The sequence below is a fragment of the Chiloscyllium plagiosum genome, unplaced genomic scaffold (assembly GCF_037043375.1).
Source record: "Chiloscyllium plagiosum isolate Xiang-an unplaced genomic scaffold, Cpla_swu_hap1 HiC_scaffold_25, whole genome shotgun sequence".
In the NCBI taxonomy this organism is placed as follows: domain Eukaryota; kingdom Metazoa; phylum Chordata; class Chondrichthyes; order Orectolobiformes; family Hemiscylliidae; genus Chiloscyllium; species Chiloscyllium plagiosum.
In genome coordinates, this window is record NW_028270163.1 from 39,824,031 (window position 1) to 39,968,209 (window position 144,179).

Consider the following 144,179-nt stretch of genomic DNA (forward strand, 5'->3'; position numbering starts at 1 on the left):
GCACCTCATCTTCTGCCTAGGAACCCTCCAACCACAAGGGATGAACTCAGATTTCTCCAGGTTCCTCATTTCCTCTCCCCCCACCTTGTCTCAGTCAAATCCCTTGAACTCAGCACCGGCTTCCTGACCTGCAAACTTCTTCCTGACCTCTCCGCCCCCACCCCACTCCGGCCTATCACCCTCACCTTGATCTCCTTCCACCTATCGCATTTCCAACGCCCCTCCCCCAAGTCCCTCCTCCCTACCTTTTATCTGAGCCTGCTGGGCACCCTTTCCTCATTCCTGAAGAAGGGCTTATGCCCGAAACATCGATTCTCCTGTTCCTTGGATGCTGCCTGACCTGCTGTGCTTTTCCAGCAACACATTTTCAGCTGTGAAAGAAATACCCAAACCAGTCAACCAGAAAAGTCATCCTCATTAACATCTGTGATCAATGCCAAAATTGGGAGAGTTGTCCCATCAATCAAACTCAGATATCATCATACTTAGTGAATCTTACATTTCAACCAATGTAACCGGACTTGGATTGAAAGAAACAAAGTGAATTGAGTTTGGTGTAAACTGAAAATCAACCAGAGGAAGAGTGGAATGAAATGAGACAGGCCATATATTAAAAAGATATAAGCGAGGAATGAAACTGAATCTGAGTGGGATGAACAGTGACCAGTGTAAAATATCACCACAAAAATGTGTGACATATTTAATCAGTGAATGATGCTGGGACTGGTCTGTAAAGTTTATAATTCTTAATAGATCTGTTATGGACCAAACTGAAGCCCCTCAAAATATATTAATAAGATAGCCTAGATCATAATCTCTTATTTTAAAGGCAAGTGCCAGGCATTGCCTTCCAGATGCAATTTGATTGGTCAAACTACCAGTCTTGAAGCAAAACATATAACAACCCTATTAGAAAACTGAACAGTAATATAGATTATTTAAATACTAGTAACTGTTCCAATATTAGTAACATCCCATAAACACAACCTTGGCAAAGGGAAATTCAGTAAAATATATTGGCTCACATGCAATTCTAACAGCAGGAAGAGAACTCCCCAGCTTTTAGATGTAACAGAGAGAGGAAAATCAGTTTCCACATCCAGCGTTAAGATGCCTGCTATTGGAAAACTGGAACAAAAAATCCTGGTCCTGTGGGAGCTTGACCCCATCCATTCAGGCCGCTTCTACTGTTCCAACTTTAGAAAATAACCCCAAGGCCTCACAAGCTTTTTATAGCCTTTGAGGCTGACTGCTTTGCACCTCTGTAAACCAGTCAACAAGAAAAGTCATCTTCACTAGCATCTGTGGTCAATGCTAAAATTTGGAGAGCTGTCCATTAATCAAACAGACATTATCATACTCACTGAATCATAAGTTTCAGCCAATGTACCCAAACTCTATCCTTATCCTTGGATTTGTCCTCTCCCACGTTTAAGAGGCTATTGCCTAGCAAATACTCAACATTGACTCTGGATCCCAGCATGTACCAGAAATAAAACCTGGATCCATATCTAGACCTCTTGAAGACTTGCTAAGCTATCAGCAAAGTTTAAGAGAATAGTTATTAGAAATTGAATAAGATATGCTGCTCTGAAAATACTGACACTGTTTAGATGAGTGGAATGAGCAAACATACTGTAGACATGTGCCCTTGCCTATCAACATTCTGTGCTCCCATTTCCTAAGTAGCAAATGTACACTGAATGTAACATTTGCAATGGGCTTATTTGCAAGGAAAGACCAATGGATCTTGTTTGTAATTGCTCATTTCTAAAGACAGCACAAGAAATCCTACATCCTTTTACGAGATTATGATTTTATTATTATTTTCACAGGGATCACAGTGATAAAATAATCATTTTCACATGATATATAAAGTAAATAAACAATTTTCCTAAGGATCCCTGATGGTAAGGCATTGTCGGATGTCACACGACACATCCAGACCAGAAGATCACAGGTTTTATTTTTATTCTGCGTTAAGGTGTCTGCTCTCAAAGAGGAAGTAAAAGGAGAACAATAACCAGCATCAATATCAGTTTTTTGCATGTGAGTGCAATGTTAGCTCCGATTGGAATTTGAATCATTAATTTTGGTCTTGTTATGCAACTGCTTTCTGCCACTGGAAATTTACATGGAAAATGGGATACTGGAAAACTGCCCACATCATGAGATCAGACATAATCAAGTGTCCGTGGCCTCAGTGTTATGTTTTTCTAAAAAGGCTTTACGTGCAAGTATTTAATATTATGACCTTGTGGTACAGAACACAAGGCTATTTTTGTAAAGGGACTGTACCTTGACTTACATCCAGTTGCCTTGTTAGATTTTTCTACATTTGGAATTACCTAAAACAATTAGTCAACAGTGCCATCGTGTAATATGTAAATTTCAAAAGTTTTGTGGCTTTTATTTTGGCATCAGAAATGTTTGTTTGTACTAAGAGGATATATTCACATCTTTGTTTCCGTTTAATAATGTACAAATGTATGCACATTTTAGCTTCCTTTTCCATTTACAAATGTTGGTACATCTTCCCTCGACTCTGGAATGAAACTTTTAAAACTACATTTTGTGAATGTGTATTAGATGTGAAAATTGTTACACTCTAAAAGCCATTTTTTTATAACTTGTTCTCTTTTTGCACAACTAGAACATAGTTTATTTAAACAGATGAGGTGAGGCACAGTGCTGTTATTTGCTGGACTAGCAATCGAGGGGCCCAGGTAATATTGTAGAACCTAAGTTTGAATTCTATCATGGTAGCTCGTGGAACTTGAATTGTAAAATAACATCTAAAATTAAAATTTTAATGATGACCATGAAACAACTGTCATAGAAACTTATTTGCATTCACTAATGTCCTTCAGGAAAGGAATACTATTATTTGGTCTACATGTAACTCCAGACCCCCAGCAATGTTGTTGACTCTTTAATGCCCTCTGAAATGATTTGGAGAGCTATTCAAATGTGCCAAACCACTAAATTAAATCTGAAAAAAGGAATAAAGCTGGATAGATTTCCTGGCATTATCCTAGACATTGGAAATGACAACAGAAACCTTAACCCTGCAAAGTCCTCCTTTCCAATATCTGGATGTTTGTTTGTGCCCAAATTGGGATAGTTATCTTATAGACTAGTCATGCAATAGATTGACGTAATCATGCTTACAAAATTATTCCTCCCAGTGTTTGAGACAACACCATCACCAACTTTTGGCATGTCTGTCCCACTGATAGGACCAACTTGGAAGAGATAGCAGAGCAGTCGTGTTTCCCCTCCTGTTCCCTGGATGCTGCCTGACCTGCTATGCTGTTCCAGCATAAAGTTTCAACTTTGATCTCCAGCATCTGCAGACCTCACTTTCTCCTCAGTCGTGTACAAGGAGCAGGCAGTCACTCTAGGAGTTCACAGTGTTAATTCCAGACTCCATGAAATCTCATGGCATCAGGTCAAACACAACCAGGATAACTCCAATTGATTACCATGAACCACACTGCCTCAGCTTGTGAATCAGTGCTCCTCCATGTTGAACACTAGAGGACGGCAAGAGCTCAGAATGTACTCTGGGTGAATTAAGTGTCCATCCCCAAGAATGGCCTGGCAGCACCACTATTGATCACACTAAATCCTAAAAGACATAGCTGTGAGACTGGTAATGTGGCAGATGGTGAGGGAACCAACAAGAGGGGCTAACATATGTGACCTCATCCTTACCAATCTGCCAGTTGTAGATGCATCTATCCATGGCAGTATCGGGAGGAGAGTCTTGATGGAGACAAAGTGCTGTCTTGACAATGAGGATACCCTGCATCATGTTGTGTGACACCATCACCATGCTAAGTGAATAGCTTTTGAACAGATCTAGTAACTCAAGACTGGCCATCCGTGAAATGCTATGGGCCAGAGACTTCTGAATTGTATTCAAACACAATCACACTCCCAACACAATCTGCAATTTCATGGCCCACATATCCCCAATCTACCATTAACATCAAGCCAGGGCATCAATTTTGGTTCAACAAAGAGTGCATTAGAGCATGCCAGGAGTAGCATCAGGCTTACCTAAAAATGAGGTGTTAACCTGGTGAAGCTACAAAACATGCTTACTATTATACTAAGCAACAAAAGAAGCAAGTGGTAGACAGGAATACAACCAACAGATCTAAGCTCTGCAGTCTTACCACATCCAAACCTGAATGGTGTGGACAATTAAACGATATCCTCATCTACCTGACCATGTGGAAAATTGGCCACATATATCCTGTCCTCAAAAAGCAGGACAAATTCACCTGGCCAATTATAGTCACATTGGTCTATTCTTAATCATCTGTAAAAGAATGGAAGGGGTCTGATATCAAGCAGCACTTGCTCAGTAATAACCTACACACTGACATTCAGTTTGGGTTCTGCCAGGGCCATTCAGCTCCTGACCTCATTGCTTGTTTCAAACATGGCCAAAAGAACTGAATTCCAAAGATGAAGTGAGGTAAACATCAAGGCCACCTTTGACAAAGTGGAGGAACAAGGAATCCTAGCTAAACTAGTGTCAATGAATATTGGGTGTGTGCAAATTCTCCACTGTTTGGACTCTTACCTGGCATAAAGGCAGTTGATTGTGATTGTTGGAGATCGGTTATCTTCAGCTCCAGGACATTTCTGCAGGAGTTCCTCAGGGTAGTGTCCAAGGTCCAATCATCTTCAGCTGTTTCATCAAAGATCTTCACTCCAAAACAGTATCAGATCTAGATACCATCTATCAACCCCTCAGATACTGAAGCAATCGATATCCAAATGCAGTAAAACCTTGAAAATATCCAGGCTTGGGCTGAAAAGTAGCAAGTAGTATTCATGCCCATAAATACCAGGCAATGGCCATCTCCAACAAGAGAGTCCAACCATTATCTCTTCACATTCAATAGCTTGCCATTGCTGAGTACCCCACTTTCAACATCCTGGAGCTTACTATTGACCAGAAATCGAACTGTACTAACCATATAAAAACTACAAAAGCAGGTCAGGGTCTAAGAAACCTGAATAAATCACCCCTTACTCACAAAAGCCTGTTCACGATCTATAAGGCACAGATCAGGAGTGTGGTGGAATGCTGCTGCCCAGTTGCCTGCATGACTGCAGCTAAAACTCAAGAACTTGACAACATTCAGGATGATGCAGTCCACTTGATGAGGACCACATCCCTTGTTTCACCACTGAAATACAGGAGCAGCAGTGTGTACTATCTACAAAATGCACTGAAGAAATTCACAGGTTCCCTAAATAGCATCTTCTAAATCCATGACCACAACCATCTAGAAGGACAAGGGCAGCCTGTAAAAGAAAACACCACCACCTGCAAATTCCCCTCCAAAACTCACCATCCTGACTTGGAAATATATCTTCATTCCTTCACTGTCACTGAGTCAAAATCCTGGATCTCTCTCCCTAACAGCATTGTGGGTGTACTACACCAAATGGAATGCAGGAGTTCAAGAAGTACCTTATCTCTTCTCAACTAGGGATGGGCATAAATGCTGAGGCAGCTAACAATACCCACATCTTATTAACGAATATATGAGTCCCTTAACTAATCTGAATCTTTATTCATTGCTAATGCACAAAATTTCATAGAAATTGCAACTCAGAAATAGCTTGAGCTTGCATGTTCCCATTATCTGATTTATTTCCTATTTACAAGTTTACAATTTAATAATAAACTATTCGTCACAACTTATCACTCAGTCTCACTGGTAAATATGTGTGATATCATCTAAATATGAAAAAATAGTACATTGCTGCATCACTGCAAATCAACTTTGCAGACATTGCAAGATATTAAGAACTTATAATTAAACACATTTATTTATCTATTGATATTGGCTTCCAAATTCTAAAGGCTGTGATCTTAGGATTGCAGCAACGTAATTTGTAAGTATGATCAAGTAACTATGATCTGCATGTGCTAGTCAATGTGCTTTTGCCACATTCAGAGAACATAGAATGATATGACAGGCATGCTGCATATCCTCCATATGTCATACACTGCAATGAATTGCTTGTCCTTACACACAAGCATATTTATCCATACACAGTGGTGACAGGTTTTCCTGTGAGTGCTGTCCAAAACTAATCCCTGCCAGAATTAGCAAGCAGTCAGAGGGCACCTAATTTATTCATGGCCATGTTTTTGTAATTATTACTGTGGCACTCCAATGTCCAGCTGTACCAAAGGAAGAATTAACATATTGTCAAATATACTTTTTATTCATTTGAGAGAAATGGGCATCACTGGCTGGGCCAGTATTTATTGCTCATTCCTAATTGAACAGTGGGAGGTCAAGAATCAACCACATTGCTGGGGGTCTGGACACACATGTAGACCAGTCCAGGTAAGTGCGACAGATTTCCTCCTCTCAACGGCATTAATGAACCAGATGGTTTTTTACAACAATCAGCAGTGGTTACATAGTTGCCATTAGACTAGCTTTACATTCCAGATTTTCACTGAATTCAGGCTTCACCATTGGCCATGGTGGTATTCAAACCAATGTCACCAGAACATTAGCCTGGGACTCTGGATTACTGAACATGTGTTATTGTCACTACACTGGCAGCTCCCACACCTTGCGCCACCTTATCTAACCTCCTCAAGCCTGACGACTCTTCAAAATGCCTTGGAAGGGCTTTTGTCCGAAACATTGATTTTCCTGCTCCTCGGATGCTGCCTGACCTGCTGCGCTTTTCCAGCACCACTCTAATCTTGACCCTGATCTCCAGCATCTGCAGTCTTCACTTTTGCCTCTTCCAATTCTAGTCCCTTATTTTTTATTTTGATGTTCTACACTGGCACTATGCTTTCAGCTGGTTATGCACTAAATTCCAGAACTCCCTCCATTATCCTCTCTTAGTTTTGATCTCTCTTTCCTCCTTTATGACACTGTTTGACATTTACCTCTTTAATCAAGATTTTGGAATGTGTCCTTGTATCTCATGTTGGCCAAACTCAAGTTGGTTTCAAATGGTCCTTACTTTACTATGGCAACATAATACATAATAACGTGATAAGAGCCTTAAAATTAAAGAAACATTCCAAATTCACACAGCAATTTTGCAATCAAATGATGGAAACGTAGAATAGATGACAAAATGATTCCTTATGGAAAGCTTATTGCATAAACTAACAAAAGACAAATTGTAGATCCAAAGAATGATGATGAGAAAGCACATTCTCTTTGATGATTTCGCCTCAATAATCAGGCAATTAAAATGTAACTTCTAACATTTATCTGGACAACATGTACACCAAGACTGTCCAGTACAGCATAGAGTCAGAGACCCATAGAGATGTACAGCATGGAATAAGACCCTTTGGTCCAACCCATCCAAGCTGACCAGATATTCCAACCCAATCTAGTCCCACCTGCCAGCAGTCAGCCCATATCTCTCCAAATCCTTCATATATCCATCCAGGTGCCTTGTAAATGTTGCAATTATACCAGCCTTTACCACTTCCTCTGGCAGCCCATTCCACACACGCACCATCCTCTGCATGAAAAAGCTGCCCCCTTAGGTCTCTTTTATATCTTTTCCCTCTCACCCTAAACCCTCACCTCTATTTCTGGACTCCCCCACCCCAGGGAACAGACTTTGTCTATTTATCCTATCCATTCCTCCTGATTTTATAAACCTCTATAAGGTCACCCCTCAGCCTCCAACGCACCAGGGAAAACAGCCCCAGCCTATTCAACCTCTTCCTATAGCTCAAAACCTCCAACCCTGGAAACATCCTTGTAAATCTTTTCTGAACCCTTTCAAATTTCACAACATTCCTCCGATATGAAGGAGACCAGAATTGCACGCAATATTCCACCAGTGGCCTAAGTAATGTCTTGTGCAGCAGCAACGTGACCTCCCAACTCCTGTACTCAATACTCTGACCAATAAAGGAAAGCATGCCAAACGCTGCCTTCACTATCCTATCTACCTGCAACTGTTCTTTCAAGGAGCTATGAAACTGCACTCCAAGGTCTCTTTGTTCAGCAACACTCCCTAGGACCTTACCATTAAGTGTATAAGTTCTGCTAAGGTTTGTTTTCAGAAAATGCAGCATCTCGCATTTATCTAAATTAAACTCCATCTGCCACTCATCAGCCCATTGGCCCATTTGATCAAGATCCAGTTGTAATCTGAGATAACCTTCTTTATTGTCCTCTACACCTCCAATTTTGGTGTCATCTGCAAACTTATTAACTGTAGTTCTTATGTTCACATCCAAATTATTTATATAAATGACAAAAAGTAGTGGATCCAGCACCGATCCTTGTGGCACTCCACTGGTCACAGGCCTCCAGTCTGAAAAAACTCTCCACCAACACCCTCTGTCTTCTATCTTTGAGCCAGTTCTATATCCAAATGGTTAGTTCTTCCTGTATTCCATAAGGTCTAACCTTGCTAACCAGTCTCCCATGAAGAACCCTGTAGAACGCCTTACTAAAGTCCATATAGATCACATCTACTGCTCTGCCCTCTTCAATCCTCTTTGTTACTTCTTCGAAACCTCAATTACGTTTGTGAGACATGATTTCCCACGCACAAAGCCACGTTGACTATCCCTATTCAGTCCTTGCCTTTCCAAATACATATACAACCTGTCCCTCAGGATTCCCTCCAACAACTTGCCCACCACCGTCAGGCTCACTGGTCTATAGTTCCTTGGCTTGTCCTTACCACCTTTTTAAAATATTAGCACATTAGCCAACCTCCAGTCTTCCGGATCCTCATCTGTGACTATCAATGATATAAATATCTCAGCAAGAGGCCTAGCAATCACTTCCCTAGCTTCCCACAGAGTTCTAGAGTACACCTGATCAGGTCCTGGGGATTTATCCACTTTTATGTATTTCAAGACATCCAGCACTTCCTCCTCTGTAATACTGACATTTTTCAAGATGTCACCATCTATTTCCTTCCATTCTATATCTTCCATGTCCTTTTCCACAGTAAACACTGATGCGAAATACTCATTTAGTATCTCCCCCATCTCATGCAGCTCCACACAAAGGTTGCCTTGCTGAACTTTGAGAGGCCCTATTCTCTCCCTTGTTACCCCTTTGTCCTTAATGTATTTGTGAAAACCCTCTGGATTCTCCTTAACCCTATTTGCCAAAGCTAACTCATGTCCCCTTTTTGCCCTCCTGATTTCCCTATTAAGTATAATACAACTGCCTTTACACTCTTCTGAGGATTCTCTCCTATCTATACCTGACATGCGCTTCCATCTTTTTATTAACCAAACCCTCAATTTCTCGTCATCCAGCATTCTCTATACCTACCAGCCTTTCCTTTCACCCTAACAGGAATATACTGTCTCTGGACTCTTGTTATCTCATTTCTGAAGGTTTCCCATTTTCCAGCCGTTCCTTTACCTGCAAACAACTGCCCCCCAGTCAGCTTTTGAAAGTTATTGCCTGATACTGTCAAAATTAGCCTTCCTCCAATTTAGCACTTCAACAAATGCTTTATTACCCAGCACCTATGTGACCAGGAGTATGCAGTTGATCAAATATTCCTGTTGATCACGAGGTCCACATAGATGATGTAAAAACACATATTAAATATTAGGAACATAATGCAAGGGATATACACATCACTGTTTATTTACAGCATAAATCACTGAAATAATAACAAATAAAACTTACTGGCAGGAAGCTGCACCCTCAAATGACTACTTGGACATTGTGACGATCGCAATAATATGGTAACCTTCCAGTATTTCAGATTCATAATTTTGCTGGTTTATTGCGAGTGCTATTTCAAACATCAAAACTAAAAGCAGCAGGCCATTCAGCCCTTCACACCTACTCTGCCTTTTAATATGGACATGGTTGATCCTCTATGTCAATGTCATTTTCCCACTTTCTCTCCACACCCTTTGATGCCTTTAATATCCAAAAATATATCAATCACTTTCTTGAGTATTCTGAGTGGCATAGTCTCCACAGCCTTCTGCGGTAGTGAATTCCAAGGTTGACCACCCTCTGAGTGAAGAAACGTTTCCTTAACTCAGTCCTGAATGGTCTCCCCATATCCTGAAAACGTGACCCCAGTTCTAGACTCACTAACTGGAAGAAAGATCCTCCAGGCATCTAGTCTGTCCAGCCCTATTAGACGCCCCATTTCAATCAGATCCTCTCTCTTTCTTCCAAGTGCTTTGGAACACAGGCCCAGTCTCTCTTCATCTGACAAACTTGCCATCCCCAGTATCAGCCTTGTGAACAATCACTGCACTCCCTCTACAGCACATATATCCTCTCTGAGATATGGGGACCAAAACTACTCAATACTCCAGGTACAGTCTTACCAAGGCTCTGTATAACTACAGTAAGACATTATAGATTAATTGGAGTCATACAGTACAGAACAGACCCTTTGGCCCATTGAGTCAGCACTGGCATATCTACTAAATCATCGCTACTTCTGAACTCAAATCTTTTTGATTTGTGTATGTGCAAAACATATGGAAAACAAAAATTCTACCTTCGTTTTGTGGACATAATTTCATCAGCATGCTCGTAATTTATTCGGGTGTGGAATTAACTTCTTGAGGAAGTGGTGATATATCATCCTTAAAACATTTCAGTACTTCTCCTCGTAATATATGTGGTGACTGTGAGGTGTTCCATAATTGATATCACATGATAACTGCAACAAAACAATGGAAGTTTTCGAACTGTAACATTTTATTTTGTGTCACTGCAAAGTGCTTGTATTTTCTTTTTTTTTTAAAACCAGCAAACGCTAATACACACACACACACAACACACATATATTTAATAAATTCAAATAATGTAAGAATATTATAAAGACTTATTTACTGAACTTTTTTTATCATAACTTTACATGCAAGTTAGAAGCGAAAATAGGCCGTGGCCCTTCAAGCTTGCTTCTCCATTCACTAAAATCATGGCTGTTTTGTCTGTGTTCCAAATTCCTGTTTTCCATCAATTCTTGAAAACTTTTGATTGTCTTGCCCAGTAAGAATCGACCAATCTCCACCTTACAAATAAATAACCCTGCCTCAACCACCTCTGAGGCAAAAGTTCCAAATATGCACACTATCAGAGGGAAAAAAAAACCTCATCTCCATTCTAAGTGCAAGTAACAATTTCTAATTTTAAAAGATTTCTGGACTGACCCACAGGAAAAAACATCCTTTTCATTATCTGACTTGACAAGACCATTCATACCTTATACACTTCCATCAAGTCACCCCTCATACTGCTGAAAATAAACCGAGCTCGTCCAATCTTTCCCTATAAGACAAACCACTCATTCCAGGTAGTAATCTAGTAAACCATCTCTGAATTACCTCCAACACACTTACATCCTTCTCAAATAAGGAGACCAAAATGGCATTGAGTATTCAATAGGTGGTTTCACCAATGACAGTTTAGACCAGTCTTCTCAACTCCAATTTTTATTTATTTACCATTCTCACTAAATTATGTTCAATGTTTTCACAAATGTGAAATAAGTTATAAAGATGTCACAAAACTGAATGTCATTTGGATGCAGTTTCTTCCAACTCAGCATGCCTATATCAATGGAATGATTAACTGGAACTCTACTTATGATCATGAATATTTTCCAGTTGTAGAGATTTATTGTTGCATCATAAAAATAGACTAGCAATAAAAGGCCACTTAAAACTTCCTCTTTCATTTGGGAAGAGAAACTGAAGGAGCATGGTTGACCACATAAAAGGTAGAAAGCCAAGAGGCAAATTGTGCCATGATTAGTTACAATCACAGAGGATGTCATTTGTAACTTTGATGAGGGCCCTTTTTAGTGCTCTGGCAGCATTGGAAAGCTACAGAAATTCAAACAAATTCAAGGACTTATTTAAAGCTGGTGGCAGTCCATTTCCAAGGACAGAGATGTCAAAAGTAGTCTTTCAGAGGATAATGAAAATGGTTTTGAAAACTGATAATACTTGAGGAAGTCAATGAATTTATAATTTGAGTTAGCTTGTCAGTGTCAAATGGGACATTTTGCACAAATGAACGAAAGCAGAAGCTTAGCATCCATGACAACATAAACACACAAATGCTCTAAACTCTGCATGTAACATTGATACTCATTAAATCCCATCATCACAGCTCCATTCTGTACATTAACCTTAAGCATTTTAATTTCCTGTAGTGCCAGAGGCAAACTGATGTTGCAAAACATTTTTAAGAAGTTGTTTTTGAGCCTTGAATTTGACAATAAGTTTTCTCTCCACTCGCAATATGGCATTCTCTCCTGTCATACCTTTCCCTGCCACATTGCCAGCATTTCTACCTTTCAGCCCAACAGCAATGGGTTGGGAAAATTCAACTCAATGCTTCTATTCATGGGAATTAATGGCCACCAATATAAGAAAGTCACCAAGGAATTAAACAGATTGTCCAGAAGAAATGTCCTTATCCTTAGCATGGTGAGAACGTGGAACTTGTCATCACACAGAATATTTGAGGTGTAAAATATTAAATTTCATTTATAAGAGGACCTGGATAGCATATCAAGGAGGAGAATGGAGATGAGGCAAATTGAGAGAAAGTTGGTATAAAAGGTAAAGGCTCCGTAGTCTTGCTCTCTGTGAGAGAGATGACTGAAAGTAGTTTAACCTGACAGTCACCCATGCCTCAGGTGAAGGAAAAGGCTGAGGACAAGCCTTCATGGTAACCTCCGCTGGTGCAGAAATTGAACCTATATTGTTGGCACCATCCAGCCAAATGAGCTAACCAACCCCCAGGCTGGGTATAGATGGTAAGCACTAGCATAGACGTGACTTGATTCTCTGCAAGATATCTTCAATATGGTCAATGTATTAATAGTAGACCAGTTGCCCATTGATGTCAGTGCAAAAAGAAGTAAGCTAGGTGTAATGTGTAAAATAGACAACTGATTCACTAATGCTCAATAAACTATGGCTATAGTTACGTTTACCCTGTGGTATAATTTTGAACATCTGAAGGAAATGGGGCAATGCAAATCACAGAAGTGTCATCATGCAGGAGAAGGCTATTTGGTCCATCATACCTCACCACCTCATTAAATAAGCATCATTAATGAGTGCCAAGCTCTTGTTTCTTCCCCTTGTACATTAATTTAATCCAAATAATCATCCAATGCCCTCCTGAATGTCTCAGTTGAACCTGCCCTCATAACACTTTAGGCATTGTATTCCATACCCTAATTATTTATTGAGTGATTTTTTTTTCTCATATCACCCTTGCTTCTTTTGCAGAAAAATCCCTATCATCCCGTTTTACAATATTATTACATATTATGTTTCATTTGTTACCTATATTTTCCATGTATTTGTATATTGATACTTTTGCAGTTCTCCGTGACCTATTTGAATGTATCACAGACTCAGCTTATGCTCTGGAACTGTAAATTCCACTTGCTTGCTGTGGCTGCAATAAACTATCTTTTAAATATAAAACATACATTATAGAAAATATTTATTGATGATATCTGAAATGCAAACATTTGTAAAGCCTAACATTATTTAAAGCTGATTAAATAATTTCAGACAGCAACATATTGCAACATTTTATTTCTATAGCTACATTATTTGATGAACATTACAATTTTGTGCAATTTCATTCAAAACACTCTGACAATAAAATAGTTGGAAAAGGCACTTCTGACAGCCTGGTTGGCTGAGGACCTTGCTTGAGGTGATAAATTGGTACATCTATATATGTTTAAGATATACATATAAAATAATAAAATACATGTTGGACAACATTTTCAAGAGTAACTACTATATAATAAAACCTTTCAAAGTAATAGGATTAAATACCCATACTAAGAAAATTATTAATATTTCTGTTCCATGTGGCGTTGTTAATTAGATTAGCTTTGTCGTGCATTTTTCCTTATAACATATTCATTTGGTTCCCTGAAGACAACTACAATTGGTCGCAGACATACAAGGCTGATTAATGGGGAGAGCTTCTTCAAGGAAGGCATCCTTGCAAGAGGATTTGCAGTAGGTTAAAATCAACTAGGATTTCCTGAAGAAGGGCTTATGCCCGAAACGTCGATTCTCCTGCTCCTTGGATGCTGCCTGACCTGCTGCGCTTTTCCAGCAACACATTTTTCAGCTCTGATCTCCAGCATCTGCAGTCCTCACTTTCTCCTGATTAATGGGGATTTTGTTTTAAAAAGATCTTTGTGAATTATAATTACTCCATCTCATGCGTACCGATTTCAGACCGTTCTTCAAATCGTGGTGTCTAAATCACTATCTTCACTCACGAATCTAATCCTGTTTCTCTCAGTCTCATAACTTCTTCTTCTTTTCACTGTGGCTTCCTCGGCTTGAATAAATCTACCAAAATCAAAACAAATCCTTAATTTCTATCAGGGAATGACAGGGTGTGTTAGAACAGGTTGTTGCACATGCACAGTAGAAAGCTCCAGCATGCACTGTGCCCAGCTGTATTCATTCTTTATGAAAATTCTTCTCAGCCATTTTATCAACAAGTTAACACATGTGTGCAGAACAATTTTGTTAAACATCAAGCAGAAATTTGACATCAATATGTTAACTAATGGGCTAAAAATGGAATGCGGGAGAGCTGGAATGTCCTGCTATTTGAGCTGACTACCAATGTCACAGTTTTCATTCAAGGAGTGAGGAGTTCCCTGGCTAGGCCAGTAATTATTGCTCATCCTTAAATGCCACATTTTCGATCACATTGCTCTGGGTCTGGAGTCACATGAAGTCAGATCAGATAAGGATCACAATTTCCTTCCCTAAAGGCCATTCAGTGAACTAGATGGGCTTTTCCAACATTCAATTCACGGTCATCTTCAGACCATTAATTCTAGGGATTTACTGAATTCAAATTCCACTACCTGCTGGGGCAGGATTCGAATCTGGTTCCCCCGAATAGTAGCCCAGCGATAATAATGTCTGATATATTCACTGAGAATGGATCGTATACATTAAATACTGCTCAATGAACCATAATAGGTGATATAATCTATCATTTTTTTCAAGGAAAAGTAACTTTTTTCAATCATCTGTATGCATAGAACCAATGCAATGTCACAATGAATGTCTGGTCGCATAATGCATTACAATATTAATGCACAGAACTTGAAATGATGTTACACACTCCAACCTCCTGATTATCAGTTGCACTGCTAAAGGAAAACACCAAGCAAAAGAAAAGACAAGACAAATACTCAATTAATTTAAGAGCAAGGATTGTTCTGAGGTGCTCCAAGCCATCTTTAGGTCTGTATAGTATCCTACAAAACTCAGCTGGGGCATAGCCTCCCAACTGTGCTCACAACTATACAATGTAAATGACCCACCTAGACAAGGAGCGGCAAAACAGTGAAGGGAGATTTTGTTGACTACTAATAGTGAGTCATTGTTATTCTTTCACAGATAAAACCTCGCATATCCATGAAAAATGTTCACTGAAACCATATTGTTAATGTGAACTAAAACACTGATGGTTCCTGTAAGTTCCTTCTTCAAACAAAATTGCATTGATCCAAAACATAATGAATGTGATACACGAGTGGTTAAATGAATAAGTGAAGTGAAAATATTCTGTTAACATTTCAAGTCTCTGACCTAATGTTGTAATGAAAGGTCAAGACCTAAAACAGTAACCGAGACACAGAATATTGTGGACCCACCGGGAGTTTGCAGAAGGACAGGTGAGGGAACTTAATTGGGCAGGAGGCAAAGCCCTCCATTTCCTCACACTGGGTTAAAGTTTCACCATTAAGTCTCAGAACCTTTCAGGTGAGTTGATTTCCTGACCTCTTCAAAAAATCCCTACAGTGTGGAAGAAGGCCATTTGGCCCATTGAATCCAAAAAGACCCTCCAAAACCCATCCCACACAGACTCACCCCTCCCTGTAACCTTGCATTTCCCATGGCTAATTCACCTAGGCTGCAGATCCCCAGTTACTATGGGTAATTTAACATGGCCAATCCACCTAACATGCACATTTTTAGACTATGGGAGGAAATCAGAGCACCTGGAGGAAACCCATGCAGACATGGGGAGAATTTGCAAACTCCATACAGATAGTCAGCTGAGGGTGAAATCAAACCTGGGTCCTTGGTGCTGAGAGGTAGCAACGGTAACCATTGAGCCAATGTGCCACCAATGTGAATCTGTTTTGCATTCATTATCATTATCATGAATACTTAATAGTACCATAATACCCTGAAATTACATTCAGGGGCACAATATTATTAATCAAAAACAGGAAACTCATGTATTTACAAACCCAAAAATATATAATAATGTGTGTTTGAAGGGCTAAACTTCTTCCTCCAAGCTCCAGTGAATATAAGCTTCATCACTAACTTGGATCCTTCAGAAACAAGCCACTTCCTGGTGTAAGGAATGAAGCTTGATAAGGTCAACTATCTTATGAGAAGTCTTAGTCATGTGTAGTTTACCTTCTTATGGTTAAGTGCTCCACTACAAGGGACGAAGGCTGACCAGGTCTTTCCTGTTTGTATAAAGGAGACAGCCACACCAGCTGTTTCCAGCAAACCTGACCAGTAAAGACAAGGAGAGGAGAAATACTGAAAATGAAGGATCACTTTCAAAGGGAAGTAGAAGAAAAATGAATAGGGGGTGGGCATGGCCATATAAAAACCAAAAGAACTGCAGATGCTGGAAATCAGCAATAATAACTATTAGTAGCTATCAGTGAGTGGGATGTAGATATAACGTAGGTGTTCTATACTGGGGTAGTTGGGTGACTGGTTGGCAGAACACCTACGTTCTGTCTGCAAAAATAGACCCTGAGCTTCCAGTTGCCTGCCACTTCAACACACCACCCTGTTCCCTGGCCAACATCTGTCTCGGGCTCACTGCAGTGCTCCAGCAAAGCTCAGCAAAAACTGCAAGAACAGCACCTCATTCTCCTTGAGAATCCTGGAACTCTCTGGATTTACAATTGAGTTCAACAATTTTAGGGCTGGAAGCACCTTCTCCCATGTCCTTACCCCAACTCCCACACGCCAGGCTTTGTTATCACATAGTCTGCTATTACACACAACTCATTGTTAGCCACTATTAGTCCCCATTAGTAGCTATTCATTCTTCTATACTAATCATTATCCACTCCTCTGTCTGTTCAACTCTTCTCTCTCTTTGCTCTCCATCGCTACCTAACATTTATTCCTTATCCCCACCATATCTTTTACATAAAAAAAATTCCTAGCCAGCATCAGTTCTGAGGAAGGGTCACTGTACTTGAAATATCAACTCTGATTTCTCTCCACAGATGCTGCCAGTCCATAGTTTTTCTAGCAATTTCTGTTTTTATTAGGGAATGGCCATGCTTGTTTGACTCAAAGCTTTCTTTTCAAGAGGCATCCAGTCACTGAGAAGTAGAGAGACTGGACTATGCTGATTGACTGGTGAAAGCCAACAATGCAGCTCCACTTCTATAGTGTAGGACATGCTATGGAGGAGCCGGTGTTGAACTGGGGTGGACAAAGTTAAAAATCATCAAAGTTGAAAATCGGCTTATCCTGTTGGACTGAAATCTAGTGTTGTGTGATTTTCAACAGTAGAGGACAACAGTGAACGAGAGTCACAATGCCCTTCAAACGTCTGCACAGGATACACACATGAGCATAGCCCCTCAGGATAGTCCACAAGAAAATCATGAACAGTCAGAAGTTGTAATAAATTGGACTGGATGAAAGGAATTCAGTACAAAGTGCTTGATTTGCTTCAAGTGTACAGCTTGTACAGAAGGTACACCCAAAGTTCTCCAATGCAGTTCCAACTGTTGGCCTTGGTGACACCACAACAGCTGCTCTGCTTACTTTCAAGAATCCTATTAACGGTTCTGTCACTAGCTGATGTTCTCTGTCACATGTGGACCAACAAGGCCCTGTCCTGCTTGAGCCTCCTGGACAGGTGCAAGTGCAGTCTCTGCAGCCTAACCTGCTGGAGGGCTTTAGGCCCCTACTGCAACATGGCAAACCCACAATGTCCCAAGATGACAGTATCTGGTATCTCCTCCTTCCCAAAGGCACCTATCTCACCCCTTGTGGTGATGGAGTACCTGGAAGGAGGTCAAGGTTTCTCAGTCCCCAGCCAGTGAATGAAAGCATCCAAGCAGATGGAATATCTGGCAGATCCAAAATGGGCCTGTCCACCACCCGGTTCACTGGAGCAGCCATGTACTGGAGGCAACACTTGGATGGAGTCTACCCCTCCTTTCAGTCAGCACATGATAGCTGGTCTACCTGTCAGATGCTTGCCTCTGCACCTCCACCATTATTAATAGTGGCAGAGTCCACAGGTTCATCATCACTGGGAGGTGGTGGGGGCAGATCTCCAGCTGTCAACCAAATGTCAGGGGGCTCTGCCATTTCTCCTTCCTCTGAGATGCGGATGCATGTCAGTGCTGTACTCACCAGAATGTGACGCCAAGCCTACCCTAGACAGAAGACCCATGGAGGGGTGAGGCCTGTGTTCACTGGCAAAGAGGAGGGTGGAAGATGCTTCGAGGCTCCCATCTGTTCCAGTTGCTGGACAGTGGACAGTGCTGTGAGATGCTGCTGGAATGGGACTAATGCTCATGTTATTCTTTGCCCTGGCCTAGGGGAGGGGGGGGGGGGGGGGGGTTGAGGTGGGACCCAGAGTCTGTAGAGAAAAGCAAAGATTTGTTACTACTGTGAGCCTTCACCCTTACTCCTTACTAAGATGTTGACCCTTCATATGCAACTGAGAGTCACTGCTAGTGACTTTCTCACTGGGTGGCTGTGAATCCAGACTTGCCAAACTCAGGGTTATGGGCTGTCAGCTAAAACCAAAGTAGTACTGACTACTGAGGAGCTTCAACCAAGTAACAACCGCAAGACCATTTCCAATGTGACATTTTTAAAAGAAAATAGTTGTGGGTGTGGCCCATCGGCCTAATTGTGCAGGCTTGAATCCTGTCCTGAAATAACTGAGGGAAAGTTGCTGCTTTGAACTCAAAGCAAACTCAGTGAATAAAAGAGCTTTCCCCCTTGCTGGGGTCCCTCCTACCACCAACTCTCACAAGTCCCCTGTTTCTCAAATGCCCTGGGGTTTCACAAAACGTCCCGAGCCACAGTGGGATCGTGATGAGATAAATGTTTGGGTAGGTATCCGATTCCTCCTTCAGCACAGGTCCTGTCTCTGGCCTGACTGTCAACTCAGCAGCCTACCCCGCAAAAGGAGATGGAAGCTTTCTGTTAGTGTCACCCCTTGCCCTGCTGTCTGTGCACTCACATTCTGATTGCACATGCTCTTTGCCTGCAGAAGAGAACCATCAAGAGAAATTAGCTAGGATGCATGAAGAATAGACAGGGATGTCACTGCCCAGAGCTGTGACTGCTTACGTGCATTGCTAGGAAGAAGAGTGTGGTATGGGAGAAGTTAGGTGTTAAGGGTTCTGACTGAAAGGTGATCCAACATTTGAAAGAGGGAATCAGTCAAGCTTCATCTGTTGTGTGGACATGATATGATTGTGAAGTGTTCATACTGAGACACCTTTTGTGTTTATGACTTTGCCCCATGTAAGCTTTGATGAAAAGCTCTCAGATGTGTAGGATCTCCTACTTGGTGAGCTGGTGGTGCGTGAACTGCTGGTTGTTCTAAATCTTTTTTGTTTTGACAGATGTTTGAGAGGCAGTAGCACTGTGCTGCCGCAATGAAGTGACAACTCATTGATTGCATATAAGGTATGTACTGGAGACACTAGGTACCCAATCTCATCTATGGGATGGATAGTCCTGTGCAGCCATAAGCTTACTTGCTAGCTCACTCTGGGAGGAACATGAAGCAGTTAATAAACATGGATACATACCTCTTCATGTGCAGCAGATCATTGCAATGCTAGATTCAGTTTGTCTTGACAGTCTCACGGGCATTGAGGTCTGCATCTACCTTGTTCCTGGCTACCTTGGATCACTCCAAATGGCCTCTTGTTGCTATCCCTCAGACACAATATATTCTCCCTCTCTCAGACACCCTACAGGAGAACACCTAGAGAATGTCAGTAAAGCATGGGGTGGCATTTGGCAGATCACAGAACTCCACTGGTGTGTACAGAGGGACAAGCAGAGGTTGAGTGATGCTCCTGGGTTGCACAGAGAGTAAAGTGCTGTTGGGGTGCCTTTTAAATAAGGCATCCTGATAATAAGACCCTGGCGGTCTCTGGAACTTCTTGCCTGCCCGCTCATAAAATATGGTGCTTTAACCTGGTATTCGGCCAAACAAATGAGAGTGTCGGTGGAAGGGTACATCTTCACCATGGATATCCAATCCCTCTACACCTCCATCCGCCATGACCAGGGCCTCCAAGCTCTCCGTTTTTTCCTCTCCAGACGTCCCCAACAGTAACCTTCCACTGACACTCTCATTCGTTTGGCCGAACTGGTCCTCACCCTTAACAATTTCTCCTTTGAATCCTCCCACTTCCTCCAGACCAAAGGGGTAGCCATGGGCACATGTATGGGCCCCAGCTCTGCCTGTCTCTTTGTTGGCTACGTAGAGCAGTTGATCTTCCGTAATTACACTGGCACCACTCCCCACCTCTTCCTCCGCTACATTGATGGCTGCATTGGCGCCACCTCGTGCTCCCGCGTGGAGGTTGAGCAACTCATCAACTTCACCAACACAAACGACCCTGACCTTAAATTTACCTGGACCATCTCTGACACCTCCCTCCCCTTCCTGGACCTCTCCACCTCCATTAATGACGACCGACTTGACACTGACATTTTTTACAAACCCACCGACTCCCACAGCTACCTGGATTATACCTCTTCCCACCCTATCTCTTGCAAAAATGCCATCCCGTATTCCCAATTCCTCCACCTTCGCCGTATCTGCTCCCAGGAGGACTAATTCCACCACAGAATACACCAGATAGCCTTCTTCTTTAGAGACCGCAATTTCCCTTCCCACGTGGCTAAAGATGCCCTCCAACGCATCTCGTCCACATCCCGCACCTCCGCCCTCAGACCCCACCCCTCCAACCGTAACAAGGACAGAACGCCCCTGGTGCTCACCTTCCACCCTATCAACCTTCACATAAACCAAATCATCCGCCGACATTTCCGCCACCTCCAAACAGACCCCACCACCAGGGATATATTTCCCTCCCCACCCCTTTCCACCTTCCGCAAAGACCGTTCCCTCCGTGACTACCTGGTCAGGTCCACGCACCCCCCTACAACCCACCCTCCCATCCTGGCACTTTCCCCTGCCACCGCAGGAACAGAAAAACCTGCGCCCACACCTTCTCCCTCACCTCTATCCAAGGCCCTAAAGGAGCCTTTCACATCCATCAAAGTTTTACTTGCACATCCACTAATATCATTTATTGTATCCGTTGCTCCCGATGCAGTCTCCTGTACATTGGGGAGACTGGGCGCCTCCTAGCAGAGCGCTTTAGGGAACATCTCTGGGACACCCGCACCAATCAACCACACCGCCCCGTGGCCCAACATTTCAACTCCCCCTCCCACTCTGCCGAGGACATGGAGGTCCTAGGCCTCCTTCACCGCCGCTCCCTCACCACCAGATGCCTGGAGGAAGAACACCTCATCTTCCGCCTCGGAACACTTCAACCCCAGGGCATTAATGTGGACTTCAACAGTTTCCTCATTTCCCCTTCCCCCACCTCACCCTAGTTCCTAACTTTCAGCTCAGCACTGTCCCCATGACTTGTCCGGACTTGTCCTACCTGCCTATCTCCTTTTCCACCTATCCACTCCACCCTCTCCTCCCTGACCTATCACCTTCATCCCCTCCCCCATTGTACTCTATGCTACTTTCTCCCCACCCCCACCCTCCTCTAGCTTATCTCTCCACGCTTTAGGCTCACTGCCTTTATTCCTGATGAAGGGCTTTTGCCCGAAACGTCGATTTTACTGCTCCTCGGATGCTGCCTGAACTGCTGTGCTCTTCCAGCACCACTAATCCAGAATCTCCTAGTTTTATACCCACTCTTTAGACTCAGAAAACTGAATCGTCTTTCTCGTTTCCCCTCTATGCAGTTGTCATACCTTTTGAGTATATGCAACATTTTCTGTTTTTATTTCAGACTGGCAGCATTCACAGTTCTTTGCTTTTGAAAGTATTCTGCATTATTCTAATAACACATCACACTCTACAGTGTAGTACATCTGATTTTGTAATTCATGTTCAAATTACATTGATGCCTTGTTTTCATTATTGCCCTGATGCTATGAGGTCTAGGTTCCTCAGTTAGCACATCAGTTCTATTCTAAGTAATTGAAAATAAATGGGCTAATGACAATAGAGTCATACAGCATAGGAACAGACAGTACAGATTACAGATTCAAAAACACCAGCAACGGTTCTCCATCAAGATCCTGCGCTCCACGCTTGCAGCAATGCGCCGGCACCTAACCTCTCTACAGTCTGCCCTGCCTCAGCTGAGGGCCACACTCTCTCAGAATTGCAAAGGACCCACTCTGTACTACATCCTCAGGAGAATTCATACTCTCAACAAACAGTATTTCAATTCCATCTCAAACATCAAAAACTGTAAGTACAACAAACTTTTATCTACCCAGCTCCATAACCAGCGCTCCTTGAACATTCCAGAAGATTCCCCTGGCCTCGGAAACGCCATTAGCCATGCGGCTGATGCAGCTACCACCCCCATGCTGATTGATGATGTCACTTCTGCCCCCATCATGGCCACTCCCACAGCCACTTCTGGCCCTCACATCATCGCCGATGCCACACCCTCAGTGACTTCCGCCACCCCTACTGCCGTGTCTGCCACCACTTCCGCCCCCACCAGCGCCACTCACCTGCATTCTGCTGACACGCCCCCCACAGACGCCACTGTCACTATCCCCACCCCCCAGAACCCTGAGGGGAACACTACCCCTGCTCATGACTCTACCCCCATTCCCCCCACCATCACACCCACTCCAGGTACTGGCTCCGACCCCACTCCCAGCTCTACACCCACACCAGCTCCCAGCTCCCAGCCCTGCCGAGTTTTCACCATCCCCCCAGACCTCCCCCTCACTGAGGACGAACGATCAGTCCTCAGCAAAGGACTCACCTTCGTCCCCGTCCGTCCACGCATCAATGAATTTAATACACGCCGTGACATCGAACAATTCTTCCGTCGCCTCCGCCTCCGAGCTTACTTTCACAATCAGGACTCCCGCCCACCTTCCGAGGACCCCTTCGCCCACCTCCAACACACTACATCCACCTGGACACCCCGCGCTGGCCTATTACCTGCCCTCGACCTCTTCATTTCCAACTGCCGCCGGGACATTAACCGCCTCAACCTGTCGACCCCCCTCCCCCACTCCAACCTCTCACCCTCACAACGCGCAGCCCTCCAATCCCTCTGCTCCAATCCTGACCTCACCATCAAGCCAGCGGACAAAGGGGGCGCAGTGGTAGTCTGGCGCACTGACCTCTACATCGCTGAAGCCAAACGCCAACTCGAGGACACCTCTTCCTACCGCCCCCTTGACCATGACCCCACCCCCCATCACCAAACCATCATCTCCCAGACCATACAGAACCTCATCACCTCAGGAGATCTCCCACCCACAGCTTCCAACCTCATAGTCCGGGAACCCCGCACTGCCCGGTTCTACCTCCTTCCCAAGATCCACAAGCCTGACCACCCTGGCCGACCCATTGTCTCAGCATGCTCCTGCCCCACTGAACTCATCTCTACCTACCTCGACACTGTCCTATCCCCCCTAGTCCAGGAACTCCCCACATACATTCGAGACACCACCCACGCCCTCCACCTCCTCCAAGACTTCCGTTTCCCCGGCCCCCAACACCTCATCTTCACCATGGATATCCAATCCCTCTACACCTCCATCCGCCATGACCAGGGCCTCCAAGCCCTCCGTTTTTTCCTCTCCAGACGTTCCCAACAGTACCCCTCCACCGACACTCTCATTAGTTTGGCCGAACTGGTCCTCACCCTTAACAATTTCTCCTTTGAATCCTCCCACTTCATCCAGACCAAAGGGGTAGCCATGGGCACACGTATGGGCCCCAGCTATGCCTGTCTCTTTGTTGGCTACGTAGAGCAGTTGATCTTCCGTAATTACACCGGCACCACTCCCCACCTCTTCCTCCGCTACATTGATGACTGCATTGGCGCCACCTCGTGCTCCCGCGAGGAGGTTGAGCAATTCATCAACTTCACCAACACATTCCACCCTGACCTTAAATTTACCTGGACCATCTCTGACACCTCCCTCCCCTTCCTGGACCTCTCCATCTCCATCAGTGACGACCGACTTGACACTGACATCTTCTACAAACCCACCGACTCCCACAGCTACCTGGATTACACCTCTTCCCACCCTACCTCTTGCAAAAATGCCATCCCGTATTCCCAATTCCTCCGCCTCCGCCGTATCTGCTCCCAGGAGGAGCGGTTCCACCATAGAACACACCAGATGGCCTCCTTCTTTAGAGACCGCAATTTCCCTTCCCACGTGGTTAAAGATGCCCTCCAACGCATCTCATCCACATCCCGCACCTCCGCCCTCAGACCCAACCCCTCCAACCGCAACAAGGACAGAACGCCCCTGGTGCTCACCTTCCACCCTACCAACCTTCGCATAAACCAAATCATCCGCCGACATTTCCGCCACCTCCAAACAGACCCCACCACCAGGGATATATTTCCCTCCCCACCCCTCTCCGCCTTCCGCAAAGACCGTTCCCTCCGTGACTACCTGGTCAGGTCCACGCCCCCCTACGACCCACCCTCCCATCCTGGCACTTTCCCCTGCCACCGCAGGAACTGTAAAACCTGCGCCCACACCTCCTCCCTCACCTCCATCCAAGGCCCCAAAGGAGCTTTCCACATCCATCAAAGTTTTACTCGCACATCCACTAATATCATCTATTGTATCCGTTGCTCCCGATGCGGTCTCCTCTACATTGGGGAGACTGGACGCCTCCTAGCAGAGCGCTTTAGGGAACATCTCCGAGACACCCGCACCAATCAACCACATCGCCCAGTGGCTCAACATTTCAACTCCCCCTCCCACTCTGCCGAGGATATGGAGGTGCTGGGCCTCCTCCACCGCCGCTCCCTCACCACCAGACGCCTGGAGGAAGAACGCCTCATCTTCCGCCTCGGAACACTTCAACCCCAGGGCATCAATGTGGATTTTAACAGTTTCCTCATTTCCCCTTCCCCCACCTCATCCTAGCTTCTAACCTCCAGAAACTCGATCCCCTGACCTGTCCGGACTTGTCCGACCTGCCCAGCTCCTTTTCCACCTATCCACTCCACCCTCTCCTCCCTGACCTATCACCTTCATCTCCTTCCCCACTGACCTATTGTACTCTATGCCACTCTCTCCCACCCCCACCCTCCTCTAGCTTATCTCTCCATGCTTCAGGCTCTCTGCCTTTATTCCTGATGAAGGGCTTTTGCCCGAAACGTCGATTTTGCCTGTCCTCGGATGCTGCCTGAATTGCTGTGCTCTTCCAGCACCACTGATCCAGATAGGAACAGACCCTTCTGTCCAACCAGTCCATACTGACCATATTCCCAAACTAAACTAATGTCTGCCTGCAATCGGCCCATATCCCTCCAAACATTTCTTATTAATGTACTTAATGAAATGTCTTTTAAATATTGAAACTGTACCCACATCCATCACGTCCTCTGGAAGTTCACTCCACACATGTACCACTGTGTAATAAAATTGTACCTCATGTCTTTTTTAAATCTTTCATGTCTCACCTTAGAATATGCAACCTTAGTCTTGAAATTCCCCATCCTAGGGAAAAGACACCCACCATCCACCTTCTCTATAACTCTCATGATTTAAAACCATTTGTAAAATCAACCCTCAACCTCTTTCAGTCCAGTGAAAAAATGTCCCAGCCCATTCAGCCTCTCGTTATAACTCCAGCCTTTCATTCCTGGCAACCTCCTGGCAAATCTCTTCTGAACCTCTCCAGCTTAATCATATCTTTCCTATAAGAGGATGACCAGATCTACACACAGTATTCCAGAAGGTGTCTCACCAACATCCTGCACAACCTTAACACAATGTCCCAACTCCCATACTCAAAGGTTTGAGCAATGAATGCAAGTGTGCTAAATATTTTCTTAACCACCCTAACAAGATGTGATGTAAACTTCAAAGAATTATGTATCTGGACCCCTGGGTCTCTCTGTTCTACCAAATTACCTAATGCCCTACTTTTAATTGTAGTAATAATTTAAGAATTAAATTGTGCAAAATAGTTTTAGAAAATGAATTAATAATTCACCAAAAATGCAACTAAAACCCAGCATCTTGTTTGCTATTCGACATTCTAGTAACCCAAAGATATTGCTACACATAAGCACTTAAATACCGAACAGGAAATCTGTCCTACAGGCATTGATACAAGCAATGCTTACCTCAAATGAGTCTGAAGAAATTATTCCCTATTGACACAAATGATAGTTGCCTTACAAGCATAATGTCACATTTAAATATTTATCTATTAAATCAGTCCAAATTCTTTATGGTTTTATTTTATTTTGTGATGTAGTACCATTAATAATATATTTCTTCCTGTAGGTATCTATTTATGTGTGAGTTTGAGTTACACAGTCAATTCTTAATTTCTTCTATAAATTTCAGGAGACAAATTATTCAACAAGAAAGGCCTTTAAGAAGGTAGGGGACAGATGATTTGCGCAACTCCCGGCCTCATGAGTATGCTCAAAATAAACTTTCACCCAAACGAAATTAGAATCTCATCACTGTCTTTTTGAGTAGGAGTCCAGACCATTGCTAGGGACTCACAGAAAGTGTCACCTTAGTGTAAGGAGGGATTGTGGGTTGATGAATGATACCGAGATGTGGAAGAGTGGTACCATGTAGGAATATAAGGGAAGTATGAGGACTTTGAATTATCGATCAGTAAGCCACAGGTGATGGATGAGCAAGGCCTCAAAAAGGAAGATATGGACAGACTTAAGTTTTGAATGAGATGAAGTCTCATGGGTGGGGAATGGGAGATCAACTGGGAAAGAATTGGATAGCTGTGATAAAGGCCTGGATGAAGTGTTCGGTGGGAGATGGACTAAGGGAAAGATGGAGGAGGTTATTGTGACAGAAATTGGTGGTCTTGGTGATGAAGTCCGAAACCCAGTAAAAAAAAACATGATTTGGGAATCAACAAAATATTCAAGAATTTTGGAGAGTAAACACAGTTTGGACACCTTACTTCCTTTAAAACACTTCTTAAAAGCCAATTCTTCAATCAAGTGTTTGGTTATGAGGCCTAGCATCCTCCTAAGTGACAGTGTAATTTTTAATCCATAATGAAGCATCTTGGCACAATTTATGTTAGAATGGTGGTAAAATAAATGTAAGTTGTTGTTATAGAGATGGAGCAGTCGTTAGCAAGCACAGAGAAATGGAGGCTGTGGATTTTGGCATATGTGGATTGATAACACAGATGTTGGAAGAAAGCTGTACAATACCAGAACAACACAAGATATTACAGGCCAGGTAGCATCCGAGGAGCAGGAGAATCGACGTTTCGGGCAAAAGCCCTTATTCAGGAATGAGGCTGGTGTGTCAAGCGGGCTGAGATAAAAGGTGGGGGGAATTTGGGAAAGGGGCTGGGAATACGATAGATGGAAAGAGGTGAGGGTGAGGGTGATAGGCCGGAGAGGGGCTGGGGGCAGAGAGGTCAGGAAGAAGATTGCAGATCAAGAGGACGGTGCTGAATCCGGGGGTTGGGACTGAGATAAGGTGGGGGGAGGGGAAATGAGGAAGCTGGAGAAATCTACATTCATCCTGTGTGGTTGGAGGGTTCCTAGACAGAAGATGAGGCACTCTTCCTCCAGGCGTCGTGTGGCCAGGATCTGGCGATGGAGGAGGCCAAGGACCTGCATGTCCTTGGCGGAGTGGGAGGGGGAGTTAAAGTGTTCAGCCACGGGGCGGTTGGGTTGGTTGGTGCGGGTGTCCCAGAGGTGTTCTCTGAAATGTTCCGCTAGTAGGCGCCTACTCTGGTCTCCAGCATCTGCAGTCCTCACTTTCTCCCAGTGCAAGATATTCACAATGTCACTGAGTGTGAGGAAGGTCAGTGTGAAGTTGAGTGGTTGGCAGTATAGTGACAATACAGCCAAGAGGTTAGAATGTGGACCTCATAATAAAATAATTTTGGAGAGGCTATGGAGATGTGAAAAAAATTAGAGAAAAATTACCTGAAATGGTAACTTTGCTTCTCTTTCCATAATTGCTCCCAGACCTGCTGGGGATTTCAAGCTTCAGCTTTATGGAATCCACAGTTTGTTTTTTAAGCAAAAAAAAAATCTGGATTCATTGCAAAGATGGGAACAGAAGGGGTGAACCTGAAGCAAAACTGAGTGCAGCGGGACTATGGGTAAGCAGCAGGGGCAGCTGAATTGATGGACAAATCCGAGAGATCTTTATACTTGTACATAGAGGCAAGGAAGAACATTTTGATGACATGATTACTAGTAGAGAAAAGAAACTGGCAATTATTTGTGGACTCCATGGTGACGGAGAAATAGTGCATGCCATTGGCCGAGGACAGTAAAAAATGATTACAGGTACACACAACAGATTGAAGATGAGTCAATCTGGGATGGAGTTCAGTTGGCTGACAGAGTTGGGAGAAATTAATGTTTTTTCATATCAAAGGAAATAGAACATGGATGGATATATTTGAACATATGGACAACTGAAGAAATAATGTGCTAAAGTCTGAGCTTTTAAAAAGAGTTAGAAAGTACAGCTGTAGTAGACTGGATGATACTTCTGTCCCAAGGGGGTAAAGAAATGGAATTGGCAAGTGTGATAATTAGTTGCATGTTTTAAATTCTCGATCCAATATTTGGTTAATTGAGAAATTATTATAAATTTCGAAAAGCATAACTCATGCCATAGTTGTAGCCATTATTGAGGCGGTCATCTCAGTAACTCTTTTCTGTCCTGATTTGTAAACATAAGGAGCATTGTTTAGTCATAAATACGCAAGAAATGTGGTGATTTCTTTAGCGGAAAGGATAAGTCTTCATTCCCCTAACCATGCTGTAATGTTTATCTTTGTGTGAAGAAGAGAAAATGTATTTGACAAATTACTAAATATATATATATTATATCATCATCCTGATTTGGAAGTATATTGCCATTCCTTCAGTGTTGCTGGGTCAAAATCCTGGAATCCCCTCCTTAAGGGCATTGTGGGTTAACTCACAGCAGGTGGACTGCAGCAGTTCAAGAAGGCAGCTCACCACCACCTTCTCAAGGGCAACAAGGGACAAGCAATAAATGCTGGCCAACTAGCGACACCCACACTCCACTAAAATGAATGAATATCACACATCAGTGTTATCTGAAGAACCAAAAAGAATGACTTTGAAATGATAGGATCACAAACTTTTTAACAACTGCCTCAGCATCTTGAAAAATCAAGTGTTAATTTGCACAACATGCACTGGTAAGTCTAGAAACAGATAGACTTGCTTCAAAGCATCACGTGTTTTAGTGCTTCCAACTACAACTTCACTGATGTCTGACTTTCTCCTCTCTCACAGCATTTGCAGGAAGAATTCCTGACACATTCAACGTACTTTTACATTTGCTGCTTCTGCTTGTCTCTCCATCTACAGCATTAATTCAGTCATAAACTATTACAGATAGAAATAGTCACCCAGCAGGTATGTGTATACACAATGCCCAGTACCAGTGAGGGATATTTAAGAAACAGTTGGGTGGCATTATGCGTAACACAGAGCAACACAAACAGAACAAAACTGACCAAAACAGAAAAGGAATTTGCTTTAATATTTCTTTTTGCTGAGTTCACACTTGCTGAAAAATTCTCTTCGTGGAATCATAAAACGATTCAGCACAGAAAGAGGTAACTCAGCTCGTCATAACTGTAAGAGCTACTCAGGATGTCTCATACCACTTGCTTTTCCCTGGAGCCCTTCGCATTTCTTCACTTCAGATCAATTCCCTTCTGCAATCCACCACTCTAACCACTGATTCGTTTTACTTAGTGATAGAGACCAAACTCAATACCATGCCACACCCTTTCTGTCTTTCGGTTCATCGAAATGGCTCAAAGGCCCTACTTAGAGCTTTCGTCATTTCTCTGGGACTCTTCTCAGCCAGGACGGGTTCCCAATCACAGAGTAGACAATTCCTCAACTGTACAGCTGCTCCATGTAACCTGAGCATTTTAGAGAAAATCCCAGTGACAAGTCAGGATTGATTTTTTTTTAAATGATCCACATTAATTTCGCAGAATTGAAGACCTAGTTAAGATTGTACTGAGACTTTACAAGGAGCCACATGTTTTTGAAGTTCAACACTGGTGTCCGAAAGTTCCAGCATTCAGTCTTTGTGAAAAGCATTCTAAATTTTGAGGACCTTGAGCACTTAAAAATGTTAATGACCTGCTGTAAACTTCCTATTGCACGCAGAGACAGCAGCTTCATAAAGAGTGAGAGAGTGAACAGGGTCAGCAGCTCCTCAAACTGCGCGGTTGTGTGCAGGGAAGCAGTTTCATTGAAGAAAACGTTGGACATGTGTGAGAAGGGTAGTGGCAGCATGAGATAAAAACCAATGGCAGAGAGCCTCTTCAATCTGTTTCTGTCAGAGCTGAAGTGCACTGTCATGGGGTGATTGTAAGTACTTTGTCTATGCCTTTTTTGATCAGCCAAATGGTTTAAATCAGCAGATGTTACTGCAGATAAACAATACAGTTAAGACATCCACTTTTAAAATAATGGATGCATTGCAGCTGTAGTATGTGGGGACTTGTGGATGCTGATGCGATCCACAGTGACCACATTTGTGGCAATCTTTGGCTGCTTGAGGAACCTCAACACAGAGTTGAACAGCTGGAGTTTCAGCTACGGATACTACAATCCAAGGACTAGAGGGGTACCCGGGCACTGTTTCAGAGGCAGTCACGCCCCTTAGATTATTACATCAAATTTGGTCTGTCATCAGGTTCAGAAGGATGTGATTGAGAGTGAGGCGGATGTGGGATGCCTGAATTTAGCTGTGGAGGAGCTTTAGTCAGTGCTCTTGCCCAAAGGTAGAAGGTTTTTGCTCCTGGTATGCATGAGGGTGCAGATTGCAGAGATAAGGAGAAACACGGCCACAGCATCACAGGCCAGAGCATCATTCAACTGGGGAAGAAAACAAGAAATGTAGTACTTAGGGGAATAGATGCTATTCTCTGTAGCAAAAACATGGAAGTCTAGAGTGCCTACCTGGCGTCAAACTTAATGACATTTCTTTTGGTTTGGAGAGAACTTGAAATGGGAGGGGAATGATCCAGGTGAACCTCATAGAAAATGAGTTCCCTGATTGGGGCTGTTAATCTGGTGCAATCAGGGAGCGCTGACAGATTAAAAACAGCATTGTCAGACATCCTGTTCACTCTGCGGGCTGGCTCTTAGGAAGCTGAAGCAAGTGTCAAGGACTCTCCATGTGTAAACAAAGGGTGACTTGATGACAGAACAATGGCCTCAGTGGAACTATTTCACCAAAATTGTAGATAGGACTAGGAAAAGGATTCTGCTGTAGGCTTTTACATTACTTACTTACAGTGTGGAAACAGGCCCTTTGGCCCAACAAGTCCACACTGACCCGCCGAAGCACAACCCACCCAGACCCATTCTCCTACAGTTACCCCTTCACCTAACACTACGGGCAATTTTGCATGGCCAATTCACCTAACCGGCACATTTTTGGACTGTGGGAGGAAACCGGAGCACCCGGAGGAAACCCAAGCAGACACGGGGAGAATGTGCAAACTCCAGTCAGTCGCCTGAGGCGGGCATTGAACCCGGGTCTCTGGCACTGTAAGGCAGCAGTGCTAACCACTGTGTCACCGTGCCGCCCACTATGAGCAGTTTGGGATTAAATTTAAAAGTAGAACCACAAAGGTAATAATTTCCATATTACTACCTGAGCCATGTGAAAATTTGCAAAGGGTAAATAAGATTAGAGAGGTACATGCATGACTCAAAGATTGCTATGTAGATTACAATTCATGGGAACACTTCAACCCAGGGCATCAATGTGGACTTCACTAGTTTCCTCATTCCCCCACCCCACCTTATTCCACTTCCAACCTGCCAGCTCAGCATCATCCTCATGACCTGTCCTACCTGCCAATCTTCCTTCCCACCTATCCACTCCACCCTCCTCTCCGACTTATCATCTTTATCCCCATCTATTGCACTCTTAGCTACCTTCTCCCCAGCCCCACCCCCTCCCATTTATCACTCCACCCTGGAGGTTCACATCCTCATTCCTGATGAAGGGCTTTTGCCCGAAATGTCGATTTTTCTGCTCCTCAGATGCTGCCTGACCTGCTGTGCTTTTCCAGCACCACTCTAATCTTGACTGTGATCTCTAGCATCTGCAGTCCTCACTTTTGCCTATAATTCATGGGTCCCTGGCACCAGTACTGGGGAAAGAGAGAGCAGTTCCACTGGATTCAGCTTCATTTGAACCATGCTGGGACCCCGGAAAATAATACAAGTAGGGTTGTAGACAGGGCTTTAAACTAATTAGTTTGTGGCATCAGGGGTGAGTTTAAGGAAAGTTTAAAAACATTCAAAATAAATGAAAAAGCAGAGGTATAGTGTAGTAAAGAGGTAAATGATAATGTAAGTGCAACAGCAGATATTAAAACGAGAGCATACAACAGTGGTAAAAGGTCAAAGCTATGTTTCTTTACCTGAATGCACACAACATTAGTAACAAGATGGATGAGCTGATGGCACAAATATAAATAAATTAACAAGACTTGATCCTATTACAGCTCAGGTAGCTTTGTTGATTAAGGAAGGAATCCATGCACTTGTGAGTCATGATTGAGGAGCAATGGATAGTGATGTGTATGCAGCTGTGGTCACTGTATTTGAGAAAAGATATACTGGCATCGGAGGCATTTCAAAAGAGGTTCAGTAGGCTGATTCCTGGGATGTAGGGGTTGACCCCTCAAGCACAATTAATAGGTTAGACCTTCAGTCACTAGAGCTTCAAAGATTGACAGGTAATTTTATCAAAAAGAACAAGATTCTGAGGGCTCAGTAGGATAGATTTTGAGAAGATGTTTCCACTAGTGGGGGAACATTGGACTAGGGGTTACAGTTCAGAACAAGTGGACACTCATTTAAGATGGTAAGAAATTTCTTCTCCCAAAAGGGTGATGAATGTCTGGAATTCTCTACCCCAGAGTGTTCTGGAGGCTAGATTACTGAACGTGTTTAAAGAGCAAGAAGATAGACTTCTGAAGCATTGAAGAATTGAGGGCTATGAGGAGCTGGCATTAAAGACGATTTGAGGCCTGGGGCTGATCAACCACGATCTTGTTGAAAGACATGCCAGGCTTGAGAGGCCGAGTGGCCTACTCCTCTTATTTTTGATGTGAGTTGCCTTCTGTACAAAGGATTGTCATCAAAGGGATAATTGTAAAGGGAAGAACACTGAGAAACATCCAGCCTTTGTTCATGACAATAGAGGGTGCGAATAGCAGGTCAAAGATAAAGAAGTCAGGAGTAACATGAACAGGCAGGCAAAAATCTTCTTTCCTCAACATGAAGTAGAATTGTGGAACAGATTATCAAAGAAATAGTTAGAAATGCTAAAAGAAAAGTAAAATATTGCAGATTAGAAAGTCTTAAATTAAAACAAATAAATGCTTGAAATACTCAGTAGGTCAGGCAGAATCTACATAGAGAAAGAGATATCCACACAGTCTGAAGGTGTAAAAAATAAAAGCAAATTACTGCAGATGCTGGAATCTGAAACCAAAAAAGAGAAAATGCTGGAAAATCTCAGCAATTCTGGCAGCATCTGTAAGGAGAGAAAAGAACTGACGTTTCGAGTCTTTGACAAAGGATCAATTAGACTCGAAACGTCAGTTCTTTTCTCTCCTTACAGATGCTGCCAGGATTGCTAAGATTTTCCAGCACTTTCTCTTTTTTGGCAGTCTGAAGATGTGCAGGCTAGGTGGATTGGCCACCATATATGAGGGGTTACAGGGAAAGGTTGGGGGACCTGGGTCTGGGTGGGGCGCTTTTCAGAGGGTTAGTGCAGACTCAATAGGCCAAATGGCATCTTTCTGCACTGTTGAGATCCTATGATTTTATATTCATTTCATTCAAGATGCCAAACCCAAAATGGTAACCCTATTTCTTTCGGCAGATGCTGCCTGACCTGTTCATAGTTTCCGGCATGTTTCTTCGTTTTTAGTTTAAAGAATCAGAAGTGTTTCTGAAGAGAAAAGGCTAGTCTCTCAAGAAAGGATACATCTTTCTGTTCCTACAAATTCTAATGTTCTTGTCATGATACAGCATTCTGCAGTTTTCCCTAGCCCCCCCTCACTATGCTACAATTATTTCAGTACAAATAGACACTAAATAATTTTGACAGCTTCTGCAGGATCATGCTAAGCCACAAAGAGAATTAAATGTTCAATAGGATCTCAACTGAATCAATATTTGTTTGTAGCTGCATGAAGTTGAATTGATTCCATGTTAGTTTGAGAGCTATTATAGCTTACCAAGAAGCAATGGGAAGCAGTTCTTCTAACAGCTGTAATTCTAAGTACAAATAATCTAACTCAGAAAACGTGGTCTACAAATGTTTCTGCGATCAACGGGCTTTCACAGTGCACATTATAGGAAAGTAGCCAGCCTCAAAATGCATGTAATGCTTTGCAATCAGAATGCCTTATCATACCAGAGCCCATTATTCAAAGATCGTATCTATAAATCAGACTTGAGCAGCACTTAGGAGAGCTAGTCTGAAACAAAAAGATGTTGCCAAAAAATCCTTATGAGTTACTGTAAAACCTGATCAGAGACAAAAACACAGCTGAAATACATCTCTGACCTATAGTTTTCCTTGTGACCCACTGAAAACAATGGAACACTCTTCAATCAAAGACCTGGCAGTATGCCATGGGCTGCACCCGTCAAGACACTACAAATCTGACCTTATCAACTCCTGATCCCTGTCTGTAGCTGTGAGCACCAAAACAGAGACTGTTTTCACAAAGCTATTAAAAAGTGCTGATACTCAATTCCAAATTGATGGCATAGGCAGAACAGCCAGCAATTGAAGGTCATTAAACATAAAAGAAAGGTTACTTCCTGACCACATATATGTGTCACTCAGTGACTTTTCTATCCACTCACTGCCATTACTGTAAAACCTCTGTGTACTGAATAAATAGTACCAGACAGCTGTTGAACTATTAAAGTGCATGTGATGTGGATAAATGTTCAGACATGTCCTTCGGAAATTATACCAAAAGAAGAGTGGAAATGGAGAAAATAATAAACTTCAGAAGCTAATTCCGTCATTAAGAATTTAAACAGTAGAGGGTCCAGCATTTATCTGGCTTGTCATTTGTAACATATTCATGCATATGTATCACATGCAAGCATTAACTTTTTATTGTTGAAAATAATGTCAAAATGATGTCAGTGTTACTGTAAAGCATGAATGCTGCAACGTCTGTGTAATTATAGCAAAGCCCTTCCAAGAAAACTTGAAGTCCTGCGCTTATATGAGGGGAAAAAAATCAATCTAATTTAAAAAAATTTCACTCTGAGAGAAAGTATTAGCAATTAGTTCTGTATTAAAATTTTAAGCTACTTACATCAGTTGATTGAACTGCCTCGGCTTGGTTTTTTTTTTAATTTATATGTTTGGAATGTTGACACTTCAGTTTTTTTGGTAACTCACCCAGACTACCCAGGCCACATTTCCAATAAAGGCAGTTACTGTGAGAATGTAACGTTGTGTATCAATAGCAAATCACAGAAATATTTTGATTACGATTGGTTAATAATGGTGTTTTAAGACAAAATGGGTTCTGGAAAAAAGGATATTTCTAGGACACTACAACAAATCCTCTAATCTGATCACAAATAAAAATGTTCAGTGTCCTTCACAGAAATATTTACTGATCTTTTAAATTTAGTTCACACACAATGGAGGAGTCAAGATTACGAAAGCTTCAATTTTCAAAAGACCAGAGTTCAGTCCTTCACTTCTAATTTGATGCTAAATATTTAATAAATTTTATTATTTCTGCAGAAATATATCCTACCAATTACTGAAAGACAAAATTAATATTTGCAGTGGAAATCAACACCCAATTGTGCACGATGTCAATTATACTGTGAAAATTCCTGAACAGAAGCAAACATAAAATGTTCAAACCACAAGGCAAGTTGAATTATTTTTTCTCTGTTAAAGTTTAAGGCTCAAAATGTCAAAATTATTTTTTCTACTTTTCCCTTCAAAATGTGCAAGAACCTGTCTGGGGTGAGAGGACAGAAGTAGGCACACCTAAATGGGTGAAGCTGATCACTCTACTCCTGCAGTGAATACTGCAAATCAAACACAATCATAAGATTTCCAAGATGTCAGTCTACATAACTTAGTTGCAAAATTTGTACTTTTAGCAACAGCAATATCCTATGCATGTCTTGTAACATTGCAGAGAATCTGCAAATTTATAGACAGAGATACATCTCAGTATTTTGGGGTTTCAGTTCTCTGGCTGCTGAGGTACATCCTCAATTTATGGGAAAACATTATTTCTTTGTTTATTCCAAATTCTCCCCCAATCATGCTACTTATCACAAAATGCAAAAGAGGAATATATATAAACTTGTATCACTTTTCGATGCCATGCATTCCTTAAAGTGTTAGGGACCAGCTTCATTGTTGAATGAAGGTATGTTTGCTACTGAGATACATTCTTCTTATTTTCACTTGCCCTTGAGTGACAAAGCGTTGGCTCAGGCTTTAGTTATTCTGTATGCTCACAGGAGGGAATTCAGTCTCATCATCCAGATGTAATGGACCAGCAGCAAACTCATGTTCAGGAATGATCTCTCCATGCAGAGTCCCCCCATCCTCAGAATATCCTGGAAGGGAACATTAAATAACAGTGAATCTTACAGACCATTTAAATGCATTGCACTGCTTAGTCCACCTCTCAATGATTTTGTTCAACTTCATTACATTATGTAGATGTCAGCACAAATAATTCCTTGTACAATTTGATAGCCTACATTCTCCATAGGCCTTACCCGCCCTTTTTAATTTATTCTTCCATGGGATGAGGGCATCTCCACTGTTTGTTGTCCATCTCCAATTGTCCTAATTGATTTGAGTGGCTTGCCAGGCCATTTCAGTGTGAAATGCGTAACTGCAGATGTGGAGTCATATATAGACCAGATTGGGTAAGGACAGCAGATTTCCCTTTATAGAGATGGTGTTTTACAACATTTGATATTAGTTTCATGGTTGCCATGGATGGCTAGATTTCAATTCCAGATTTTATTGAATTTAAATTTCATCAGTTGCCATGGTGCAATTTCAAGCCTTATCCCCAGAGCATCAATCTGGGGCAATGGATTATTTCTTCATCATTATTATCACAATGCCACTATGTAATAGATATTGGAACCTACTAAAATTTCATTTGTACTACTGTATTGCTCACAGAGCTCTCTGTGTGACATACCTGGAACAAAGGGCATAATCATTTGGTCAGTCAAATATAAAACATTCCAAATGGCTGAGATTGAGTTGATACCTGGTGCTGTCGATGGCGAAGGTACTAAGCTGGTTTTGGCAACAGTTGCTGCATAGGTTGGTGAGGTGGAAGGTGTCAAGTCAGATTTGGCAGTGTCATTGTTGTCATCTTCATTGTGCAGCCTGAACCGTCCCCCCAAAAAGCAAAAAATCAAAAATGTCAAAATCTGAGATTCAATATAGATATTTGCATTTTCAAAGTGCAAATAGACAATAGACAATAGGTGCAGGAGTAGGCCATTCTGCCCTTCGAGCCAGTATTCATTATGATCATGGCTGATCATCCTCAATCAGTATCCTGTTCCTGCTTTATCCCCATAACCCTTGATTCCACTATCCTTAAGAGCTCTATCCAACTCTTTCTTGAAAGTATCCAGAGACTTGGCTTCCACAGCCTTCTGGGGCAGAGCATTCCATACACCCACCACTCTCTTGGTGAAGAAGTTTCTCCTCAACTCTGTTCTAAGTGGCCTATCCCTTATTTTTAAACTGTGTCCTCTGGTTCGGGACTCACCCACCAGCGGAAACATGCTTCCTGCCTCCAGAGTGTCCAATCCTTTAATAATCTTATACGTCTCCATCAGATCCCACATGCCACAAGGGGTATAGGTTTACATCCTCACCTCCAATGAGTTACTAATCTTACTGACACCAACAGTGTGATTAGTCCTAAGTGGAGGATTGGAATCACCTGCCATAGAACCTCAACGCAAGCAGAAATATTGTGTTTTCAGAAACACCCTTAAAGGGTGCTCCAAGTCGACCTTGCCTTGATGTTCAGGCATGCTGTGATATTATTATATATCATCAGTTATAATTCAGCAAATTACATTTCATTTCCCACTGATTTAGTTGGGAAAAGTAATAATACTGAATCAATAGTTTTACCAGTACCAGATAAAACATTAGGTTTAACTGCTGGAATCATAATATCCTTCTTTAAAGATATGTTTCTACCAAATTGTCTCATTTAACAGTCCTCAACATATTTACAATCTGTGAGCTTTTTCAATTCTTGCCATTAGGTGGTAATGAGTTTGAATCTCACTCCTGATAGTCCCAAATCATAGATACTTGAGATGTGGTGATCATGACAGTATTCCTCCTTTCAATTAATAGGATTAGATTCTGCTCCCACTCCAACCAGCCACAGCTAAAGGTGACTTGTAAACTGGCTCTGGCAATCATACTGAGATCCATTGGGGTTACTGTGCTTGCATCTGATGGGTGTATGTGTCCCCATCCTCCCATCCACTGTAGAGGGTAAATGGACTCTTTAGCTTTGATTCCAGTTCAACCAGGAGAACAAACTCCAATACATATTAAGAAAACACAGAATAGCAATACCTCACCTTCTCTTTTCTAGTAAGTGGTTCAACAATCCTATATAGCAACCAAGCCACACCTGTCAGCAATTCCATTTTAAAGTATTAATTGAAGCAGACTGGGAACTGTTTTTGCAATACTCTGCCTGATTGGCATTGTAAAATTCTACTGCAAATAAATTTTGAGTGGAGAATATTATGTTCCCATGCACGAAGTTATTAGACCAAGAACATAACTATGAGCATTGTTCAAATGATGGTAAAGTTGCTTATCCCCTCTGGCTAACAATAAAAGAACACAAAATGTACAATTTTTCAAATTGTGATTCAGAAACAAGTACATTTACTTCCAGATGTCTCCTTACAGTGAAGGTGCAATATAGTCGGATACAGTGCACATCCAAAGTTTTCAAACAGCAAAACTGTGCTATACATTTACCATTTTCTAAGTACTTTACATCAAAATTACATTAAAAAGAACCTTGTGCACTCTGAGTTCCTGACAAACATGCATTGTATTGTGTAATATGTGTTCTTACTGCATACAAATGTCGTGAACAAAAATAATAAAACTTGCCAAGAAACAGTGTGGGCTACCTACCTTGAAGAGAATTCTTCCTGTTAAATTTCCAGTTTCCACACACATTGGGAAGACCTGCTGCTGGACTTTGTACCTGAGAGAAAAAAATCAAGTGAAGGGTGACCCCTTTCTTTATGACTTAAGGTTGCTATGATGTCATAAAGAAGGGTGACCCTTATAGATATTTTCTAATCAACCTGTTCAGAGATGTTATTACATGCCTCTGGAGCAGGTGGAACCTGAATCGTGACCTCCTGGCCCAAAGGTAGGGACACTGCCAATATGACAAAAGCCTCTTATATCACATTGAAAAGCTGACTCCTACTCAAGGCACTAGTTCAATTAACTAGTAAGGAAATAAAGAAATTATTCTGTAAAGTCAGTGGAGTCAGCTTGAAGGGGACAGAAGGATGAAGATGCATGTAGCATGATCCTTTGAAGGCAGACAACTAAATAATACCTTTTTGTAAAGTTTGCAACCTCCACACACAGCTAAAGAGTAATCAAACAGTAAGGGAAATGTCTAAATTTAGGTTCCATCAGTAAGAAAGGGCATCCAAAACCACAAAAATGCCTGCTCAGCGTAGTAACTACTTCAGTCATCCAAATGACAAATATTTCCATTGGAAGCGAAGACGTTACTGTGGACCACATGCAGTGAAGTTTCACTGGTGCTGCCTATCAATTGATAACAATGAGGTAAACAGAAGCTAGTGAGCAATTGAAATTTACAGAACGTCTTGTACTCTTTCTTAGATGTTTATCAAATAAATAATTGATCACATTTTGAAAGACCAATCTTAAGCACAGCAGAGATACAGCACACCTATAAGTTTTGTAAACTTGTTCAGTTCTTGATGTTGCCTTCAGGCACTTAAATCATACCATGTTCAAAACAAGATTCAGTGGGCACTCCGCAGCTATACCAGCGGTGTTAAGTTTCTAAATACTCATTGGTAACTGCAGAATAAGCATTCACCTGTGTTTCTTTATCAGAACACACTCTCCACCATCATGAGGGTCCAAATTGTAAATGTAGAGAAATCCATCTGAGGCAGCAACAAGAAGTCGAGGTAACTTCTGTATCCTGTTCACCAAAACAATACACTTACTAAACCCAGAAACAATGCAGCAACATATTTCATCATTTTTTAACAGCCAAATCTGGTCTAATTTACAGCCCAGGATGGTTTTCTCAACATCCTCCTACCCATTTATGATAAATGCTTTCCAAAGAACATGTTTATGATTTTGTTATAAAAATGCACAAAATAATCTGTTCTCCACTGAATGGAGAGAAAGATGCTCAAATATATCTGATACCTTGTATACCCTCAGGGTGTCTTATCACAGCTATTCATTTGCAGACAGGTGCTTTTAAAAACTAAAATACATAAATGACCAGTAGTTTTCCCAATAGTTTTTTATGTATGGTTAATCTGTTCCAAGTTAGTTCCAATAGCAATAGGCCAAGACACTTTACTGCCCATTCATTAGCCATTTAGTTCATTGGTAATGCCAGCTAAAAGGCAGCATTTTCACTGAATTAAACTTTGCATCTCTTGCACTATAAACTAAATGTGATAAGGGTTTCTGCCTTTACCATTCTTTCAGACAACTTGGTTTTAGTGCCCTCATCTTCCCTGTAGTGAAAATATTTTTCTTCAACTCCTTTAGAAATCTCCTGCTAATGTATGTCCCTTGATATTAGTATAACAGTGCCAGAGGAAATAGGTCCTTCCTAATCATACTTGGTAAAGCCCCTTTATTTTGTACACCTCGATAATATCTCCCCATAGTCACCTCTATTCCAAAGAAAGTGATTCCAATCTATCTTATATTTCCTCATGGCTAAAATTCTCTAGTTGTAAATCTCCTCTGTATCTCATGTAAACTGTATTCTTTCTGTGAAGTGGTGATCAGACTGTACATAACACCTACAGTTATGCTCTAACTGGTATTTCGTACAGTTCTAGCATAACCCTCCTGCTCATATATAACTTAGCTAAAGAAAAATCCTATATGCCTTCTTGACCATGTTATCTGTCCTATTAGAATAGATTGCTTACAGTGTGGAAACAGGTCCTTCAGCCCACACCGACCCGTGGAAGTACAACCCACCCAGACCCATTTACCCCTTCATCTAACACTACAGGCAACTTAGCATGGCCAATTCACCTAACCTGCACATTTTTGGACTGTCGGAAGAAACCGGAGCACCCGTAAGAAACCCACGCAAGCTCCACACAGACAGTCGCCTGCGGCGGGAATTGAACCCGGGTCTCCGGCGCTGTGAGGCAGCAGTGCTAACCACCGTGACACCCAGGGAAGAATGCAGTTTACATGAGATACAGGAGAGATTTACAACTAGAGAATTTTAGCCATGCGGAAAAATAGGATAGATTAGAATAGAGGTGACTATGAGAGATATTATTGAGGTGTACAAAATTAAGGGGTTTCAGGGAATCTAATAATGAACCCTGGAAATAGCCACAGAAAACTGCCTTCCAGTTACAAAATACCAGTCCAAGTTTTCCCTTTGTGTCATAGAGGGACTCTGTCCAAGCCAATTTTGGATCCAATGTGCAACTTGCTCTTAGATGACATGGACTTTATTGTCCAATTTGCATGTGCACCCTTATCGAAAGTCTTGCTAAAATGCATATAGACTACTTGTTGCATCATCAAAAACCTCAATTATGTTTATTGGACACATTTTTCTCTTACAAAAGATCCAATCCAACTGTCCTAGATTGGTTTCTGCAATCTAATTGAAAATATTGACCCTCAGATTTTTTTCTCCCTCACCACAACCAAGAATGAGCTGATTGGCCTGCATTACTTGGATTATCTTTTGTTTAACAATAGTACAAAATTAGCAGTCATCCAACCTGGAGCCAAACAGGATGGTCATCTTTTCCCTTGTTTCTCTTAGCATCCTGAGTTCCACGTCATGCAGCTTTGGCAATTTATCTACTTTCACTCATCCTCAACCCCTAAATATTTATTTTCTCACTGTGTTTATATCTTACAATACACACAGACCAGTGAGCCTGACGGTGGTGGGCAAGTTGTTGGAGGGAATCCTGAGGGACAGGATGTACGTGTATTTGGAAAGGCAAAGACTGATTAGGGATAGTCAACATGGCTTTGTGCATGGGAAATCATGTCTCACAAACTTGATTGGGTTTTTTGAAGAAATAACAAAGAGGATTGATGAGGAAGGAGTGGTAGATGTGATCTATATGGACTTCAGTAAGGCGTTCGACAAGGTTCCTCTTGGGAGACTGGTTAGCAAAGTTAGATCTCATGGAATACAGGGAGAACTAGCCATTTGGATACAGAACTGGCTCAAAGGTAGAAGACAGAGGGTGGTGGTAGAGGGTTGTTTTTCAGGCTGGAGGCCTGTGACCAGTGGAGTGCCACAAGGATCGATAATTTATATAATTTTCATAATTTATATAAATGATTTGGATATGAGCTTAAAAGGTATAGTTAGTACGTTTGCAAATGACATCAAAATTGGAGGTGTAGTGGACAGCGAAGAAGGTTACCTAAGATTACAACAGGATCTTGATCAGATGGGCTGAGGAGTGGCAGATGGAGTTTAATTTAGATAAACGTGAGGTGCTGCATTTTGGGAAAGCAAACCTTAGCAGGACTTATACACTTAATGGTAAGGTTCTAGGAAGTGTTGCTGAACAAAGAAACCTTGGAGTGCAGGCTCATAGCTCCTTGAAAGCAGAGTCGCAGGTAGATAGGATAGTGAAGGCAGCGTTTGGTATGCTTTCCTTTATTAGTCAGAGTATTGAGTACAGGAGTTGAGAGGTCATGTTGCAGCTGTACAGAACATTGGTTAGGCCACTTTTGGCATATTGTGTGCAATTCTGGTCTCCTTCTTATCAGGAGGATGTTGTGAAACTTGAAAGCTTTACAAGGATGTTTCCAGGGTAGGAGGATTTGAGCTATAGGGAGAGGCTGAACATGATGGGGCTGTTTTCCCTGGAGCGTCAGAGGCTGAGGGGTGACCTTATAGAAGTTTACAAAATTATGAGGGACATGGATAGGATAAATAGAGAAAGTCTTTTCCCTGGGATGGGGGAGTCCAGAACTAGAGGGCATAGGTTTAGGGTGAGAGCGGAAAGATATAAAAGAGACCTGAGGGGCAACTTTTTCACGCAGAGGTTGGTACGTGTTTGGAATGAGCTGCCAGAGGAAGTGGTGGAGGCTGGTACAATTGCAACATTTAAAAGGCATTTGGATGGGTATATGAATAGGAAGGGTTGGAGGGATATGGGCCGGGTGCTGGCAGGTGGGACTAGATTGGGTTGGCATATCTGGTCAGCATGGACGGGTTGGACAGAAGGGTCTGTTTCTGTGCTGTACATCTCTATGACTCTATAATTACATTTAAACTAAATGAAACAAGAAACTAACAATACAAGACTTAGTTCCGAAGAATGGTCACTGGACCCAAAACTTTAACTCTGCTTTCTTTCCACAGGCGCTGCCAGACCTGCTGAGTTTTTCCAATAATTGCTGTTTTTGCTTCTAATTTCCAGCATGTGCAGTTCTTTCAGATTTTTGTTTAGTGTTCCACAAAGAAAGCTAGTCAACTCTGTCATGGCTACTTACACAGTAAGTGTACAGATGCTTCGTTGCCCAGAGAAGTTGAGACGTACTGTGGCAAATGCTCGATCCTGGTTTATTATGCCCGAGACTTGGGTAGGGAGGTAGTTAGTGGCTGCCATAAACATCTTTCCCATGTATCCACTCCAAGAAGGAGATTCCTCCTGAGGCCTGCTGTAATCAAGAATACCTTTCAGAGATCAGAAACTCGACACTGTGTCTGTCAGTGTACATTACCTGAGTATTATTTTTCTTTCCAACTTGATCCAAATGAATATAAGATCAAACCTTTTTCAAACACTGATAGATCACAACTGTGAAATGCAGCTGTAAGTTAATGCTACTTGGCATTTCCACAGTTTACACTACTCTGTGAAGAAACAGCCTATAACTATAAAAGCCATTCCCAAGGTACAGGATTGAATTTGCATGTTGTTGTTCAGTTTGCACATTTCCCGTTAAGATACCCAATGACATTCTTGCATTCCTTTTACAATGTCTGATCACTTGTGAGTCAAGGGCACAAAGCAGCTTTGTGCCAATGCAAGTGTTTAGTTACAGGCCAGTGTAGCCAGCAGACTGAGAGTACAGGGAGACCACTCAAAGGCTGCGCCACGTCTATGCTCAGGGCACTAACATTCCTTTTATCCATTCATGGATTATGGGTGTCACTTGCAAGGTTGGCATCAATTACCCATCCCTAATTTCCCTTGAGGAGGTGCTGATGTGCAACTATGTTGAACATCTAGGACAGGAGGGAGTTCCAGCATTTTGACCCAGTATCAACAAAGAAGCAATTTTCTTTATTTTCAAGTCAGGATGCTGACAGACTTGCAGGTGCTGTTGATCTTGCCATCCTTCTAATATGTAGCACCATTGAAGGAACCTTGTTAAAGAAGATTCAAATGAGTAGGTGATGGCCTAGTGGTATTATCGCTAGTCTATTAATCAAGAGACCCAGATAGTGATCTGGGAAAATGGGTTCAAATCCTGCCATGGCAGATGGTGGAATTTGAATTTGATAATAATCTGGAAACAAGAGTTTAATGATGACCATGAATCCATTGCCTATTGTCAAGGGGAAAAAAAAACATCTCGTTCACTCATGCTCTTTAGGGAAGGAAAGCTGTCAGGTCTACATGTGACTCCAGACCCATAGCAACGTTTTTAGTCGTAACTGCCCTCTGGGAAATTAGGGATGGGTATTAAATGCTGCCCCGCCCCAGCCAGTGACACCCACTTCCCATGAGTCTGCCAGTAGAGAATGCATGTTACCAGGCAATCAAATGATAACTAAACATTTATATTCTCTTTGAAGAAAAATGTTCACATGTATTAATTTGTTTTCTGTAGTATTTTGCTGACAAGGGCAGGTTAAGATTGGAAGTTGCTTGTCTCAGGGATGTTCCTAATTATGCACGCAATCTATTAACACAATTACCGAATGTATGACTCACTTTATGCTGAGTAATAGATAAACAGGTTATGTAGTGTCTCTATGTGGTGGAAAAATGCACTGCAGCCAAAATCATCCTGTTGTTAGGGTGGAGGAAATCCAACTGATGTTTTCAATTGAAGAATTGAAGCTTTTTGATTGAAATCTTATAAATGCTGGGTCCAGGGTTAAGAGTATTTGGAAAAATTAAACACTGTCGCGATATGACACTTTAAATTTCTTTGTCAGCTACAGGAGATGGACCTTTACCTTCCCAAAAATGGGTGGGTTCAGTCGGCTTGTGATATTTTAAATGTTAAACATTTTGAACTAGGACTCAATCCATTTATTTCTAGTTTTAAGAACGGCAGGATGTTCAAGCTGAAGAGATGAGGAGATGGATGACCAATCTACTCACAGGAAACAGATTCTTCACTAAAAATATTGAAATAGATATATAAACCTCAGATTTTACAATGGTAATTTAAAAATACCTCTGGCTGGCAAGGTATCCAGCTAAAAGATAGGTGAGGATTCCTAGAAATAGCAGTAAGCCCTTTTCCAGCACTGCTTGTAGGTCAATAACACTAGCTCAACCTCTGCATTCCCTTGGGTCCTCTGCTGAATTCTGATCTGCATCCTCCAACCTATATCCTATTCTTGCCTTGACAATCACTCCCTCTTTACTCTCTGCTCATTAATTAGTCCATCAAAATGAAATGGAAATAAAACAAAGGCATTTTCATGCCCTGCCTTTAAATTCTGTAGGATCAGAGGAGATTCTGGATTTTTCAAATATAAAACTGCTCTGCCCACCTCTTGTAAATACTGGCATCTGAGTCTCATATCAACATGAGTAACAGGCTCACTTTTGTATGGAGAGTCGAGAAACCAGGACGTTGTATTTTGAGCACAAGTGGTTCAGGGAGATTTAATCATGGCCAAAATCATGGTGCTGTTTTGATTGAGTACTTAGGGGAAAACCGTTTACATTAGAAGGAATACAGGGCACAGACACACAACACTCAGAATAGAACAAGGCCATTACAAAGGTACCAATTCACCAGAATGTAGCTAATCCCATTCGCACATCCTTTACTCAATGTCATGCAATATTTTTTCCAGAAAAGTTCTGATCGAGAAGGTTCTCTGAAATACACTTTCTTTGTTTTCTCTAAACAATTCCAAACTATAAAAGGACAATTGAATCCCTCCATGCATGCCCCCATCTACATCAACGGAGCAGAAGTTGAGAGTGTTGAGACAGTCAAGTTCCTGCGAGTGATGATGACTGACAACCTGTCCTGGCGCTCTCACGTAGATGCGATGGTCAAGAAGGCACAACAGCACCTCTTCTTCCTCAGGCGACTTAGGAAATTCGACATGTCTATAAGGACCTCACCAACCTTTACAGATGCACCATGGAAATCATACTATTTGAGTACATAATGCCCTGGTCTGGCAACTGCTCTGCCCAAGACCATAAGAAACAATAGAGGATTGTGTGCACAGCCCAGACCATCGTGGAAGCCAACCTTCCATCCATGGACTCCACTTATATCTCTCATTACTGCACGAAGGCTGCCAACATCATCAAAGATGAAAATGTGTTGCTGGTAAAGCACAGCAGGTCAGGCAGCATCCAAGGAACAGGAGAATCGACGTTTCGGGCATAAGCCCTTCATCAGGGCTTATACCCGAAACGTCGATTCTCCTGTTCCTTGGATGCTGCCTGACCTGCTGTGCTTTACCAGCAACACATTTTCAGCTCTGATCTCCAGCATCTGCAGACCTCACTTTCTCCTCGAAAACATCATCAAAGACCCCTCCCACCCCAGTAATGCTCTCCTAAAACCTTTACTGTCAGGCATAAGATACAGAAACCTGAACACATGCACCAAGAGGTTCAAGAACAGCTTTTTCCCTGTCATTATTACACTAATGAATGGAGTCTAACTTTAAATAATGTTAATGTTGATCTTACTTCGCAACCAGTGTAACCTGTAAGCCTCACTCTGCCTAAGCACCCTAACTCCTTCCTCACTATGATCTGCACCTACTGCTCACAAACAAAGCTTTTCACTGTCTCCAGGTACAGATGACTACAATAAATCAAATCAAATACTACTTGTGCCACTCAGTAATTTCCCAGCAAATGGTACTCCTTCATATCCTAGTGATTAGTCGGTGGCCTGAAGAAAGGACCCGATAGTGTAATGGCACTGCTATTGTTCCTTAATCCAAACTGAAGAGACTCTGTCCTTAACTCCTCCAGGGTATCCTGTCTCTCTGGTACTAGAATATTCTCTTTTAACACTACTCCCCTCACCCACTGTTTCTTTTCTTCCTGTCTTTCCTTTTGAATCCAAACATATTTTGTCCTCAATCCTGCCCTTTTGTAGAGCCCCGACACCATATTTCTATGTGGCAATTCGAACCCATGGCTCACCAACTTTATTATCTAGTACATTGAGACACATCATTTGCAAGTCTATCTTATAACTTCTTATATTGCCTTTTAGTTGGATTCCATCTCAGGCAATCCTGTTTCTTATTCTAGTGCTATCTGTCTCCACAAATCCTTCTGCACCTTGTTTTGTCTTTCTAATGTGATAGCATGGTGTCCTCTCTATTATAGTTTAAACTAATTCCTACAACACTAGTGAGGAAATTGGTTCCAGGTCTATGGAGGACTGCAGAGCTCCTAATTCCCTGAAGAACTGGTCCATAGCCCAAGAATGTAAAGCCACCCTCCTACACCATCAATCTAAGCATACCTTCTTGTTCTCTAACTTCCTCTTTAAGATAATTAGCGAAAGAATTAGGGAGTAGGGGATAAAACTTAAAAGGAAAAGCCTCTTCAGTGCTAACTTTCTAAAATGATTGCTGAATAGGCTGGGGCTGGTTTCCCTGGAGCATTGGAGGCTGAGGGGTGACCTTATAGAGGTTTATAAAATCATGAGGGGCACAGATAGGATAAGTAGACAAGCACTTTTGCCTGGGGTGGGGGAGTCCAGAACTAGAGGGCATAGGTTTAGGGTGAGTGGGGAAAGATTCAAAAGGAACCTAAGGGGCAACTTTTTCATGCAAAGGGTGGTGCATGTAGGAAATGAGCTGCCAATGGAAGTGGTGAAGACTGGTACAATTACAACATTTAAAATGCACCTGGATGAGTATATGTATAGGAAGGATTTAGAGGGATATGGGCTGGGTGCTGGCAAATGGGACTAGATTAATTTAGGATATCTGGTCAGCATGGACGAGTTGGACAGAAGGGTCTGTTTCCATGCTGTACATCTCTATGACTCTATAAAACCTTGCAAAGCCTAAAGGAAAAATTGAGGGAATGCAACCTTTTTGATAGTTCTTTCAAAGAGACTGAACTGTCATAATGGCTCACCTAATGTATGGTAACAGCTTATGATCTAGCAATTACACCCATGTCCTGATGGTACAATGGTCTGATTACTGACAACTTTCTGACATCTTGCCCATATCATCTAGAATCTAGAACAACAAGTGGGCAGAAGCTTATGAATGTGAAACCAACACAGACAGGTTCAATTCAGTCCTTAGCCTCTGTTTCTTCCAAATTTCAACATATGGGTTTTGAAATCAGAAATGATGCTGGCTCTCTGCCTCTACGTGTGATAAAGGAATCTGTTTCGGCATCTACAGAGATAGCACAGCCACGTAGAGAGAACCAAAATTGCTGACTGAAGTGATCATATCTCACATTGTTGGTGGGCTGCTACTATAAAAATCTCCCTCACTTACACTGCCAGTGCTGAACGACATATTTGACATATGCAGTCAGTATTTGGACAATTATTCTTGCAAGAACACAGACAGAATAGCTCAAGACTCTGATAGTGTTGCCAAGAGTTCATTTTTGCTTAATCTTTCAATTAAACTCATTCCATATTAATTCCCTGAATACATATGCTAGTACTTTCATAATTAAAGCAGCCAGATAGGCAGATTGACCACTATTACAGTCAGATGCAAATCTCTGTTTCTGTACTGTTCCGACTGAGAAGTGAGGAAGGTTGCTGAAATCTGTAGACATAGGGTAAACAAAATGACAAGAGTGCATGAGTCAGGCATAAACTATCTAAACTTGTGTAGTGGAGTCTACGCTGAAAGAAAAACAACATTAGAACTCTGGACTTGACTCTTCCTAGTAGTCAAACTGTCCCGACAGAAAGTAATGTGAATAATTAAATGTCTAGTCCAGCCTTAGTGGGGAAATTCTGAAGGACTACTGTACCTCTGGCTGGGCTGTTCAAGTTTGAAGATGTGAATAGTTTCTGTATTACTTGATGCTGACAGGAACTGGGAGTCTCCACTGAAAGCCAGTGAGCCAATATTTACATACCTGTTGCAGAACAAAAATAACATTGTATCAAAATCAGAATGTGGTAGAGAAAGAAGTGGTGCAGTGGGAAAGTACTCCCACATCCAATGCCAGCTTCAAAATAACCTATTCCCAAAATTCCTGGGGCAGAAAGGAGAAGTTCTGTGAACCCTAAATGAAGACAAAAATGTAGTGTACAAGCTGTTGTTCTCAGTTTCCACTTTATTAGAAACACTTTTCTGAATTCTGATAGTGATGCCACAGTAAACAGCCTGTGCAGTCCTCTACATTAAAGGGCGGTGTGTCTAGGATGGATCATCACACCTTTAGAATTAGAATTCTACCCATTTTATCCATTACACCTTTATATGCAGGTCAGAGCTAATAGGTGATCTATTGAAGTGCAGCACAATAGAAGCTCAGCAGAAAGGCAATGATTCTGAAGAGAATTGACTTCCTTTATACTGTCTCTAGGTTACTCTCTCATGAGAGAAGTTACATCATTGTTTTTCACAAAATTTTGTTGTTTTACAATCCTTGAGATTCTGCTTTAGAGAGTAGGCCAGCATTACTCCACTATCTGCCAGATCTCACAGATATGCTCCTACCAAATGAAGATGGTGTTGGTCCCTAGATGATAATCAGGCGTGGCCGTTTCCTGCACCCCAATGCAGGAGCACAGTGACTGCTCTTGGGGTACAGTGGTAGTGTCCCTACCTCTGAGCCAGGAGGCCTATGTACAAATCCCACCTGCTCCAGAGGTGTGCATTGACATCTCTGAACAGATCGATCAGAAAATATTTCCTGGGATGCTAAGGTAACACTACTGTGAATCTCGGATGAGATGAGCTAATTCTGCACAAACCAGTAGTCAAAGCTGCAACCTCCCTGGTTCATGTGCTTAAATTACTGACTAGATACATACTCTGAACTACTGAAAACATCTGATACATTGCACAGCAAACAATTACTTGCTGCTTCTGCAAAATCCAACATAGGACATTGATAGTGTTCAGATGATGACTCTGTTCTCTATGATGCAGCTCCTTGAATGCTGGAAGGAAACATTAGGTTATGACTATTCCACATCAGAGGTTCATTATGTCAGGGCAGCCGAGTTCAGATCATTCCCAGAAAGAGAAGGGAATCAGAGGATTAAGCTTTCACAGTCAACTCAAAGTCACAGGTTAGGAGCCCGGCATCTGCCTGCTCTCCAGGCCAACATATTGTGAGGACAACAAATGGGAACATAAAATGGAAGAAAATACATTTACGAATGGAACCAAAGTAAACGCAAATCTAAAATACATGTAGTCACTTTATTTCATTTTGAAGCTATGCCTGACATTACCTTTTCATTCCTCTCCTGAATTCGTAGAGTTTCTCTCCTTCAGGAATGGAAAAGACACGAATAACTGTCCCCTGCAGAATATTCAGTGAGTGAATGATTCTCCACAATTTGGTAATCGCAGAAAAGGGCATTAAACAACTGATATCATTCAAGTACTTCAAACAGTTACAAACATTTCATAAGAAGCTTGACTATTCTAAATCTCCTGCTATAATTAGTTGTTTTCCAGCCAAACATCAAATCTGCAACATTGCATTATTTTCAAAGTCCAATAAATTGTACAACACACTAACAAATTAACAGCCCTCACTGTACCTTGTGATAAATCATTTGACATTCATAATGTCTAAAACTCAGAGTGTCGATAAACAAACATGCAAGCATAAAACTTGCTGAGGCAGTCAACAAGGAATTGTATCTGCATGAAGCAAAATGCTAATTTAGCAAAAGCAAATAGAGATCCTGAATTCAGCTCAGATGTTTTCACATAAAAAAGGGAAATGAGATTTAACCACCCTCAGCTACTAATGTGCACTTTCAGCAATTTGCTCAAGAAAAAATACCAGTGGAAAAAGGTGGAATCACAAACAGAATAATACATTAAAAAACATTCTTGTAACGTTATAGAAGCCTCTACTCAGTCCCTAAAATACTACTGAATGGAAATGTTGATCAGCACTAATGAAATCCATTGATGACTGGAAATTTGAGACATAGGATCAAACCGAAAAGCACAATCAAGCAAATTTTCAGTCACTAATGAAGGAGTGGGAAAGAATAGGATTGAGTATATATTGAGGGGCAGGGAAAATTACTTACACTCTCCCCCTCTTATTGGGAGACACTAACTCTCAGACAGTCAATGGAAAACTCCCCTCACCACTGGCTGGGAGACATTTCCTCCTCTCTCCCACATCTCTTCCCTCCTCACCCACAAAGCCCACCCAGATTCTGGTCAGGAGGTTCTTTCTCAGCACCCTGACACTCACAGAAAGACACCCTCCCACACTCAGAATAGGACCTGTCTCTAGTTGCCCTTGTGGTTGGTGTCTGAGAGGTATCACAGTCTAATAGGAAGGTAATCACTGAGCCCACGGTCATACATTCCACACTGAGACATGGTGACAACTGGAAAAGATAATGATGGGAATATATTTTTTTAAATCTTAGTGAGAGAAAATAACTTTTTTCAGTTTTAGAAGTTATTAGCCAATAAAAATTATGAATCTGGTCTATGGATTTGAGAGGTGATTGTTGTATGCACCCTAGTAATCATCTGGTAGTTGTTATTATGGTAACCTTTACAATCAACTCTATCAGAAATATAAAATTGTAATGGGGGTCAAGGACTAAACAATTAGGTAGTTGGCAGTTAAGAATAATTTTATGGAGACAAGGAAGAGGATCACAAGATGTCAACCTCTGGATTAATCCTAGTTCTACCTGCTCGGGAATCAATGAAATAGGAGTATAGAGCAGATAAATATATGGCTGGAAAGATGATGTGGATGGAGGGCTATAGATATTTGGGTTATTGGGCCAATTTGTGGGAATATGGGACCTGTACAAAATGATGGTTGAACATCTCAGAGCTGGGAATAACATCTATGGGATGCTTGCTAATGTTTGGGATAGTTTAAACAGGGGAATGAGTACCATGAAACAATGCAAAAAGAGACAGAAGGTGCACAAAGCACAGGGAGACAGAAATAGAATTACAATAAGGAACAGAAAGGCATTAGGTTAAACAGGATAAGTGGGACGGTAGTGAGGCCTAAATTAGGTGTAACCTGCATCGATATGAATGCGTGGAGTGTGATAAATTAAAGTTGATGAGCTACAGGCACAGATAGCAACAAAAGATGTTGTGACTCAAAATTGAGAATTATGGCTCAAAAAGGGGCAGGGCTGCTTATAAAATATGCTTGGATACAATTATTTGGGAAAGATGGGAAGACAGTACTAGAGCAAGAGGATGTCAGGAAGGGTAAAGGACATATGATATTTAGACAGAGTCAGGAAACAATGGAGATACATTACTGGCTACATTCCATAGGCTACCACACAGACAGGGGCAAAAACTATACAGTAGTGGCATATTTGGTGGGGTCTATACACTATTGCTATCCCAGGCTGTATTAGGGTAATTTTGGGAACAGGGTCAAAGAATCTGTGAAATTCAGGGGAATCTTCTTGATCGGTACACTCCCAACCCAATAAGAAAGGAGGCATTGCTAGATCTGGGTCTGGGGCTTGAGTAAGGTGACCTAAATGGATCAATTGTCAGTCGAGAAACTTTTAGGAAATGGTGATCATGGCATTAAATGGTTGAGGTCAGGACAGACCAGGACAAGGAGCAATGTCAAAGGAGCAATATGCACAGTTTTGGGCCCCATATCTCAGGAAGGATGTACTGGCCCTGGAGCATGTTCAGAGGAGGTTCACGAGAATGGTCCCAGGAATGAAAAGCTTAACAAATGAGGAATGTTTGAGGACTCTGGGTTTATACTCAATGGAGTTTAGAAGGATGAGAAGGGATCTAATTGAAACTTACAGAATACTGACTGGCCTGGACAGAGTTGACATTGAGAAGATGTTTCCATTGGTAGGAGAGTCTAGGACCCGAGGGCACAGCCATAGAGTAAAGACTGGAGATATGGAGAAACGTCTTCAGTCAGAGAGTGGTGAATCTATGGAATTCATTGCCATAGGAGGCTGTGAAGCCCAGATCATTGAGTATCTTTAAGACTGAGGTAGATAGGCTCTTCAGTATCAAGGGGATCAAGGATTACGGGGAGAAAGTGGGGGAATGGGATTGAGAAACGTATTTGCCATGATTGAATAGTGGAATAGACTCAATGGGTGGAATGGCCTAATTTCTGTTCCTATGTCTTATCGTCTTAAAACCATTTAACTAGAAGAGGTACATTTGCAGACCGCTAGCATGACATGACTGACTAAATGTCCGCCTTCCGAGCTGGAAACGTTCTAGGATTCCACAATACCTTTTCCGAGGCACTTGCCAGTTTTGAACCTGTGCAGTTGAAGGTCAGTGCTGCAAGTGGACCATCGTGTGCAGGAATTACAGAAATGCTGTGCTGATAGGATATAAACAGACAAATTACAAACCAAATCACTCCAATAAACTACAAATGACAGCTAATTAAAATAACATGATTTGGACTGGGCTGGACAGATTTTAAGCAGAGAATTTAATAAAGAATGTTGGTTATACAGATTGGCTGCAAGTTTTTAGTAACCCTTATACAGCATCCAGTGAGAGCACAGGAGGTTCCAAAGTACTTTGTAGGTAATGAATCGCTTTTAAGACAAACCAAAACAGAAACTGCTGGAAAAACTCAACAAATCTTGTGGCGTCTGTGGAGTGATAAAAACATTAATGTTTTGAGTCCAGTGACCCTTCTTCAGAACAATTACTTTTAATCACAGTTGTAATGTCTAATTAGATGACAGCCAAATGAGATAACTGACTGAGTAATCTCTCACAGTAATGTCTGAGGAATTAATTTTTGAGATTCCATTGCTCTTCTTGGAGTCATGTTGTTTCTGGACAAGACACTGGAACACTGTGTACAGCTCTGGTCACGCTGCTGTAAGAAAGATGTCGTTAAACTAGGAAAGTTACCGAAAAAATTTACAAGGAAGTTGGTGGAACTGAAGGGTTGAATTATAAGAAAAGGCTGGAGAGGCTGGGACTTTCTCCTTGCAGTGTAAGAGGTGTGACTTTATAGAGGCTTATAAAATCATGAGGGGCATACTTATGGTGAATAGCCAAGGTCTTTTTTCCCATGGTAGGGGTTTGCAAGACAAGAGTACATAGGTTCAAGGTGAGAAGAGAAAGGTTTAAAAGGGACCTAAGGGATAACTTTTTCACACAGGGTGGTGAATGGAATGAGTTGCCAGAGGAAGTGGTAAAGGTGGATACAATTACAACATTTAAAAGACATTTGGACAGGCAAATAGATAGGAAAGGTTTAGAGGGATATGGGCCAAACACAGGCAAATAGAACTACTTGAGTTTAGGATACTGGATGGCATGGACAAGTTGGACCGAAGGATCTGTTTCCAAGCTACATGACTCTATGAGTCTAATTATCCAATTTTGGTTTATAGGTTGTTACTGACACCTTGTACTATGCATCACTTAAATCCACATATTCCATTAAATTCAGGTTTAATTGGGATGTGGCTGTGGATAGTGGAGTAGAAATAGGGATTGAGTGGAAGATTGTGGGCAGAGGAAGGGAGATGGGGAAGGAGATTGGAGAAGGAAAGACAGAGAAGGAGAAAGGGGAAATGAAGTGGGGGGGATGGAGAGGGTGGAGCAGAGGAAGAGGGAGAATGCATAGACTGGGGTGAGGAGAGAGAGATTGAGAGAGAGAAAGTTGGAGGAGCCAGATTTGGGGGTGGGAGATGCTAGGGAGAGAGTTGATGGGGAGAGAGAGAGAGAGAGAGCGAGCCCTCACTCTCCTTCCATTATCCCCCGCATCATTCTCACTCACCTTGCTGCAGGTCATTTCAGTATTGTGGCTCTCCTCTGCGCATACACAGTTGCTTTTGTTAAAACAATGACTGCAGATGCTGGAAACCAGATTCTCGATTAGAGGTGTTGGAAAAGCACAGCAGTTCAGGCAGCATCCGAGGAGAAGTAAAATCGACGTTTCGGGCAAAAGCCCTTCATCAGGAATACAGGCAGAGTGCTCTAAAGCACTCTGCCTGTATTCCTGATGAAGGGTTTTTGCCCGAAACGTCGATTTTACTGCTCCTCGGATGCTGCCTGAACTGTTGTGCTTTTCCAGCACCACTAATCCAGAATGCCTTTGTTATTGACATGATCAGAAGTAACGGGTGATGATGTAGTGGGTGTGCAATCATGCAGAGGCGCAGCTGCTGACACTGGGCCCTGTCACAATATTCGCCTTTTTGATAACGTCCAGTGAGAGGCTAGTTAAGGCTCCAGTTTTCATGAACTGAACTAACAGCAGGAAATGTGGAGAGCCAATTGAGCTCATAACCTGATTCAAGGATGACTGTGCACCCAGTTTGTGATACAGGATTGGTCTGTCATGCAGAAGGCTTGAATTTGAACTATTGTTTCAAAAGTCACTGGAACTCAATGGATAAAGATTTCATGATCTCACTCAGCCGGAACTTAACATGGAGCACATTTTGCCACCTTTCTCACACCTCAAAGTCTGGAGGAAGCTACGAACCTCAGCCAACCAAGATCTGATCTTAAACCATCTCATCAAGTCAACTGATGAGAGTTATAGAAGGTGAATAAAAGGGATTCTCATTCTCTTACTCTCTGCAAGTTTTAAAAGACTCAGTTGCCATATTGTTGCCACCCACTTACCCTGTAATTACAGACTCACCAAGTTATTTGCATCATAAATCACTATCTCTCCTATTGTGGCATTCCCAGGATATGCCAGGTATGAGTTGGAATGATTGATGGAAAGTGCACAGAGTCCTGGAAAGAATAGACAAAACAAGATGTCAGAAAGTTCAGCCTGCGATTTGCAACTGGTGATGCACTCAAGAGTGAACTGGGAAAAGTGTGAATCAAGTCAGAACACAGAGTCACATAAGACTCAGTTACAATGGTGCACAAATTGCTTCTGAATTGTATGAGTGGGAAAGGACAGATAATTTAAAATGATGGTGCAACTGAAGGAATACTTGGCATCAGGTGTGTCACAAATAAAGACAACAATAAATAACTAATGCAGAGTAGGGTGTGAAACAAAGTTCTTAAATCTCACTCCAATCAAATGGGAGAAATAAACCAAGAACTTGCATTAGAATAGCACTATTCATATCCTTGGGTTGTCATCAAATTACTTGTGAAGTCTAACAAACTGTAAGCAAACAGCATAGTCAATTCTTGCACATTAGAATCCCACACACAAAAATTTGAGAAACAGTTTGGTAGTGTTCATTGAGCAACACAGTAAATGTTTGACTTGAGCACCAGGAGATATTCGCTGAAAAAGTTCAAATAATGTCATGGGATCTTTCACAGCCTCCCAGCAAGGCAGAATGGGCCAATTTCACATCTTATCTTAAAGTGTGCATGTTAATACTATATTCACACACAGTGAAACATCAGTCTGGATTATGGCTGGAAGTTTCCTCGGACCCTCTACCACTTCACTACAGTAACCTCACTGTAAATGTGACTGAACTTGTACTTCTGCATCATATTCCTGCTAACAAAGACATTAAATTATAGATATTTCACTTGCAGACTGTGGTCATTCAAAGAACAAGGTAAGGTCTCCAGGCTCATCACTGAATTGTGTGTATGACTTTGCAGGCCACGTTCTACCTCTCTCACTTGTTTTCTCTTTCTGTGGCCAAGTGGCTCCTTCTGCTTGTTGGTTTCAGTTTCTACCACCATCTTCCCTTCTGCCTCTTCCCAAAAGATTTCATCAAAGAAGAGAAAATAGCTGCCAGACCTATCTACACAGAAAAGACAGCTTTAGACTCTGACAAAGCAGATGCAGTAGAGACAGGCATCAGGTAAAACCTGGCAGGCAAAAGGAAAAAGGGTAGAAACTAAAATTATTTTTGTAGCATCAGGAGAGCTCTATAAGAAGAATGTGAGTTGCTTCTGTTGCCTGGAAAATAGCCCTGTATTTGGATCAAATGTTAACCAGATCATTTGTGATGCAAAATTCTCTTCTCTTCACCGCTCACATCTAATTTTAGGCTCCACAAATGACATAAGATTTCATCCACATTACCAAATAACAGTTTTAGGCCAATAAAGTTGTGCATAAAGTTGTGAACTGTTCCAATGCTGTGTTAAGTTGAACATAACTGTGGCTGTTAGAAACTACTTTGGTTCAGAAACATCTCAGCATTTTTGATTTTGCCAATACTATCTCCAGGAAGTTCCTATAGGTTACGTCTTGCTTTCAGAATATAACTATAAGTGACGGAATTTTTCAAGAAGTTCCTGCCACTGTTCAGTGCATTAAATACATTGGGAAAAATAGCTGAGACTTAAATCAAATACAGCCAGTCAAATTGATTGGGGTAATCATTGATATTTGTAAACGCTTCAATGTCTCAACACCTTTTCTGCTCACTTTGAGCAATATTTCGGCAGAGAGGTAACACCTATTCCAACAAGTCCTGACGAACCTATTCCAACAGACACTGCATCAGAGGTCTGATCAGTTTTCCTTCGTGTGAATCCAAGGAAAGTGATGGGAGCAGACGGAGTACCAGGCCGTGCACTCAGGGCATGCACAGATCAACTGGCAGAGGCCTTCTCGGACATCTTCAACCTGTCCCTGCAGCAGGTCACTGTCCCTGCCTGTTTCAAGAGGGCCAACATCAAGCCTGTGCCTAAGAAGGCTCATACAGCATGTCTCAATGACTACCGCCCAGTGGCCCTAACTTCAGTGGTCATGAAGTGCTTTGAAAGGCTGGTCATGGCATTAATCAACTCCAGCCTCCCCACTACTCTTGACCCACTCCAATTTGCCTACTGGACCAACAGATCCATGTCAGATGCCATATCACTTGCCCTTCACTCCTCCAGAGAAGATCTTGACACCAAGAACAGCTATATAAGAATCCTACTCATTGACAACAGGTCAGCCTTCAACATTATTATCGCCTTGAGACTGATTACTAAAATTAGTGGTAGTTCAGTGGTTAGCACTGCTGCCTCACAGCGCCTGGGACCCGGGTTAAATTCCTGCCTCGGGCAACTGTTTGTGTGGACATTCTCCACGTGTCTGTGTGGGTTTCCTCTGGGTGCTCCAGTTTCCTCTCACAATTCAAATATTTGCAGGTTAGGTGAACTGGCCATGCTAAATTGACCGTAGTGTTAGGTGCATTAGTCAGGGGTGAATGTAGGGAATGGATCTGGATGGGTTGACCTTCGGAGGGTCAGTGTGGACTTGTTGGGCTGAAGGGCCTGTTTCCACACTGTAGGGAATCTAATCTAATCTTGGACTAAGCCCCACTCTCTGCAGTTGGATCCTCAGCTTCCTGACCCACAGGCCACAATCAGGGAAGATTGGGGACAATATTTCAGCATCACTAATACTCAACCCTGGAGCCCCCCAGGGATTCATACTCAGCCCTCTCATTGCTAGCAAAACCAAGGAACTCATTATTGACTTTAAGCTGGATGTTACTCATGACCCACTACACATTAACAGCACAGAGGTGGAACGAGTGGAGAGTGTCAAGCTCCTGGGAGTGGTCATCCATAACAAGCTTTCTTAGACTCTTCATGTGGACGCACTGGTTACAAAGACCCAACAACGTCTCTTCTTCCTCAGGCAGCTGAGGAAAGTTGGCATGACAGTAGATACCCTTGCCAACTTTTATAGGTGCGCCATCGAGAGCATTTTGTCTGGATGTTTCACTCCCTGGTATGGCAACTGTACCAGTCAAGATCAGAGACGGTTACAAGAGAGTGATGAACTCAGCCCGGACAATCACAAAGGCCAACCTCCCATCTATAGAATCCATCTACCAGGCCCGCTGTCAAGGAAAGGCCGCCAGCATTCTCAAAGATCCATCCAACCCTGGCAGTGTTTTTCTACAACCTCTACCATCGGGGAGAGGGTACAGAAGCCTGAACACAAGCACCAGCCGGTTTCGAAATAGTTTCTATCCTACTGTTGTTAGAATACTGAATGGACTCACAAACTCTTACCATTTGCCTGTACCTGTGTTTTTGTTTTTGCCACTGTTTACCTATTATTTACTTATCAATGTTATTTAACTATGTGATCTACCTGTATTGCTCACAAGACAAAGCTTTTCACTGTGCCTCGGTACACGTGACAACAAATTCAATTCAATTCAATAAATCCATGACTGATCAAAACAAATGGAATCCAGGAGAACAAGAGAAAACAGGTTTATCCAGAGATTGGTTAAAGTATGGAACATACCAACACATAGCTGAGATGAACAGAAAAAATCCAGTTAAGGGGAGCTTGAGAACAAAATAGAAGGAGGGGATTAGATTTAGGGGTTGGGGAGGAGGGAAAGGAGTTAGCTCGAGTTGAACACAAACACCAGCAGAAACTGGTTGGATTGTCTGACCTGCTTTGGAATTGTATGTTTTGTAAAATTCTGTCTAATACTCTCTCATTTACATGCTATTATGCTTCAGCAAGACAGTAATGACTCAAAGAAACCTTCTGGAATTTTGAGTCCAGACATTTAGCAATTTGAAACTGATTTGAAACAATTTAACCCACCTGTGCGGTTTGGTGGTATATCCTGAATAGTTTTCAGTAACTTCAAGTCCTTGATGTTATGAATGTAAATGGACTCCTCCAAACAAACTACCAACCTCTGTAGTGAGAAAATAAAGTTCATGTTAAAAATGAATTAAATGTAAGGCTAAAAGCTGGCGGACATCTGACTGAGGTGGACAAATTTCTGATGGACACAGACAGGGCAGACAGGGAGAAGCTTTTCCCTAGTTGAGGGATTAATAACCAGGGGACACAATTTTAAGATGAGGAGGTTTTGGAAAGTTCTTATCCCAAATGGTTGTGAGTATCTGGAACTCTATGCCTAAAAGGGTGATAGAGGCAGGAAGCCTCAAAACATTTAAAAATGACTTTGGTAAATCATAGCATAGAAAGCTACAGACAGATGAGATTAGAATAGATGAATGTTTAACGACCGCAGTGTGGACACGATGGGCTGAAGGACATCTTTCAACGCTGTACAGATCCGATATACAATGTTGGGGTTTAGACAATATTTGGTCTTGACTGGCAACATACCTGTTAGAACTGAAGAAATAGTTTCAAGAATGCACTCCAAAAGAGCATCTCTGAAACAACACACTGCACTCTGCTGGTGTGCAGCTCATTACAGCACACACCTAAGGATTCAATCCCAATACAAACTGCCTGTGTGAATGATAAACACCAATGCAGACTGTTGGGACTGTTTCTCTTATGATTTCCATTTAAGCCTATTAAAATTTGTATAGAAGTCGAATTACATGAAGCACACAGTCAGATAGAAAAACATAGCCAGTCTTCCCTCAATTCAGATTAACCGACCAACATGTTTTGAAATAAAATCTCAAATCAATCCAATTAGGTTTAGCCAGCAAATATTATTACATTGGGAAACGACAGCTGTTATACTTGACACTAAAACTGTATCTGGATGATTAAGTAGCAAATCGAGAACAGCATATGTACCAGTAACAATGTACAACTGCTCTGAAAGGAATCTTTCAGCCATTATCTAGATTGTAGAGTCTGCTTTCAATTTACAAAACAATGAAGTGCTGTTGACAACTGGTGGTGGTGGGGGTTGGTGGAGAACGAAAGAGGTAACTTCCCTTGAAATAGTGTTTTACACGATTTCAGGATACATTAACATACTTCTGAAGTCTGGTTTACACACCAGATTCCACAAACAGCAAAAGATTAATGTTTGTCAGGTCACACAAATCCCCTCAACCCCATCAAATACAAGTTTTCATCCCCCTGAGTGGGGAGGCAGGGCCCAAACCAGAAATCTCATCTGAAAGTGGCGTCTTTGCAAATACAGCATTCCTCTATTGCACTGGGGTATCAAGAGGGAGGTGGCGGTGGTGTAGCGGTAATAGCACTGGTCTTATAATTCACAGTCCCTCATGTTCTGGGGACATGTGTATGAATCCCATCATAGCAGATAGTGAAATCTGAATTCAATAAAACATAATCTGGAATTTTTAAAAAGGTTGGTCTAATGGTGATCACGTAATCATTGTCCATTATCCTAAAAGCCCATCTGGTTCAGTAATGTACTCACGGGAAGAAAATCTAGTGTCCTTACCTGGTCTGTCCTACACATGATTCCAAACCCATAGCAATGTGGTTGACCCTTAACTACCCTCTGAAATGCCCTGGCAAACCACTCAGTTCAGGGCAATAAGGAACAGGCCATAACCGCTGGTCCAGCCACAACTGAGACCCACTTCCCCTGAACAAATAAAAGCAAATACGCTCAAGGGGCAGCACGGTGGCTCAGTGGTTAGCACTGCTGCCTCTCAGCGCCAAGGACCTGGGTTTGATTCCTGCCTTGGTTGCCAGTGTGGACTTTGCACATTCTCCCCAACTCTGTGTGGGTTTCCTCCAGGTGCTCCGGTTTCCTCTCACAATCCAAAGATGTGCAGTTTAGGTGAATTGGCTATGCTAAATTACCCATAGTGTTAGGAACATTAGTCAGGGGTAAATATAGGGGAATGGGACTGGGCGGGTTACTCTTCAGAGGGTTGGTGTGGACTTAAGAGTCATAGAGTCATAGAGATGTACAGCATGGAAACAGACCCTTCGGTCCAACCCGTCCACGTCGACCAGATATCCCAACCCAATCTAGTCCCACCTGCCAGCACCCGCCCCATATCCCTCCAAACCTTCCTATTCATATACCCATCCAAATGCCTCTTAAATGTTGCAATTGTACCAGCCTCCACCACATCCTCTGGCAGCTCATTCCATACACGTACCACCCTCTGCGTGAAAAAGTTCCCCCTAAGTTCTCTTTTATATCTTTCCCCTCTCACCCTCAACCTATGCTCTCTCGTTCTGGACTCCCCGACCCCAGGGAAAAGACTTTGTCTATTTATCATATCCATGCCCCTCATAATTTTGTAAACCTCTATAAAGTCACCCTTCAGCCTCCAACGCTCCAGGGAAAACAGCCCCAGCCTATTCAGCCTCTCCCTGTAGCTCAGATCCTCCAACCTTGGCAACATCCTTGTAAATCTTTACTGAACCCTTTCAAGTTTCTTTTCAATAGGAAGGACACCAGAATTACACGCAATATTCCAACAGTGGCCTAACTAATGTTCTGTACAACCGCAACATGACCTCCCAACTCCTGTACTCAATACTCTAACCAATAAAGGAAAGCATACTAAATGCGTTCTTCACTATCCTATCTACCTGCGACTCCACTTACAAGGAGCTATGAACCTGCACTCCAAGGTCTCTTTGTTCAGCAACACTCCCTAGGACCTTACCATTAAGTGTATTTCCTGCTAAGATTTGCTTTCCCAAAATGCAGCACCTCGCATTTATCTGAATTAAACTCCATCTGCCACTTCTCAGCACATTGGCCCATCTGGTCAAGATCCTGTTGTAATCTGAGGTAACCTTCTTCACTGTCCACTACACCTCCAATTTTGGTGTCATCTGCAAACTTACTAACTGTACCTCTTATACTCGCATCCAAATCATTTATGTAAATGACAAAAAGTAGAGGGCCCAACACCGATCCTTGTGGCACTCCAATGGTCACAGGCCTCCAGTCTGAAAAACAACCTTCCACCACCATCCTCTGTCTTCTACCTTTGAACCAGTTCTGTATCCAAATGGCTAGTTCTCCCTGTATTCCATGAGATCTAACCTTGCTAATCAGTCTCCCATGGGGAACCCTGTCGAACGCCTTAATGAAGTCCATGTAGATCACATCTACTGCTCTGCCCTCATCTATCTTTTTTGTTACTTCATCAAAAAACTCAATCAAGTTTGTGAGACATGATTTCCCACACACAAAGCCATGTTGACTATCTCGAATCAGTCCTTGCCTTTCCAAATACATGTACATCCTGTCCCTCAGGATTCCCTCCAACAACTTGCCCACCACCGAGGTCAGGCTCACTGGTCTATAGTTCCCTGGCTTGTCCTTACCGCCCTTCTTAAACAGTGGCACCACACTAGCCATCCTCCAGTCTTCCAGCACCTCACCTGTGACTATCGATGATACAAATATCTCAGCAAGAGGCCCAGCAATTACTTCTCCAGCTTCCCACAGAGTTCTCGGGTACACTTGATCAAGTCCTGGGGATTTATCCACTTTTAACCGTTTCAAGACATCCAGCACTTCCTCCTCTGTAATCTGGACATTTTGCAAGATGTCACCATCTATTTCCCTACAGTCTATATCTTCCATATCCTTTTCCACAGTAAATACTGATGCAAAATATTCATTTAGTATCTCCCCCATTTTCTGTGGCTCCACACAAAGGCCGCCTTGCTGATCTTTGAGGGGCCCTATTCTCTCCCTAGTCACCCTTTTGTCCTTAATATATTTGTAAAAACCCTTTGGATTCTCCTTAATTCTATTTGCCAAAGCTATCTCATGTCCCCGTTTTGCTCTCCTGATTTCCCTCTTAAGTATACTCCTACTTTCTTTATACTCTTCTAAGGATTCATTCAATCTATCCTGTCTATACCTGACATACGCTTCCTTCTTTTTCTTAACCAAACCCTCAATTTCTTTAGTCATCCAGCATTCCCTATACCTACCAGCCTTCCCTTTCACCCTGACAGGAATATACTTTCTCTGGATTCTTGCTATCTCATTTCTGAAGGCTTCCCATTTTCCAGCCGTCCCTTCACCTGCAAACATCTGCCTCCGATCAGCTTTTGAAAGTTCTTGCCTAATTGGCCATTCTCCAATTTAGAACTTCAACTTTTAGATCTGGTCTATCCTTTTCCATCACTATTTTAAAACGAATAGAATTATGGTCACTGGCCCCAAAGTGCTCCACCACTGACATCTCAGTCACCTGCCCTGTCTTATTTCCCAAGAGTAGGTCAAGTTTTGCACCTTCTCTAGTAGGTACAACCACATACTGAATAAGAAAATTGTCTTGTACACACTTAAGAAATTCCTCTCCATCTAAACCTTTAACACTATGGCAGTCCCAGTTGATATCTGGAAAATTAAAATCCCCTACGATAACCAACATATTAATCTTACAGATAGCTGAGATCTCCTTACAAGTTTGTTTCTCAATTTCCCTCTGACTATTGGGGGGGTCTATAATACAATCCCAATAAGGTGATCATCCCTTTCTTATTTCTTAGTTCCATCCAAATAACTTCCCTCGATGTATTTCCAGGAATATCCTCCCTTAGCACAGCTGTAATGCTATCCCTTATCAAAATTGCCACTCCCCCACCTCTTTTGCCTCCCTTTCTATCCTTCCTGTAGCATTTGTATCTTGGAACATTCAGCTGCTAGTCCTGCCCATCCCTGAGCCATGTTTCCGTAATTGCTATGATATCCCAGTCCCATGTTCTTAATCATGCCCTGAGTTCATCTGCCTTCCCTGTTAGGCCCCTTGCATTGAAATAAATGCAGTTTAATTTATTAGTCCTACCTTGTCCCTGCCTGCCTTGACTGTTTGACTCACTTCTGTTCTCAGCTGTACCCGTCTCAGATCGATCTCTTTCCTCACTATCTCCCTGGGTCCCACCCCCGACCCACCTTACTAGTTTAAATCCTCCCAAACAGTTCCAGCAAATTTCCCTGCCAGTATATTAGTCCCCTTCCAATTTAGGTGCAATCCATCCTTCTTGTACAGGTCACTTCTACCCCAAAAGAGATTCCAATGATCCAAAAATGTGAATACTTCTCCCATACACCAGCTCCTCAGCCATGCATTCATCTGCTCTACCCTATTCCTGCCCTCACTAGCTTGGAGCACTGGGAGTAATCCAGATATTACTACCCTTGAGGACCTCCTTTTTAAATTTCTACCTAACTCTCTGTAATCTCCCTTCAGAGTCTAACCTTTTCCCTTCCAATGTCATTGGTTCCAATGTGGACAATGACCTCCTGCTGGCCCCTCTCCCCCGTGAGAACATTCTGCACCCTCTCTGAGACATCCTTGATCCTGGCACCAGGGAAACAACACACCATTCTGCTTTTTCTCTGCTGGCCACAGAAACGTCTATCTGTACCTCTGACTACAGAATCCCCTAACACAATTGATCTCTTGGAAGCCGACGTACCCCTCGTTGCATTAGAGCCAGTCTCAATACCAGAAACCTGGCTGTTTGTGCTACATTCCCCTGAGAATCCATCACCCCCTACATTTTCCAAAACTGCATACCTGTTTGAAATGGGTATATCCACAAAAGACGCCTGCTTTAGTTGCCTACCTCTCTTACCCTTCCTGGAGTTAACCCATCTATGTGACTGTATCTGAGACTTTTCCCCCTTTCTATAACTGCCATCCATCACATCCTGCTGCTGTTGCAAATTCCTCATCGCTTCTATCTGTCTCTCCAACCGATCCACTTGATCTGATAAGATTTGCATCCAACAGCATTTATGGCAGATATAATCTGCAGTATCCCTTAAACTCTGTTTAAACTCCCACATCTGACAAGAAGTACATATCACTGCAAAGGCCATTTTTGCTCCTTCACAATCTAAAGACCCAGAAAATAACACTGTCTTATTCCTCTACAAACACTGCCACAGGTTAAATTAATAGCTATGGCTTGTATTTTAAGTTTAATCAAGAGACTTATCTCCAAAAACATATAATCAAGAAAGAATCCATTGTACCCACTACTGCAGCCTTTCTCTTGGACAGACTTAAAACAACAATTAACTTATCTGATTCTGTGCTGTGAACTTCGCCCAACAGTTCCTCCAAGATTAGTTGTGAATTTCACTGTTTGTTAATTTTCCCAGATGCACTCCGATGTCCAGCGATACACAAATTCAAACAGCAAAGGCAGTAACTGTGCAGGTTCTCTCTCTCTCCTGGACTGTCCTCACCATGTGCTTCCTTTGTCTGCTCTTCTCCCTTTTAAGCTGCTGTTGTTTTGACTTTTTTTTCCCAAAATAATGCAATAGCATATAAAACAGTACCCTCTTTGTTGACAGGAAGGAATAACAAGCCCACAGAACGATTGATGACTAGAAATATTCAGGATACTATGAGAAGGAAAAGAGAGACTTTAAGCAGGGACAAGGGAGTATTAATGCAGTATAGCAAGTGCAGACTGGAGCTTAAGAAAGCAATTAGGAAAACAAAGAGGGGATATGAGGAAGATCTGGTTGGTATAAGTGGGAAAAATCACGTTATTCTTTAAATACCTCAATGGGAAGAGGATAAACAGGGAAAGAGTAGGGCCCATTAGGGACTAGCAGGGCAATCTGTATGTGGAGCCAGAGTGCTGGTAGAGTGTTGAACCAATACTTTACATCAGTTTTCACTCAAGAGAATGAAGAATGAAGGTTTGGAACCCAGGTGAGAGATTGTGAGGTGCTTAATCAAATTCACATAGGGAAGGACAACGTATTGGAGATGTTGGCAGGTTTAAAGGTGGCCAAATCTGCAGGTTTGGATGAATTGTGTCCCACGTTGCTGTGGGCACCAAGGAAGGAGACTGCAGGGGCATTGACCCAAATTTTTAATTTGTCTCTGGCCATGGGGGGAGTACTGGAGAACAGCTAATATGGTTCCAACATTTAAGAAGGGTTGTAGAGACAAGCTAGAGAATTACATACCAGTCTCATGTCAGTGATTGGGTAACTACTGGATAAAATTCTGAAGGAGAGCATCTATCACCACTTGGAGAGGCGAAGCTTAATCAGGGATAGTCAACATGCCTTTGTCAGATTGAATTTGACTGTATTTTTGGGGGAGGTGACCAGGGATGTTGTAAAGATATACAGTACGTGAACAGATCCTTCGGTCCAAGTTGTCCATGCCAACCAGGTTTCCCAAACTAAATTAATCCCATTTGCCTACTTTTGGCCCCCATCCCTCGAAGTTGAGAGTGTGGTGCTGGAAAAGCACAATCGGTCAGGCAGCATCCGAGGAGCAGGAGAATCGATGTATCGGGCTAAAGCCCTTCATCAGGAATGAGGTCACGAAACTACATATCCCTCTAAACCTTTCCTACCTCATGTACCAATGAGAGTTGATGTAGTTTATATAGATTTCAGCAAAGCCTTTGGCAAGGTGCCACACAGGACGTTTATCAAGAAGACAAATACACAAAGCACACAGTGTAATTTGATAAAGTGGACTCAAAATTGGGCCAGTTAGACAGACAGAGGGTGATGACAGAGGCTGCTGTCGTAACTGGAAGCCAGTGACTAGTGGCATACTACAGGGGTCTGGGTCCCCAATTATTCATCATTTATATAAATAACATAGATGACTGTGTGGAGGGGGGAGCTGGATTAGTAAGCTTGTGGATGATGCAAAGATCGGTCAGGTGGTTAACAGTGAGGTTGAGTTTCTTGAGCTACAAGAAGACATAAACGGGATGATCAAATGAAATTCAACCCTGAAAAATGTGAGGTTATACACTTCGGAAGGAATAATTTGATGAGAAAGTGTTCAATAAACAGCATGACATAGGAAGTACTGTAGAACAAATAGGCTTTGGGGCGATTGTTCACAGAGCTCTGAAAGCAGAAGGACAGGTTAGTAGGATGGTGAAAAAGGCATATGGGATACTTGCCCTTTATCAATCGAGGCACAGATTACAAGAGCAGGGAAGTCATGCTGGAGCTGTATAGAACTTTGGTGAGCCCACAGCTGGAGTACTGTGTGCAGTTCTGGTCACCACACTACAGCAAGGAGATGATTGCACTAAATTGAATGAATTGAATTTATTGTCATGTTACCAAGGCACAATGAAAAGCTTTGCCTTGCGAGCAATACAGGCAGATCACAGAGTTAAGTAGCATAAATAAGTAAATAATAGGTAAACAGCGGCAAAAACAAAAACACAGGTACAGGTGAATGTTAAGAGTTTGAGATTCCATTCAGTATTCTAACAACAGTGGGGTAGAAACTGTTCTGAAACCAGCTGGTGCGTGTGTTCAGGCTTCTGTACCTTCTGCCTGAAGATAGAGGTTGTAGAAAAACATTGCCAGGCTGGGATGGATCTTAAAAAATGCTGGTAGCCTTTCCTTGACAGTGAGTAGATGGCTTCTATAGATGGGAGGTTGGCCCTTGTGATTGCCCGGGCCAAGTTCACCACTCTCTGTAATTGTCTCCAATCTTGAATGGTACTGTTGCCATACCGGGTAGTGATACATCTAGACCGAATGCTGTCGATGGCACACCTATAAAAGTTGGCAAGGGTATTCACCGTCATGCCAACTTTCCTCAACTGCCTGAGGAAGAAGAGACGTTGTTGGGTCTTTGTAACCAGTGCGTCCACATGAAGAGTCCAAGAAAGCTTGTTGTGGATGACCACTCCCAGGAGCTTGACACTCTCCACTTGTTCCACCTCTGTGCTGTTAATGTGTAGGGGGGCATGAGTAACATCCAGCTGAAAGTCAATAATGAGTTCCTTGGTTTTGCCGGCATTGAGAGCTAGGTTGTTCTCAGTGCACCATCTTTCCAGGTCTTCCACCTCCTGTCTGTAGTCTGTTTTGTCTCCATCTGAGATTCGACCGACAATGGTGGTGTCATCAGCAAACTTGTAAATGGCATTAGTCTGGTATTTGGCAATGCAGTCATGGGTATACAGTGAGTATAGTATGTGGCTGAGTACGCACCCCTGAGGGTCCCCAGTGTTGAGTGTTAGTGAGGATGACAAATTGTCTCCAATCTTCACTGATTGTGGCCTGTGGGTCAGGAAACTGAGCATCCAGTTGCAAAGGGTACGGCTTAGTCCAAGATCACTAAGTTTAGTAATCAGTCTCGAGGGGATAATAGTGTTGAAGGCTGACTGTAGTCAATAAGTAGGATTCTTACATAGCTGGAGGAGAAAGTGAGGACTGCAGATGCTGGAGATCAGAGCTGAAAATGTGTTGCTGGAAAAGCGCAGCAGGTCAGGCAGCATCCAAGGAACAGGAGAATCGACGTTTCGGGCATAAGCCCTTCTTCAGGAATGAGGAAAGTGTGTCTAGCCGGCTAAGATAAAATGTAGGGAGGAGGGACTTGGGGGAGGGGCGTTGGAAATGCGATAGGTGGAAGGAGGTCAAGGTGAGGGTGATAGGCCGGAGTGGGGTGGGGGCGGAGAGGTCAGGAAGAAGATTGCAGGTTAGGAAGGCGGTGCTGAGTTCGAGGGATTTGACTGACTCAAGGGCAGATGAGGAAACCGGAGAAATCTGAGTTCATCCCTTGTGGTTGGAGGGTTCCTAGGCGGAAGATGAGGCGTTCTTCCTCCAACCGTCGTGTTGCTATGGTCTGGCGATGGAGGAGTCCAAGGACCTGCATGTCTTTGGTGGAGTGGGAGGGGGAGTTGAAGTGTTGAGCCACGGGGTGGTTGGGTTGGTTGGTCCGTGTGTCCCAGAGGTGTTCTCTGAAACGTTCCGCAAGTAGGCGGCCTGTCTCCCCAATATAGAGGAGGCCACATCGGGTGCAGCGGATGCAGTAAATGATGTGAGTGGAGGTGCAGGTGAATTTGTGGCGGATATGGAAGTATCCCTTGGGGCCTTGGAGGGAAGGAAGGGGGGAGGTGTGGGCGCAAGTTTCTCTGAAAAGACCACTCCCTCCGTGACTCCCTCGTAAGGTCCACACCCCCCACCAACCCAACCTCCAATCCCGGCACCTTCCCCTGCAACCGCAAGAAATGTAAAATTGGAGGTTGGGTTGGTGGGGGATGTGGACCTTACGAGGGAGTCACGGAGGGAGTGGTCTTTTCAGAGAAACTTGCGCCCACACCTTCCCCCTTACTTCTCTCCAAGGCCCCAAGGGATACTTCCATATCCACCACAAATTCACCTGCACCTCCACTCACATCATTTACTGCATCCGCTGCACCCGATGTGGCCTCCTCTATATTGGGGAGACAGGCCGCCTACTTGCGGAACGTTTCAGAGAACACCTCTGGGACACACGGACCAACCAACCCAACCACCCCGTGGCTCAACACTTCAACTCCCCCTCCCACTCCACCAAAGACATGCAGGTCCTTGGACTCCTCCATCGCCAGACCATAGCAACACGACGGTTGGAGGAAGAGCGCCTCATCTTCCGCCTAGGAACCCTCCAACCACAAGGGATGAACTCAGATTTCTCCAGTTTGCTCATCTCCCCTCCCCCCACCTTGAGTCAGTCAAATCCCTCGAACTCAGCACCGCCTTCCTAACCTGCAATCTTCTTCCTGACCTCTCTGCCCCCACCCCACTCCGGCCTATTACCCTCACCTTGACCTCCTTCCACCTATTGCATTTCCAACACCCCTCTCCCAAGTCCTTCCTCCCTACCTTTTATCTTAGCCTGCTAGACACACTTTCCTCATTCCTGAAGAAGGGCTTATGCCCGAAACGTCGATTCTCTTATTCCTTGGATGCTGCCTGACTTGCTGCGCTTTTCCAGCAACACATTTTCAGCTTCTTACATAGCTGTTCTTGGTGTCAAGATGTTCTAGGCAGGAGTGAAGGGCAAGTGATATGGCATCTGACGTGGATCAGTTGGTCCGATAGGCAAACTGGAGTGGGTCAACAGTGGTGGGGAGGCTGGAGTTGACTAATGCCATGACCAGCCTTTCAAACCACTTCATGACCACTGAAGTTAGGGTCACCGGGCGGTAGTCATTGAGACATGCTGCATGAGCCTTCTTAGGCACAGGGATGATGTTGGCCCTCTTGAAACAGGCAGGGACAGTGGCCTGCTGCAGGGAGTGGTTGAAGATATCGGAGAAGACCTCTGCCAGTTGATCTCTGCATGCCCTGAGTGTACGGCCTGGTACTCCGTCTGGTCCCATTTCTTTCCTTGGATTCACACGAAGGAAAACTGATCTGACCTCTGACGCAGTGACTGTTGGAATAGGTTTGTCAGGACTTGTCGGAATAGGTGTTACCTCTTCGCCGAGAGTCTGCTCAAAGCGAGCATAGAAGGCATTGAGACAATCTGGGAGGGAGCTGTCATTGTCTGCTATCTTTCATTGTCTCTTTTTAGAACCTGTGATGTCATTCAGCCCTTGCCCTAGTCACCAGGTGTCTGTCTGGGTCTCTAGTTTGGATCGGTATTGGTGCTTGGCTAGCTTAATGGCTCTGCGAAAGTCATGCTTGGATTCCTTATATTTGAGTGGGTCTCCTGATCTGAAGGCCTCATGTCTGGTTTTTAGCAGGTTCTGTGTGTCCTGGTTCATCCCGGGTTTCCTGTTGGGGAACATCCGGATTGACTTCCTCGTTCTCCACACATTTGCTGATAAAGGAGATGGCCTACTTGTCCAAGGAAGGGGGTGCAAAGGAGATTCACCACAAAATTGCCTCGGATGGAGGATGTAAGTTATATGGAAAGGTTGGATAGCCTTGGAGCAGAGAAGACTGAAGGATGGTTGAATTGAGCTGAGTAAGATCATGAGGGGTGTATACAGAATGGATAAGGAGTAGCTGTTTCCTGAGTTGAAGAATTAGTCACGATGGGACGTAGGTTCAAGATGGGGGGGCACAACGTTTTGTGGGGGGCTTGTGAGGAAACCCTTTTTACCCAGAGGGTGACAGCAGTCTGCAATATGCTGCTATGGAGGGTGGTAGAGGTGAGTTGCCTCCCATCCTGTAAAAAGTATGTGAATGAGCGCTTGGCACATCATAACATTTAAGGCTATGGGTAAATGGAATCAGGTTGAAGGTCAGGTGTTTCCCATGTGTTGGTGCAAAGTCAGTGGACCAAAGGGTCCAATGTGTGATTCTAAGAAAGCACACTGGAAAGGTCAATACCCTCTCAAAATTGGAACCAAATTATACAAAAGCTTCACTTTACTCACCAGCATTTTGTTTGACTACCAAATACAGCTGCATATTCAAAACAACCTTACAATTGAAAAAGGTAGTTACATAATACTGGTGCCTTTGTCCTGCAACCTGACCCTTATAAAGTACATTCTGTACATGACTGAAAGGTAACCTTTATTATCTCAGTTACTGATTTTTCTATGACAGGGTGTAGCTGACCTAACTGAAGTTAGCAGCTTTCTGCCAGTCTGTAGCTCCTCTTACCTGTCTGTTCAGCCTGACAGTGAGGATGGTATTTGAATAGCTGTAGTTGCAGATCTCAGTCCCTTTCTTGAAATGATAAACGTTCATCTTCTGTGGTGTGGAGAGGCTGACAATGACCACCAGGCTGCTGGAAAACAGCCGTTCCACAATATACACATCGGGCGTGTCTGCTGTATGAGGAGAAAGCACGGACAGAGAAAGAAGATTAAAACAACAGAGTTCACATACATGGACAATGAGCCTGATACTGATCAGCTGGTAAACTGGACAGAGCATTGGCAGATGAAGCTGAATCCTGATAAGTGCAAGGTGATGCATTTCAGGAGGTCTATAAAAGGAACAACATACACTAGGAATGCACATGGTCTCCAGGGAGTACCGAGGGACAAAGGAACCTGGTGGTGCTGGAACGACACAGCAGGTCAGGCAGCATCCAAGGAGCAGGAGAATCGACATTTTGGGCATAAACCCTTCACCAGAAATTGGCAGGTGAACATGATGCAGTCCTCACTTTCTCCTAACAAAGGGATCTTGGTGTACAAGTCCACAGAGTCCTGTCAGCACAAGTAGACGGGGTGAAAACATATGGGATGCTTATATTATGTATGCTGAAGTCAGGGGGTTGGGTGGGGGGGAAAAGGAGTGAGTGGACAAGGTGGAGATGGAGCCCAGAGAGAAAGAATGACAGGGAAAGGGATGGATGATAGTTTTCCAGGGAGAAAGAAAAGTTGATCATGGGGACCATATATAGGTGAAAATGGGTTGGCGTTGCTTAAAGCCTAGGGTGGAGGTGGATAAAGGATATGAAAGGAGGTGTTCAGGTTCTAAAATTACTGAACTCGATATTGAGGCTGAAGGCTGACTCTGAAGGCTGCTGGGTCCCTAAGCTGAAAATGAGATGTTGTTCTTCCAACTTGCGCTGAACCTTGTTGGAGCAGTGTAACAGGCCCGAGACAGAGACATTGCCAGGGAACATGGTGTTAAAGTGGCAGGCGGCTGGAAACTTGTGGTCACGTTGCAGACAGAATGTAAGTATTTTGCAAAGCGGTTACCCAGTCTGCATTTCGTCTTCCTCACGTAGAGGAGATTGTGAACAGCGAATACAGTAGATTAAGTTTCAGTAAATCACAGAATCTCTATAGTGTGGAAGTAGGCTATTCAGCCCATCGAGTCCATAACAACCCCCTGAAGTGCATCAACCTCCTACTTTATCCCTGTAACCCATTTCCCCCACCAACTCACCCTCCACTCCTGGCACCTTCCCCTTTCAACACAAGAAGTGCAAAACCTGCATGTGCAGCTCCCCTCTTCACCTCTGTTCAAGGCCCCAAAGGATCCTTCCACAGCTGACAGAGATTTACCTGTACTTCCACACACATCATCTACTGTGTCCATTGCTCTCAATGTGGTCTCTTCTATACTGGGGAGATAAGAAGCCAACTTGTGGAGCATTTCAGAGAACATCTCTGGAACACACACACTAAACAACCCTATTGCCCTGTGCCTAACACTTTAATTCCCACTCCCACTCTGCCAAGGACATTGAAGTCCTGGGCCTCCTCCACTGCCAAACTCTAACCACCCGACGCCCGGAGGAAGAACGCCTCATCTTCCACCTTGGGACCTTCCAACTACACGGGATCAATGTGGATTTCATCAGTTTCCCTATTTCCCCTCCCCCAACTTATTCCTGATCCAACCTTCCAATTCGGCACCGCCCTCTTGAACTGTCCTACCTGTCCATATTCCTTCCTACCTATCCACTCCACCCTCCTCTCCGACCTATTACCTTCACCCCCACCTTCAGCTTCTTATCACACTCCCAGCTACCTTCACCCCAGCCCCACCCCCCCTTCCCATTTATGTCTCAGCCCCCTTGGGCCACTTCCTCATTCCTCATGAAGAGCTTACGCTCGAAACGTCAACTTTTCTGCTCCTTGGATGCTGCCTGACCATGGCTAATCCACCTAACTTGCACATCTTTGGACTGTGGGAGGAAACTGAGGCACCCAGAGGAAACCCACACAGACACAGAAGAATGTGCAAATTCCACACAGACAGTCACCTTAGGCTAAAGTCGAACTCGGCTCCCTGATGCCATGAGGCAGCAGTGCTAACCATTGAGTCACCTTGTAAGTAAATTGCTACTTTAGCTGGAATGATGCTGTTGGATTGTGGGGAGGTGTTTGGAGCTTGAACAATTGGTCCAGGGTGTTCCAGAGGGAATGTGGAAACTGTTGGTAAAAACAGGTCATCTGTTTGGCTAATTTGGTTGAGGGATAAATAGTGTTCAGGACCAGCCGATTCTCCCCTCTGCTTCTAATAGTGTCATGATGTCAAATAAATACACCTGAGTTGGCAGCATCTTTATTTAATATATCATCAAAAAGACATCAGATTGCAACTCCAACAAAATGGTGCACTAGTCAAGGTATGTGCTCAAATTCTGGAGTAGCCCTGGATCCAAAATCTTCAGTGTCGGGGACAAGTATTCCATCTTTATGTTGTTTGCAACTCTACTGCAAGGAAGTACTACTTTGCACAATGTAGTCTATTGCACTCACTGCTCACAATGTGGTTTCCTTTACATTGGGGAAACAAAGAGTAGACTGGGTGACCGCTTCACAGAATACCTGCATTCTGGCTGCAAAAGAGACCATTAGCTTCCAGTTGCCTGCCACTTCAAAACACCACCCTGTTCCTTGGCCAACATCTCTGTCTCAGGTTTACTGCAGTGCTCCAGCAAAGCTCAGCATAAGCTGGAAGAACAACACTTCATTTTCTGCTTGGGGACCCTGCAGCCTTCAGGACTCCACTTTGAGTTCAATAAATTTAGGGCTTGAATTCTCCCATGTCCCAGCCCCCAATCCCACACAACAGGCTTAGTTATCACATGGCTTGTGTTCTACCAGCCTCCTGCTTGTCTACCTTTGTCATCTCATAGTCCGCCATTACACATGACCTATTGTTAGCCATTAACAATCTCCACTCTCAGCTATTCACTCTCCTAGTCAGATCATTATCCACTCATTTGTCTGACCAACTGTTCTTCTCTCCCTTTGGGCTCTATTCCCACCAGTCATTTACTCCTTATCCCTATCTTCTGCATAGCCTAGCTGTTCTGAGGAAGGGTCATTGATCCCATAACATTAACTCTGATTTCTCTCCATAGATGCTGCCAGACCTGCTGAGCTTCATCAGGATGAAGAGCTTATGCTCGAAACGTCAATTCTCCTGCTCCTCAGATGCTGCCTGACCGGCTGTGCTTTTCCAGCACCACACTCTTCAATTCTAATCTCCAGCATCTGCAGTGCTACCGTGCTCCCAGTCTGAATTCAGTGGCATACAGTCAAGGACTGAATGTTAGATATTTTTATATCCCACCACAGTTTAAGCACACTGTAATCTGGGCAGGAAAAATGAGTATTTTTGGATGTAGTTGGGTGTGGTATCCTCTTCTGAAAATGTTCTGTTCTCTTAAACACACAGATTTTGTAGTTGGTCCATTCATGACTTTAAAAATATGTTGTTGAATTGGTCTCACTTCTGCATTATAAAAAAGCTGGCGATACGTTTTAAAAATTAATGTTTAAACCAAGACAAAGGAAACAAGGCAATAATGCATTGAATACAAAGCTGCTTCCATGAAATTTTGTTACTGCGACTGTAATGCTCACGTAATTGTCTGCAAACTGAGCTTATCTTCATTAATTTGAATTTTGTTAATTCCTTGTGACTTGCTAGAGGAAGTGATGGAGGCTCGTACATTTGCAACATTTAAAAGGCAGCTGGATGGGTATATAAATAGGAAGGCTTTGGAGGGGTATGGGCCAAGTGCCGGCACTTGGGACTAGATTGGATTGGGATATCTGGTCGGCATGGACGAGTTGGAGCAAAGGGTCTGTTTCCGTGCTGTACATCTCACAGAATACAGGGAGAACTAGCCATTTGGATACAGAACTGGCTCAAAGGTAGAAGACAGAGGGTGGTGGTGGAGGGTTGTTTTTCAGACTGGAGTATTATGACCAGTGGAGTGCAACAAGGATCGGTGCTGGGTCCTCTATTTGTCATTTACATAAATGATTTGGATGCGAGCATAAGAGGTACAGTTAGTAAGTTTGCATATGACATCAAAATTGGAGGTGTAGTTACAACAGGATCTTGACCAGATGGGCCAATGGGCTGAGAAGTGGCAGATGGAATTTAATTCAGATAAATGCAACGTGCTGCATTTTGGGAAAGCAAATCTTAGCAGGACTTATAGACTTAATGATAAGGTTGCTGAACAAAGAGACCTTGGAGTGCAGGTTCATACCTCCTTGGTCAGAGTATTGAGTACAGCAGTTGGGAGATCATGTTGAGGCTGTACAGGTCATTGGTTAGGCCACTGTTGGAATATTGTATGCAGTTCTCGTCTCCTTCCCATCGGAAAGATGTTGTGAAACATGAAAGGGTTCAGTAAAGATTTATAAGGATGTTGCCAAGGTTGGAGGATTTGAGTTATAAGGAGAGGCTGAACAGGCTGGGGCTGTTTTCCCTGGAGTGTCAGAGGCCGAGGGGTGACCTTATAGAGATTTACAAAATTATGAGGGGCATGGATAGATAAATAGGCAAAGTCTTTTCCCTGGGGTTGGGGAGTCCAGAACTAGAGGGCATAGGCTTAGGGTGATAGGGGAAGGATATAAAAGAGACCTACAAGGCAACCTTTTCACACAGAGGGTGGTCCATGTATAGAATGAGCTGCCAGAGGATGTGGTGGAGGCTGGTACAATTGCAACATTTAAGAGGCATTTGGATGGGTATATGAATAGGAAGGGTTTGGAGGGATATGGGCCGGGTGCTTGCAAGTGGAACGAGATTCGGTTGGGATATCTGGTCGGCGTGGACTGGTTGGACCAAAGAGTCTGTTTCCATACTGTACATCTCTATGACTCTATGACTTGCACATAGCCATCAAGACAAAGTATAGTTTCTAATTTAAGACAGGTGGATTTCAGTCCCCATTATAAAGTAATATATTCTACTTTTGTTTTTCATATTTCAAATAATAAACTCCTACCATTCAGTGGTGGGAGTGTGTGATTAGAATCAGTAGCAGTAAACCCCTTTATACCTCCATGCATGCTCCAGCTCTCTAAGCACCCCATGTGCATCAGGCTCCATCCATCAAATCAACCCATTGAATAAATCAGAAAAGTGCAGGCAGACAAAAGTTGCATATCATTATAGATTACTCATCACTCTCACGGCTTTACATACAATGTCTCAGTGTCAGTTTCCAGTGAAGTGAGGACAGGAGAATAAAATTTTGATTTGATTTGTCATTGTAATATGTACCTAAGTACAGTGAAAAATTTTGTTTTGCATGCAGTACAGCAGAACATAACATCCAAACATTATAGGGTGACTGACGAGCAATAAAAAATTACAGCTGTAAAGAAAATGTACAAAACAAGATATTAGATTTGAAACTTGAGACATCCATCTCAGAAGTCTAATAACAGCGGGGAAGCAGCTGTTGTCGAATCTGTTGGTACAAGTATTTAAGCTTTTGTATCTTCTGCCCAACAGGAGAGGTTGCAAGAGATGACGACTGCTGTGGGTGGGGTCTTTGATGATGCTAGCTGCCTTTATGCAGCAAAGAGAAGTGTAGATGGAGTTACTGGCTGTAAGGTTGGCTTCCATGATGGTCTGGGCTGTGTTCACAACTTTCTGTAGCTTCTCAAGGTCCTGGGCAGAGCAGTTGCTGTACCAAACCGTGATGCATCCAGGGGACTAATGCAACAAAGCGCAGATGGCACTGTAAGGCGTAGAAGCAGAAGTAGGGGTATTCAGCGTATTGATTATGCTCCTATTCAGAGAAATCATGGCTGACCCGAAAATCCACTAGGAACCAGCAGTGATGGCAAACTGCATTGCTGGCAAACTGCATTGATGCATTTAAGACAAAGTTAGATAAGCACTTGAGGGAGAATGGAATATGTTGATGAACTGAGATGAACAAGATTAGGTGGCGGTTCATGAGCAGTATTAATGACAGCAGAGTCTATTTGTAATGAACAATCAGTTTCCGCAGTGAAAACACTTTGCAATAAACTCTTCACTGGAACTTGGATAATTCATTGAAACTGAGAGAATCCCAGTGGATGAGAATTTCCCCACATTGCAGATCACCCACAGGTAATTTACTTGATTTTTGTTTCTGCTGGTCCCCAGAGTTCCAAGACCTCACTGTTTCATTTAGCTTTTTACATCTGTGGAACATTTGGATACTGCAGGGCTTCCACCATCCTGTGGGATCATGTTCCAATATGAATCAGTTCCGAGAGATGACAAAGCATCAAGTATGATTCATGATCACAATGTGTGTTCTGAATGCAGGACACTATTAAAAATAGCCACACATCCCGAATTGCCATTACACCCCAGCACGTTCCCAGGATTTATAACACTCCAAACAGGCTCTGATCAATTATTCCAAAACGTTCTGCTTATCTTCCCTACTATCAAGATTGAAACCAGTGACGTGAATGTTGCTCACTGACTGGGTGTGGGATTGCACTGATCTTGGGATTGTTCAATTTGCACATGTGGGCAGGTAGTGGCATAATAGGAATGTCATTGAACTAATAATTCAGAGGGCCAGGCTAGGGTGAAGAGTTCAAATCCTACCACAACAGACAATGAAACCAAAGTCTGATAAAGCATTGCACTAATGGTGAGCATGTAACCCTTGTCTATTGTTGTAAAAGTCCATCCAGGTCACTATTATCCTTTAGGATAGGTAACATGCCATCCTTACCTGCTCTGGCCTATGTGTGACTCCAGACCATGGCTGTGTTGTTGACTCTTAACTACCCTCTGAAAAATTAGGGATGGGCAATAAAAGCTGGCCTAGCCAGCGACGCCCTCATCCCAAGAATGAATAAAAAACAGCTGCCCCAGCGCCGACCTCCACATCCCGTGAACAAAATAAAAGAGCACATCGTGCTGCGTCTATTGATGTTGTTTGCCTTAAATGCAGCCACCTATAAATGTAACTTACTAGATAGTGTGACTTTACACAATTCATTCACACAGAGGCACAGTTCATATTGAGAAAGAACCGTTATATTCTGATTCACAGCTAATATCACCCATGAGCCAAAGCTAATCATGTCTTATTAAAATCATTTGTACAGTCAGGAATTTTGCAACCATGAAAAACAGGGTCTGTATATAAAAACATTTAGCAGATAGCAGAGGATTTCTTAATTGATAGGTGCATCACCTACCATGTAGCTATGTATATTTGGATATAACACTATAATGATTGCTATTCCTTATTTTACTGCTGATTTTCTGGTACATCACCCAGTGTGTGTGCAAGGCCCCACCAATGGCACAGAGCTGTGGAAAGTTCCACCCTACATTTTTATACTTTAAACCATTTGCAGTAGGAAGGAAGTGATGACAAGGAGCAAATGACTAGCAGAAGTTTAACATTTTCATGAATGGTTTTCTCCCTACAAGTGTAAAGATGCCAAGGTCCAACGTAACCCTCTCCCAGGTCAGGGGGAGACCTCTTACACATCACATGAAAGCTGAGGCCCAAGTCGACTCTCACTTCACTAAGCTAGCTGTTGCTGCCAGTGTTGCACCCTACGTTGTTTACTCAATTTAACACAACAGCAAATAAAAGGAACAGTACTGTCCAAGAAATACTCTGCCTGTTTCTCCCTGCTCTTTATTTTCACAGCTGCTTTCTATTTCTTCTTGTATCCTAAAAGCATCTTCAGCTTCAGAGGTGCAAGTTGTTCTCCACTGCCTCTTCCACATAGTTCATCTTGCATTGCAATTACCAGTGTGTTTTATATTTCTTTGTTTTTTGCTTTTTTTTATTTTATTTTTTTTTAGTCGGCCCTAACGACCCCCTCTGTTTTATATTTCTCATGGGACATGAGCATCACTGGCAATGACACAAATTCCCATCTCTAATTGTCCTTCAGAGAGTGGTGATCACCTGCTTAACCAACTGCAGTGTGTCTTGTGTAGGTACATCCAAAGTCTTTCAGGTATTGAATTTGAGGATTTTCACCCACTGATGATGATGGACAAGTGAGACATTTTGAAGTCAAGATGGTGGATGAGGAGAACTTGCAGCTGGTGGTCTCATAGTATTGGCAACGATACCCCTCCATTACTTTTCTGATAACTGAGAATAAGTGAATTTGACTCAATTAGGTTTATCTTCCATTTTATGGTGAAGACATATCTGGGCAATTTTCCGAATTGATGCCTATATAGTAAGTGTATGGAAAGTACTTGGCTCGGGGTGGGATTATGTTTGGACCATAGATTTTCAACAACTGTTGAGACCAACACTCTGCTCTATCCAGTGCCTTAAGCCCTTTACTGAGCTCATGTGAAGTGACTCTAATTGGCTGAAGTATAGTGCCACTGAGGGTAGGGACCAGAGGAGGAGACTGAAACAAGACATCCACTCAATGCCTCTAGCTAAGGATGTCTGCAACAGCTTCAATCTCATCTTCTGCTTGGTCATCAATGAAGGTGGGGATGCTATAAAGTCTATTCCTCTTGTTGTTTAATTGTCATCACCAGTAAAGTTGGATGCGCATGACAGCAAATGTCAGACCAGAATCGTTGATTGTGAAATTGCTTAGTGCTATTTATAATGTGCTATCCCTGCTGTTTAACATGCTGTAAATACATGTGTACTGTAAATATGCCAAGGTGATATCCCATTTTTAGTACACATCCTGGTTATTCTACACTCTTCACTGAATCAGGTTGGTCTCCTGGTTAGTTGATAGTCACAGAGTGAGGGAAAAGCTGGCCCATGAGTTTATAAATTGGACTGGCATATAATTATGCTGCTGCTTGTTCACAGAGCCTCAGTTAAGTTGTTAGATGTTCTCAACCCATCTCAATTAGTTGGTGATGTTTCACAACAGAACTGGAGGGTATCCTCAGTGTGAAGATGAGACTTCATCACCACACAGTGTGCAGTGATAACTCCTATTAATACTCTCATGAACAGATGCATCTCTGACAGGTATTTAGTGAGGAGGAGGTCAAGTTATTTTTACTTTGTGTCAGCTTTTCCATCACCTGTTGGAAGCTAATATGTCACATAGATTCTTCAAGGTTCAACCAACTTAGTTAGTAATAGTGTTACCAAGCTAGTCTTGGTGACAGGATTCAGACACTCTTAGTGATAGATGTTCAAAGCCCTCATCAGACTAAATTCTCTGGCATGACACATATTGCTTCCTCCAACTTGGGAATGCACTGATTCAACACCTGAATTAGGGATGTACATAGCAACTTGCAGGAGGCTTTCCTGCCCATGTCTGACCTGCTACCATGAAATTTCATAGGGTTCAGGGTCAATGATAAGAATTTCTATGACTAATCCTTACCAGCTGTACACAACCATCATGTTACCGCCTCTGGGGGATCTATCCAACAATAGGATAGAACTTTACAAGCATGGTGAAGGAGAAGTCTAGGATGCTGGCAGAAAGATGTGACTGTGTAAATATGACACGATCAGGCTGTTGTTTTAGTAGCCGGTTGTCAGCTCTCTCCATTCTAGCACAAGTTCCAAAACATTAAAGAGGAAGACTTTGAAGAATTGACTGTATGTAGGTGTAACTTTGTCTTGTCTGGCACCAAACTGTCTGTCTCGTTGTATTCTTCTTACACTTTTTGTAACTGTATAACACGGCCATTTTACAGGACAATTAAAGTCAATCACAACGTTGAAGGATGGAGTCACATATAGCCACCGTAGGTAAGGACAACAGATTTCCATCACAAAAGGATATTTGAGAATCTGATGAATTTTTACAACAATCCAGTATTTCATGAATAGAATTGATTTCCGTTCCAAATGGATTTAATGAACTAATTTGAACATCCCAACTGCCATAACAGAATTTGAACTTTTATTTCTGGACCAGTGGGATTCCCAGTCCATATCTAAATTACCAAACTATCCAATATAGCTACTGCCGAGCCCTAAAGCAGTGATATCCTAGTTTCATTTAGGTCCAATTTTCAGTGAGTGTTTTTAAGTCCCTCTTTTGTTAGGACATCCAAAGTTCAAAAGGGGTGACAAGTTCCCAGATTCCCTTCTGACAGTAATCCAAATACCCTCAGTGTGTTCATATCATAATGCAAGGCTAGAAATCCCATCCCCATGACTCTTCAAGTCATGACATGCTGGCTTATAAAATGTAGAGCTCCACATTGATGCCTCCAGTGTTATTTAATACCCAAATTAACATTCTCAGATTCCCTTTAAGCCTGTAATCCTACTCACTATTATGCTCCAGCAAGCACATGGTGCCACCTCCTCAACTGTGTATAAAATAATTGTACTGAAATACAAGCTACCAAGAATATTACTGCAGGTGGTGAGCTGATAATACAGATGCCAGAGTACATAATCCGATTTCCAAGCACTCAGACCTCAAATCTCCAAGTCAGTTAAACTTTCCTATAACAAGAAAAGACATGCCAAAGAATGACTAGAATGCTCCCAGATCTGCAGCATTGACCCTGTTAGAAATAAAATGAATTTTCTCTAAATAAAAAAGAAAGGTGATGCAGTAGAGACCCTCACACATGCTGAAGGGGTTTGATAGGGAAGACGTAAATAATAAACCTCTACTATGGGTTCACATTGTTCATGTGACCAATTGTGACATCATTATTTGGAACAAAAAGGGCTTACCGTGTTGCTAAGTAGCGAATTTATTAATCCTAAGCATGAAGGCAAGATTGAGAGGCTGAGGGAATATGAAGATCACCCATCAAGAGTCTGGGACAGGAGGTCTGGTCACTGTTTATACCAATAGAATGACTGAACAGCTTACATGGACCACATAACCACTATAATGGAAGCATTTGAAGAGATTGCTGCCTCACACCTATCTTCCTGGTTCCACATCGTCTGATCTCCATTTTGTGTATTTCAAAGTATTGTAATTTAATGTCAGTGTGCATGGAATGTAGACATCTAAAGATAGTCTTTAAGAAAAATACTGCTTGCTATAGTCATATGCAATTGTGAACCATGGTTCCTGACTTATTGTAGAGGATGGTGAACTGATTAATGATGAAGCACGTAGAATCACATTGGAGCAGGTGAATCAGCCTCTAGGAGTCTCCAAACCATCCAGGAAAGTTCACTCATGGCAGCAACAAATCAGAGAAAAGTAACCAATAGATAAATGGAAGGAAATACTGAGTAGCTGCTCCTCCAAACAAAGGCTGGTTCACTCCCATGCTTTCTGCTGATTGGTCCAATGATTGAGGGAGGGAGGGGGTGGAGATGACCTGTGATTGGAGGAACAGTGGGCAGCTCAGTAGCTAAGAAGGGGATGTGGAGCTGGAAAGGCACAGGGACATAGACAAGAGGCCAGAGGCTGCAGAGTCTGATGCTGTTTTACTGACTCTGGGGACCATGGCTGAGAGCAGCCTATGTCTCTAAAGTTTGCAGGGAGAGTGGAAAGCCACCTTTTGGTCAGTCGGGGAGCTACAAGAGTGTGAGGGTGGTTCCCTAAATGGCCTTACGCTTGACACAGAGTGCGGAGGGGAGATGGGGCACCGGAAGGGGACACACAGGGGTGGAGGCAGAGCACCTCTAAGGGGCTGGGAGAGACTGGAAAGTTGCAACAGTGTGTGGGAGGGGTTGCTACTGATGTCAGAGTCTACAGTAACAAAACAAAATAGAACAGCGAAAGGTGGTAAATTTGACATGCCAAAATCTAGAGGTCATAAATATAAAACAGATAAATTCATTAAGGAATCCAGAGTGAATTTCCTTATCCAAAGAGTAGTTAGATTTTGAAATTTACTATCATATCAGGTAGTTGAAGTAAATAGAATAAATACATTTGAGGGGCAACTTGGTAAGCATGTAAATGAGAAAGAAATGTATTGGATGATATGCAGGGAAGTGTTGAATGAAGTAGAGTCCAGAGTCATAGAGATGTACTGCCAGAAACAAACCCTTCGGTCCAACTTGTCTGTGCCAACCCGGTATCCTAACCTAATCTAGCCCCATTTGCCAGCATGTGGTCCATATCCCTCTAAACCCTTCCTATTCATATACCCATCCAGTTGCCTTTTAAATGCTGCATTGTACCAGCCTTCAACAGCTCATTCCATACACGTACCACCCTCTGCGTGAAAAAGTTGCCCCTTAGGTCATTTTTATATCTTTTCCTTCTCACCCTAAATCTATGCGCTCTAGTTCTGGACTCGCCCACCCCAAGAAAATACTTTGTTTATTTATCCTGTCCATGCCCCTTATGATTTTACAAACCTCTATAATGTCACCCCTCAGCCTCCGAAACTTCAGGGAAAACAGCCCCAACCTATTCAGCCTCTCCTTACAGCTCATATCCTGCACCCTGGCAACATCCTTGTAAATCTTTTCTGAGTCCTTTCAAGTTTCACAACATCCTTCCAATAGGAAGGAGACCAGAATGGTACACAATTTTCAAAAGTCTTGTACAGGCGCAACCAATGTTCTGTACAACCGCAACATGACCTCCCAACTCCTACACTCAATACTCTGACCGATAAAGGAAAGCATGCCAACTGCCTTTTTCACTATCCTATCTGTCTGCAACTCTACTTCCAAGGAAATATGAAGCTGTACTTCAAGGTCTCATTGTTCAGCAACACTTCCCAGGACCTTACCATTAAATGTATAAGTCCTGCTTTGATTTGCTTTTCCAAAATGCAGCAACCTTACATTTATCTAAATTAAACTCCATCTGCCACTCCTCAGCTCATTGGCCCATCTGATCAAGATCCTGTTGTACTCTGAGGTAATCTTCTTCACTGTCCACTACACTTCCAATTTTTGTGTCATCTGCAAAATTATGAACTGTACCTCCTATGTTTTCACATCCAAATCATTCATAAAAATTATGAAAAGTAGTGAACCCAGCACCAATCCTTGTGGCACTCCACTGGTCACAGGCCTCCAGTCTGAAAAGCAACACTCTACCACCACCTTCTGTCTTCTAACTTCGAGCCAGTTCTGTATCCAAATGGCTAGTTGTCCATTGTGGAGTAGGAGGAGTCTTGTGTGTAACATAAACATTAGTGATATGTTGGGTTAAATGATTAGCTTCCGTGCTGCAAAGTCCATGAGAAATTAGTTCTTAGCTATGACACTGCATTGTGACATGGTGCTCCATAACATATATGTGTCAGCTGTTTCAAAGAGCAATCAAGCTTCTCGACCCATATCCCCACTTTTTGTTGATAGTGCTACAAGTTCCTCATCTTCAGAGCTCCTTCAACTTTCTCCTGTCCAAGCTGCAGCCACTCAGCAAAGTCTTTAGCACTGGGGTGCAAGACACTAAATAATTCCTAGAAGATTATTCTTGATCCTCGGCACAATTTACTTAACTCAAAAGAAAAGTGAAACTAAAGTCACACCAAAGTGAATTCCTTATCGCCATTAGTTTTTGTGGATTACTTCTTCATTCTTACTGACTCTTAATGGCAGATACAGTCACATCATAACATTATGTTCTATATTTGTGTTGAGATATAGGAGTAGATGGACATGGAAGCAAAATCAGAAAAATTCAATAGTGTCTTCAAAATTATTAACCCTATTAAACAAAGCCACAACACACAAAAAGCATTAATTTCCTGGATACTACAATTGGGAAAAGACATTAGCCATAAGTTAAGTAAACTCTTTTTCTTTTAAAAATAACTAATATAACTTCGAGCCCCAGCCCTTATCCATTGTTTCCCATGCAGGCTGCATTCTGATTCCTCTCTGCAAGAACATCTTGACCTTCCGTTCACAAGCTTAAATGACAGCATTTGAGGCGGCTCAGTGGTTAGCACTGCAGACTCACGGACCAGGAACCCAGTTCAATTCCACCCTCGGGTAACTGTTTTTGTGGAGTTTGCATATCCTCCCTGTGTCTGTGTGGGTTTCCTCCCGGTGTTCCAGCCTCCTCCCATAGTTCAAGGATGTGCAGGATAAGTGGGTTGGCTGTGCTAAACCGTCCATAGTGTCGAGTGATGTGTAGGCTCGATGGATTCGCCATGGGAAATGCGGGGGTAAGATGGAGGTGGGACTGGGTCTGGATGGGATGCTCTTTGGAGGGGCGGTGCTGACTCGATGGGCCAAACTGCCTGCTTCCACACTGTAGGGATTCTAATAATAACAGGCGAGATCAGAAATTCATCACATGTTAAACAGATGCAAGGTTTTTTCTCACCACTCAGTGGCGCAACATGTTATCGCCATGTCTCCTTCAATAGGTTATGGTGCTTCCTGAGAAAGAAGCATGATCTTAACAAACAACATAAAGTGCTGGCTTTGCTGGCAGCAATGCTGTAAGATAGATGCGAATTCTGTCCTGTTCCCTACAACTCTTTCAGAGAGTCATTTACTTTTAAACAACGCATGCATTTTGCACATCAAAGGAATCGTGACTGCACATACAGAGTGGGAAGGAGGTGGCAGCAGAATACACGATGATTCATAAGAAAAACTGGGAAAACAGATAAAAGTAACAATTTGAAGTACAGCACTTGTGATAGTCAAGGATGTGCTTAAGACTAGCATTTAGGGAGGCGGGCAAAACCCACAGCCAATTTCTGGGATCCAGAAAACTTTGAACCCATGTTGGAGGTCATATGAGGTGCAATAGAGGGAATACTATGAGCAGAAGCATATGTCAGCGATAGACAGGATAGATCGACTGAATCCTTAGGAGAGTATAAAGAAAGTAGGAGTATACTTAAGAGGGAAATCAGGAGAGCAAAACGGGGACATGAGATAGCTTTGGCAAATAGAATTAAGGAGAATCCAAAGGGTTTTTACAAATATATTAAGGACAAAAAGGGTAACTAGGGAGAGAATAGGGCCCCTCAAAGATCAGCAAGGCGGCCTTTGTGTGGAGCCACAGAAAATTGGGGAGATACTAAATGAATATTTTGCATCAGTATTTACTGTGGAAAAGGATATGGAAGATATAGACTAGGGAAATAGATGGTGACATCTTGCAAAATGTCCAGATTACAGAGGAGGAAGTGCTAGATGTCTTGAAACGGTAAAAGGTGGATAAATCCCCAGGACCTGATCAGGTGTACCCGAGAACTCTGTGGGAAGTTAGAGAAGTGATTGCTGGGCCACTTGCTGAGATATTTGTATCATTGATAGTCACAGGCAAGGTGCCGTTAGACTAGAGGTTGGCAAACGTGGTGCCACTGTTTAAGAAGGGCAGTAAAGACAAGCCAGGGAACTGTAGATCGGTGAGCCTGACCTCGGTGGTAGGCAAATTGTTGGAGGGAATCCTGAGGGATAGGATGTACATGTATTTGGAAAGGACTGATACGGGATAGTCAACATGGCTTTGTGAGTGGGAAATCATGTCTCACAAACTTGATTGAGCTTTTTGAAGAAGTAACAAAGAAGACTGATGAGGGCAGAGCAGTAGATGTGATCTATATGGACTTTAGTAAGGCGTTCGACAAGGTTCCCCATGGGAGACTGATTAGTAAGGTTAGATCTCATGGAATACAGGGAGAACTAGCCATTTGGATACAGAACCCGCTCAAAAGTAGAAGACAGTGGGTGGTGGTGGAGGGTTGTTTTTCAGACTGAAGGCCTGTGACCAGTGGAGTGCCACAAGGATCGGTGCTGGGCCCTCTACTTTTTGTCATTTACATAAATGATTTGGATGTGAGCATAAGAGGTAAGTTTGCAGATGACACCAAAATTGGAGGTGTAGTGGACAGTGAAGAAGGTTACCTCAGATTACAACAGGATCTTGACCAGATGGGCCAATGGGCTGAGAAGTGGCAGATGGAGTTTAATTCAGATAAATAGGAGGTGCTGCATTTTGGGAAAGCAAATCTTAGCAGGACTTATACACTTAATGGTAAGGTCCTAGGGAGTGTTGCTGAACAAAGAGACCTTGGAGTGCAGGTTCATAGCTCCTTGAAAGTGGAGTCGCAGGCATTTGGTATGCTTTTCTTTATTGTTCAGCGTATTGAGTACAGGAGTTGGGAGGTCATGTTGCGGCTGTACAGGATATTGGTTAGGCCACTGTTGGAATATTGCATGCAATTCTGGTCTCCTCCCTATCGGAAAGATGTTGTGAAACTTGAAAGGGTTCAGAAAAGATTTACAAGGATGTTGCCAGGGTTGGAGGATCTGAGCTACAGGGAGAGGCTGAACAGGCCGGGGCTGTTTTCCCTGGAGCGTTGGAGGCTGAGGGGTGACCTTATAGAGGTTTACAAAATTATGAGGGGCATGGATAGGATAAATAGACAAAGCCTTTTCCCTGGGATCAGGGAGTCCAGAACTAGAGGACACAGGTTTAGGGTGAGAGGGGAAAGATGTAAAAGAGACCTAAGGCGCAACATTTTCATGCAGAGGGTGGTAGGTGTATGGAATGAGCTGCCAGTGGATGTGGTGGAGGCTGGTACAATTGCAACATTTAAGAGGCATTTGGATGGGTATATGAATAGGAAGGGTTTGGAGGGATATGGGATGGAAATATGTTGCTGGAGAAGCGCAGCAGGTCAGGCAGCATCTAGGGAACAGGAGAATCGACGTTTCGGGCATTAGCCCTTCTTCAGGAATGAGGAAAGTTTGTCCAGCAGGCTAAGATAAAAGATAGGGAGGAGGGACTTGGGGGAGGGGCGTCGGGAATGTGATAGGTGGAAAAAGGTCAAGGTGAGGGTGATAGGACAGATTGGGGTGGGGGCGGAGAGGTCGGGAAGAAGATTGCAGGTTAGGGAGGCGGTGCTGAATTTGATGGATTTGACTGAGACAGGCTGGGGGAGGGGAAATGAGGAAACTGGTGAAATCCGAGTTCATCCCTTGTGGTTGGAGGGTTCCTAGGCGGAAGATGAGGCGTTCTTCCTCCAACCGTCGTTTCGCTGTGGTCTGACGATGGAGGAGTCCAAAGACCTGCATATCCTTGGTGGAGTGGGAGGGGGAATTGAAATGTTGAGCTACAGGGTGGTTGGGTTGGTTGGTCCGGGTGTCCCAGAGGTGTTCTCTGAAACGCTCCGCAAGTAGGCGGCCTGTCTCCCCAATATAGAGGAGGCCACATCGGGTACAGAGGATGCAATAGATGATATGTGTGGAGGTACAGGTGAATCTGTGGCGGATATGGAAGTTTCCTTTGGGGCCTTGGAGGGAGGTGAGAGGGGAGGTGTGGGTGCAAGTCTTGCACCTCCTGCGGTTGCAGGGGAAGGTGCCGGGAGTGGAGGTTGGGTTGGTGGGGGGTGTGGATCTGACGAGGGAGTCACGGAGGGAGTGGTCTTTACGGAATGCTGATAGGGGAGGGGAGGGAAATATATCCTTGGTGGTGGGGTCCGTTTGGAGGTGGCGGAAATGACGGCGGATGATGCGCTGTACATGGAGGTTAGTGGGGTGGTAGGTGAGGACCAGTGGAGTTCTGTCCTGGTGGCGGTTGGAGGGGCGGGGTTCAAGGGCGGAGGATCGGGAAGTGGAAGAGATGCGGTGGAGGGCATCGTCGATCACGTCGGGGGGGAAATTGCGGTCCTTGAAGAAGGAGGCCATCTGGGTTGTGCGTTTTTGGAACTGGTCCTCCTGGGAGCAGATGCGGCGGAGTCGAAGGAATTGGGAGAATGGGATGGCGTTTTTGCAGGGGGCAGGATGGGAGGAGGTGTAGTCCAGGTAGCTGTGGGAGTCGGTCGGTTTGTAGTAGATGTCCGTGTTGATCCGGTCGCCTGAGATGGAAATAGAAAGGTCGAGGAAGGGGAGGGAGGAATCTGAGACTGTCCAGGTGAATTTGAGGTCGGGGTGGAAGGTGTTGGTGAAGTGGATGAACTGTTCCACCTCCTCGTGGGAGCACGAGGCGGCGCCGATACAGTCATCGATGTAGCGGAGGAAAAGGTGGGGGGTGGGGCCAGTGTAGTTGCGGAAGATGGATTGTTCCACATATCCTACAAAGAGGCAGGCATAGCTGGGGCCCATGCGGGTGCCCATGGCTACTCCTTTTGTTTGGAGGAAGTGGGAGGATTGGAAAGAGAAGTTGTTCAGGGTGAGGACCAGTTCAGTCAGTCGAAGGAGGGTGTCAGTGGAAGGGTACTGGTCGGTACGGCGGGAAAGGAAGAAGCGGAGGGCTTTGAGTCCTTCGTGATGGGGGATGGAGGTGTACAGGGACTGGATGTCCATGGTGAAAATAAGGCGTTGGGGACCGGGGAAGCGAAAATCATGGAGCAGGTGGAGGGCGTGGGTGGTGTCCCGAACGTAGGTGGGGAGTTCTTGGACTAAGGGGGACAGGACGGTGTCAAGGTAGGCGGAGATGATTTCGGTGGGGCAGGAGCAGGCGGAGACAATGGGTCGGCCGGGGCAGTCAGGTTTGTGGATTTTGGGCAGGAGGTAGAAGCGGGAGGTGCGGGGTTGTGGGACTATGAGGTTGGAGGCGGTGGATGGGCGGTCCCCTGAGGTGATGAGGTTATGGACGGTCTGGGAGATGATGGTTTGGTGGTGGGGGGTGGGGTCATGGTCAAGGGGGCAGTAGGAGGAGGTATCTGCGAGCTGGCGTTTGGCCTCAGCGGTGTAGAGGTCGGTGCGCCAAACTACTACCGCGCCTCCCTTGTCTGCTGGTTTGATAGTGAGGTTGGGGTTGCAACGGAGGGAGTGGAGGGCTGCGCGTTCCGAAGGTGAGAGGTTGGAGTGGGTGAGAGGGGTGGGGGTGTTCAGGTGGCGGTTAATATCGCGGCGGCAGTTGGATATGAACAGGTCGAGGGCAGGTAGGAGGCCAGCACGGGGTGTCCAGGTGGATGGGGTGTGTTGGACTAGATTGGGTTGGGATATCTGGGTCGGCTTGGACGGGTTGGACCGAAGGGTCTGTTTCCATGATGTACATCTCTATGACTCTATCTATGAGCAATTAGAATGGCCCTCTGGACCCAAGGCAAGTTGGAGAATAAAAGAATCCATGTTCTTTGTGAACTGACTGGCTACTCACTGAAACCCAGTCTGGGTTCTGCCATTCAATTCCTGAACGAATTATAGCCTTGGTTCAAACATTGACAAAGAGCAGAATTCAAAGGTGAGGCGACAGTGACTGCCTTTGACATCAAGGCCGCACTTGACCAAGTGTGGCATCAAGCAGCCTGATCAAAACGAGAATGAATGGGAATTAGGGGGAAATCTCTGCTGGTTGGAGTTGTATCTGGCACACAGGAAGAGTGTTGTTCTTGTTGGAGGTCAGTCATCTCAGGTCCATGACATCTCTGCATCTCAGGTTTGTGTTCTGGTGTCCTAGGCCCAACCATCTTCAGTAACTTCATCAATGACATTCCTGCCACCACAAGATCAGAACTGGGATTGTTCGCCAATGATTGTTCAATGTTCAGTATCATTCACAACTCCTCAGATACTAAGCAGTCCATGTTCCAAAGCACATGACCTGGAGAACATCCAGGCTTGGGCTGAAAACTGGCAAGCAACTTTCACGCCACACAAATGCCAGGCAATAACCATCTCCAAGAAGAGACAATCTAACCACTGCCCCTTGACAGTCAATGGCATTACCATTACTGAATTCTGCATTATCAACATCCCGGGGGGTTATGATTGTCCAGATACCCAACTAGATTCACCCATAAACACAGTGGCTACAAAAGCAGGTCAGAGGCTGGGAATACTGCAGTAAGTAACTCACCTCCTGACTCCCCAAAGCCTGTCCATCATCTACAAGGCACATGTCAGGATGAGTGCAGCTCCAATAACACTCAAGAAGCTTGACACTTTTCAGGATAAAGCAGCCCCTTTAATTGACACCACATCAACGAACATCCACTCCCTCCACCACCAATGCTCAGTAGCAACAGTGTGTTGTATCTACAAGATGCACAAAACAAAATCACCAAACAGCACCTTCCAAACCCCATGATCACTTCCATCTGGAAGGACACGCAGCAGATACATGGGAACCATCTGCAAGTTCCTCTCCAAGCCAGTCACCATCCTGACTTGGAAATATATCACCATTCCTGCACTTTCGCCAAGTCAAAATCCTGAAATTCCCTCCCAACAGCATTGTGTGTTTACCTACAGCACATAGACTGCAGCTGTTCAAGAAGATAGCTCACCACCACCTTCTCAAGGACAACCAGGGATGGGCAATAAATGCCTAGGTCCTGGGCCTTCTCCACCGCCGCTAGGTCCTGGGCCGCCTCCACTGCCACTCCCTCACCACCTGATGCCAGGAGGAAGAACGCCTCATCTTCCGCCTCAGAACACTTCAACCCCAGGGCATCAATGTGGATTTCACAGTTTCCTCATTTCCCTCCCCCCACCTTACCTCAGTTCCAACCTTCCAGCTCATGACCTGTCCTACCTGCCAATCTCCCTACCCATCTCTCCGCTCCACTCTCTTCTCTGACCTATCACCTCCATCCCCACCCCATTCACCTATTGTACTCTTTGCTACCTTCTCCCCAGCCCCATCACCCACCCTCCCCAATTTATCTCTCCACCCTGGAGTCTTCCTGCCTCTATTCCTGATGAAGGGCTTTTGCCCAAAACGTCGAGTTTCTGCTCCTCGGATGCTGCTTGACCTGCTGTGCTTTTCAAGCACCACTCTGATCTGAACTCTGGTTTCCAGCAACTGCAGTCCTCTGGCCCAGTCAGTGACACCTGCAGCCCACAAGTGAATAAAAATGATGAACTATAATATATTAGCAATATCTTTTCCAGCCTATAAGGATCCGGTGGTATGGAAATTGAAGGTGCTGCTGACATTGATAATCATGAACATGTGGACCTTACCCTACTCTGAAGCTGCTGGTCCAGGCTGTGACATTGCTGTCAGCTGTGATTTGCTGCTCTCAGTTGAGGTGCAGTTCAACAAGTTCTCTTTGAAGACTCTTGGTGAATACAGCTTCCTGTTCTGAGCCCTCCTCTCCTTCTAACTCGAAGAGAAGCTGGTCTTCTCGACTACCTCTACTCCATTTTGTCAGGTTGCTGCCTCCCACCAGGAGATAAGACCATAAGACGTAGGAGCAGAAATTAGGCCATTCAGCCCATCATGTGTGCTCCATCATTCAATCATGCCTGATAAGTTTCTCAATCCCATTCTCCCCGTAACCCTTGATCCCCTTGATATTTAAGAACCCATCTATCTCACATATTCGATGGCCTGGCCTCTATTGTCTTATGTGGCAATGAATTCCACAGATTCACCACTTTCTGGCTGAAGAAGTCTCTCTTTATCTTCCTTCTAAAAGACCTTCCCTTTACTCTAAAGCTATGACCTTGGGTCCTAGTCTCTCCTACCAATGGAAACATTTTCCCAACATCTACTCAGGCCGTTCAGTATTCTATATGCTTCAATTAGATCCCTCTCCTCCTTTTAAACTCCATCGAGTATAAACCCAGAGTCCTCAATTTCCTTATGCGTTAAGCTTTTCATTCCTGTGACCATTCTCGTGAAGCTCCTCTGAACACACTCCAGGGCCAGTGCACTCTTCCTCAGATATGGGACCCAAAACCACACACAATACTTCAAATGTGGTCTGACCAGATGCAGCAGTAAGCCCTGTGATTTCAAACACACTGACTGCACCACTCCCCTGTGGTAGTCTCAACTTCCAGCAACACCTTCAACACTTTTATCAACTCTCGCAGCAAGAAGGTAGTTTAAGGCACCTGACCTCTAAGTTGAATGGTGATTCCTTTATATCGTGCCATTGTGGGAGTCCCTCAAGTAGCTGAACACAAGTTACATTGTGTGTTATTAAGGAAAAGTGTCAGCAGGAGTACGTACAGTTCAAAATGTCTGATCAGGCATCAAGCTAGTGTTAGACACTGATTGGAGTCTTGATTTGCCTTCTCCGTGACGTACACATTAATAGCCACACTTTCACCACGTGCAATATACCAATCAGTGCAGGCCACACAGATATTATTGGAGGAAGGTCTCCATCCTTTTTTGGCTCAGAGGGCTTCTTTAACACTGGAACTACCAGTGCTAGAGCTCAAATTTGCAATTCATTAGTGATGAAGTGACGCCAAACGTCAGATGTGCAAACCTAAAAATTATGGAAGGAAAGAAAAGAATAAGAATATGCTGAGATCCACATTTTAAAGACTTGAAAAGCTAAGAGTAGGAAGTCTACTTTAATTTTGACTCCAACTATGTAACAGCAGCAAGTAAGCTTAAAAAGTAGTTTAGATGGGGCTACTTTGAAAGGTTTCCTGTGAGACATGACAAGGTACTAAATAAATATCTGATATTTTCAACTCAGTGAGAATGAAAGAAGCTAATAAAGTATACATGGTAATAACACAGGATCTGGCAAATGTTACAGTCTGATTCTGTGACTTATTGATGGCGATTGGAAATGTTCCCTTTGTAAATGCATGCTTGGCTGGATAAATTATGATACAATGGATTCCTGTATGTCTCAAGGATTACTTGGCACTGGAATAGGAACTCACTGTTCCCTACAAGGATGCAGAGTAATACTGATTAAACTGCACTTGTCAGTCTTCAAAAAAATGAACAAAGTACTTATTCTAAGCAGTCGGTGACCAAACAGTCCTCCTCTCCACGATATCACTTCCTATGGCGCAGTGTCCATTTTGTTTTGTGAAGCATTTGAGGTGTTTACCATGTTTAAGGCACTATAGAAACCCAAGGTACTGCAGCAAACGTGAGCAGAGGTCACAAATAGGCATTATTCTGTGGCAGGCTGTCTCGAAGCTGATTTGCATTCTGAATTGTACAACTTCCAAGATTTCTTTATGAAACACCCCAGTGACGTTTTTGGTTGCTGCTCTGACTTATCCTCTCTATGACTATGACAGCCCGATGCTCAGCAAGTGACAGAAGCCAATTGAAATGATTGATACGGATTAGAGTTAGTCTCTGGAGAAGCTCCAACCCCATTTGTTGTCTGTAAAGGGGAATTCTGGTGAGAGGATTTGTCCTGGATTGTGGCTATGATGCTGCCGAGAATTACTCTGAACTGACAGCCAGTCCTAAACTGAATGCGTGAACTGATTCCACTCTTACAAAGAGACAAAAAAACTGCTGATGCTGAAATCCAAAATAGACAGGCAGGAGGCTGGAAGAACACAGCAAGCCAGGCAGCATCAGGATGTGGAGAAGTCAGCGTTCCAGGTGTAACCCTTCTTCAGGACTGGGGGTGGGTGGAGGGGGAGCTGCAGATAAAGGGGTGGGGGGGGGGCAGAGTGGTGGAGTGGGGATAGGTGAAGACTGATAGAGGGTACAATCTGATTGGTCAATGGGAGGAATGGGCCCAGTTGGTGGCAGGGAGGAGTGGAAGGGATGGGAAGGGAGGTTATTTGAAATTGGAGAACTCAATGTTGAGTCCTTTGGGCTGTAGGCTGCCAGGCAGAAGACAAGGTGTTGTTCCTCCAATCTGCAGTGTGGTTCATTGTGGCAAGGGAGGAGGCCAAGGATGGTCATTTCGGAAAGGGAGAATTGAAATGGGCAGTGACTGGGAGGTCCAGTCAGCCTCTGCGGACCCGACGACAATGCTTGGTGAACAGTTCCCTAACTTTACGTTCAGGTCCCCGATGCATTGGGAGACCTTTTGCAGTAAACTAGGTTGGAGGAGAGGCAGGTGAACTTCTGTCTCACCCGGAAGGACTGTTTGGGGCCCGGATGGAGGTAAGAGGGTGCTGTACCAGCAGGTTTTGCATCTTTTCCAGTTGCAGGGGGTTGCAGTTACCTGGGGGTTCAAGAAGGCTGGTGGGGAGAGCGGCGCAAACCAAGGACTGTCGAAAGGAATGGTCCTTATCGAAGGCCGAGATGGGTGGGGAGGGGAAGATGTACTTGGTGGTGGGGTCTAGTTGGAGTTGGCGGGAGTGTTTAAGGATGATGGGTTGGATGTGAAGACTGATGGGATGGTTATGGAGGACAAGGGATACTCTGTCTTTATTACATGGGGGGGATGGTTTACAGCAGTGGAACAGGGGATGGAGGCGGTGCAGCAGAAGGCTGTCTGGATGACGTGGGGACAAAAAGCACATTGTTTGAAATAGGTGGACATCTGGGATTCTTGCGAGTGGAATGTCTCCTTGTCTGAGCAGATGTGGGGGAGGCAGAGGAGTTGGGAGAATGGGATGGAGTTCTTGCAGGATACTGGGTGGGAGGAGGTGTAGTCCAGGTAGTTACTGGAGTCTGTGGGTTTGTAGTAAATGTCCATCTGGAGACTGTCACTGGAGATGGAAACGGAGAGGTCAAGAAAGGGGAGGGAGGTGTCCGAGATGGACCAAGTGAATTTGAGGGTGGAATGGAAGTTGTGGGCGAAGTTGATGAACTGCTCCAGTTCAGCGTGGGTTCATGACGCTGCACCAATGCAGTCTTGATGTAATGATGGAACAGTTGGCACACAGTGCCTGTGTAGATACTGAAGAGGGACTGTTCAATATAGCCAAAAAAAAAAGCCTGCGTAGCTGGAGCTCACACAGGTGCCCATGGCCACCCCCTTGATTTGGAGGAAATGGGAGGAGTTAAAGGAAAGGTTATTGAGGGTGAGGACCAATTGGGCGAGGCGGAGGAGAGTACTGGTGGAGGCGGACTGGTTGGGACTGTTGGAGAAGAAGAAGTGGAGGGCCTGGGTCTATCCCCCTTGGATCTATCCTGTGACCCTTCTATTTCTCAATTACATGCCTTGTACATCATAAATCATCACTTTACATGCAAGGACACACTTCGACAGAAGGAGTTAGTGCATGTCTTTGGGAACAAAACATTGTGGGAAGCAAGCATCTGAGAGCAGCTGAGTCATTAAATAAGGGATAGTTTGCTAATGAACGTAAACTGCTTGGATTTTCGTGTTAGCACTACATCTAGGTTCATGGTGTCAATGCAAAAGGACTCTGTTTTCACAGAGCGGGGTCTGGCTCAGTAGGCAATCTGGACCTCTCTATTATATGGAGTCACAGTGGCTCTTTACATTTATCTTGTTAAACTGGTCCCCTTATCCCAGTGCAAGAATTGCTGGCCCACTTAATGACTCAGAGATGCATTTAGATCCACAGTCTTCCAATAACTTGCAACCACTGCTAAGGAATGTTACTTCACCCATCTGTGATATTTTAATGCTTTATTATCATTTTACTTCAGAAGCAATGGTGCAGCAGCAGATGATGACATGTATGTCAGCACCTCACCTCATAATCTGCATTTAAAGGGCCAATTTAAAGACACAATTCAGTAGAAATACAACCTTAAACAAAAAAAAAAGAAAGAAATTGGTTTCATGATGGATTCAGGGTAGTCAAAGGCTATCACAGTTTAACACATGGAATGCTGGGGCCAATGAGAAATCAGAGAGGGATACTCTTCACTATCAACAGGAGGAAGAAACCACCTAAGAATCCAAAGATGTTTTAGGACTTGCATCTCTTACAACTCCAAACCATAGTGCTGCATTGTTCAGAATGCAATGCATCACAACCTTGTGAACAACCTGGTTGCGTTCTGAAGGTAACCTCCAGATTCATCCATGATACCTGAAACATTTCCTCAGCATGCTGACGACATGTTTAGTCACTGGAATGCCATTGCATTTCATTCACGTTTTTACTTTGACAGGTATTGCTGGCCAGGCTTGAAGTGGGTGTCTCTCATCTCCTAGTGACATCTTCAATGAGGTTCAGGAAGGTAAACGGTCACAGGAGAAAAACATCATGACACAACATCTCCATAGAACAACTGTCCATACTTGTACCAACATCTTAAGTCATCACTTTACATGCAAGGACACACTTTGACAGAAGGAGTTAGTGCATGTCTTTGGGAACAAATCATTGTGGGGAGCAAGCATCTGAGAGCAGCTGAGTCATTAAATAAGGGATAGTTTGCTAATGAACGTAAACTGCTTGGATTTTCGTGTTAGCAACCAACAGGGCAGCACGGTGGCACAGTGGTTAGCACTGCTGCCTCACAGCACCAGAGACCCGGGTTCAATTCCCACCTCAGGCGACTGACTGTGTGGAGTTTGCACGTTCTCCCCGTGTCTGCGTGGGTTTCCTCCGGGTGCACCGGTTTCCTCCCACAGTCCAAAGATGTGCAGGTCAGGTGAATTGGCCATGCTAAATTGCCCATAGTGTTAGGTAAGGGGTAAATGTAGGGGTATGGGTGGGTTGCGCTTCGGCGGGGCGGTGTGGACTTGTTGGTCCGAAGGGCCTGTTTCCACACTGTAAATAATCTAATCTAATCTTGTGGTTACACTCAGCTACACAGTAATGGAGCAGAAGCCCATGCAGTGGGTGCATATTTCTAGCTGTTCTACAGGAACATGGATTTGTGTGTGCAATTGACATCTCCCTGTGAGAAACCTACCAGCAACACATTTTTTACTTCTTGCAAATTCTGATTGATGTCATCACAGACAAATTCACATAATTACTGATCCTGAAAAATGACCCATCAGTCATTTGTCATTTGTTGTGAATGAAACTTGGAGATCCTGGATATCCAGCAGAGTCCAGGAATGATCTAGAGGCAAAAAGGTCGAAGACAGTGATCATGTTAACCGTCTTTTTTAACACGTGGGCATCAGGTCAAGTGAGGATCAGGTTTATTTCTTAGAAGATACAGATATCTGTCACCTACCTGACTCAATAGCCTTGAACTCCTGAGGTCAGAAGTCACACAATGCCAGGTTATAGTCCAACAGGTTTAATTTAAAATCACAAACTTTCAAAGCACCGCCCCTTCATCAGGTCACTTCACTTTAGGTTGGATTATAACCTAGTGTCGTGTGACTTCTGACCTTATCCACCCCAGTCTAACACCGACACCTCTACATCATTGAATTCCTGAAACACAGCTGCTCTGATATGTCAAGGTAGCTCATCCTCTGGCCATATGCCATGTTATTCTTCCTATGAGCTGCAGCCCACTGGTGCTTCTAATTCTGTTATCCAGCAATAAGTCACTGTTTAGCAGGCTGCTGATAGTGCTCATGCTGATGTTTAGCTGCTATTTACATTGTTCCTGCTGAGGTTGGATCTAAGACTGCCTTCCCACCATGATGGGATTGAGAAAAACTCCAAAGAAAGTAAACCCTCAGCAGAAGCACAGTGAACAAAGCCTTTCCAAATAATAGGCAGAAACTCTGTGTATATGTCTTTATTGCAGTCTTTACATCGGTTTTAATCAGATGCTTCAATTGCCAGTGTGTCTGACCCTTGCTTTCACTAGGGGCTTTTAGAAAGCCCAGGAAAATTGGAGATGGGACTTTGAACTTGGGAAAGTTTGCTGCAATACTGCTCCAACTTAACACTTAGAATCAGTCAATTTGTTGGAGGGAGATCCTGTCTGACTAATTTAATTGCCTTTTGAAAAGTTGACTAACTGTCTTGATGAGGGGTAGTGCGGTTGATGTGGTTTACATGGATTTGGATAAGACCTTTGTCAAGGAACACATGAAGGCTGGTCCAAAAGGTAAGAGCCTATGGGATCCAAGGCAAGTTGGCAAATGATGGTAGCGGAGGGTGGGTTTTGTGATTGGAAGCCTGTGTTCAACAGCGCATCACAGTGATCAGTGCTGGAACTCTTGATGTTTGCAATGTGCATTAATGGCTTGGATGTGAATGTAGAAGGTATAACTAGCAAGATTGCAGATGACACAAAAATTGGTGGTGTTGTTGAGGATGGACGCTTGCTATAGCTATTGATCAGCGGGTAATTTGGGCAGAACAATGGAGGTCAACTCTGATAAGTGCACGCTGATGCATTTTGGAAAGTCTAATAAAGGAAGGATTTACACATGAATGGTAAGTCATGAGGGAATATTGAGGAACAAAGTGACCTTAATATACAAGTCCATGGATCCATGAAGGTGTCAGCACAGATACACAGGATGGTGAAGAAGGCATACAGGATGCTTGCCTTCATTAGGGACACAATATAGGAGCAAGCAAGTCTTGTTGTAAATTCATAGAGCATTCGTTAGGCCACAGAATGAATACTGTGTGCAGTTCTGGTTGTCACACTATCAGAGGGAAGAGATTGCACTGGTGAAGGTGCAGAGGAGATTCATCAGGATGTTGCTGGAAATGAAAAGTTTCAGTTATGAGGAAAGACTGGATAGGTGGGTTTGTTTTCCCTGGAGCAGATGTGTCAGAGGAGGAATGTAATTCAGGTTTACAAAATTATGGGAGGTATATATAGGGTAGATCATGAGAATCTCTCCCCCACTGCAGACATATCTTCAACTTAGTCTTAAACCAAAGGGCATAAGTTTAAGTTGCTTAGAGGAAGTCTGAGGAAAAGGTTTTTTCACCCAGAAATACAGAAGATGCTGCCTGAGGATGCAATGGAGGCAATTGCTCTCACAATATTTAGGAAGCAACCCAATGAATATTTAAAATGCATGGATAAAATAGGTTATGGACCAAGTACAGGTTAATAGGATTTGTGTAGTTTGGTGTTTGGTGGTTGGCATATCTTTGGTGGTTGCTATGCTGGAGGACTATGATTCTAATCAGCAACACCTCGCCCAAAGGGGCTTCATATAAGCAGTCTAACACGCTAAAGTCAAAATGTGAAAGTTGGTAGTCGGAGTGAGCTTCCTGTGCACTTACATTTTTAATGGTACTTGCTCCAACCTGCACTCAAACCCATTTATCAGATTGAACTTTTCCCCACAAAGCAAGGTTTTGATGGCCTACAATGTCATCAGGCTAAGGGAACTGGTTTATTTACACTATCAGCTGCATGCAGCTTAACCTCACCTATATTGGGTAGAAATGCTGTTTAGTTGAGTCACCTCTCACTGATAACAGAACAGATAAATGGGACTCTTCTCAGCAAAAAGCCAGAGTTTGAAAGTTAAATTTTGTCAGCATTTTACTACTTTCCTGCTTTCACTTTCAACATCTCCAAAAAGCATTTCTATCATATGCATTTTTTATTCTAAACTCAAAAAAACTGAAACTTTGGAATTTAGATGGTCAACTGTCCTCATGTCTGGTACATGCTGAAGTGGGTTAATAAATATGTACAGTTAAGTTCAGCTCCAATCTCCTGCCATTGCAAATATTGTCCTGTAATTTTCAAAATTGCTCAGGATTATTTAGCTTTTATGCATTTTCTTTGTTTGATGAAGGTGCTAGCTGGGGTGGCAACGGTGACTCAGTGGTTTGCACTGCTGCCTCACAGTGCCCAGGACCCATGTTCAATTCCACCCTGTGGCAACTGTTTTTGAGGAGTTTGCACATTGTCCATGTCTTCGCACGGGTTTCCTCTGGGTGCTCTGGTTTCCTCCCACAGTCCAAAGATATGCAGGTTAAGTGGATTGGCCGTGCTAAATTGCCCATAGTGTCCAGGCTAGGTAGATTAGCCATGGGAAATGCAGGGTTACAGGGATAGTGTAGAGGGGAGTGGGTCTGGATGGGATGCTCTTTGAAGGTTCAGTGTGGACTCAATGGGCCAAATGGCCTGCTTCCACACTGTAGGGATTCTATGATGACTGGGTGCTTGGGGTGGATTAAACTTTGCCCTTTCTTGTCAAATGAGAAATTGACCAAGATTAAAACACTGAAGTTGCCGGTGTAAAATCTGTACAAGAGTACTGCTGATCTTCTAATGTTTACAATTTGGTGTGTTTTAGAAGCTGAACAGCTAAAGGTGTATTGTACACATGGACATCTTTCAGATTGGCTCATCATGTCTGCTGTTGTGCTTCTTAAAACAGAAAGAGTTCAATTCCATTGGTTATGACCATAATGAAATGCACTAACCAAATTAAAACACAATGCTCTCTCCTTCATGTTATTTCACATCGGTGAAACACTTTCAGGCACTTATTGCTTTCATTGTACAATAAATTTACATTTCTGTAGAGAAGCTACATTTTTTAAGAACCTGTTTGTCATATGAAACTGAATCATGCATATAATGCTGCTGTGCCACAAATAAATCTAAAATTGCTATTTTATATACTACAAAGATTAGACATTTACAGGAGGTTGCTCAAAAGAAAGTCTAGATTAAAGAGGTAGTAGCATTCCATTGTCAAAGGTTCATAATTTTAAAAGAACTGTGACTCACTGCATTTGTAGATTTCTTCCAATCTGTCCACCGAAGTCAATGAAAATAGTTTATAACCAGAGATAGTACCAACTGCCAGAGATCTGCAGATCAAACAACAAAATAAGTATCAATATAATACATAACTTGAGCCGGACTTAGCATTTTCTGTCCGTTACAGTCTTCCTTACTCAACAGAAGTGTTGACTTTTCCATTGTTTTGTTTAGGAAAGGCCAATCAGTCTTTCTGGCTAAGAATGCAGGTAACAAATGGGGAGATCCTCATTCACTCCCATAGCATTTTAGCAACAGAATAGGTATCGACACTATTTCATATCACCTCCTATTGGTTCTTTCATAAACCATATCTAATGTTAATATTCTCCGTGATCAATGATGAATCAGTAACACTTTCAAGGCCAACATTAATGCATATTTGATAATGGTACAACTTGTACCAGGTTTCATGCAGACCCAGTACTGGTACTCTTCATACCATGGTTGATACAGATTTAATCATAGAATCCCTACAGTGTGAAAGCAGGCCATATGGCCCATCAAATCCACACCGACCCTCTGAAGAGCATCCCACACAGTTCCACCCTCTACCCTATACCTGCATTTCCCATGGCTAATCCACCTAACCTGCACATTTTTAGATACTATGAGCAATTTAGCCTGGCCAATCCACCTAACCTGCACATCTTTGGATACTATGAGCAATTTAGCCTGGCCAATCCACCTAACCTGCACATCTTTGGATACTATGAGCAATTTAGCATGGCCAATCCACCTAACCTGCACATCTTTGGACTGTCAGAGGAAAGCCATGTATGCAAACTCCACCCAGACAGTAGCCTAAGGGTGGAATCGAACCAGATCCCTGGCGCTGTGAGGCAGCAGTGCTTAACACTGAGCCACGGTGTCATCCCAGATATTGCCACAGATTATTCATACAAATTATTATTGGTACAGATCTAATATTGCTATAAACTTGCTATTTTTAAAAACAAAAATGTCTTGGAGATGCTTGATGTTCTCTGTATCTAGACATACACATAGACCGGAATGGAATGAATATTACATAACACATGAGTTTTTGCAGCCTTTATGACTTTAAACAAAAAAAATCTGAAAGAACTGCATCTGCTGGAAATCAGACACAAAAACAGAATTGCTGGAAAAATTCAACAAGTCTGCTGAGTCCAGCAGGTCCCTGGACCTGAAATGTTAACTCTAATTTCTCTCCACAGATGCTGCCAAACCTGCTGGAAAACCTCAGCAGGTTTGGCAATATCTATGGAGTACCACCAGAGTTAACATTTCAGGTCCAGGGACCTGCTGGACTCAGCAGACTTGTTGAATTTTTCCAGCAATTTCTGCCTTTCTGACTCTGATGTACTTGTTTGCACAGTTATTACATAGTGAGGGGTACAACTTGTGAAACACCCATCCTTGTAACAAACTAAATACATTTATTTGGACTGTACCTCTCACATTAATTAAAGATTGTTGTTCAACTACATGCCACTCAGAACATGTGGTCAGGAGTTTATGTAAATTGAAGCATTCTGGCTAGTTTCAGCCACAAGTTCAAAAACAATATGGGATATAGCAATGTTATGAATAAAAAATCAGGTGTGATATCTGAAATGTCCCGTCTGTGAAAGCTGAGACATTTTTTGCAAGTTGATCCTCATGGCTTTGCACAAGTCAAGAACAGATACAGTCATCAGGTGAAGGACGGTTAGCAGGCAGAGGATATAATGAAAAAGACTGATATGAAAGTAAGACAAAAGTGTGACGACAAAAAGGTGATGCATGGGAAAAGTGCAAGTAGCCCTAAGTTGTTAATGTATCCTTTTCGAGATTATTACTGGAGGATTTCTCTTGATAATGCAAAATTTCCTTCAACTAGGGATTGAAAAACCAAAGTCACTGCATTCATCATTTGCCACAATCTCCTCTCTTCTTTGTGGTCACTGCCTGAGATTGAACAAAACCATTCATATCCTTGGTATCTTGACTGACATCCAGAGACAAGCTTCAGACCAGACAGTCAGAACTGCTTCCATCTCTGTACCATCGCCTGTCTCTACTCTTACCTTGACTTATGTGCTGCTGAAATCCTGATTCATGTATGGATGTTATCAATACACTAGACAATTGCAATTTACTACTGACCAGCTTTCTGTCTTGCTTAATCCCGAAATTGAACTTATCCAAAGTGCTGCTACATATATCCTAACTTACACTGACTTATAGTAGCTGTGTCAGGTAACTCTTCAATCTTAAAACACTCAACCTTGTTTACAAATCCCTTCCAAAGCTCCTCTGTTTCTCAAATCCCAAAATTCTGTAATTCTGCCCACATTTACCCTCCTAACCCAGGTCATGCCTTCAACTGCCTAGGTTTTAGACAGTTTCTCTCCCTAAGCCAACCCAATCCTTTAAGATATTGCTTAAAGCCTGTATCAATTACCTTTCATAGCGTCAAATTTTGTTTGATAATGCTCCACTAAAATACTTCAGGACATGTTATTACTTTGGAATTCTTACATAAATGTAGAGGTATACCAAAGGTTTTGACTGTGTGGAGTTCTTACATTCTTACTGAACTCCACACAGTCACCCAAGACTGGAGTCAAACCTGAGTCTAAGGTGCTTTGAGGCATCAGTACTAACCACTGTGCCACCATACCACTCAAATAGAACTCACAAAAGTCATTCTGCAGGGCTGAGGGCTCCGCTTTTCTCCCACAGTCCAAAGATGTGCAGGTTAGGTGGGTCAGCCATGCTAAATTGTCCTGTAGTATCCAAGAATGCGTAGTCTAGGTGGATTAGCCATGGTAAATGCAGGGATATGGGGTTAGGTTGGGGAAGTGGGTCTGGCTGGGATGGTCTTCAGAGCATTGGTGCAGACTTGATGGGCCAAATGGCCTCTTTCCATATTATACGACTCTAAACCAACACATCCACTAATAGATGATAACTGGGCAGCATGTGCTGAAATGTCTGGAGTGTGATAATCATTAACATGAGCTATAAGCTATTAGGGACACACTCTCTGCAAAGAAAGGAACATGTTCAAGCCTACCATCTTTTTCAAATTACTCCAAAGAGTAAACAGAAAGCACTCCCATACTTATCTCAGCTACAAGTTTAGAATTGCTAACAATCAGTACTCGTAGATGTGACTATTTGGATGAGTGCAAGATAATACCTTCAGCAACAAGATTTCTGCATTGTTCCAGTCTAAGTGACTGTATTTCCTTCTTTTTAAAAAAAGAAGAATTTGAGTGAGGCAACCATTCAGGTAATATACCCATTATTATGCGGTAAAGAAGTATTACAGAAAATTCACACATATATGGCCTTATTTTTGTGAATCTCATACAATATTGCTCAATGCATTGTTTTATAAGGTTGTAATGGAATATCAATATAAGTTTCATGCTAAAACTACAAACTTGATTCAATTTGAAGCTGGGTCAGAGGTGAGAGTACCGCCATCTGAACCAGAGTTGACATTCTTAAAGAAATCTCATAGATGCAGCAAATATTCTCACTTCAATATTTTGTGTTAGAGAAGAGCTGACTTTTTTTAAATGTATAACATAATAATTCAAATGACCCTCAATTGAAGCCAAGAGGCATCTTGACAGATGTGTTAATAGGCAGGGAGTAGAGGGATACACACCACGTACACACAAAAGATTTTTAGTTTAGAAAGGCATCATGGTTTGGTACAGGCTTGGTGGGCCGAAGGACCTGTTCCTGTGCAGTATTGTTCTTGGTTCAAAGAACTAAATTGCCCATGGTGCCCAGAGTTGTGCAGGCTAGATGGATTAGCCATGGGAAATGCAGGGTTACAAGAATATAGTCGGTGGTGTGGGTCTGGGTGTGATGCTCTTCAGAGGGTCAGTGTGGACTCCATGGGCTAAATCGCCTACTTCCATCATGTAAGGATTCTATGGTTCTATGAATTGCCCATAATCAACATCCTGGGGATTACCATATACAAGAAAAGGAACTGGACCAGCCACATGAATACTTCAGCCGCAAAAACAGACCGAGGATAGGAATTTTGTGGAGATTAACTCACCCGCTGTTGCCCTAATGCTTGAATACCATCTACAAAGCCCAAGTTAGGTGTGTGATAGAATACTCTCCCCTTTCCTGGATGTGAGCAGCTTCAGCAATTCAAGGAGCGTGACATTATTCAGGGCATTGCAAACTGGATAAGTGGTTCCCTGTCCACCAATGTCAACATTCACTCCCTGCACCATCTACACAGAATGACAGTGATGTGAATCATCCACAGGATGCACTACAGTAACTCGACAGGCTCCTTCAAAAGTATCTTCCAAATTCACAACCACTTCTATCTGGAAGGACACAGGCAGCAAATATATACCACCACCTGCAAGTCCTCCTCTAAGCCATATACCATCCTAACATGGAGCTATAGTGATGTTCCTTTACTTTCACTGGGACAAAATCCAATAAGTCCCTTCTTAACAGTACTCCGGATATATCTATGTCTCAAGGACTGCAGTGGTTCAAGAAGGCAACTCACATTCTGGAGGGCAATTAGGGATGGGCACCAAGTGCTGGCTCAGCCAGGAATGCTCACATATGGAGTTATAATAATACAGATTCTGCTGGGGATATTTCAGCAATAATTGTTAAGTGGTAGGTCAATTTACCAACTAGACATTACAATTACCCACAAGCTGCGTCATGGAATATCCACTTGTACATTGAAATAACCTCAATTCATGCTGGCATTGCCAAATTCGATTCAGATGCAGAATCTGCAATAAAATTATATGGACTTAGGTCACAACTACATACATATAGCACCTATCATTATGGAGTCTGTGTTACTGTTATGCAGTTGAACATGTCAGTGCGACAGTTAAGCCATCCAAATATTTTGATTGAAGATAAACTCTTATTATACCTTTACAGCAAAATAACTGTAATCACATGACAAACTCATCTGGTGCTGGCTTAAAGAAACACGCTATTTTCCATACAAAAAAAACTAAGCTAAGCTAACCCCTTGTGGTTTCTTGTAATGGTAGCAAACATTTGAAACCAATAATAAACCCTGACAACCACTGTCTAGTTTGGTGTGTCCTTCCCCATGAGTGAAAGAAATCTGAGAGCTAATTTGTTACATTGCCAGAATCTAAGTGCCTTGTAACTTTAATAATATGGCATTGCCACATATCTGGGAGCCTGGATCCTGCCAAAAATCATCATAAATTTTCGCCACTGGGTTACAAACAAATTAACAAAAGAACTACATTAATTAAATTTCAAGGTCCAACTGAAACTTAGGAATGTATATCTTAGTGCTGTATCTCAAAAGATCAGATAGTTTAGACATAAAAAGCTTTTGCGAAATACGATGATTAAGTGACTGTCCATAAAGTGCACATTTGAAAATTATAGAAATTGTTCATCAGTAATCTGCTGAATGATTGAATGACTCAAACTGCAATGTTGCAACAAATATCTTGCAATCAGGTCCTCCATTTACAGGAGTCTTTATCAAAAGTGTGTTTCACAGTAACATTGTACTGACAATATCTGCCCAGGAAGTTCCAGATGGCACTGAAAAGATAAACTTGAATTTTGTACTGCCCTACCATATCCCCAGGACATCCCAAAGACCTTTAGAGCCAAATACAGAACAACCTCAATTAACCAAACATTAATTATCCGAATTTCGGATTATCCAAACAAGATCTCAAGGTCCCGTAAAAACGCTATTCATTATCCGAACAATCCATTATCTGAACTCTGTTATGCCAACAAAATACTCCCTACCTGTCTCGTTTGGATAATTGTGGTTATTCTGTAATCGAATCATAGAATCCCTACAGTATGGAAGCAGGCAATTCGGCCCACCGAATATGATTCGGCCCATCGAGTCCTCTCCGACCCTCCGAAGAGCATCCCACTAAGACTGAAGCCCTACCCTATAATCACGTATTTCCCATGGCAAATTCACAGCCTGCATAACCCGAGACACTATAGGCAATTTAGCATGGCCAATCCATCTAACCTGCACATCTTTCGACTGAGAGGAAACTGGAGCACGTGGAGGAAAACCACAAAGACATGGGGAGAATGTGCAAACTCCTCACAGACTGCCACCCAAGGCTGGAATTGAACCCGGGTCCTTGGTACTGCAAGTCAGCAGTGCTAACCACTCAGCCACCATGCCACCCAAATTATGTAAGTAATAACAGTGACTGTTAATCATTAGGTGAACATAGTCACCAGTTTGCACAGTGTTATGATCACAGCTGATGGTACTACTGGACAAGTCAGATACCAGATTGAACTCTGGCTTGAAAGATTTTTTTTAAATTTATGAAACATGTTACACTAGGCTGCACAGGTTCTTTAACAACAAAACAGAAGTTTACGACACAAAAAACAAAAACAAAAAAAAATTACCAAGCTATCTAGATACAGAAGACAGTTTAGAAAAGTCTTAAAACACACTCAAAACAAAAGTGTCAACCGATTTCCCCGACACTGTTACAGAGATTCAAATCTCAGAAGAGTTACACCCATCAATTCATTAAGGATCTACTTAAAGAACAGTATTGTCATGGATTGTGGAGATAATTAGTTGAGTCTTTTTTCAAATCTGCCACAACTCAAAGCCTAATCTTTCTCCATTTTAATAACCTACATATTTCTAAGCAAGGATGTTGTGAAACTTGAAAGGGTTCAGAAAAGATTTACAAGGATGTTGCCAGGGTTGGAGGATTTGAGCTATAGGGAGAAGTTAAATAGGCTACGGCTGTTTTCCCTGGAGCATCAGAGGCTGAGGGGTGACCTTATGGAGGTTTATTAAATCATGAGAGGCATGGATAGGGTAAATAGAGAGGGTCTTTTCCCTGGGTGGAGGAGTCCAGAACTAGACGACATAGCTTTAGGGTGAGAGGGGAAAGATAAATAGAGACCTAAGGGGCAACATTTTCACGCAGATGGTGGTGCATGTATGGAATGGGTTGCCAGAAGTAGTGGTGGAGGCTGGTACAATTGCAACATTTAAAAGGCATCTGGATAGGTATATGAATGGGAAGAGTTTGGAGGGATATGGGCCGGGTGCTGGCAGGTGGGCCTGTTTCCATGCTATATATCTCTATGACAATGTGACTCTAAATGCTTCTGCTTTGAAAGTTTCACAAACTCGACATTTTTTTTTAAACTGAGGTGACTGTATGTTTCCCTGAACTTACCTATACTCCTCCATTAAACTTGCTTTTGACCCTGGTTACATTTCTTCCTAACTGCCCAAAAAAAAATTAATCTCCGGCTTTTCTAAACTCAAATCAATTCTGGATTATTCAGAGCTGAAAACAAGCTAATGGTTTTCAATGTTTACCCACCTGTCATAAATGCTTAGTATAATGAAATTTCCATTAACACCACAGGGGTCTACAGGTACTTACTTTCTCAGCAATGCTAAATAAGATTATTGTTTGGGAAAAAATCACTGATCTTGTTTTTTACTTAAATAAAACCCTTACAGGAGTAACAAATACCTGAGTGCCACTACTTTGTAATCCAAGTCCAACAATGATACCAACGTATAGATAAAAAGTTATACACTTTTCACAACAATAGCCAGATTTTATACATAACAAATAAATAAGTGACCAGATAATTTGTTTGTGACAGTGCTGGGAGATGGAAAGAGAAATCAAAGTCCCATATAGTGCAAGAAAAATTTCCAAATGTATTGGAACATGTAGATGGTGTCTTCCAAAAAGCCACATCACTGACCATGTAGCACTTCATCAGTACCACACTGAAGTGGTAGCTCGGATTGTATGCTCAAAACACAACAAACAACCTTCAGAATCGGAGAGTGCTATTAGCTGGCTACTCTATTAGATGGTGACCTCCCTCAGTCAAGTTTACTGGTCAAAATTATACATGTGAATTATTCTGGCTTTAGTTTCTGTTGAACTCCAAACTCAGAACTGAATAACAATTGAGGAGACTATATGACACCAATTTTTAGAAGACATATAATTGATACAAGTTATTAGCAATTATTATTTCCATCACCATTAACTAGAAATAAATTTCTTGTTTTCAGATATCAACTTTCTGAAAACTGATGAGCAAATCTCAGGAAAATGTTCATAAAGTTATAATTGACCAGGGTGTGACATGGTTCTTGATACTCTTTTTGTGGGATTGGTAAAGTTGAATCTGAGATTGTGATTGGAGATACAGTAATTGGCAAGTTAAAATTTCCCAGCTTTTTGCCATGCAAGCTTATTAGCCATGAGCTTTCCAGTCTGTGGAAGCTGGTTTTGAGCGATGGCTTTTTGTGTATAGAAGCACATGCCAATTACTTTGAAAAATAACTTTGTTGCTAATTTATTTCTGTTCATTTTGCCCATTTAAATACAGTGGCATCTAAGAAATTAATGTCTTACTTATGTGTTGGGGCTTTAAATTTCACGGAACATTGACTATTATTGAGGACATTGATAAACTCTTCAAACACTGTTTCTGCTGGAGTTCAAATTCAGCAACGTTAACACAGGTACGGGAGTTACTGTTGCTACATAGTTGCATCACTTAATTAATAAATTAGTGACAATGGGAAAGGAGACCCTGAAAATCAAAATATACCGCCTGAAAATTAAAAAGTTACCTTTAAGAAAATCTCCGGAACAGTGCTTGAAAAAAAAAGTTTGCACCTTGAGGCGAATGTTGTTGCCAAGGGCAGCATTTATTGCCCGGCCTTAATTGTCTTTCTGAGCTGATGGCTTGCTAAGTCATTTCCAAGGGCAATTAAGAGCCAACCACATTGCTATGACTCTGATGCCACACGTGGGCCAGACCTTGCAAAAACAGTTGGTTTCCTTCCTTAAAGTACACTCAATTGGCTTTCATGATAATAGATGATAGTTGTCAGTCTAATTGAGGCGAGCTTTCAATTTAAGATTTATTCATGGAAGTTTAATACTGCCAACTATCCTGGTGGAATGTGACCTCATGTCACTATGGAGGCGTCTTGGGCCTATGGATTATGAGTCCAGTGACATTAATATTGCATTATCATCTTCCCCAAAATCTGTTTTAAGAAACTGCTCTTGTTGATTTTCATTAAGGACAATTTGGGGACAGGGCATAGAATAAAAACCGAATTTTAAGAAAATATTTAGGAGCAGAGTAGGCCATTCAGCCAATCGCATCAGTTCTGCTATTCAGTGAAATCATGGCTAGTCTAATAATCCTCACCTTTACTTTCCTGCCTTTTCCCCATAACTCTTGATTGCCTTATGCTATAAATAAATGTCTATCTCAACCTCGAATATACTTAATGACCCAGCCTCAACAGTCATTAAGTTGTTGATGACTGACAAAGAATTTCATAGATTCATCAGCCTCAGAAGAAATTTCTGCTCACCTCTGTCTTAAATGGGCAACCCTTTACTCCAGGGTTGTGCCCTTTGGTCCTTGAGTCTCCCTTTCGGGGAAACAACCTCTCAGCATCTACCCTGTCAAGCCCCCTATGAATCATATATGTTTAAAGAGGATTGTCCCTCATTCTTCAAATTCCAATGAGTAGCATTTTAATATAATCCTGAACTTAAAAATGTGTTGCTGGAAAAGCGCAGCAGGTCAGGCAGCATCAAAGGAACAGGAGAATCGACATTTCGGGCATAAGCCCTTCATTCCTGAAGAAGGGCTTATGCCCAAAACGTCGATTCTCCTGTTCCTTTGATGCTGCCTGACCTGTTGCGCTTTTCCAGCAACACATTTTTAAGCTCTGATCTCCAGCATCTGCAGTCCTCACTTTCTCCCAATATAATCCTGAACTCAACATTATATGCTTGACATGGAACCATTTGCTGTTTACTCTACACCGAATAAATCTGTAAACATATGGACTGAGCTTGGGCTTATAGTTGGCTTTTTTAAGCTCCCTATATTACCCTCCCTCAAAAATCATCACATATCCCTCTCTTCCCAAACAAGCGGGATGTTTCTTGTTTGTTTTTCCATGATGAACACAAGGGTGATGCCTCTTACATCATCCAAATTGGGAGAGGCAGAGTGAGGAGCAATGATGGGTGGCAATAAAGCAGAAGAGCAATAAAGCTAGCAGGAAGGATGGGTTAGCAGAGGGAAGGTAAATACTGCTGAGTGCAATGGAAATGCAGAGGAAAAAAAGGCTCCTGGATTGGTACAGCATTCAACAGGTTAGAATAAGCTGACTTGGATTTGTAAATAGGAGCTCATGTGTGTCTGTGTATGTGCGGTGTGGGTTGGGGGGGGGAAGAGGGAAAACCCAGTAGGCCATCGAAACGTCCATTTGCATCACACTGACCAGAAACCTGACTGTCCTACAGCACCAATGGGAGCAGCCTTAACTGATCAGCATGGGTCCATCTGGAAAGACATTGCACGCTATTGATCTTACTGACTATACTGATTGGTCAGCACCTGTCTACTAGCAGTGCCAGTGCTTACTGGTGAGTTTACAGTCTGTCTGATAGGTGTTGCACTTCAGCCAATTCTAAGGATTCTGTCTGACTGACCCCACCAAGGAAAAAGGAGCCCAAGAGGCTGAAATGTACAAGCTGAGGGACAGCCTTTTTTTTTGAGGGTATGGCCTTGGGACAGAGCCTCTGCTGGACACAAAAAGCCCTCCCCCCAAAAAACGAGGTACAGCACCAACCTCTGCCTTCCTAAAGGATATTAGCCCATGCAGAGAATATTGCCTGGCTGTTTGCCTTTCCCCTGCCACATGTATTATAGCACAGATGGTAGAATGAGGTCTTTAAGTAGCCAGAGTGATAGAGTCAGATGTGCAGCATGGAAATAGACCTATCGGTCCAACCCGTCCATGCCGACCAGATATCTCAACCCAATCTAGTCCCATCTGCCAGCACCTGGCCCATATCCCTCCAAACCCTCCCTATTCATATACCCATCCAGTTGCCTTTTAAATGTTGCAATTGTACGAGTCTCCACCACTTCCTCTGGCAGCTCATACCATACACGTACCACCCTCTGAGTGAAAATGTTGCCCCTTAGGTCGCTTTTATATCTTTCCCCTCTCACCCTAAACCTATGCCCTCTAGTACTGGACTCCTGCATCCAGGGAAAAGACTTTGTCTATTTATCCTATCCATGTTCCTCATGATTTTATAAACCTCTATAAGGCAACCCTCAGCCTCTGATGTTCCTGGGAAAACAGCCCTAGCCTATTCAACCTCTCCCTATAGCTCAAATCCTCCAATCCTGGCAACATCCTTGTAAATCTTTTCTGAACCCTTACAAGTTTCACAACATCTTTCCGATAGGCAGTATTCCAACAGTGGCCTAACAATGTCCTGTACATGACCTCACAACTCCTGTACTCAATACTCTTACTAATTAACAATTTAAGGATCGCATTGGGTTCAAGGATTTGTCAAATGAGAGGGCAGGCCAATCAGGAGTGATTGAGTAAAATAAGCCTATTTCTCTGTAATCTAGTAGAATGAAGGGTGATCTGATCAAAATGTATGAAATTCTTTGGGGGCTTATTTGGGTAGATACTGAAAGATTAATTCCTGCTCTGGTTTGGAGGGTCTGGATTAGGACTCAAAGTCATGGAATAAGTGGTGAGCCATTTAAGACACAGTTAGCGAATACGTTCTTTATCTGCAATTTTTAAGAAGATTTGTAGCTCAGGTTGAGGTTCAGGTTGTAAGTTTGCTTGCTGAGCTGGAAGGTTTGTTCTCAGATGTTTCGCCACCATGCTAGGTCACATCAGTGAGCCTCGGGTGAAGTGCTGGTGTTCTGTTTCACTTTTTATTTGTGTGTCTTGGTCTATTAAGGTGGGTGATATCATTTTTGGTTCTTTTCCTCAGAGGTTGGTAAATGGGGTCCAAATCAATTTGTTTATTGATGGCGTTTCAGTTTGAATGCCAGGCCTCTAGGAATTCCCGTGCATATTTCTGTTTAGCCCATCATAGGATGGTTGTGTTGTCCCAGTCGAACCTGATGAACCTAAAGGACCCTGTACCAACAACCAGCAAAACGAATATGATTTACAAAATACCATTCAAGGACTGTAACAAACACTACATCATATAGACAGACAGAAAACTAGCCACCAGGATACACGAACACCAACTAGCCACCAAAAGACATGAGCAACTATCACCAGTATCTTTACATACACACAAAGAAGGACACCACTTTGACTGGGACAACACATCCATCTGAGGACAGGCTAAACAGAGATATGCATGGGAATTGTTAGAGGCCTGGCATTCAAACCGGAACTCCATCAATAAACACATCGATCTGGACCCCATTTGCCCACCTCTGAGAAAAAGAACCGGAAGCGATATCACGCACCTTAAGAGACCAAGACATATAAATAGAAAGCGGGACAGAACACCAGTGCTTCATTGGAGGCTCACTGATGATGTTACCTAGCATGGTGATGAAACATCTGAAAACAAACTTACCAGCTCAGAGGGCAAACATACAATCTGAACTTTCTTCACTCAGAGGATTGTAACATTTGAAATTCTCTATTCAAGAGGGCTGTAGTTGTTCATTGAGGATGTTCAGGAATAAGATTGATACATTCATGGGCAAAAGCATCTTTTATAATGGTATAGGGCTTCTGCCCAAAATGTTGATTTTCCTGCTGCTCAGATGCTGCCTGACCTGTTGTGCTTTTCCAGCACCACACTCTTGACTCTAATCTCCAGCATCTGCAGTCCTCACTTTCACCCAGCAAACACGTGCAGCCTAATAACCATTTCTGACACATATTTCTTAAGTACTTAGAAGGTGCAGGAAGGTGCAAGGTTCAATCTATGGTGGGCAGTTGAGCCATTTTCAGCAGTGTCAATGAGAAAAAATTTACAAGTGTTTCTGTGCACAGAAAGAAGTGTGTCAGCCTGGATCCCTTCTCTTTGGCTATTCAGCCACGCTAGGCCGAGCCTATAACACCCATATTTGAATAGCTCATGGGCACTCATTTCACTTACATCGAAAATACAACTGCTATCCTAAGTAACTATGGGCACCAAATGAACATGAATCAAGAGTGTGGTGCTGGAAAAGCATAGCAGGTCAGGCAGCATCCGAGGACCAGGAAAATCACCATTTCGGGCAAAATCCCTTCATCAAGATGAGAGCAATCAGGAATCAAGAATGTCTGATTTCTGATAAAGGGCTTTTGCCCGAAATGTCAATTTTCCTGCTCCTCAGATGCTGCCTGACCTGCTGTGCTTTTCCAGCACCACACTCTCGACTCTAACCTCCAGCATCTGCGGTTCTCACTTTTGCCAACCAAATGAGCACGGACTATATTCAACAAGAATTCATACCTGTAAGTGTCTTAATAGAAGGGCATGAGCTGCACAAGACAGAAATGCAGAGTACAATTAGCATGGTCATATCAAAGTTGCATGAAGAAACAATAACTTCAGATTTCTTTCAGAACTACATGCAGTGTTGGCAACCACATGCTTATTTTGAGGTATTTATTGGAATATGCCATTTTTATTTGAAGCTTTAGCAGTGAAACACCGCCAGTCTCCAGTTTTCCTGGCTGAAACCTGGGGTTTGACATGATGTGGTTCCAACCAAAAAAAACTTTAACAGTGCAGGAGTAACAATTGTTGCCATGCATGGGAGACCTTTCTATTATTTGTGAAGTTATGGCACAGAGTTCAGAGAAAAGGGTTACTTATGCTTGATAACCTGGAAGTTTTTGTAACAGTAAACTCTGACGCTCCGCTATGAAAATCAAGAAAATCCCTCGGGCAAAATAAACAAAAACAAAACACCCCACGACCACTGTAGGTACAGCGCATTCGTATCTTTACGGCTCTTTTTTTTTGATAAATAAACACTGATGCAGCTTAAAGCCAGCGGGATGATGAAGGTCCTCCGATCAAGCTGTTTTTGTAAAACATTCCGAAAACAAAAGCCGCGATCAGCGCTGGAGGAGGCGGCCGCTTTCTTACGTGCAGTCCTGATTGAAGGAGGCGCAGAGAGGGGCGATGCGGGCTCCCTCTCCCCCGGCATCACTCTGGCTCATTGTCAGCCCTCCGCATCCAAGTCTTGGGCGCCGCGCCCGGCTCTAAGCGGCGACTCCGTACAGCAGCTCCGTGGCCATTCAGCCCTGCTCGCCAATCAGGGCAACCAGCAGCTGTCAAAGGCTGACGTCATCCTCCACCTCCCATTGGCCAAGGGGGGCCTCACGTGGCCATGAAGCCGCGCCCCCTCCAGCAGGGCCGAACCCTATTGGATGAAAGCCCTCGAGTCTTGCCCTCAATCTCTGGATCCCCAATTGCTGGGCAAGAGGTTAGACATTGCCCCACTTCTCAAGCCCATCGGTTCTGTTCACACAGTGTGTGCTGACATTTCATTGGCATGTTTCGTGGGTTCATTGGAGTCCAGCAAGGTTTCATGGCTGTTTTCAGATAATTTCTATTTCAACGTGTTATGACACACAGCTAGAGGAGGTGGGACTTGAATACCTCACCTTTTCTTTTCCCTCCCACAACAGTGATAGGGCCCTCCTGTTGCTCATTTATCCACCAGCATCCACATCCAAAGGATCATCAACTGCAATTTCTGCCAGCTCCAGCACCTCCCCTCCCTTGTCAGCCTTCCACTGGGACCATTCACTCTAGGACACCTTGGACCACTCTCCACCATTCTCATCACCTCCCCATACTCCCATGGTACTTTGCAATGCAATTGTAGAAAGCCTAACCTGCCCATTTAACTCCTCTCTTCATACCATCCAAGGCCCCAGGTGAAACAGCGATTTACCTGCTCTATACTCAATTTAGTCACCTGTATTTGCTGGTCACAATGCAGTCTGCTTTACACTGGGGAGTTGAAACGCACACTGGGCGACTGCTTTGCGAAACACCTACCTTTTATCTGCAAAAATGACTGAGCTTCCTGTTGCCTGTACACTTCAGCATGACCATGTTCCCTCGCCAACATCTCTGTCTCAGGCTTGTTGCAGTACTCCAGCGAAGCTCAGCGCAAACTGGAAGAACACTTTCCACTTGAGGACGCTGCAGTTTTCTGGCCTCAATGTTGAGTTCAACAATTTTAGGGTCTGACCACCTTTTCCAATGTCTTTACCATAACCCCCACGCACCACACCTTGTCATCACATGCGCTTCCAACACAAACAATCCATTGTCAGCCACTAATGGTCGCCATTAGCAGTATTGATTCTCCCAGCCTGACCTTTATCCATTTATTTGTCTGTTCAACTGTTGTTCTCTCTCTCTGGGCTCAAACTCCATCTATTGTTTACTCCTTCCCCCCTTCCCCATCCCATCTTGAGCATTTAAGACCATAAAACATAGGAGCAGAAGTTAGGCCATTCAGCCCATCATGCCTGCTCCACCATTCAATCATGGCTGATAAGTTTCTCAACTCTATTCTCCCACTTTCTCCCCATAAGCCTTGATCCCCTTGACAATCAAGAACCTATCTATCTCAATCTTAAATACACTCAATGACCTGGACTCCACAGCCTTCTGTGGCAGTGAATTCCATAGATTCGCCACTCTCTGGCTGAAGAAGTTTCTCCTTATCTCTGTTCTAAAAGGTGTCCCCTTTACTCTAAGGCTGTGTCCTTGGGTCCTAGTCTCTCCTACCAATGGAAACATCTTCCCAACATCCACTCTGTCCAGGCCATTCACTATTCTGTAAGTTTCAACTTTAGAGTAAAGGGGACACCTTTTAGAACAGAGATCCCCCCTCATCCTTCTAAACTCCATTGAGTATAGAGTCAGAGTCCTCAAACGGTCCTCAAATGTTAAGCTTTTCATTCCTGTGATCATTCTCGTGAACTTCCTCTGAATATGCTCCAGGGTGAGTACATCCTTCCTGAGATATGGGGTCCAAAACTGTGCACAATACAGTACTCCAAATGTGGAGAAAGTGAGGACTGTAGATGCTGGAGATCAGAGATGAGAGTGTGGTGCTGGAAAAGCACAGCAGGTCAATGTGGTCTAACCAGAGCCTTATAGAGCCTCAGAAGTACAACCCTGCTTCTATACTCTAGTCCTCTTGAAATAAATGTCAACATTATATTTGCTTTCCTAACTACCGACTCAAGCTGTAAGTTTACCTCGAGAGAATCCTGGGCTAGGACTCTCAAGTCCCTTTGCACTTTGAATTTCTGAATTTTCTCCCCATTTACAAAATAGCCCATGCCTCTATTCTTCCTATCAAAATGCATGACCTCACACTTCCCCATGTTAAAAATCACACAATACCAGAAAAGGTTTATAGTGTGATCTAATTGAAATTATATATTGAAAAAGAAACTGGATTGTTTGTTAAGTCTCTCATCTTTTAGAATGGACATTTTGGTTTCAGTTCTTTCACATAAAAATCCCAGAACGTTTTAAAGTTACATTCTCAAGTGAACTTTCACAACTGGTGTCATATCGGCCCAGATAATGCATTTATATGTATGTGCATAGAAAAGTTTATGGAGTGGATTTGAACATGCAGAATTACATTTTACTTTGCTCAAAAACTGCATGAATCCATGTAAGATTCTGTAAATCTGTTTTTTAGATTAGAATCAGTCTGAACATTGTAACATAGACAGTCTCAAACAGGGCACCTCACACCTTAAACTTTTGCTATAAATTCTGTGTCTTACAATCTTATACTCCACAACCACCTGATGAAGGAGGTGCGCTCCGAAAGCTAGTGCTTCCAAATAAACCTGTTGGACTATAACTTGGTATTATGTGATCTTTAACTTTGTACACCCCAGTCCAACACCAGCATCTCCAAATCATGACTTTCCCATGTTGTATTCCATCTATCACTTCTCTGGCCACTTTTCTAACCTGTCCAAATCCTTCTGCATCCTCCCTGCCTCCTCAATACTGCCTTTCATACTACAAATGACTCCAGATCCTCAGCAATGTGGTTGACACTTAATTGGCCTCTGAGATAATCCAGCAAGCTACTTAATTGTATTAAACTATTAAAATGTCTCAAAGAATAAAACTAGACGGACCAGCTGAAGTTGACGTAGGCACAGGAAATGACAACAGGAAACTCAGCCCTGCAAAAAACTCATTAGTGACATCAGAATGCAAGTGCCAAAACTAGGAGAGCTGTCTCAAAGACTAGTTAACCAATACCAGACACAGTCATACTCACAGAATTGCCCTGAGAGTGTTCGACATTGACTCTGGACCCCATGAGGTCTCATGGCATCAGGTTAAAGATGGGCAAGGAAACCACCTGCTGATTACATCTTTAGAACATCATGGCCTAGCATAACCCAACCTCAAGCCAATATATTAACCCTAGTTCAATGAAGACACTACTCCAGGAGAAATATCAGGTATATCTAAAAATGAAGTGTCAACCTGGTGAAGCTTTAACACAGCACTACACGCATACGAAGAACAAAGAAACATTTACAGCCCAGGAACAGGCCCTTCGGCCCTCCAAGCCTAAGCTGATACAAATCTACTGTCAAACCTATTGCCCAATTCCTAAGCATCTGTATCCCTCTGCTCTCCACCTACTCATGCATCTGTCCAGACGCACCTTAAATGAATCTACCATGCCTGCCTCTACCACCTCTGCTGGCAATGCGCTCTAGGCACCTACCACCCTCTGTGTAAAGTACTTTCCACGTGTATCCCCCTTAAACTTTTCACCTCTCACCTTGAACGCGGGACCTCTTGTTATTGAATCCCTCACCCTGGGAAAAAGCTTATCTCTATCTACCCTGTCTATACCCTTCATGATTTTGTAGACCTCAATTGGGTCCGCCCTCAATCTCCTTTTTTCTAATGAAAACAATCCTAACCTACTCAACCTCTCTTCATACCTAGCACATTCCATACCAAGCAACATCCTCATAAACCTTCTCTGTACCCTCTCCAAAGCGTCCACATCCTTTTGGTAATGTGGCAACCAGAACTTCACACAGTATCCTTAATGCGGCCGAACCAAAGTCTTGTACAATTTTAACATGACCTGCCAGTTCTTATACTCAATACCCTGTCTTTTGAAGGCAAGCATACTATATGGCTTCTTGACCACTCTATCCACCTGAGCAGCCACTTTTAGGGTACAATGGACCTGAACTCCCAGATCTCTGCTCATCAACTTTTCCCAATGGTCTTCCATTTACAGTATAGTTCGCTTTAGAATTAGACTTCCCAAAATGCACCACCTCACATTTGCCTGGATTGAACTCCATCTTCCACTTCTCCGCCCAACTCTCCAATCTATCTATATTCTCCTGTATTCTTTGACAGTCCCCAATGCTTTCTGCTACTCACCAATCTTCATGTCATCTTCAAATTTACTGATCAGACCAACAATGCTCTCTTTCAGATCATTTATGTATATCACAAACAATAGTGGCCCCAGCACTGATCTCTGTGGAACGCCGCTGGTCACCTTTCTCCATTTTGAGAAACTCCCTTCAATTACTACTCTCTGTCTCCTGTTGCTCAACTACTTCTTTATCCACCTAGCTAGAACACCCTGCACACCATGTAACTTCACTTTCTGTATTAGTTTACAATGGGGAACCTTATCAAACGCCTTACTAAAGTTATGCATATGACATCTACAGCCCTTCCTTTATCTATCAACTTGGTCACCTCCTCAAAGAACTCTATTAAGTTGGTAAGGCACGACCTCCCCTGGACAAAACCATGTTGCCTATCACTGATAAGCCCATTCTTCTCCAAATATAAATAGATTTTATCTCTCAGTGCTTTCTCCAGCAACTTTCCCACCACTGACATCAGGCTCTGTAATTACCTGGAATATCTCTACTACCCTTCTTGTACAGGGGGGCAACATGAGCAACCCTCCAGTCCTCTGGCACTTCACCTGTGTTTAAGGATGCTACAAAGATATCTGTCAGGGCCTCAGCTATTTCCTCTCTCGCCTCCCTCAGCAACCTGGGATAGATCCCATCTGGCCCTGGGGATTTGTCCACCTTAATATCCTTTAGCTTACCCAACACATCTTCCCTCCTTATGTCAACGTGATCCAAAGTAAACAAACTTCTATCTCTAATCTCAACATTCATCATGTCCCTCTCTCAGTGAACACTGATGCAAAGTAATCGTTGAGAATCTCACCCATTTTCTTAGGTTCGACACACAACCTTCCTTCCTTATCCTTTAGTGGACCAACCCTTTCTCTAGTTACCTTCTTGCTTCTTATATATGAATAAAAGGCCTTGGGATTCTCCTTAATTCTGCTCGCTAAAGTTATTTCATGACCCCTTTTAGCCCACTTGATTCCTCATTTAAGATTGTTCCTATTCTCCTGATATTCCTCCAAGGCATGTTCTGTTCTTAGCTGCCTGGACCTTATGTATGCTTCCCTTTTCCTCTTGGCTAGTCGCATGATTTCTCCTGTCATCCACGATTCACGAATCTCGCCTTTCCTATCCCTTATTTTCAAAGGGACATACCTATCCTTCACTATCTTCGACCTATCTTTGAAAGCATACCATTTATCAAATGTGGACTTCCCTTCAAATAGCTGCTCCCAATCCACATTCCCAGCTCCTGCCAACTTTTGATATAATTGGCCATGGCCCAGTTTAGTACTCTTCCCTTAGGACCACTCTCACCTTTGTCTACGAGTATCCTAAAACCTACAGAATTGTGGTCACTATTCCCAAAGAAATCCCCCACTGCAACTTCTACCACCTGGTCTGGCTCATTCCTCAACACCAGGTCTAATATGGCTCCTTTCCTCATCAGACTCTTGACATACTGCTCTAGAAAACTTTCCTGGATGCTCCTTATAAATTCTGCCCCATCCACACCTCGAACACTAAGTGTATCCCAGTCAATGGTGGGAAAATTAAAATCTCCCATCACCACCACCCTTTGCCTCTACATCTTTTCATAATCTGTTTACCTATCTATTCTACCTCATGCTCACTGTTGGGAGGCATGTAATACAGCCCCAACAATGTAACTGCACTCTTCTTATTTCTTTGCTCTACCCACAATGCCTCACTGCTCAATCCCTCCATAGTGTCTTCCTTTAGCATAGCTGTGATATCATCCCTGACCAGCAATGCAACTCCATCCCCCCCCCCCCACCTCCACCTTTTACTTCCCTCCCTCTCCTGTCAGAAGCGTCTATATCCTGGAACATTTAGTTGCCAATCATGTCCTTCGTTCAACCAAGTCTCTGTGATCACAATGACGTCATACTCTCAGGCACCAATCAAAACCTCTGTTCATCTGCCTTACCCACTATACTCCTTGCATTAGCGTTTGTGCATTTCAGGCTGCCAGTTCTTTTGCATTCATCTTCTCTCTGCCTACTCTTCTTCTTGGTAATGCTAACTTCATGATCCTTACAGTCTATAGTTTCCACTTCACTGTCTAGTACTAGCCTTCTCTTCTGGTTCCCACATTATTTTAAAACCTCCCCAACAGCAGTAGCAAAAACTCCCCCAAGGACATTAGTTCCAGTCTGGTTCAGGTGTAGACCATCCAATTTATAATAGTCCCACCTTCCCCAGAACCGGTCCCAATGTCCTACAAATTTGAACCCCTCCCTCCTAAACCATCCCTCACACCACGTGTTCATCCTGCCTATTCTTTCATTTCTACACTAGCTAGCACGTGGCACTGGTAGCAATCCCGACATCACTACCCTTGAGGTCGTCCTCTTTAACTTCTCTCCTAGCTCCCTGAATTCTGCTTTCAGGACCTCATCTCATCTTTTACTTCTATCGTTGGATCCTATATGCACCACAACAACTGGCTGTTCACCCTCCCTTTTCGGAAGGTTCTGCAGCCAATCGGTGACATCCCTAACCCGAGCACCTGGGAGGCAATGTACTATCCAGGAGTGTTGTTTTCGGCCACAGAACCGCCTATCTACTCCCCTTACAATAGAATCCCCTATGGGTATGGCCCTAGGAGTCTTTTTCCCACCCTTCTGAACAGCAGTGTCCGCCACAATGCCACGATCCTGGCAACTGCTGCCCTGAGCCATCTGGTGAGCCATCTCCCCCAACAGTATCCAAAACGGTATACCTGTTTTTGAGGGAGATGACCGTAGAGGACACCTGCACTGCCTTCCTATTCTTTCTATTCCTTTTGATCATCCATTCACTGTCTCCCACAGCAATTCTAACCTGCAGTGTGACGAATTCATTAAACATGCTATCCAGGACCTCCTCAGCACCGCGGATGCTCCCCAGTGAGCCCATCTGCAGCTCCAGAGCCGTCATGCGGTCAAACAAGAGCTGCAGCTGGACACACTTCTTGCAAGTGTAAGTGTCAGGGATGTCAGCCACGTCCCTGAGCTCCCACATCAAGCAAGAGGCACGTGCCACGGGTCTGAGTTCTCCTGCCATTGTAAACCTTAGCTTTATATCAACTAACTAAAACCAGACAATGCATTTAAGTATGAAAGAAAAGAAAAGCCTTATCTTACAGAGTCCTTTTCTTCTGGTTAAAGGAGGGGGGCAGGAGGGAGATACTACACGTGTTTAGCTGCTGCCCAAATATATACTAAGTCCTTACCTTCCTGGAAACCTCCCGGTCTTCAATGTCACCTCCATTCTGTCTCCCGCTGCTCCAGGACAGGAAAAAGGCCACGGGCTTTGAAGGTAGGAATTTATACTGTTCTTTTACCGTCCCGGCAACCTCCTGGTCTCCAACATCACCTCCGCTCTGTCTTCTGCTGCTTTGGACAGGAAGCATACCTACAATATTGACAGCAAGTGATAAATAAGGCCAAGAGATTCCAAAGCCAATAGATTTGGGGTCCTGTTTTATCTAGTTGTGAGTAGTGGTGCATAATTAAGTAAGTAACTAGAAGAAAATGTTCCACAAATACCTCCACCTCAATGATGGGAGAGCCCAGAAAATCAGTGCAAAAGTTATGGCTAAAGCATTTACCACAAATCTCGGCCAGAAACATTGAATGGATGATCCATCTCAGCCTCATCTGAAGACCCACAGATCCATGTTGCCAACCTTCAGCCAGTGTTGAGTCTCCCCATGTGATATCAAGAAACAGCTAGAGGCATTGGATACTGCAAAGACAATGGACCCCTACAATACTCAACCATGGTACAGAAGGCCTGTCCCTACCCAGAACAACTACAACACTGGCATTTACTAGGCACTATGAAAAATTACAAAGATATGTCCTGTACACAAGAATCAGGACGAAGTAAACCTGGCAATTTACCACCCCAATAATCTACATGCGATCATTATTAAAGTGATAGATTAATAGTTCCATCAAACAACACTTGGTTAACCAAACTTGCTCAGAACTGCTAAATTTGGGTTTTACCAAGTCACTCAGCTCCTGACCTCATTGTAGCCTTGGTTCAAACATGGAAAAAAAGGTCTGAATTACAGAAGTGAGGTGAGAGTGACTGCTATTGACATTAAGACTCCAGTTCATTGAGTATGACATCAAATACTCAAGCTAAACTGGGGTCAATGGGAATCAGGGAGAAACTCTCCTCTGGGTGTGGTTGTTGGATGTCAGTCATTTCAGCTCAAGGACATATCTTCAGGATAGTGTCCTAGGTCCAACCACCTTCAACTGCTTCATCAATGACCTTCTCTCCATCATAAGAGCAGTTAACCAATGTTCAGCACCATTTGTGACTCCTCAGATACTGAAGTCGTCCATATCCAAAAGCAGGAGGCATTGTGGATCTACCTGGATCAAATGAACTGCAGTGGTTCAAGAAGGCAGTTCACCAGCACCACCTCAAGAGCAGCTGGGGATTGGCAAGGAATGCTGGTCTAGGCATAAAAGCCTACCTCTCCGAATGAATGAATCTTTTCCAGAAAATTCAGCTCCAACCAGCTCTATCTTTCTTGTTAGTCAAAACAATCTTTAAAATCTTGTCTGGAGTTTTGCCAATATGTCTGTATCTTTTTTGTGTGATTGGTACCAGAACTAGTCATATCTATAATATTAACTTTCCCATTTTAAAAATTCTATTGTTCTAAAAGTGAACTCCAATATTTCGCAATGCTTGACATACAAACATATGAAAAAGAAACAGAAGTGGGCAAAATGCACACTCTGCAGACCCTCAAGCCTGCTCTACCATTTAATGAGGTCATGGCTGATCTGACTATAAACTCAATGTGCATTCCCGCCTCCTTGGTAACCTTTCATACTAACCTCATAAAAACACAAGTGCTAGAATGCTCAAATTCTTCTGCATTTCCGGGCTCTGCAATCTCCCACCATTTAGATAATATGCTTCTTTTCTACTCTTCCTGCCAAAGTGTACAATTTCACATTTTTCTCCATTATATTCCATTTATCAGATCTTTTCCCACTCTCAGAACTTAACTATAACTTTCTTGTATTCCTTATGTCCTTTTCACAACCATACTTTCCTAACTGTCTTGTGTCATCAACAAATTTGGCAACCATTTTCCATGTCCCTTCATCCAAGTTATATATATATAATATGAATTACTAACAGTTGAAGCCCTAGCTCTGAACCCTGTGACACATCACTGTTACATCTTGCCAATCTGAAAAAGACCCATTTATGTCTCCTGTCCCCATCCTGTTGGCCAGACGATCGTCTATTTTTGAGAGTACGTTACCCCTATACCATGAGCTCTTATTTTCCACAATAACCTTTAATCTGGCTCCATTTCAAATTCTTTTTGGAAATCTAAGTACAGCATGATTCCCTATTATTCACTGCACATGCAACTTTCTCATAGAACTCCTATAGATTTGTTAAACATAATTTCCCTTTCACAAAACCACATGAACTCTGTCTGATCACCATGAACTTATCCAAGTGCCTTCCTATAACTTTAACAAGTTTCTAAAACTTTCATTGTGACAGATGTTAAGCTAACTGGCTTGTAGTTTTCTGCTTTCTGTCTCCCTCCATTTTAAATAGAGGAGTTACATTGCTCCATTCCAATCAATTGGCACTTTCCTTGAATTTCTGGAGTTTTGGAAAATTGAAACCAATGTATAAACATCTCGCTGTCACTTCTTTTAAGACTACATGATGAAATCCATCAGGACTCAATCATTTTTTAGCCCACAGCTCGAACAATTTACTCAGTACCCCTTCTCTGGTGATTCTGATTTTCCTGAATTCTGCCCTCTCTTCCATATCCTATTTTTGGATGTGACCTGTATCCTCTACAGTGAAGGTCGATGCAGAATACCTGTTCAATTGTCCTGCCATATGCTTATTTTCCATTATCTGTTCTCAGGCATTAATTTTTATAGGTTCAACACTCATTTTGTTAACTTTTTTCTATACTAAATATTTATAGAAGCTCCTACTGTTTATTTTTAATGTTCTTCAAGGTTTCTCTCGTTCTCTTTTTCCTTCCTTATTAATTCTTTTGTCATTTTTCCCGGTTTGTTTTCTGTCTGATCTTCTGACTTTGCACCTATGTTTGTTCAATTAAATTCTTTTCTTGAATACTACTTTTATTCCTTTCTGATTAAGGATGGATTGTGGGTTCATCCCTTGACATTTTTCTAACTCGTTGGAATGCATCTTTTCTGTGCACTTCAAAATATCCCCTTAAATGTCAGCAACTGCATCTCTATTGACTTTCTCTGTAAGCTAATATGCCAATTCACTTTGGGCAGCCCTGCTTTTATATCTTGGTCATTCCCTTTAGTTAAGTTCTTTAAAATTGGTCTTAGATCCACTTATTTCTCAAAATTCCAGTTTCGTAGCATTTGAAAATATTAGTCTCATATTTCTAATTCATGTTTATATATCATAAACAGTGGGGAAAGTACTATTTTCAGCAAATTGAACATTTTTTTTAGATTAGATTACTTACAGTGTGGAAACAGGCCCTTCGGTCCAACAAGTACACACCGACCCGCCTAAGCGCAACCCACCCAGACCCATTCCCCTACATTTACCCCTGCACCTAACACTACGGGCAATGTAGCATGGCCAATTCACCTGACCTGGACATTTTTGGACTGTGGGAGGAAACTGGAGCACCCGGAGGAAACCCACGCAGACACGGGGAGAATGTGCAAACTCCACACAGTCAGTCGCCTGAGGCGGGAATTGAACCCGGGTCTCTGGCGCTGTGAGGCAACAGTGCTAACCACTGTGCCACCGTGCATTTTCTGCATTCCCTACCATCCGCTTTTGTTTTGTAACCATCTCCCAGTTTATTTTGCTATTCAGCCAATTCCACATGCCTTGACCACTGTCTGAACTCTATTATATAGCCTCCTATTGAAGGCTTTCTGACAGCCCATGTATTCCACATTCACCGTATTGCCTTTGTCTGTTGTTTTGGTAACTTATTGAATTAATTCAATCAAATGTGTAAACATAATCTTCTTTATAGAAATTCATATGAACAGCAACATCAGTCACTGTATTCAGAAGAGGAGAACTGATTTAAAAAAGATTTTCAAATTCGGCCACAAGCTATTTTATATCTGTCTATAATTAGGCAGAATTATTTTATAAAATCACATACAAAACACAATACCTCAGACAAAGTAATATTTCCATAGTATTGCAGTAAAAAATTAAGTAATGTGCTAAAATGTTGGAGTGAGGTTTAAGCATCCAATTGATTATTTAGATGAGAGTGTTATTGACTGAACCAAGTTAACCATTTTCATTAAACATATTTAAATGAAATACGTTTTCTTCACCTGCCATTATGTGACACTCAAGTTCTGCGAGATACAAAACATGCATTTGTAATTTCTAAAAATAGTGATTCATAGTGAGATTGTTTTTATATATATTCATGGGACATGGGCTTCATTGGCTAGTCCAGCATTTGTAGCCTGTCCCTAGTTGCCCTACAGAAGCTGGTGATGAGCCACTTTCTAGAACCACTGAAACCCATGTGCTGTACATAGATCCACAATGCCCTCAAGGAGGGAATTCCAGGATTTTGACACAGCAACAGTGAAGGAACAGCAATATATTTTCAAATCAGCATGGTGAGTGGCTTGGAGGGAATCTTGTAGGCTGTGGTGTTCCCAGGTATCTGCTGCCCTTGTCCTACTGGATGGAAGTATTCATTGGTTTGTAAGTGCTATCCAAAGGTCTTTGGTGAATTTCTGCAGTGCATCATGTAGATAGTACACACTGCTGCAACTGTGCCTTGGAGGTGGAAGGTCTAGATATTTATGGATGTGGAGTTAAATCAAGCAGGCTGCTTTGTTCTGGATGATGTCAAGCTTCTTGAGTGTTGTTGGAACTGCACCCATCAGGCAACTGGGGAGTATTCCATCACATTCCTAACTTCTGCCTTGTAGATGGTGGACAGGCTTTGAGAAGTTAGGAGGAGAGTTACTTGCCACAGTATCCCTAGCCTCCTCTTTTAGCCACCGTAGTGATGTGTATAGTTCCACAAGTAATGAAGAAGTTGCTCTGGGAATCCTCACCATGACTCTGAGTGCCATGGAGTCTCATGGCATCAGATCAAACATTGGCAAGAAAATATCCTGCCTATTATCTTCTACCACACTCAATGAACTGATAAAATCAGCACTATGCTGAACACACTTGGAAGTAGTACAGAGGAGCAAAAGCATAAATTGTACTCTGGATGCGAAACCTGAATGTTTATCACTAAGAATAGCTCGGTGGCGCCACTATTGTCTGATTGGCTACATTTGGAAGGACACAATTGCCACATTAGATTTTCAGCAGATGGTGAAGGACCTAATAAGACAGAAACACCAAAACTTATCCTCATAAACTAATCTAATGGCATTTTGTCTACCCATGGCAGTGTTGTCAGGATGACCATCACAGAGCCCTTGTGGAAATAAAGTTCACACTTCACACCAAGAATACATCCACGTGTGATACTACGATCATTCTAAATCTGATCGATTTAGCATACATACTCAGTTAATATCTGGACATCTGTGAGGTATTGTGGGTTATGATGAGACTACATCAGAATTGTATTTAAGCATAATCTGTAACATTAGGATCTGCCACATTCCTCACTCTACCATTACCATTAAGTTGGAAAATCTGTTGTAAGAATGTTCAAAGATGAATATTGAGCAGGTATTTGTAGCCATTACCTTTATTGAAACCATCTACATTTAAACAGCACAGCAAGAGATCTCTGTATGATTGCATTAGTGTAAGACCATCCCCACATCGAATATCACATGACTTGACTTCACTGTTGGTGATTTCATCAGCTATTCTCTTGATAGCTGCTTCCCTTAAATGACAGGATCAAACCTGATTTAACAAGGAGTGCAGAGAATCATGCCAAGAACAGCACCATATATAGCAAAAATGGTAGGTCAATCTTGTGAAGCCTCAACATAGAACAACATGCATACTAGGTTGTAAGAGATATTTGAAAAACAAAGTTAAGAGATCCTGTAATCAATAGCTATTAAAATTCTGCAGTCCTGCCATATTCAAGCACAAATAGCGATGGACAATTAAACAACTAACAGTAGGAGAAGGGACTGTGAATATTCTCTCTCTCAGTTATGTGGGAGCCCTGTACAATAGTGAAGAAAACAAGGCTGAAGTATTTACAACAATTTTCAGCTAGAAATGCCAAGTATAGGTCATTCTGCAATAACACATGCTTCATTAACACAAATGTGCCATAACACGATTGACGAATTGGGAACATTGTTTCTATAGTGTGAACTTTTAAAGCATGTATTGGTTATAATGCAATTCCAGCCCCATTAGTTTAAATGGTGCTGCTATTACATAATTTTCTTATGACATGGGATTGCATGAGAATGGAGCCAATGCGTTATAGCAGAACCGACTGTAGCTGATCCACCTCAGGTTCCCAGCATCACAGGTACAATTTTTTAGCCATGGGATTTTTTGGTTTCCAAAGACACTGGTCAGTGTAAACCGCTTCCAGTAACCTCTGAGGAATATTCACTTAATACTTGCAACTGAAAATCCATTCCCCAAACTTCAGTAAGTTGATAATGGGAGGATAACCAGGGAGCAATCAAACCTCTATCTATAGCTTAGGCAGCCTCAATACTTCTGTCAAAAAACACAATTCAAAATCAGTTCAAACTTTGATTTCTCTTGAGATGCCACCTCTTAACATTCAAACAGCTGCCACCTGTATGAGTACAATGCCTCTCCAGCATCAAAATATCTAGAATGCTCTTTGAACAAGAAGCCAAGCAACTACCTTCCAGTCCTGGCCTCATAAAACAAATATCAAACAAACATTTCTTTTTAAAACAACCTGTTACTCACTGCTCAAAGGTCACCTTCAGCTCTCAGCTCACAGCTCCAAACCAAAAATGATAAAAATAAAAATAAGGAAGGTCTCAACATACTGAAAAAAAATTCCTGTCTAAATGCAGCAAGAGTGACTAACTTTCAGGCTTGGATAGATAACTGTTAAGCAACATTTGCACTACACAAGTGTCTGGCAATGACTATCTCCGACAACAAAATATTTAACCATCTCCTTTTGATGGCTTACCATTGCTGAATTGTCATTATTAACATCCCAGAGGTTCCCACTGAGCAGTAATGTGACCAGCCGTATAAATATTGTGGCTACAAATACAGATCAAAGGTTCTGAATTCTCTGGAAAGTAACTTGTGTTCTGACTTCCTTAAGGTACAAGTCAGGAATATGATGGAACGCTCTCAATTTCCCTGCAAGAATGCAGCTCCCACAACTCTCAAAGTGACAATACCATCTGGAAAAAAAGTAACCAGTTTGATTGACAACACACCAACCATCTTAAATATTCATGTCATTAGCAGTGAGTAGTGGTATCAATGAAGGTTATATAAGGATGCAATACAGCAACTTTTCAAACCCACTTCAGTAACACCTTTTAAACCCATGATCTGTAGTCTCAGAAAGTGTATCAGACATTGGGAATACAACCTGCAAGTTCCCCTCCAAGTCGCTTATCATCCTGACTTGAAACTATATCATTATTTCCTCATAGTGACTCGGTTAAAAATCTAAAAGCCTTCCTGACAGCACCATGGGAGACCTACTCTAGATAAATTGCAGCAGTTCAGAAAACATCTTGCCAACTTCTCAAAGGCAATTAAAGATGGCCACGAAATATTGGCCTTGTCAGGAATGCTTACATCCCTTGAAAGAATGAAAAAGAAGTAACTACAGTGAACAGGTACCTTATCCAAGTAATTATGTGAGTGTAGCTGCTAGTGTATTTTATCTAATTTTTTCCATTGTCCCTGTTGATACTGTAACTGAAAGTTATGACTTGCAGATAGAAATTACTGCATTGGGGCTACTTTTGATTCCACACAATCTACCTATGTTTACTAAGGCAGCTGTAAGCACAGGGTTACAACTCATCTGTTTCTTTGGCTCAGAAGCTCTTTGTGAGCAGATTATTCATTTTATCTTTTAATCTAAACCAGATATCAAAAGTCTAGCTTTCTTGGCATTTTGTCTGGTTCCTGTGTACAGACAGTCAGTCTTTGCTGCCAATATCAGCACGTAATTTAAACTTGCTGTGCTGGTTCAAGGATGCAACAAATGAAATGCCTCCTGTCTTTGGTTTATAACTTACTCATCAGCAAATGGGAGATGACCCACTATTTTCCAAAGGAGAGGCATTCAACCTTACAACTGTACAACTGCAAACATCTGTGGCACTCTCTCTTACTGGCAGAATGCCAGTATTCTGGCGATTATGCTATCAACTGCATTTTGACACATGGCGCCTTTAACTAAATAATCTTACCATGGTACTGCACAGATCCAAAAAGCATGGTGAGTAACAACCTGAAAGTAATGATGACTGAAAACATTGTTGAAGAACTAGTCTTTGGGGATAGTTTGTACATGGGATCAGAAGAAATAATACAGAGGAGTTTAAGAATAGAAGTTCAAATGTGGTTGAGACAGCTGCTGTGGGTGGTGGATCAGAGTTTTGGAGATTCACAAGAACATAGAGTTAGTAGATGAACAATCTTCAACTGGAGCACAGCTGGAGGAGGTTAGTAATTTAGAACTAAACGCAGAAGTGTTTTTTAAACACGGAAAATGATTTTAAATCCAGTGCAGAATGCAACCAATGCAGAGTGGCGGGAATAGGAATTGTTTTTTATTTGTTCATGAGATTAAATTTACTGGAATATTCAGCATTTATAGCACATTCACAGTATTCAACCCTAATTGCTCTTTAGAAGGTGATGGTGTGTCAGTACAGCCACCAGGTACGGAGTTCCAGTTATGACCAGGCAGAATGTGAGCAAAACAGTTTCAGGTGATTTGGTGTTTGGGAGGCTGACATAAAGCATTGGAAATTTTGGAGAAACTCTAACATCTGAAATTGACCCAAGGTAACAGGTGCTGAACACACCAGACAGCACATTAAACTGCAGACATGACCAAGACAGCTTCCATGGTTTTGTCAGCAACTCACTCAGAAATTAATCAATATGAGTCACAAACTCTCATTAACACTGACTCTCTCCTGAAGGATTTCAATTCTTTATAGCTGCAGATTCTGCATCAACCCCTTTAGCTGCTCAGAACAGAACCCAATTTAAGAGTACCTTTGCCCCACCAGCAGAACCAACAACCTTCTGCAGCCTTCTTGGCTCCTAATGAATTAATTTGCACCTTAACCACACTGAACAGCTTCCAGCACTTCTCCTGAGGTGTATTCCCAACTCTTGGCCTATTTGATGCTTCCTTGTGCTTATCTGGGATACCTGTGTCCCGTGAATCACAGTTTTTAATAGTGTGCGGCCTCTGCTTCTGGTCTCCCAATGATTTCCCTGCTGGTGGTTTCTCTAAGTAGTCTCTGTCAGGGTTCTCTCTTGGTCAATGCCATTGGGCTCTGTTTTTAATACTGCTATACCAGGTCCTCTGGTCTTTGTTATCTTTTGTCACTCAACCACGTGGATGTACTGTTCTCTTTATGTGATTGGGTCTTTCAGATGTTAAAACAAAACAGGCACAGATGATACATGGTCTATAATGCTTTTGGGCCATGCCTTAGTCCAGAACCTGTAGTCTGTGGAGAAATGGAGTCCTTGCTGGAGCCTGAACCATGATGAGATCACATTGCACAATAGGTACTAACCATCAAATTACTCTTGGTGCAGTATATGAATGCATAAGAAAGAAAGAAGTCAGAGCAGATGAATTTATGGCTGGAGAGATGATGCAAGACGGAGTGTTTTGAGATTTGAGACCTGTTCTGGACATAATGGAACATGTACCAGCCAGATGGGTGGCATCTAAACATTGAGGGACCCTTGTCAGTTGGTTTGCTAGTGCTGTTGGGAAGGGTTTTGACAGAAAGAAAGAAATCTGAGAGGAAAAACCAGGTAAACAAAAATTTGGGAGAGATGGATAGCATGAAAATAAATGGTAAAGTATTATGTGGGGTCCATGTAAGAGAAATACATAATATCATTAAAAAATTTGCTGTGTCAGTGTGTGAATACACAGAGCATGGATGGTGGCCTGCAGATGGGAATATGATGTTGTGGCGATAATGGAGACCTGGCTGAAAGAAGTGTCAGACTAGTTACTGACTATTCCTGGATACACTGCCCTATATTTTGCAGTTAGCAGCAAGGCAGTGGTAATTTCTGCTCATCATGCTCAGGGATGCAAAATTTCCCCAGTTGTTTGCAGTGAGATTTTGAAATTGTTGCTACAGTATAACCAGCAATAAGAGTATCAGTGAGGCATTGCAATAAGGTACAATTCCAGCACAGCCAATATCCCCTTCAAACCAGGTTTCAACTAAAAGGCGGATGAGTGTTTTATTAAGCACTTTAAATAGCTTTTTTTAACAAAAGCTTTTAAAAATAATTAAACACTTCTAGATGCTTAAAATATTTATCAACTTTTAAACCCTTTAACAAACTTTGAATAACCAGTGCATTCCTCTGAAAGCATTTGAACTAACTGCCTTTGGTTTTAAAGGAATTGCAAGTCCACAGTGAACCTTAAAACAATCAACAAAAAGAGCACATGGCATTTCCATTAAATACATTCTGAACCCCATTTCACACTAATAATATACAAATTGTGCTCCCTATCTCTCCTTTTCTGGAACAGAAGGGAAATTAACCAAAGTGATTCAAAACATTTTTTTCTGCATCCCTACACTTCAAACCTGCATAGAGAAAGACTGTGCAAAAATTAGGATTTACAATCCTTATTCCATATGAACGCACAGTGCTTTCAGAAAACAAGGACCTCATTTCCGTTGATTTGGAATTTGCGTCAGACTTCATTGTTCAAGTTGAATGTTTTGTTCTGAAACATGAATGAATCAAGTGACCATTCAGACTAACATAATGAATCCTCTTCATATGTTATAGACTGTTCTTTGTATTCTTCGTAGTTGTTTGTTGAACTGAGCAAGGAGTTTCTTGAGTTATATCTTGAGAGGCACCACTAATTAATAATTTACATATCCTGGCTGAAAATGTAAAAAGGTTTATTAGAAATCAACTCTTCTGCCTGAGCCAGCATATCTTTTAAATGTAATTCAGAGTTCAATCTTGCTACTTACATTTAACAAACTGTGAACCTTTTGTCTGTATTTCTGGGTGCTTGAGTCTCTGTAATGAAGCAAAGCAGACATAATGAAGAAAATCATTTGTTTGTGTTTTGTGTGGTTATTTTAACTGCAACCTGGTACCCACTCACAAAACTCTAACAATCTTAATTTGTCACTCAGTATTTTCTTATATATCTGTATATTCAAAAACAGCAAAATGAAAACTTGATTACTTGAGCTAGAGGGAGAGGCTGAATAGACTGGGGTTATTTTCCCTGAAGCGTTGGAAGCTGAGGGATGACCTTATAGAGGTTTATAAAATCATGAAGGGCATGGATGGATAAATAGACAAAGTATTTTCCCTAGGGTGAGGGAGTCCAAAACTAGAGGACATATGAGCGAGGAAAGATTTAAAAGGGACATAGTGGGCAACATTTTTACACAGTGGGTGATGCATGTATGGAATAAGTTGCCAGAGGAAATTATGGAGGCTGGTGCAATTACAACATTTAAAAGGCAACTGGATCAGTATATGAATAGGAAGGGGTTAGAGTGATATGGGCCAAAATGGACTAGATTTATCTTGGATATCTGGGTGGCTTGGACAAGTTGGATCGAAACGTCTGTTTCTGTGCTGTACATCGCTATGACTCTATTTAACAGTTTGATTAATTTTGTTAATATGACATTGCAGTAGCTACCATGAGTGCAAAATCTATCTAACTGATATATTCATTTAAAAGCCAACACTAGTTATCTGTGAGGTTAAGCAGTAAAGTGGTTTATCACAGTATGCTGGGCTCAGCATGGCAGTGGGCAGTCAGATGGTGCAATGGTGTGTAATTAATATGCACTGTTAATTACAAATGCATATTTGTAATGAATCATATGATGTCAAAATATCCCAGGAGTATTTTAAATACATGTTTTGTTAATGAATTAAAAGATGGAGGACCTGGTGTTAAAAAGTGGTGTCGTGGCTCAGTGGTTAGCACTACTGCCTCACAGTACCAGGGACCCAGGTTCAATTCCTGCCTCAAGTAACTGTCTGCGTGGAGTTTGCACATTCTCCCAGAGTCTGTGTGGATTTCCTCTGGGTGCTCTGGTTTCCTCCAACAGTCCAAAGATGTGTAGGTCAGGTGAATTGGCCATGCTAAATTGTCCATAGTGTTAGGTGCATTAGTCAGGGATAAATATGGGGAATGGGTCTGGGTGGGTTACTTTTTGGAGGGTCGGTGTCGGCTTGTTGGGCTGAAGGGCCTGTTTCCAATTCTGTAGGGAATCAAATTTGCTACATTTTGGACATTGTAGAGAGGTTATGTACCATTTGACTGCTTATAGTGGCTCCTACACACTCTCCTCACTATCATAATCAATAATGGTCCTGTTCCACTGACGTAACAAGATATAACATCACATTGCATTTTCCCGTCCCACAAAATACATATATACAAAGGAAGAGTGTTATTATTATTTTGTCTATAACTGGGAATGGCCTGTAACTGAACAAGGGTCTATAACTGAAGAAGGGCCTGTGCCCGAAACGTCGAATCTCCTGTTCCCTGGATGCTGCCTGACCTGCTGTGCTGTTCCAGCAATAAAGTTTCAGTATGACAAATATCCTGTATCTATTTTTAGAGATCTCGAAAACTTAATTGAGTTTACAAGGTTTTTTAAAGATACAAACTTCCTTCATAAATCTTTATGGGAGATGATATTCAAAACAACACCTGAAGATACTGCAATGGCTAATCCATTTCCCAGCAGGCTTTACACTTGCCATTATTAGCTCTAATTTAAATCCAGCAGTACTTGGGGGCCTCATCCCAGATTCCGAGGAGAAAGTGAGGACTACAGATGCTGGAGATCAGAGCTGAAAATGTGTTGCTGGAAAAGTGCAGCTGGTCAGGAAAGTCCTGAAGAAGGGCTTATGCCCGAAACGTCGATTCCCCTGTTCCTTGGATGCTGTCTGACCTGCTGCGCTTTTCCACCAACACATTTTCAGCTCATCCCAGATTCCCCCCAGTACAGGTCCCTGCCGCTTTACAGAGTGCCTCGTCAGTTCATTCATTCAAATGGTCCTCCTGAATTCACAATTCAACTTTCTGATTTCAGCACATGTGCAGACCAGACGTTGCCTTGCCATTCTGATCCTCAGTGGAGGTAAACATTTGAGCATTTACCACTATTGGGATTGCAACATACTGTCCAAGGTGTTCTGGATGGTTAGGAATGGAGAGAAAGGAGGAAGTGTGGCAGTATTGTATAAGCAAAATGCTACAGTGTTGGAGTGGGAGAGAGTGAATATCCCAAAAGGGTCAAAGACTAAATCTATTAAGTAAGACATAAGCATCTAAGAAACAACTGAAGTATGCTATTGGCATTGTATGAGGGCCACCAACTATTGAAAGACATGGAGGAATAAATATGCAAGGAAATTATTAAGAGGTGCACTATTATGAATAGTGTAGGGGACCTTTAATTATGCTAATGTCAGCTAGGATAGTAACAACACAATGGGCCAAGGTGGGGGGGGGGGGTGCCGGAAATGTTTCTACAATGTATTCCAGAGAATTTACTAGCCCAGTATGTTTCTAGCACAAAGCGGAAGGTTGGAATTATTCTATCTGATCCTGGGGAGTGAAGGAGTCAAGTGGATCAAGTATTAGTCAGGGAACATTTGGGAATGCAGTATCACATATCAATCACACTATAATAAAATTTATGTTGACTATGCAAAAGATTGAGAAGCAAGCAGACTAAAATTAATCAACTGGGGAAGAATCAATTTTGATGCAGTTGGAACTGATCTGTCCCACGTAAACTGGAATCAAAGATTGGCAGGCAAAACTGCAGCAAAACAGCGGACTCGCTTTGAAAAAAAGATAGTTGGATTACAATCAAGATATATGTTCACAAGGTTAAGGAGCGGAACCAATAACGATAGCCCTCCCTGGATGATGAAGCATAAAGAGTATGATGAGGCAGAAAAGACTGTCTGTCAGATGTTAGTTAATAATGCATGTGAAATACTGGCTGCATACAGAATGTTCAGAGGGTAAATGAGAAAGAAAATAAGAAAAACAACAAAATAACAAGCGAATTGGGAATCAAAAGTCTTCTGTAGGAATAGAATTAGTTAAAGGAGTTTGACCACATTAGACACCAATAACATTAGTACATGAAGGTAGAGGGCTGGGACACAAAGTGAATACGCTGTCTTTATCTTTATATTAGGGAAGAAAATGTTGACAGTCATAGCGAAATAGGAAGCAGTTGGCTGGCTAAAAATGGAGAAAGAAGAGCTGTTGAGAAAGGTTGGCTAGACTCAATGTTAACATGTCATCAGGAGCAAATCAGATGTGTCTGGGAAAACTGTATGAATTGAAGGTGAAAATTGCAGAGGCCTTGGCCATAAACTTGCTATCCTCCTTTAATAACCAGAGGACTGGAGAACTGCAGAAAAAGGTGAAAGGGTAAGTCCAACAATAAAAGATCACTATGTTATACCTCAGTGGTGGCAAGGTTTTTAGAAACAGACATCCAGGACAAAATGAACAGTCACTTGGACAAATATGATTCCATTAAGGAAACGTGAGTTGTTAAGACCAAGTTGTGTTTAAGTTACTTATTTGAGTTTTTTGATGAGGTAGGAAAGAGTTGACGAAGGCAATGAGGATGATGCAATATACATAGACTTCCGTTACATGTTTGAGAAAGCACTAATGACTGAGCTAGCAGCCAAGTTAAAGCCCAAGAAATGAAAGGGTTGGTGCCAGCAAGCATACAACATTGACTGATTGACAGGTGACAAGAGAGTGATAGCGAAAGGCTTTTACTGTGTTTGGCAGGACGGAGCTTCTGAGGGGCCGGTGTTAGTATCACTAACTTTCTTGATGATACAGGGTGGAAGTTCTAAGCTATGTGGAGATGAGTGGTAGAATTAGACAAGATGTTTAGCAAAGCCAGTCTCAATGTTGAGATCATCTTGCTGCATCTTGTTCGACTGACGAGTTTCTTCTGTGGCAAGGTTCTTCCTAGGCAGCTGTGAGTACCCAACTGATGCTCATTATTGCTTGATAAATACCTTATTAGCAGTCCGAGCTGTTGATTCTTTCTGCCCAACTGAGGGCATCTTGCTCCTTGAAAGAGAGAGAGGAAGGTGTTACAGAAGATGAAAGTGGCTGGTACAGCTATTACTGTTGGTGCAGGAGGAGACATTTTATGCGTGAGTGAGTAGGTAGGTCGGAGGCAGTGCAGGATTGGGGGTATCGTGGGGCCGGGGTGGATGAGGGAAAGTTGGGAAGATGTTGCAGTCAATAGTGAGAGTGATAGAGCATGAACCTTGGTGGAAGGTGGGTCCAGTAGCAGAGACAGAGTGAGTATGAAGTTTTGGAAAGAAGGTGGTGGAGTAGGATCCTGACCTTCTTCCTATAACACAGGGCATTCCTCCTGAGGCTAGAAACTAGTCTAAACTGGGTGGCAACCTCAGTCCAAACTTCCTCATCCTCTTCAATCATCTGTGGTGGGCACATTAACACACAATGCCAATCTGGTCCGAGGTTGCCACCCAGGTTAGAACAGTTTCCAGCCTCAGGAAGAATGCCCAGTATTATGGGAAGATGGTCAGGGTCCTTTTCCATCATCTACTTTCCATTACTTCACACTCAGTCCATCTCATTCTAATAGTTTAATAAAGTGGCTTAAAGGCTATTGGTACTGCTCAGTAAATTCTACCAGTTCCTTTGCAAACCATGAACAGATAGTTTGGCTTTATTCTTACTGTGAAAAAAATGGATAACTTTCATCTTGATTAGCTATAAAGTTTAGTATGTTTTATATTGAACAGAAATTTGCTGAAGTTAATTTTTACTTTCCAAACTTAGCAGCTGTCGCAACTATTGTGTGTGTTCATTTGGCTGCACAGCATGCTGGCCATGTAGATTTCTCGGTTATCTTCTCTTCCCCTCCCCTACCTCACAGCAATTATTTCCAATTCTGGCAAGGCACAGTGTAACCACATCTGATTTAGAGAGAGAATACTGTTTGCACTAAGTAACCATACACTGTACAGTTAAATAAATGCTACATTACACAATTGATGCAGATGAATGCGATTGATGGTGAGTCATTGCTCCAACATTGATAGATCCCAACATTGAGAGTCAGCTTAAGAATGAAAAAAAATCAGGGCAAACAGATGTTTCAGTTTCAATAGCAAAATAAGAAAGTTACCGAAAACAAAATATGAAAATTTTTAACTTTTTGATTTGAAACATAGTAAAATCAAAATTTACACATTCACTATGAGCCAATGCTAAAGCCATGACTTTTTGTTCATTCATTCACAGGTTGTGGGTATCACCAGGTAAACCAGCATTTACTATTCATCCTTAATTGTCCTGGAGAAGGTTGTGGTGAGGTCCCTTCATGAACCACTGCAGCCACAGTACCATCAGGTTTTTTTTTATTTCAAAAATATACTTTATTCATAAATACTTTGATGACCTATACAACTGGACATGCCATACACATGTAAACATTCCATTTCTTTGCATACCGAAACAGAGTAATCATTCCTATTTACAGATCTGTACGATTACATTTTTAGCTGAGGCATCAGCAGAGCCCAAATGACTCCACAGGCCCCCCTGTTCTTCTTTAGGCAGGCAGACGTTACACGGTGGTCTTTCCCCACTGCGCCTTGGCAGCAGCTGCCCCAAGCTTCAGCGCGTCCCTCAACACGTAGTCCTGGACCTTGGAATGTGCCAGTCTGCAACACTCAGTCGGGGTCAACTCCTTCAGCTGGAAGATCAACAGGTTTCGGACCGCCCAGAGAGTGTCCTTCACCGAGCTGATGATCCTCCAGGCACAGTTGATGTTCGTCTCGGTGTGCGTCCCGGGGAACAGGCCGTAGAGCACGGAGTCCCGCGTCACGGCGCTGCTCGGAATGAACCTCGACAAACACCACTGCATTCCTCTCCAGACTTCTTCTGCGTGGGCACATTCCAGAAGGAGGTGTGTGACAGTCTCGTCCCCCCGCAGCCGCTTCGAGGGCAGTGTGCGGTGCGGCTGAGAGTCCGGGCATGCATAAAGGATCTCACAGGCAGAGCCCTTCTCACCACCAGCCAAGCCATGTCTTGGTGCATGTTGGAAAGTTCTGGCGATGAGGCATTCTGCCAAATGGCTTTGACAGTCTGCTCAGGGAACCACTCGATAGGATCTGCCCTCTCCTTTTCCCAAAGGGTCTCAAGGACACTACGTGCTGACCACTTCCTGATGGACTTGTGGTCAAAGGTGTTTTTCTTCACAAACTTCTCCACGAAGGACAGGTGGTACGGAACGGTCCAACTACTCAGAGCGTTCCGCGGCAGCGAGGCCAGGCCCATCCTTCGCAACACCGGGGACAGGTAGAACCTCAGTACGTAGTGACACTTGGTATTTGCGTACCAGGGATCCACGCACAGCTTGATGCAGCCACACACAAAGGTGGCCATCAGGGTGAGGGTGGCATTGGCTGTATTTTTTCCCCCGTTGTCCAGATCTTTGTACAGCGAGTCCCTCCGGACCCGGTCCATCTTTGACCTCCATATAAACTGGAAGATGGCCCGGGTGACTGCAACGGCACAGATTCTGGGAATAGGCCAGACCTGTGCCATGTATAATAGCAATGACAGTGCCTCACACCTGATGACCAGGTTTTTTCCCCGCGATGGAGAGCGACCGTAGCTTCCATCTGCCTCACTTTGCTGATACGCTCCTCCCAAGACTTGGCGCATGCCCCAGCCGCCCCCCCCCCCCAAACCAAATACCCAGCACCTTCAGGTGGTCGGTCCTGACGGTGAAGGGGGTCGAGGATTGGTCGGCCCAGTTCCCGAAGAGCATGGCCTCGCTCTTGCCTCAGTTTACCTTGGCTCCCGAGACCTGTTCGAACTGGTCACATATGCATATGAGTATGCGCACGGACAGCAGATCTGAGCAGAAAACGGCGATGTCATCCATGTACAGGGAGGCCTTAACCTGTAGGCCCCCGCTGCCAGGAATAGTCACCCCTCTCAGGCTCGCATCCTTCCTGATGGACTCGGCAAATGGCTCTATGCAGCACACAAACAAGGCAGGAGAGAGAGGGCAGCCCTGCCTGACTCCAGTTCTGACTGGGAAGCTATCTGATTCCCACCCATTGATTGAGACTGCACTGACAATGTTGGTGTACAGCTGTCTGATCCAATTGCAGATTTCCTCCCAAAGCCCATTTTGGAGAGAACATCTCTCATATTCCTGTGTGATATCCTGTCAAAGGCTTTCTCCTGGTCCAGGCTGATCAGGCAGGTGTCCAACCGTCAGTCCTGCACATAGGCGATCGTATCCCTGAGGAGTGCGAGACTCTCAGCAATCTTCCTGCCCAGTACAGCACAGGTTTGGTTCAGGGTGAATCACGGACCCCAGAGCAGACCTGACCCGGTTGGCAATTACCTTTGACAGAATTTTGTAATCCGCATTCAACAGTGAGATTGGTCTCCAATTTTTGAGTTCCTCCCTCTCCCCCTTCCACTTGTAGACGAGGGTGATGATGCCTTTCCTCATGGATTCACTCATGGTACCTGCCCGAAGCATACTGACGTACACCTCCAGCAGGTCCTGGCCAATCAAGGCCCACAGAGTGGAATAGAGCTCGATCGGTAAGCCGTCGCTTCCGGGAGTTTTATTCTTTTCGAAGGACTCGAGGGCCTTGGTCAGCTCGTCCAGAGATAGCGGCTGGTCCAGCCTCTCACGTGTTCTGTCGTCTCAGACCTCCGTGATAGAGGACAGGAACGACTGGGAGTCTGCGCTGTCGGTCGGCTTCTCATCATACAGACTGGCATAGAAGGATTTACTGATCCTCATGATGTCAGCCTGAGATGACGTTATCGAGCCATCTTCTTCCTTCAGGCTGCTGAGCATGGAGCTCTCCTTGTGCACCTTCTGGGAGAAGAAACGTGAGCACGTCTCGTCCTGCTCCACTGAGCAGACCCTGGACCGGAAGATTATCTTGGAGGCCTCCGAGGCAAAGAGCGAGGCTTGCTGGCCCTTCACCTCCTTGAGGTCCTCCGTGACATTGACCCCCATTGTCTGCAGCAGGAGCAGGTTCTGCATACTTTCCTGGAGCTGGGACAGTTTTCCCCACCTCTCTCTCGCCTCCTGAACACCTTTGAGGATGAAGAACCTCTTGATGTTCCCTTTTACTGTTTCCCACCAGTCCGCTGGGGACTCAGAGGGGCTTCACAGTTCTCCAACCTGCGTAGTCCCTCTTGAGCTCCTCAGTGTTTCCCGGGGTCAACAGCTTTGTGTTCAGCTTCCACGTTCCCTTACCAGCCCGCTGCTCGTCCTGTAGGTGACAGTCGGCCAGCAGGTGGCAGTGGTCAGAGAAGAACACC

At 43.0% G+C, this 144,179-nt stretch overlaps 1 protein-coding gene across 5 annotated transcripts; it reads right to left on the reverse strand.

Moving 5' to 3' along the window:
- Positions 1-13,586: 13,586 nt before the first annotated feature.
- On the reverse strand, positions 13,587-117,397 carry LOC122562187 (WD repeat domain phosphoinositide-interacting protein 1). Of its 5 annotated transcripts, XM_043714836.2 has the most exons (14): positions 117,219-117,318; positions 116,577-116,605; positions 103,201-103,283; positions 73,115-73,284; positions 60,637-60,733; positions 56,773-56,870; positions 54,382-54,474; positions 51,377-51,447; positions 49,939-50,046; positions 44,240-44,407; positions 40,584-40,691; positions 37,701-37,822; positions 36,926-37,026; positions 13,587-14,383 (listed from the first exon to the last, which is right to left on the reverse strand). In XM_043714836.2, the coding sequence occupies exons 4-14, from the start codon at positions 73,199-73,201 to the stop codon at positions 14,336-14,338; spliced, it is 1,101 nt and encodes a 366-aa protein (XP_043570771.1). In that variant the 5' UTR covers positions 73,202-73,284; positions 103,201-103,283; positions 116,577-116,605; positions 117,219-117,318; the 3' UTR covers positions 13,587-14,335. The 5 variants fall into 5 exon arrangements, with proteins under 5 accessions (XP_043570771.1, XP_087856759.1, XP_043570768.1 ...); XM_088000633.1 differs by lacking the exon at positions 116,577-116,605 and having other exon boundaries at positions 73,115-73,281; positions 117,219-117,397; XM_043714833.2 differs by lacking the exon at positions 116,577-116,605 and having other exon boundaries at positions 44,240-44,404; positions 117,219-117,397.
- Between the last annotated feature and the right edge of the window lie 26,782 nt (positions 117,398-144,179).

Coding starts and splice junctions, on each gene's coding strand:
- LOC122562187 (XM_043714832.2), bottom strand. CDS start 117,292: ATGAGCCAGAGTGATGCCGGGGGAGAGGGAGCCCGCATCGCCCCTCTC. Junction 73,285..103,200: donor GGAAGAAATCTACAAATGCA/GTGAGTCACAGT, acceptor CTCCTCATACAG/CAGACACGCCCGATGTGTAT. Junction 54,475..56,772: donor TTTATGATGCAAATAACTTG/GTGAGTCTGTAA, acceptor ATATCCTATCAG/CACAGCATTTCTGTAATTCC.